Source organism: Cyclopterus lumpus, chromosome 20 (assembly GCF_009769545.1).
Source record: "Cyclopterus lumpus isolate fCycLum1 chromosome 20, fCycLum1.pri, whole genome shotgun sequence".
NCBI lineage: Eukaryota > Metazoa > Chordata > Actinopteri > Perciformes > Cyclopteridae > Cyclopterus > Cyclopterus lumpus.
The window spans coordinates 6,269,749-6,411,093 of record NC_046985.1 but is presented as its reverse complement, the minus strand read 5'-3'; the positions used below and the strand labels follow the sequence as shown (position 1 = coordinate 6,411,093).

The 141,345-nt window shown below is 42.3% G+C and overlaps 9 protein-coding genes across 12 annotated transcripts; 4 read left to right on the top strand and 5 right to left on the bottom strand.

Annotated features, from left to right (window-relative positions):
- Window positions 1–19,207: 19,207 nt before the first annotated feature.
- Window positions 19,208–26,746, bottom strand: mettl4 (methyltransferase like 4). Its single transcript, XM_034560508.1, has 8 exons — window positions 26,311–26,746; window positions 25,803–25,868; window positions 24,576–24,936; window positions 24,240–24,309; window positions 23,819–23,993; window positions 23,628–23,734; window positions 23,452–23,543; window positions 19,208–19,903 (listed from the first exon to the last, which is right to left on the bottom strand). Exons 1-8 carry the CDS (start codon window positions 26,542–26,544, stop codon window positions 19,662–19,664), a joined length of 1,347 nt encoding a protein of 448 aa, XP_034416399.1. The 5' UTR covers window positions 26,545–26,746; the 3' UTR covers window positions 19,208–19,661.
- On the top strand, window positions 26,550–51,649 carry smchd1 (structural maintenance of chromosomes flexible hinge domain containing 1). Of its 2 annotated transcripts, none has more exons than XM_034560503.1 (47): window positions 26,550–27,084; window positions 27,542–27,617; window positions 28,054–28,212; window positions 28,298–28,380; window positions 28,496–28,629; window positions 28,767–28,881; window positions 29,232–29,351; window positions 30,428–30,591; window positions 30,699–30,792; window positions 30,894–31,107; window positions 31,189–31,321; window positions 32,018–32,198; window positions 32,410–32,607; window positions 32,709–32,822; window positions 33,109–33,215; window positions 33,549–33,631; window positions 33,745–33,858; window positions 34,555–34,632; window positions 35,734–35,853; window positions 35,948–36,092; window positions 36,260–36,362; window positions 36,648–36,720; window positions 37,258–37,397; window positions 37,574–37,702; window positions 37,797–38,015; window positions 38,420–38,562; window positions 38,938–39,023; window positions 39,106–39,224; window positions 45,261–45,422; window positions 45,542–45,670; window positions 45,798–45,877; window positions 46,055–46,212; window positions 46,343–46,458; window positions 46,526–46,587; window positions 47,099–47,186; window positions 47,299–47,430; window positions 47,526–47,681; window positions 47,769–47,895; window positions 48,002–48,121; window positions 48,434–48,519; window positions 48,614–48,736; window positions 48,878–49,059; window positions 50,176–50,285; window positions 50,748–50,818; window positions 50,904–51,072; window positions 51,158–51,316; window positions 51,393–51,649. In XM_034560503.1, the coding sequence occupies exons 1-47, from the start codon at window positions 26,953–26,955 to the stop codon at window positions 51,473–51,475; spliced, it is 5,889 nt and encodes a 1,962-aa protein (XP_034416394.1). In that variant the 5' UTR covers window positions 26,550–26,952; the 3' UTR covers window positions 51,476–51,649. The 2 variants fall into 2 exon arrangements, with proteins under 2 accessions (XP_034416394.1, XP_034416395.1); XM_034560504.1 differs by having other exon boundaries at window positions 26,821–27,084; window positions 51,382–51,647.
- A 129-nt stretch (window positions 51,650–51,778) lies between these two features.
- emilin2b (elastin microfibril interfacer 2b) lies at window positions 51,779–60,638 on the top strand. 2 transcript variants are annotated; one of them, XM_034560506.1, is made up of 9 exons: window positions 51,779–52,218; window positions 52,317–52,442; window positions 53,503–53,678; window positions 53,799–55,409; window positions 59,053–59,262; window positions 59,348–59,401; window positions 59,488–59,529; window positions 59,632–59,748; window positions 60,016–60,638. In XM_034560506.1, the coding sequence occupies exons 1-9, from the start codon at window positions 52,100–52,102 to the stop codon at window positions 60,324–60,326; spliced, it is 2,766 nt and encodes a 921-aa protein (XP_034416397.1). In that variant the 5' UTR covers window positions 51,779–52,099; the 3' UTR covers window positions 60,327–60,638. The 2 variants fall into 2 exon arrangements, with proteins under 2 accessions (XP_034416397.1, XP_034416396.1); XM_034560505.1 differs by having other exon boundaries at window positions 59,485–59,529.
- Window positions 60,639–60,799: 161 nt separating this feature from the next.
- On the bottom strand, window positions 60,800–72,656 carry LOC117749765 (phosphatidate phosphatase LPIN2-like). Its single transcript, XM_034560507.1, has 20 exons — window positions 72,533–72,656; window positions 69,329–69,529; window positions 68,402–68,497; window positions 67,989–68,287; window positions 67,787–67,903; window positions 67,503–67,629; window positions 66,939–67,365; window positions 66,010–66,109; window positions 65,636–65,811; window positions 65,110–65,203; window positions 64,964–65,033; window positions 64,781–64,864; window positions 64,402–64,466; window positions 63,872–64,037; window positions 63,550–63,698; window positions 63,284–63,370; window positions 62,562–62,714; window positions 62,228–62,342; window positions 61,992–62,095; window positions 60,800–61,906 (listed from the first exon to the last, which is right to left on the bottom strand). The coding sequence occupies exons 2-20, from the start codon at window positions 69,518–69,520 to the stop codon at window positions 61,762–61,764; spliced, it is 2,766 nt and encodes a 921-aa protein (XP_034416398.1). The 5' UTR covers window positions 69,521–69,529; window positions 72,533–72,656; the 3' UTR covers window positions 60,800–61,761.
- A 2,158-nt stretch (window positions 72,657–74,814) lies between these two features.
- myom1b (myomesin 1b) lies at window positions 74,815–99,520 on the bottom strand. The gene is made up of 39 exons (XM_034560150.1): window positions 99,357–99,520; window positions 97,448–97,582; window positions 97,148–97,310; window positions 95,944–96,101; window positions 95,663–95,755; window positions 94,375–94,463; window positions 94,021–94,068; window positions 92,535–92,696; window positions 91,550–91,711; window positions 89,218–89,359; window positions 88,681–88,880; window positions 88,216–88,269; window positions 87,958–88,082; window positions 87,692–87,875; window positions 87,424–87,598; window positions 87,217–87,338; window positions 85,287–85,304; window positions 83,159–83,355; window positions 82,928–83,054; window positions 82,071–82,261; window positions 81,866–81,974; window positions 81,633–81,789; window positions 81,447–81,553; window positions 81,294–81,338; window positions 81,067–81,203; window positions 80,811–80,955; window positions 80,196–80,255; window positions 79,851–79,918; window positions 79,644–79,757; window positions 79,100–79,187; window positions 78,979–79,017; window positions 78,787–78,892; window positions 78,371–78,534; window positions 78,191–78,227; window positions 77,973–77,995; window positions 77,668–77,723; window positions 77,323–77,538; window positions 75,135–75,276; window positions 74,815–75,050 (listed from the first exon to the last, which is right to left on the bottom strand). Exons 1-39 carry the CDS (start codon window positions 99,518–99,520, stop codon window positions 74,869–74,871), a joined length of 4,704 nt encoding a protein of 1,567 aa, XP_034416041.1. The 3' UTR covers window positions 74,815–74,868.
- Window positions 99,521–104,783: 5,263 nt separating this feature from the next.
- myl12.1 (myosin, light chain 12, genome duplicate 1) lies at window positions 104,784–107,743 on the top strand. The gene is made up of 4 exons (XM_034560331.1): window positions 104,784–104,908; window positions 106,280–106,482; window positions 106,698–106,859; window positions 107,211–107,743. The coding sequence occupies exons 2-4, from the start codon at window positions 106,299–106,301 to the stop codon at window positions 107,381–107,383; spliced, it is 519 nt and encodes a 172-aa protein (XP_034416222.1). The 5' UTR covers window positions 104,784–104,908; window positions 106,280–106,298; the 3' UTR covers window positions 107,384–107,743.
- A 1,513-nt stretch (window positions 107,744–109,256) lies between these two features.
- Window positions 109,257–112,605, top strand: fastkd3 (FAST kinase domains 3). The gene is made up of 7 exons (XM_034560388.1): window positions 109,257–109,344; window positions 109,613–111,084; window positions 111,213–111,298; window positions 111,703–111,877; window positions 111,973–112,042; window positions 112,135–112,249; window positions 112,393–112,605. The coding sequence occupies exons 2-7, from the start codon at window positions 109,629–109,631 to the stop codon at window positions 112,489–112,491; spliced, it is 2,001 nt and encodes a 666-aa protein (XP_034416279.1). The 5' UTR covers window positions 109,257–109,344; window positions 109,613–109,628; the 3' UTR covers window positions 112,492–112,605.
- chmp5b (charged multivesicular body protein 5b) lies at window positions 112,537–115,983 on the bottom strand. Its single transcript, XM_034560389.1, has 8 exons — window positions 115,810–115,983; window positions 115,098–115,202; window positions 114,561–114,607; window positions 114,340–114,433; window positions 114,178–114,249; window positions 113,388–113,496; window positions 113,125–113,240; window positions 112,537–113,028 (listed from the first exon to the last, which is right to left on the bottom strand). The coding sequence occupies exons 1-8, from the start codon at window positions 115,876–115,878 to the stop codon at window positions 112,978–112,980; spliced, it is 663 nt and encodes a 220-aa protein (XP_034416280.1). The 5' UTR covers window positions 115,879–115,983; the 3' UTR covers window positions 112,537–112,977.
- A 2,310-nt stretch (window positions 115,984–118,293) lies between these two features.
- Window positions 118,294–122,119, bottom strand: LOC117749568 (delta-type opioid receptor-like). 2 transcript variants are annotated; one of them, XM_034560200.1, is made up of 4 exons: window positions 122,065–122,119; window positions 121,327–121,531; window positions 119,179–119,531; window positions 118,294–118,820 (listed from the first exon to the last, which is right to left on the bottom strand). In XM_034560200.1, the coding sequence occupies exons 2-4, from the start codon at window positions 121,479–121,481 to the stop codon at window positions 118,294–118,296; spliced, it is 1,035 nt and encodes a 344-aa protein (XP_034416091.1). In that variant the 5' UTR covers window positions 121,482–121,531; window positions 122,065–122,119. The 2 variants fall into 2 exon arrangements, with proteins under 2 accessions (XP_034416091.1, XP_034416090.1); XM_034560199.1 differs by lacking the exon at window positions 122,065–122,119 and having other exon boundaries at window positions 121,327–121,562.
- Window positions 122,120–141,345: the final 19,226 nt, after the last annotated feature.

Here is a 141,345-nt window from a genome sequence, read left to right as displayed (position 1 = left end):
ACACACACGTCCAGTAGAGGATGTAAATAAGCACAGAGGTCAGAGGGGCATGGCCCACACAGGAGAAATGGAGGAGTGAGGCTTTGAGTCACTCTCCACCTCCAGTCTCTGCGTCCTGCTGCTCCGTCGTACCTGATGGGGACACCTGACTGTTTGATGTGTGTGACAGCGGCACACAGAACACCACACCCTGCAGTTCTGATCTGGTCTAATCGTGGACCCACCGCCGCGCTCTCCCGCCGATCCGCATCCTGTCACCTGCAGGGGAAAAGGTCAATCCAGGTAACATCACAGCTCACGAGGCAGGTAACTCACGATTATTTGCACTGTCCCAAACAAACATGGCTGCAGCGACACTCCGCCCACTTCCCCTCTCCCCTCGCAGTGCATGTTTCGAATCCACGCCTTCGCATGGAGGACGCTGGCTCGCAGCCAAGAGGCGACAACAACAGCTGAGTGCAGAAGTGCCTTTGAAAACAGCTCCTTCAGTGGCCTCAGTAGTTCAGCACATATTATATTGACAAAGGATGTTAGAGAACAAGGAGAGACTGTTTGAAAGCTAAAGAGGAACTGGAGTGAGTATAGAGTATATTATAATCCACGGCGGCAATATGTCTTTTTTTTTTCACAAACTGCAAATTTACCAAATAAATAAGATCAACTTTTTGCATGCCGGAAAATAGGACATAATCCATAGAAAATCTTTTATAAGCATAGTATGTACAAAAGTATGCATGATGAAACAAAAATAAAAGGTATTACTAGTGTTTTAAATGCCCACTAAAGTAAAGTCTAAATAAGTTCCACCTGGATGGGTGCAACAATGGTGTTTTAGACATGTTTACCATATAATCATGAAACAATACTGAATCTATGCATCCATTCATTCTTACCCCAATTAATTGCATTAATACGCAACTATTTCCTTTTACTCTGTAACTCTCCTCCGCTCCTGGATATCTGCCCTTGTGTGAGTTCTGTCCAAAGGTATATTTTAATGTGTATTCAGTTAACGGTAATCAGTATCCACTCTTCGCAAAACTAAAAATCAACTCTGCTTCTATCTTTCTCTCTGATACACTAATACTTTGCTATTATACTCCATTGTCTTTGGTTCCATCATAAATGTCTTCATAGTTGATAGGACAATTGTTGCACTGATCAAGGGGGTGCTCTTGTTTTTAATCCACCTTTTTAATGTCGTTCCTATTGTTCCGTGAATGACGCAAAGTGTCTTTTTCTTCCTTTTGCCCCATTTTGCAACAAAGGAAATCTAAGTTGAGCCTTTTGACAACGTAGTGCGATGATCCAGAGAACAATATGACCGTGTTAGGTTTCTACCTTTTGAGCAAAGTTTTAAATTATATTCAGCGCGGGAGTTTTTATTCAACCAAACGGCAAAAAGAGAAATCGCTCAAAAGAGGTTTTGAGTTTTGAATCAGCGGCGGCAGGACACAACGTTTTCAACAGCATGTAGACGACTACGTTGCTGCTCTCCACCCACTGGAATCGCACCACACTGCTAAATGGAGTGGCTTGTAGACCAAAATAGAGGAAATGGTTTTTGAAAACAATGGAGATGGCAGCAGCAATCGTTTGCTTTATCAGAGCACTTTAGGAGTCTCTCATAAACAGGAGTAGAGCGGTCATTAAAATATTTTCCGTGGTCATTTGACGAGTACAAGAACATTTCAATTGCTGTTAGTAGTTGTGGGGCTGTATAATGGCTTATTGTATAGGTTCAGTGGCGCTTGGAGCTACATGCTAACGTCATGCTCACAATGACAACACTAGCACGCTAATGCAAGCACATATAATGTTAACCATGTTCACTATTATGGTCTAGTTTGTAAGCCTGCTAACATTTTCTAATTAGCAATAAACACCAACAATCCGTTGGAGCATGGCTAAAAAAACAAAAAAGATTTTTTTCTAAATGTTATTTCAGAGATAGCAATGCCTGCATATACAGTTTATTGACAAAGCAATACAAATACACTGGTCCAAACTAAGGAAAGAATATTTCAAACAAACACCACATAATGAGGGTTTAATATGCTGCACACAGGGTTGCTAATCTCTGGTGGAAAAGTCTCACAGTTAACCTAATAGAAAGGCAATATTTCACAAACACGTCCGCTTCGACAAGGAGAGAGGTGCTGAGATGGAAACATAACTACATATGGAATAAATAAAAAAAAGGGAGAAGGTGTTTTTAATGACAAAAGGTCCCTTGTGGCATTATCCTTAAGCTCTGTGAGAGGGGAGTGTGACGCCATCTAGATTGAGTCTGAGATGGTAAAAGGACTGAGGGGGCAGCTGGGCGACGACACAGATGAGATTCCATCGTGGTCGAGGTTGTTGATAGCGTGACTCTCCCCCAAAGAAAAGGCAAGAGAGGTTTAATTCACAGGTTTCTCACGACAGAGGTGAGGACGGGAGATATAAGAGAGTAAATGAGACACCTTGAAAAAAAGAATGTCTGGAGCTCATAGGTGCATTTTTCCCATGCTTTTACAAACCGCTAGATCTATCACATCTTGTTTTTGTGATAGAAGAAATAAGACAAGTAAAAGTCCAGTGCCGTTAGTTTAAGTGAACTGAACAACTCTTGAGGAATAATAATATATGTTAATAAAAAGTATATGATAAGCTTAGTTTTGTCTTATTGTACAAATCACACACATTTATTAAGATATAAAAGTCAGTTGTTGGATGAAATTACAATGAACACAGCATGTGAGCAAACATATTTGCTGTATAATAACATCATTCAATACGTTTTTTATTGCCATCAAACAGCCGAGCTTATCGATGTTGGATCATCTCCGCTGCTCTCTTCTCGCTATGACCCGTCTGTCAAAATTCAATTAATTTGTCATAGGTTATACGCCTGTCAGTGCTCTGCATTTTAATAAAGCTGGAGGGCTTTGATAAGACCTCACTTCAATTGACGGCTAGCAATCAATAAAGCTGGCTTTATTTATTACTCCTTTATTTTTATTTTGTCTCTCACAGTCGAGGATTCTCCGGTGCAGATTGCATAGGGAATTAAGATCGAGCTCTTCAGGAGAGTTTTCAGTGAGTGCTCTCACTTGAATTCCCCTCTGGGTTTTGGGAAAGGACAGTGGCATCCCAACACTGGGACTGGTCTCCCATCATATGTGCCATCTCTGTCAGGCTGGTATTCTGAGCTGACACGTCTCTTTTCCATCAAAGCAGCACATCTGGCCCACCTGGAGCTGGACTCAAATGTCACCCGGAGCCCCCCACCGAGTGATGCCAGCCCTGTGTCGGGTTACACCACCAGATATTGAGTGTCATCGTTGCGTCGCTGCCCACTGTGATGCCCATGGGTTACTCCCTCGATGTCCCTTTTAAGAGTCGTTATATAACGGTTAAACGAGGGTGTCATGACTCAAAACTGCTTTTCTTGTCAATTGTAAAAAATAAGCATCTGTTTTGAGATTCAATATTATCAGCAGCGGATCAAAAGATTCACTGTGTTAGTTTACACTGGAAATACTGTGTGTTTACGATGTGCGTCAACATGTGACCCCCGATGCAGATGAATGCACTGTAAAACCTGATGAGTAAAGTCAACTCAAATAGTTTGAGGAAACTGATTGCCTTGAACCATTTAAGTTAAATAACTCAAATCCTTTTAGTGGAAAAAAAATGCTTAAATAGAGTACTCCTTTGTTAGGTATACTTAAGTAAATACATGACTAGTACTAACTCCATTCTTTGTATTTAACTTAAAACATATTCATTATTTAAACTTATTTGTAATGTTTGTATGAACTCATTCACATTATGTAACAGCAAATATATGATTTAAGTCTGACTAACTTAAATAGCTTGTGTTACAATAACTCAAAATGGTAAAAGCAGTAACATTCATTTAAGGAAACTGATTGCCTTGAACCATTAAAGTTGCATTAATTCAATACAAATACTCAGTTAGATGCAATGAATTTATTTTCAGCAATATCATTTTTTAACCACAACATTATAGACTGAAAGGAGTCATGAAAAGTTTTTGTATTTAACAAAATGTTGGCCAACTAGGTTGGAAATTGACAATATAAGAAACATGTCATGATTGTGCAGGGCTGGACCCAAAAGCAAGAACACAGAACTGGAGTTAAACACAAATAATATTTATTTCGAAGGCCAGAGAGCGGTGTGGAAGACACGCTGGCGCCCGCTGCAGGCTGGTGGCTGGTTGGGTGGCTAGGCTGTTCTTCAGGGGGATTACGGGGAAGCAGAAGGGCTATAGCTGGAAAAACACAAGTTAGCAACCATAATTTATAGGCAATCAGAGAGGTCGGGGCAGTCGTTCCGAACAGAAGATCTGCCGAGGAGTTGAGGGAGAACTGAGGCAGATATAGCGGGGAGCTTGATGAGAGAATTGGTTTCATGTGTGTGGGTTGATTGGCAGCAGGAGGGGGGGGGGAAAGGCCACGCCCAGGCAGACACACAGATAAATACGGGACCATGACTGCTATCGCCAATAGACTGACTATGAATCATCTAGCTCGTTCTTCAAGGCCTGCAACTTAGGTTTGAGCTGCTTTCTACCATCATCCAAATTTAACAGGACAACCTGGATGAATTCAAAGAAGCCACTTTAGATTAATCTAAACACCACTAGTGCATCAGTCCAAGATCTCAGAGGCATTACAACTCGATCCTCCAGGATGACTGAGACATGGAGAGGTTGAAAGGGAATCCCTGCAGCCATATCCGCCACCACAGCGCCACTGCGCCCACCTGGAAGGCTTCAAACTCCTCCTCCTGAAAGAAAGAGTACACATGAGGTCCAGAACATGTGTATACCAAACATGCCAACTGTGATAGGCTAATAAATAAGATTTATAAACCTTTGATGGTACTGGGAAACATACAACATGAGTGTGCTTACAAATATTCAATGAAATGCAAAATTGTCTGCCACACCATGAGAGTCACTGCCTGCTACACTTCTCTCACATGTGTAGGCCTGTGTGTGTAGGCCTGTGTATCTTGAGTGAATTCAAACTACTAAAAGCGCATATGCAGTTGTAATACAAACATGGTGAGGGAGAAACAGTAGAATACTGGCCATGTTGGAGCCTGTAATGTCTCAGTAAGACTTTGATGGGACTAGAAAAAGAACATAACTTACATTTCCACATGACCTGGGTCGATGAGCTCAGTCACAACAAGCTTTTAGAGAGTAATGTTCGTAACAGTAATGCTAACGCAAGCTCATAAAAGTCAGTTAGTGGGGGTCCTGGTCTTTATTTGTATGTGTTCTCCAACACTGGTAATTTGGTAGCCGTTTGATCCCCTCAATGTTTCATTCACCCCTGCACTCTTGTCTTCTTGGCCATAGAGGCTTCATAGAGGCTTCATTGAGGCTTCATAGAGGCTTCATTGAGGCTTCATTGAGGCTTCATAGAGGCTTCATTGAGGCTTCATAGAGGCTTCATAGAGGCTTCATTGAGGCTTCATAGAGCAGTTCTCCGACGGGCCTCGGCAGGTCAAGTAGGGCACGAAACCCGCGGCTCTCCGCTGCTAGCTCAGATTACCAGAAACATCTGTTTGACGATTTTTCTTCAAAGGCCGAGAAGTCGAGTTGTCGGGGCTTCTTTTACCTGGATAGAGTCTTTTTAACGTCTGCAAATGTGTTTTCAACCAGACTGCCTGCTCTTCCTTGTCCAAATTGACTCGATGTTTGCTTATTGACTGCCACATTTTTTTGATTCACGATAATTCAACGTATTATGAAATCCCACGCAGGGCTGTGGTGTTTCCTCTGGGCTAATCATCTAATCGTCTGACGCAGGAAGCTCTTGTCTTGTTTCGACATCGTTTGAATTAAACGCTGTAATTTGCTGTCTAAGCACTAAAGGATACACAGTAATGCTGCCTAAACTCCTGTATAATGCATGCGTAATTTGTAATATGTAATTTGAGACTTTAAAATGTTTAGATTATCTACTCTCACTCTACTCAACACTTTTATGGGCACCGTTCATTTTGTTTAAAAAGAGGCGTTATTCGAAATGAATATTCAGCCACTCGTTTAACTCAAGATAATGAGTTGATTAAAATGAGCTACCCGGGAGAAAGAAACAGAGTAAGAATAAGTTTAATTATTTTCCCATTTAATGCGAATAACTTCTGTAGTACACAGTTCAGTGCATTTACTCCACATATCTCATTATATCTTGACCCCGCTACCAGCGATGAAAGAAATACTCAGATGCTCAATATAATAATCTCTATATATAATTATTTATAAAGTGGAATAAAGCACAAAGTCAGTGGCTGATGGAGGAAATAATTGAGCATTAATGTGGGGAAACAACGACCAGATCCCCGACGAAGAGCTCCGTCTCTTCAGTAAAGGGAGTTTGGACTCGACTGTCTGGGGGAGAAAAAAACGAGACAGGCGTGTGTGTGTGTGTGTGTGTGTGTGTGTGTGTGTGTGTGTGTGTGTGTGTGTGTGTGTGTGTCTGTGGAGGGGCAGTTGTTCCTGCTGGACAAGACTTTATTTAAGGCGAGAGTAAATGCCAAAGTGGCCCAAAAGGTGCCTAATTAAGGCGTTTGCTGGCTGTGAGGAGAGCTCAGTGGTCAGACAATTATATCTTCACCTTTCCCTTCGTCTCCTCCATGGCGAGGGAAGCGGGCCTGTAATCATTAACGAAATGTTATGGATGAGTCCTTGAGGAAATCCTCTATGTTTGCGTGAGCATCAATCACCTATTGACTGAGTTTGGCCGAAGACCCGGAGGCTCCAGCGTGTGAGAGGAATACCAGAAGTTTCAGGCCAAACTGGCCTCCAGGTCCTAACTTTTCATAACAAGCTGTCTGAAGTGTCTGTGCAATCAAGGGCTCTCTGTTTGAGGCCGCACCTGTCCCTCTCCTCCCAAAATATCAATCAACTATCAAACTGAACGTCGAAAAGGGCTCACAGCCCAGAATAGAAACTGACAATATTTGTGACATTTCCCATAGTGCAACGTCTCCACCTGAAGCTCCTTTTTTTTAACTTTTACTGACAGTTGTCAGAAATATCTCCCGCTGGTCCGTCTCACTCTAAGGGAACGTGAATGTGCTGCTAATTAGCATGAGCGTATGAGAAGGTTGAGTCCATTCTCATTAATCCATCTTGTATTGACTCTTCAGCTCCCTGAAATTCGAGTGGCTCCTGCCTGCAATTTTACCGGCTTATTTGATTGTATTTTTAAGGATATTGTTTCGCTCCAAAGAGAAAAGGTGCATTTATTGACGTTAAAAAACATGAAGGCCTTTCTAACATTACAGTTAATATTTTCTCCACTCAATGTGTTTCCAGGGTGTCTGATTGTAAGTGTTTAGCTCTAGATTTAGACGTTTGCTATTAAAATCCTCACATTTTCCATCAGATTTCATGCAACAGGTTCTGGTTCTCGAAACTCTTTTAGAGTGACTCCTGGCGATGTGAATCACCACATCAGAGGAATTATTATAAGCTCCACGAAAACGATGGCAAGCAATGAATCCTCAGTGGGATCTCACAGATCAGAAAATAGGAGATGAAAGTTGAATGTTCAGACCAAGAAGCCCAGACCTGTTTTCAAAAGCAGACAGGTCAAGCTGGCCTCAGTGGATTGTGAGTGTGTGTGTGTGATGATTTTTTTTTAAGCTTCATCAAATTAGAATGAACTCGATTAGGTGTTAATAAACATGTAACGAGGAGTTCTGCCACAGAGCAAATTGAGTTCCTATTTATTCACTCGAGCTTTGCTCCGAGCCAACTTCCTGTCTGACTCATCTGATTATTTCTGTCAACTATTTAGCACAAACCAAGTCCTTCATTAATGTGATCGCCAGCGGCTTTGACTGAGAACTCCTGGTTGTCTTATGTAAATAAGTTATGGTGTTATTAAAGTCGCAGCAGCTGTCTGCAACCATTTGGTTTAATGTCATCAGCTTTACAGTATTAATTACTTCTGGCACTTTGTAAACCAATAAACATCCTAAACAGTTCAGGTGGCTACTTTTGCAACACTATATGTCATTTGTGTTTTAATATAATTCAGACAGAGAATGTTTTTCATATAATTTTCCAAATAATTATTACAAAACAGACAGCAGATGGGGTTTATAACTGGTGATGCATATTCTTGATATCATTGCGCTTCACACATGTAACTGTCTCCCCAAATTAGACAAAAACTATTTGATATTTCCTACCAGAACTATATGTTAATAATTTTCTGATTGGATTCCACGATCAACAGGACAACACAGTTCTGTGCCATTGATTTTACAACAATAGGTTTATGGTCTGGCTAGATCTAAGCCCAAAAATGATTTGGTTATCGTGAGGGAAAATCCTGATTTGGGATACTTACATGATACTTTGAATGTTGACATTTCTGAACTACACATACTAAACGTTTCATAATAGCCTTAAAAACACAACATCTGGTTAACGTTGTAAATCGTTTAGGTTAAGGTCAGAAAAAGAATCGTTTGTGTTCAAATGATCATTTAAAACTGTAACAACGTAAGTGTAAATAAAGAATCGCTCGCTTGTTATACTCCCTATTGGACCACGTAACTTTTAATAACCTACGCCTCTTGCTCTGCACAACACTCTTTGTTCTACGTCACTTTTTCTAAACCCAAGGCAAAACAAAATGTTGACATTCAATGGATCTGGGGTTTGCTGAAACACCATCAGTTTCCCCTGTGTGCTACTGTGACTGCGTTGCTTGTGGCTCACGAATCGGGGACACGAACAGAGGTCTCCCGTGTACAAGTCTGACGTTTTGACCCGTCGACTTCTTTCCTCGTGGACTTTGTGGCTCCGTCACAACGTCACGTCCCAGTTGGGGACAACCATAATTACTATGCTCGCTTGGAGGGCTTCACACTTCCCCCGTAAACATGTGACGTTTTTTGGGGCTCTTGCTAAAAAAAAAAAACTGATGGAGTCCATTTTTTTTGGAGTGGGGGGAGAGTCTTCTTCGGTGTTTCTGATTGGCCGTGGTGACGTCAATTTCACTCGACGTCATCTAAAATTCTGAGGATCACAGGGTTGACGGAAAAAAAAGAAGAAAGGGGGGGGGGGGGGGCGCTGGTATTTTTCTATATCCTTTTGCCCTCTCTCACACTTCGCCTTGCTATTGCACTCAGTTTCCACACAAGTCCCTCCTCTCTAAAATAGCGCTCCAGAGCCCTGGAGAGCGGATGCTGAAGTGACGGCATGTCACCGCTGTCCCATATCAGTGACTCACTGAGGCCCGTGTGCCCCGGCCTGTCACCGGCCTGTCGCTCTCTCTCTCTCGCTCTCTCTCTCGCTGGGCCAGTCGGCGGCACGATGTCTCTCCGCTCTGGCTTTCTGTTACATCAGTTAAAAGTTTCACAAGAGGAAGCACCTCTGAAATACATTGTCTCTCTCTCTCTCTGCAACACAAACCTTTGAACTTCGGCATAAACAGAAATCAGTGCAAAAGCATCACCCAAGGACGCCTGCTCATCTCACTGCAGGCCGGAGTGATTTCCACTGTGGTTTACAGCCACAGCCTTCCCCCGAGCCCGGAGGGTAGAGTAATTACAAATGTCCGAGAAATGGATGTCCCAAAACTGCCGAACACACTATGTTATGTCATTTGAGGAGGAGGAGGAGACGTACTCAGGAGGCAATGGGAAGTGATGTAGTGCGGACTTGGAAATGTAACTTAAACCGACCAGAAAAGCTTTATGTGGCACGACAGCTGCCGCGGGGGCATCCACTCCCCAATACTAAGCGAAAGATTTAAAATTGTAATTTGCGGGTTAATAAAAGCCAGAAGTGAGGATGTGGGTGACTGTATTTCTTTGTTGCTGATATATAGTGATGGAAATGTTCAAAACGAAGAGGTATAATATTTCCTAGAGCCGCAGGGCCTGTTTGAAAAAACTGGAAAAATGGAATTGAGTCCTTTTGTATGACTATAGCTCAACTTTAAGATCTTTATCTGCTTGTGTAAGTGCCTTTTAAACAGTGAACTAATTATTTTTAGGTAGAGAGGTCTTTTGCGTGTGACTGTCATCAATATCCCGTAATGAAGGGGTTTAAATGACTGAACATGTAACGGCAGAAAAAGATCAGTGAGAGTTTGACTTGTCGTGATCAATTAAACCTCTGTAACGAATTAACATTTAAAAAAGAAGTATGTTTGAACCCCTCAGTCTGCCACCGCGGGCATCCTTTATTTGACCTGAAATTCATTATAGATGGGTCAGTTTCCATCTCAACCACTCCTTGAAGGTGAAACTCATTCATCTTTAGTGAGAACCTCCCCCCTGTCTTGGGCAGGACTGATAGACCCGGATCTGTTAGGAAGGAGTCTAAAGGACGTCACTGAATGCAGGAAGAACAGCAGATGCAAACTGAGCTTTCTCTGGTAATATATCACGCACAAAGGAATTCATGCTTCAGCCGCCTACGTTTAGCATCAACACTGTTTGGACATCCTTGTAAAAGTTGGCGACGTTTCCCTTTAAGCCTTGGAGGTAATGCTATGTGTACTTTAAGCTAGTTAGACGTGCACGCTAAAGATGGCCTCTTACGTCAGAGGAGATAAACACACTAATCCCTTATTTGTTCGCTGGTTTATTCTTTTTTGGAGATGCTTTTGAAGGGCCTGAATAATTTTGAAGAATAGTTATATTGTTAAAACTCTCGAAGTCCGCTTCTTTATCCGTTTACAATCCTGAAACGTGCACAATATGTATAAAAGGGCATTGGCAGTGTTCCTTGCAAACTTAATCTCACTAAATTCCGTGTGGAAGATTATCATCTCTTGACAATAGAACATGGAAATAAGATGAGAGCAGTGTGACCTCAGGCTATTCTGAAAAAAAATTCACATCCCAGTGTGAATTTGTTTTCAAGTTCCTGACTTGTGAAATATCACTTGAAGCTGCGTTAAAGTTATCACCAAGAAAATGCCCTCTGACTGATTTTCAAAAAGTAAGTAAAGTAAATAAAGAAGCCCTGAAACCATTGATGATTCAACTATAAGCAGATTTGTAAGAGCTAAACTCAAAGGTGTGCTAATAGCTTAACATACTTAAAATTAAACTGAAAACCACACAAGAATAATACTTTGTTCAAGTGATCTTTGCCACAAATAACAGAAAAGGACTTTCTGAAAAGCCCTCAGTGGTTTGCTTATTGTTAATACAATAGATTGATGCACAATTTGCTTTAAAAGGCCTTTTTGAACCAATAACATTCATAGAGCTTCACATTACTTCCACTTTATCACTTCTTCTGCAGTCGACTCCATGTCAGAATACTAACCCAGCGAGTCGATACTCAACAAAGGTTATCCATCGGATTCTTTCCCATAAAGCAGCGATCCATACAGCCGTATGAGCTGCCTGTTTTTTGAACAGTCGCCCTACTGCTGGCTGTGTGTACACACAGATTTATTGAATTTAAGCAATCTTTATGACTCTAAAAAGTATTCTTTTGTGTTTTTGGACAAAGGCCGACAGTGATTTCTCCCCATGTGTGAGGAGGTCCTAAAAGACAAGCGTTACATTTTTATATTTTGCAGCATTTGTGGAAATAATATTATCACATTTCGACCACAAATTACACACCACCATAATAAAGCTCATATGTCATTTATCTCGCCTCTGCTTCCCTCAGTGTGTACTTCTTAAAGGTCAAGGTAAGAAAAAAATAGAGGTTGTTGTCGCTGTACTGCGGAGGTGGGAGTTTAGGCAGGCGGAGACGCACCACTGGGACTGTGATTGATGGGAACCCCTCAACTGGGTAGCTGGCTCTTACCGGCAGCAATCTGCCAGTGCTGCAACCTCATCAACACAAACCCACATCCTACACACATTCACTCTCTTTCACAGGACAGACATCGCTCCGATAGCCGGGTAATACTGCAGCTCGTCGCTATGCCAAGAACAATAATGAGCCGTAATTTGTCAATATCTCACAAAGTCATTTCGTATGATAAAGAAGTCATTATAAATGAGAAGGCGGGCCCGAATAGTGGTGGGTGGAGCCAACGGACATCAATCTTTCAGCCTGGAGGCCGCTGTTCGTTTCCCAAGTGAGACGAGAATTCGGCGTTGATTTATTCGCCACGTTAACTTGTGTACTTCAGTAAAGACTCAAAAAACACTTTTCCTCTACTTCCACTTGAAAGAATACAGATTTGGCTTCAACTGCCGTGCATTGTTGCATGTCAAGACATAAGCATGGCCAACAGATAACATCCACCCTCATGTGGTCAGAGCAGGATTTACTCGCCAGGTTTTCCATCCACATGTAACGCAGAATTTTAACAAAGTTTCTAGAAAATCTACACAGAACGGATGTTTTCGTCTCTTAAGTGGATGTTTAAAGATGCGATGTGTAATATCTGGCTACATACTCCAAACAAATAGAGGGCAGCGCTTCACATCTACCACTTGCTCCATACCATCTACATTTATAGTCATTGGATATTTACCAACTAACAGCAGGCAAGAATGCGACAAGAATTTAACCAAATTGCTGAAACTCTGAAAGACGGTCAAAATCACACTGCTATCTTAAAATCCTCTCGAGTGGCATCAGCCTATATAGTTAAATTGTGGCAGAAACAAGAAAATGCAGACTACACACAGCGCCAGGTACGTTTGGTGATCCGGTCGGGGAAGTCCCATTGGATCCAACTCCCTGTGATGGAGTTTGCGTTGGTTGAAATTAAAGTCCGTCTCCCGGGGGTGCTGCACGCTCAAAATAAAGCCTACAGGGACCCTGTAGCTTCAACGTGATTGACAAGCCTTCGTGCAGCTCCACGTCTTCGGCCTCTCGTGTTGGACGCCAGAGTGACTCACTGTCACTATCACTGAAACATCTGTCGATAACGGGAGTTAAAATTCTGTGCGTAACCTAAACATTGCACCCTAATGTCCTGATTCAAGTTTGTTTCTTTTGCTGCATTTAACTTTCAATTATTGTTTTGCCACCCCAATTGCAAAGGTGTGGAAGAATATTGGAAGCACAGTTAAATATCACTATTTTATTATTGTTTGTGTTTTGAAATGCTTCATAAAGCAAAGAGAAATGCCTCTCTGTATGAAAAAAATATATTAAAATAAACATTCCCTTGCCTTAACTTGAAATGTTCAAACCCAAGACTATGTGTTTTTATGTCTGTGCGACAGCATGAATTGGAAATATTCTCGATGTCTTCTGCATCATGTTAAACACATCTAAACAAAACTCTGCCTGACATGTTTGGTATTTTTAGAAAATGTTGGGGTCCTCACCAGAATATTAAGTCGCGCTCTGTTGAGCTTCACAGCAGGAGTTTGTACATTCATTACAAATTCAGTCAAATTATCAACGGAAGTTGTGCATTAACTTTTGTCCTTCTCCGAACTGCTCTGGCTCATCTTCTGGTCGGCCCATTCATAATAAACTCCACCAACACCAGCAAAGGTGCAAGGCTCTTTGAAGGGTTTACAGGAGAACGACCCAGTGTCATATCATTACCAGTATCCCACTGGGCTTTGTCTGGGTCACCACTGACCTTTGCTCAGTTGATACATAATGGTTGGTATTCTCCAGCTGAACCTGCTTCTCCTTGTTCCTGAAACCAGTGATGATTGACAAACCAAGCTACACACACTCTGGCCCGTTTACCGAATACAAGACAACGGCAGATGCCTCATTTTCTGGAGCTAATTTAGCAAAACTGATTTCACTCAGGAAAGGGAGGACTGATTGAGTGGGACTCTACTTCCTTGAAGGAGGTCAGCGTCACTAACGGACACGGACAAATACTAAAAACACAGACTCGGGGAATAACGAGCAACAGGTTTCCACCTGCAAATCGTACATTCATCTAGTTCCTACGATGCGTTCAAGACGAGCTGTCTTGAACGCATCGTAGGAACTAGACGAATGGACCTTTCTTTTTTTTGTAATTACCCTGTAATGCCTTGCCCTCAAATAAAGGGTAAACCAACGGTGTGATTGTTTTCATAAAACACTGGTTCTCATGTGGTATGCTAGCTTATAAAAGGAGCAAAACAATAGAATTGAACAAGAGGTTAATGTTTGTTATATAAATCTTGTTTGGCAGTTGCAACCTTGCTGACGGTTAACTGAATATTCTGGTTTATTATTATTTATTCATTTTCCTCTTGACATTTGGGTCCCTCCTTAAACCACATGAGTCCAAAAACATACTGCGTATCCTTTACCCTCCTCCTTTTTTTTTAAAAGTACGTCTTCATTGTTTAACAACATCATTATTTTAGTGCCGATAGACTCTGTAGAACAATTTCAACTTCGCTCATGAATACAATCTCATCATGTAGTATTAATTGCTCAATTGCCATTTCACAAAGGGACTCTTGGCTGCAGCAGGGCCATCACAAAGGGGGGGGGGTTTGAGGACCTGTGATGTCACACACTTCGCCACAGCCCATGCGACGGTTTCCGCAGTCTGTATTAAGAAGCAGCCTCTGGGCATTTTATTCATTTGCATTGATTAATTTTCCTCCCACAGAATTAAAAACGTCTTTCTTTTTGGTTTACCCCTCTCACAGCGGAGCACCCGGCGGCCACCCATCTGTCGTGATGCAACATAACCCGTCGCTGACACAGAAATAGTGTTTAACAAAATGAGGCGTCCCCTATGCAAAGTGAGCAAAAACATGTATTTACTGCGGAATCTACTCCTTGTGTGTCTATAAATGTAAAACAACAACAACAACAACAACAACAGCAGAAGGCCGAGTGACAGGGAAAGAGAGCTGTCTGTTTAACAAAGCCAGACCATTTGTAAATCCATCGTCGAGTGATTTCCTCCCTGCTGCCATCCACCTGTCAGCCATTTTGACACCTAAGCTACTAACATCCCTCCATTTATCTCCTTCAGTGACTATTTTGGACTGGCTGCTCTCGTTTGGACGTTCAAACAGTCCTTTTTCTTTCTCCTTGACACCTTTTCATGTACTCACTGACACATGCCGCTGACAGACAGATCTTTACACGAGAGCCATGAAGTAGCCTGTGAATGAATATGGATGGAGCCGTCCATCTGTCCATCTGCCATTAGGCCTCGCTGACAGCGAGAAGGCTGAAAAGAATCCCGGGAAAATGAGCTCGATGTGAACGGGTCTCTAATATTTTTCATAAAGCCCGTGGGGAAAAGCAGTGGAGGACTGGTTTCAGTCGCATTTATATTTCTCTGAAAGCCGCGCAGGGAGGTCGGGCATTTCAAAAATATAAGCTTTGAGCTTCCACGTCAATACGTGACGGCCCAAATGAACAGATGGAGAGAAAGAGGTTTGGTGGTGATGAGAATTAAGACAGGTTCAATGCAGGGATGTGGACATTTATATATATTTTATTATCCCAGCATGCACTGGGCAGAGGGGCAGGTTTACGGTTAAAAGACGAAATACTACGCTCACATTCAAACGAGTTGGCAATTAGGAGTCTCCATCCACCTGACATGCACGTCTTTTGGATGTGTGGCGGGGGGTGGGGGGGAGCCTGCACGAAGCAGATGCCCACACAGTGACAGGGAGGACTAATTAAAGCAAATCAAATTACAACTGAGGCCACAAGATGTAAATAAAACATAACAAATGCAGCAGCAGTTATTCAGTGGAACAAAATGACAGCAAACAACAAGGCGTGTGTGTGTGTGTGTGTGTGTGTGTGTGTGTGTGTGTGTGTGTGTGTGTGTGTGTGTGTGTGTGTGTGTGTGTGTGTGTGTGTGTGTGTGTGTGTGTGTGTGTGGGTCGAGCTCCGTCAGTCTGACACGACAAAGAAGAAAGATGTGACATCGAACCAAAACAGAGGGTCGTAAAAAAAACCATCCAAATTACAACAATTTCCTCCGAATGAAATGACTAAAATAAAAGTTTGTTTGTCCATGAAATGTTTCCCAGCAACCGATGACCAAAAGGAGCCACTAGCAGACGCCATTATGCCCGATCAATATATTTTATACTTATTTTAGAGACACGTTAACAGAAATCACAGAATTAAATCATCTCAAAAGGTGGCAAAAGGGAGCCCTTATATTTATCATCTGGCAAACACTTACGCCCTCTCCCTCTGGAATTTGATGCTATAACTCGTGATAATGCCCGTTGATGATGTTCCCATTGTGTGATGACACATAAGTCCAGCTAATGTGGCTTTTCAGCACTGATTCAAGATAAAAGTGTGAGAGCTGTGAGTAAAATTATGAGCGTCTCGATTTAGCGCTGAAACATGCTCATCTCTCCTTCTCCTCGCTTCATATGTATATTTAATGACAGCCAGATATATATCTTGTCCCTTGGGTGACTTTGAAAGATTTCATAAAGCACATGGCACCGTGTTGAATCAGATTATGTTACCAGAGTCTACATCCTCATGAATACATTTAAGATATTCCGCAAAGCATTTTTGCTTTCATTCCTCTCATCTCACATTTGGAGGTAAATGAATCCATTGAGGAGAAGACATTTATCAGTTGAACGTGTATCAGGGAGGAAATCAAAAGCTCACGCTGCCTCTGTGAAGACTGTGTGGCGGAAATAAAATCACTATTATTAAACATTATTAGGATATCTGCTGATGAATAACGAAGTCTGAGTTAGGGAGCGAGAAGAGTCTGTGACATGGGGTGGAGCGAAAAGAAAGTTTGAAGAAATCAGAACTTTATTCTGTTTCATCGCTGCTGGTTCTGCTGAACTTTTTTCTACCTTGCAGGGAAAACTCTGATCCCACTCGGTTAGAACATATCGTCATTTCTTGTTACCACAAACCTCTTCATTAGAAAAATGTAACGACATACCAGTCAGTCGTAAGAATAAATGCATTCCTCGGGATTTGTTTCTACGCCTGCACGCTCAACTTAAGATGTCACATTCTCCCTCTGATGGAGCAGAGTGACGAAACCACGAAGTGTCATCATCGAAATTCATTGGAGTTGTTGCAGGAGGACGGCGTAGAGGGACCCCGAGACAGACGAGGGGAAGCAGCACCTCTTAGGAAATAATTATCTCTCTTTCATCCCCTCTCCCTGCAACCTCCTGTGGGAGATCTAGTCGTGACGGCTGCCAGTTTGCTGCAAACCGAAGGCTTTGTTTTTCCCTCTGTGAGCGGAGTTGTTGACAAAGCTTCTGATTATTTACAGCAAACATTTTTCACCAACTCTCTCATCGCCGGGATTACATGGGAAATATGTCTGCCAGTCTACCATTGGCAATCCTTCTCTCTTGAAGAAGACGTGACACGTTCTGTCTCTCAGGCGTCCTGAAACGCTGACTCACGTCTTTTTCTTTACACGACTCAAACCCAATCCACCAATTTGACATGTCAAAGTCAATTACTACTTGATGAAGTAGCACTTATGCAACTATGCTACTTTATAATAATAGCCTGCAACATTTCAGAAGGAAATATTGCACTCCACTACATGTGTTTGACATTAAAGTTATTTTTCAGATTAAGACAAAGAAGCCAAGATTAGAGAAAAGTCCAACAATTGAATACAAATATATGAATGAATTTTCTTCTTTCCTACATTATCAATGATCGATCTCACAACCCCTCGGATTCACCAACTATTCATACAGATTGATTTAATTGGAAGTGTCGATTACAGGCCATCAGCCTTCAAGCCGGATCCAATGATGTTTTTAGTGTTTTCATTTGATTAGGTGGAACTGTGCAGGTTTTTTGTAGCTCTTAGTCCTCCGTCTCCTCACCACGAAGCCAACAGCAAGTGTAGCTCAGCTAATTGACAATTTGAGGTGAAGCCCTTGCTGCTGGTTGACAGTGAAGTCAAACAGCTGTGATTTAAAACTAAACTCACACAAGGAGATGATTGGGGGGGTCTGGAGGAAGAAGGGACGACCAGGTCTTCACTGTGGTGCTTCATCTTAAAATGTTGACAGGACGCCCTCCATCCACTGGCGCCTCCAAGAGAGACGATGACCGCGGTGACATCACTCGGTAGCGTATTGCAGGCTTTTAGAGCGTGATTGCGTCATCAGAGATGATGGCTACTGAGTACAAACAAGCCAGCGAGGAGAAGGGCGAGAACGGCGTCAGATATTTGGGAGAGCGACGCTGTGAAGGCGGCAGAGTTCAGGTGGACAGTTACGATTCCGTTGCATCTTTTTTGTACTTTATCTCAATGAATTTCAATGGAAGCAGCCACACAGACGTCTTCATGGCAACTCTTAGTCAAACAAGGTTTGAAAGAGCAGTGGGAGGGAAGTCATTAATGGAAAGCCAATGGAAACAAAGGCAGCTTTGTATGCGTTACTTATGGCGTGTTTCATAAAGGGACTGATTCTGAGAAATATGCAAGGATGAGTAATGAATTTCCTTGATTTGACTTTTGTTTCTGTGGAAACAGACAATAACGAGAAGTCCTTAGCGATCTGATTGAGCACCTCTCCACCTGCACCTCGCCAAAGACGTTTCATATTTTAATACAATGGAAACTTTAACGGTGAACCTTTAATATAGTACGACACAGCAAAGAGTAAGTTATAGGCTGAGGCCAAGTTAACCTCGACGTTCCTTCAACTTGCATTCTCTCTACTAGCCATCGGGGGGCGACTCCTCTGGAAGTCTATGAGAAAATGACGCTACTTTTCATTTGATTTATTACATCAGTAAACATTGTAAACATGAGTTTATGGTCTCAATCTCCAGTGTTAAAAGTCTTCTACAGCTTGATGTTCATTTAGTAAAATATAGTCATTATTATTATTATTATGGAGGATAAAGCTTTGGAAACTTAAGTCATTGTTGTTTTGAGTTTAATTGAAGGAAATCTGTAAAGAACTTTGATAAGGAGAAATAGATATATAGTTGTTTGTGTGTGTGTGTGTGTGTGTGTGTGTGTGTGTGTGTTGAGAGACTGAGACAAGCTAATGTGTAAACGACCCTGCTGGAGTGACACTCTGGCTTCATTAGCTGTGATGTGTACTATGCCGCTGTGGTCGTAACTCATTCCCATCTGCTTTTAAGACAGCCACCTCTCCTCTCTCTGGAGACCACAGACTCATTAGAGGCCCCACCCCAGAGGAAAAGGCAGGTTAATGGCCCCGCTGACGGTTAGATGTCCGACACGAGGGAGAGTGCGTCTTTCAGTGGAAACCAGGCGAATGCACGGACACATTATGTAACTGGACGCCATTAACGTGACGCAGCAGCGTTGCGCTTCGAGCGAAAAAACTTTAATACAAAAAAAGTTCTGTAGAAGGACAGCGTTGCGTTCGATATGAAACAGTCTCTTTCATTCGGAACGGGAGACATTTTGAAATTCAGTTCAAAAGAGCACGAAATGAGTAAAAATAGAAATACTTTGATCATCCTTAAGACGCACATTGCGCCAAAGATTACTCCCAAAAAAAAAAAAAAACCCTGAGTGTTGTTCATCTAAATGCAGTGTGGGAAGTTAAAAACATAGCTGCACAGAAATGCACTTTCATCTCCCTCAAATGCATCATCAATCCTGTAAAAATGTACCCCCCCCTCCCCCCGCCCCTAAAAATAATCAAAGGTCCCACATGCACGAGGAGTCAGATCAAAAGGAACTGGTATAGAAGTATTCTGGCATTGAATCTTAATTGAAAACACACTGAAACACTCATGTGCCAGGTGTTGGTGGTCGGCCACGAGGAGAGGATCCTCCAGGTGAGCTTAACCCCGTTGTGACCGCGGGTTCGTCTTCGTCTCCATCCGCTCCGTCATCTGTCGGCGTCAAAGTGAAATAGCTCACGTGCTGAAATTTGAGCACTTCGTTGCCCCAGCTGGTCCATCCGGGTTGAAGACTTCGGGCAAACAGCTCCAAGCACTCGGCTCCAGCTCCGACGTGGGGCTTCAACACCTCTACAGAAAGACCGAAACAGGGAGGAGGAATCATCGTGACTGGTTCAACTCTCTCTGGGGTGTCAATAAGGTCCTTATTGACCTTCTGTTCCCCTCCCTCTGTGTGCGTTGTGTGTGTGTGTGCCCCGTCACGTTAGAATTCCTTTATGAAGTGCAAACTGCAGACGACACATGGCAACAGTATATTTCACCGATGAGACCCAACAAACAGCCTGCCTTGGCTTTGCTGTTTCAAGGCTAAAAAGCTGTGTTTTACTGCCCTCTCTGGTTAAAGCCTTCTTAATTAATGCTGTTCTTAAAAATAGCTTTTGACTGAGGAGGGCCCTTTTTTTGCGTGTACCTGGAGGATTTAAAAGGTAACGGACTGAATGATTCGTCAATTTAACAATGTCTTGAATTACTTCAAATGAATCGACAAGGAGTCGACAGTGCAGCTGATCTTTCTGGCTTCCCGGTGCAGTTTCCCATGAAAGACAAAAATTCAGGTTGTGAGATTACTCCACTGCTTCCGGTGGCCCTTTGCTTGTTACTCCGTAATAGGCAGAGGACCGCACTGGCTTCTGCCCGGCTCCTTCACAGCACAGCACACCTCTTTCTGTGTGGCAGTGACCTTGAGTCTAGAAGAGATGGTATTCCAGGAGCAGTACACCTGACAGACACGTTTTCACTTCCTCTGCCCCGGCGCTACTCTGTCTGCTCTTGTGCATGCTCATACCACCCTGACACTGGCCTCAGCCAACACTCAGGGAGTTAATGAGCCCAAAAGCTTGATCCCCGAACCAATCCGACCTGCACAATGTGGACACTCTTCCTTTGCACGTTAGAGAGACAAAGTCACAGAGAGAAAAGGCCAAACATGCAGCTCTCCGACTAATTCAACCTCCACCGGTGACTCAGCTCTCAAAATTGAACTGGGAATAAAAGCTCCAATTATCAACTTAACTCTGAAAAGGGACAATGTGTGAAAATTGTGCGGCGAGAGGCCAAAAGCAAAGAAAGACATTTCTTAGCTAAACTCTAGACAAGTAACACATTCGTTCTTAGATATTCTGCCCATAGTTGGATGTGATAGAAGATACCATAGATTTGAATGTTTCTTCCTTAAAATCTTAGTCTTCTCCCCTTTTTGAATAGTTTTTTTAAATCAATATATTCAATGACCTGAGCACACATGTGGAGTCCCACGGGGGCTTGTTGTGTCCATCTGAATCTGGATGCCAGTACCACCAGGGTTATCCGCCTTAGGTATAGCTAAGCCTTTAAAGCTCCTCTAATTGATATCAATTAAATTAATAAACAATTAAATAACTATGTGTAGTGTGAAATAAGTCACTATATACCTCTCAGCAGTTTCCTTCAGCTGTGTGTCTTTGTGTGTCTTTGTGTTTTGAGTTTTAATTTGACGTCCTGGCTCTCAGTGTCATTTGAAGGCTTTTTTGAGGTCTGTTTCCAGTAAATAAAACCCTCTAAAATCTAAGCTACCTGCTCAGCAACAGATGCCAGACAAACAAACGTTAGCGACAGACTGGTGGACATACTGGAGCTAAAGAGTCAGATATTTACCTCAGGAGTTGGTGGAGACCACGTTGGTAGACATTCACTTGTATGTGAATAATATAAACGTATCTCATATACAGTATATATCTCATCAACGCCCGCGGTGCGACCGGGAAATCGAAACTGGGAAAACTTCCAAATTATAAAAATAAATCAACTTATTTTAAAATAACAAATAAGCCAATGTTCTGATCACAGCTTGTTGCCGCCAGTTGGCCAAATAATAAAAGTACAAGCATACTCTACCAATTTTAGCATCATTTAAAAAGGTTTTGCAGGTCAATTTTATGGCACGCAGTGAACTGGACCAATTACATCTTCCACAGACATTTAAAAAGTATTGAGGACGCTGCTCCTCACAGCCGACTGGACCAAAGTGATCTCACCCATCGGAAATACTAGTCAATTGGACCCTTTGGCATCAGGGTTCATAAGACTTGGAACAACAACTGTGAATCTATAGCTTGATATCAATCTGATAAATGTTTGCTTTTACTTTCTTTGAATAGACTGTTTTCACAAGTTTGGTGGCATGAATATTAGGAACAGATCTAAAGTTATAGGGAGCCCTAATTAATTTAAAAAAACACACGTCTTGTCTCGTGCAAACACTTTTTCTTCCTGCAGCTTGACCATCTGGCAAGGATGTGTTGTCGTGTAATGGTGCCCCATATCTCTCCATGGCAACCAAAAATGTCAGCGATAGGATCCCCGTCTGGGAGGGGAGGAGAAGTGGGTCAGGGCTTGAGGGTTGTCGCTTCGCTCCCACAGATCTAACGTGCTCGACAAAGTGCAGCAGAATTACAGGGACGGAAGTGAGAAAGCTCAGGTTAATTATGGCCAAATTCCTTTGAAACCTTTGACATTTCTAGCGGTTCCAAAATCTATTGCGGGAGAGAAATCCACCTTGCATTCTCCCGAGGTGTTGAATTATCTCGTCAGAAATAGTTAAATAAATAAAACGTTCCGCTTTCATTGGCGGCTGTGCAACAGTTGGGTCAAGCCCTTCTGATATTGCATGGCACGCTACGATTTACAATTATTACACTCACAAATCTGAGCCACACCCACTGTCTCTCACCTCTCACTGGAGTTAAAACTGATGCAACTGAGGCACGGCACAGTTACAGACGCTGCTCATCCGGGACCTGCAGTCGGAATACTCGTCTGTATTTCATAATATGAAAATACCTCCACAACAGCAAATGAAGCAGCCACAATAAACAAACCATGACCATGTATCCTAATCTACATAATATCTCTGGTGCCACAGCTCAACGAACGCCGTCATTAGGATTGAGATCAGTGTATTGTATTAATGTCCAGCCACTTGGAGGTGGAGGCTTTCTCGCCGCTTCTGAAAGAGCGCCGGCAAACACTGGCTGTGTTTTGCTCTCCATACTGCACAATAAATCGCGTTCCCCTGAGAGGCAGGGACATGACGTCAAGCCTCTCTTATTCATCGTCCCTGCATATTCATTGTCGAGGTTCTATATTGATTCTGAGTAGCGAGAGGCCATGTTGAAAGTCAAGTCTCGCAACGCCACAATCAGTGCAGATGGGACACATTTGATTAAATCTGAGCAGCAGAAGTCCCCACTCTGACAAATCAAACCTGTCATGGGTTGAGGATTCGCTTCGTCCTGTCATCATGAATGATGTTGCGTTTGAGACGGTTTTTTCTCCTTGAGTTAAACATTTTTAAAAAAGTGTGATATTTCTACTTACATAATGTTAAGAAAAATCCAGCATTTATCACATTAACGTGTCTATTTCTCATTAAAAACACACTGCAGTCATAATTGTGTGCGTCGTAACTGTTGTTGTCCTCTGACATATAATAAAATCTAAATTATGCATTTTAAATGTCAGCGTATCTGTAGTATGATGTTGGGCTGTAAAGCAACCTAACAGTCTTTGATGTTGCAGCATTGCCCTCTGGTGGTGTGAACAAATACAGCAGTACTGTTAACCCCTGTTCTTCTATTTACCTGAGAGCGAGGGCTTCTGGGAGTGAAGAGCTGATGGGACGCTGACAATCAAACGCTGGTCCTCCACGGGAACCTCGGATGTCTCTGAAGAGCTGAAAGTGAACAAATACATTCCATTAAATTGTTGTAGCTTAAACAGTATGAAGAGGGACACAGAGAGGTCAGACATGTTGCACCTTGTGGCGTCGTGTGCAGGGGAACGATATCGGCCCAGCACCAGCACCTCATATGGCTTCTTATGGTGGGAATCGAGTGGAAACACAAACCGTCCAGATGTGGTCACCTGAGTGTGTGTGGGGAGAGTCAAACATCTGGAATCACACCAGGAAGTCTACATGATTGCTGTATCTGTTCAAAGTGCGTGTACCTTGACCCAGAACCATTCGGCCACAACGTCTACCCCCCAGTGTGGATACAGCTCCTCCCGGACAAAGCGCAGGTGGCTGGGCCGGTTGGTGACCCAGGTGACCACTAAACAGTTTGGGGATGCCAGTGTTGGGATCGGGAGCCGTTTCAGCTGGGACGAGGGCAAAGAACTGTACCTTCGTTGAGGAAATAGATTTAAAAGGTTATGGGTTGTAAATTCAACAACGATATCCTGCCAAAAACCACATAAAGGTATTGATAAATGCATTATTGAACAACTAAAATAATCCTATAGCTAAGCACGACTATATTTGCACACGTTTTCGTGTGCGGCCTTAGGCAGTGGCTCCCATCCTGCCAATGTAAATTAAATTACAGATATTATTATTATTACATTTTCTCACACACACACACAAAGTTACCTGCGGCTCCTTTTCACAGATTTGTTTTCCCACGGTGGATCCATAACTATTAAGTCAAATCTTCTTCCATCTGTGTGAGAAATAAGCAGCTTTTGGTAAACAATGTCAGACTGGGAAAAAACTAGTATGTCACGCTAGTCATGCTAGAATTATTTACCGTGATAAATTCAGTAAGGGGGGAGGGGGAGAGGGTATATTTATGCCACAATGGCCATTTTCTTTTCCATGAGTTTAATTTGTTTTAAATCCTCATAGGAAAGAAGACATTCAGTCCACTCTGCTCCGGATGGCCTGCACAATATCGACACATTGCTCAGTTCCCAACATTGTACTCACAGTGGACCAGCGGTTGTATTCTGGTGAAATCAGACAGCAGGAAGGCTGTGTGTGGTGGTATGACATACTCCTCTCCCATCAGCGGGACCACTGTAGCCCAGTCCGACTCGCTCTCCGTTACCCGGGAGAACAAGTCAACGTGTGACGTACGGCCATCTTCAGCAACAAGGAGCTGCACACGCTCCTCCCGCTCCTCGTCGTCCACTAGAGGAAGCCCTTTAGCCATTTCACAAAGAGCAGCGAGGCTGCACTCCTGAGAGGGAAGGGGCTCGTCCACTGTGTCGGTCACGCCGTTGAGATATCCGAGAGACCGGGCAGAATCCACCAGGGACTTGGTTCCCTCAAGGACAACAGACCTGATCTGCATCGGCACACATCACGTTAAGTTTATAACTGCTATCTGACGACCGATGAGACGCCACAGGATCTCAGTACTCAGTAAAGACCCACAGAACACAAGAGAGATTGGATTGTCTTCACTTCACGTAATATTTAACCTAGAAATGGAATTCATGGTCTTAATTTGTTCGCTTGTCAAAGAGAAATAATTAAGTTAATGAACTACTGCACTGAAGTGCATCTTCCTTCCTGTCTGTCTGAGCTTGTCTATTTCATAAATGAGTGTTTTCTTTCTGAACCTATACTATAATATTGGCTTATGGGTCTTTAATGGTTGAAAACGGAGTCTCATCTTAATTGTCTTTGCTATTTTAACAGCGAGCTCAAATAGTGGCAGCAGTGGTCCTTTTGGTGGTAGGCTCAACCAGAACTTGCCACGGTATAGTTGCTGCTGCTGCTGCTGCTGCTTGGGAGAGTTGCCACTTCACTTCACGTAGGTTTTATTTGCAACACACAAATTACAAGCAACCCGAGTCGATCCGGAGGCAACAACATTCTCAATAATTGAGCCCCCCTCCCTCTCTGTCCCCAGAGACCTCTGTGTTGACCTCCCCGGCTCCAGTCTCATCATATGCCTCATCTAAGGGACATCTGGGTTTCATAAATGTAGCCATTCATCTCTCAACACTCCTTTCACAATACTTGCCAGAGAAATAAAATGTGACGGGATCATCAGTGGTGGAAAGAAATTAAGTGCATTTACTTAAGTACTGTACTTAAAGCAGAGTTTTGAGATACTTACTTTTCTACTAACTTTATATTTCTACTCCGGCACAAAACTCTTTACAAAGACAACATGCAGCTAGAAGAGAAAGAGATTAAACCTACCTTCTCGTGGAAGGCCTGTGAATCAATTTCCCCCTGGTTGAGTTCACTGGGTCTTCGTTTCCTTTTCTGGAAGTCAAATTTACATGAAATAATTACAATTTTTTTTTATTTCACAGGTAGTAGATGTTCAGTCATAGATTTTTCTTTCTGTATACAATTTTTGCTCAGTGAACTTTTTTTCAATTATTGTACAAAAGGTGTCTCTGATTTCTCTATTTTTGTTTTTATAAGCGGCTAGTATAACTCTGATTTAAGAGAATTTAAAAATAAAAATCGTCAATAAATAACTCCTAAGTTTTTGTTGATAGTAGATAAAAAAAAAAAATCTGCATAAATCAGGACTCCACTAGCTTTAGCTTTGTGTAAACTTTTTTTCTCAGCGAATATAAAGATAATTTAAGTTGCATTACATAAGTGTAACGGTACTTATCATGACATAAAAGTGTGTGAATATGTGAATACAGTCCCATAACCAGCCGCTGTAAAGTAATGTTTGTGAACCCTTTACCTTTGATGGTTTGTCTGTTTTATGCAACATATCCGTGTTTCCTTCATCCACAGCAGCACTGGGCCTCACACTATAATGGCTTTGTAACATCTGAAAGCATTGCCTTTTGAAACGACACTTCAAGTGTGACTTTTGATTATCATCTCTCAGCCGGATGCAACGCGAATACCCCTGATCAATGAGTGCGCGTGCATCCAAAACCCAGCCCCCCGTGTTCCGAACCACCGCGGACATTGTGAGGATCCGATCGGTTCAAACTAGCTGGCGTTTAAGCGGATGCGTGTTCATTCTAGCTCGCTTCCCGTTTAGATTGAGCAGCCGTGCCCCTCACCCAACGTAAACAACGTGCTCGAGCCAATTCGTCTTGCCAGTCAATGTTACCAAAAGTTAAAGCGCGTTGTTGCTGTTTCGTTTTCACGGAAATAGAAGGGGTGTGTCCCCAACGAGTTACCGTAGAAACGAAAGCGCCTGAACACAGCAGTTAAAGGGCCAGACCCTCTTTTACTGTCCGTGGTGGTGGTTTGTAGCCAGCTCCGACGGTTGGTTTAAAGGTGACATCTAGCTACAACGTTTGTTTAATCGAAGTCGGGATATGTTCAGAGCTGGTTTTCTCGATTAGCTCTGAAAACCGAAACAGTCTCCATGGAGGAAGGAAGAGACCGCAGGAGGATCCACGTTTACGACTGCCGCTCCGAAAACAAACAGCAATATACGAGGACATTGCTGGAAACAAGGGGTTTGGACTTCAACGGCTTTCTTCTACTTCTGCACCGGGTAATGATATAGCCTAGCTAACTAACTTTTCTTAACTTAACTAACTAATAACTGAGTTGTCTTCGGAAGGTGGTCAGAACGTTTGAGCCCATCTTAACTTTTACTGATATTTAGACTTGAATTGGAATGTATGGTCTTCATTTCAACTCTGAATATTTTAATTTGTTATCTTGTCAAAGATAAATAACTAGGTTAATTAACTACTGCACGGAGGTGCATCTTCCTTCCTGTCTGGCTCTGAGCTTGTCTTGTTTGGGGAAGTTGCCACTGACGCTGTTCGAGGTGATTGGCTAAAATCAATAATGTTATACAATATAGTGTAGAATAATAAACAATGGAGATTCTGAGACTGAAACGATGAATGGATCAACACAATAGTTGCCTCTAAATAGTCTGTTTATTTGATTGTTTCAGCTGTAATAAAGAACCGAAACTAACCTTTGACATTTTATTACAGACATTCTCAATCCGTCCACATGAAACATTTGTGCTTGCAACAACGGACCGAATCGTCCTGGATTTTGACAAATTTGGTGAGTAAATCACTCCTGCAAAAGTAAACAAATACCCTGCGATACATTTATAGCCGTGAAAAGTAAACCAAAAAATGTAAAACTTGTTTTCTGCCGTGACACAGTAAGCAGAGGAGATGCTGCAGCGTAAAAAAAATTAATTACGCCAAAATCTTAAATATTACCGGTAAAAGAATTTATAACATTAGAGCTCATCAATACTACGGTCTTTAATAATTTAGCAACGACGCCTGTTTAATATCTGGTTTTGGTACCCGTTCCTAGTCCAGTTGAGGCCAGAAAGCTGCAGCAACAAGCCATTTTATGGCATATGATCTGTACATGTCATCATCAGTTTGTTGCGAATGTGTCTATTTTAAATATTAGTTCATGTTATAAGTCGGTATTTATACCAGTTTACACAAGACAGATAAAATGGTTCATGTTTTGATTGCAGAGGAGCTTCAGGATGGCCGCACCCTCCACATGTTGCAACGGGAGGACCAAGCTCTGGCAACGGCTACGGAGGAGCTCATCAAGTTTGTGCCTCATTATGATACGTTGATCAAGGGGGGCCAGTCCGAGTACTACAACAGTGAGGGCCAGAAATCATTGGGTAAGTTCTCGTATAATAAGTAGTATCCTTGAAATGGACAGAGACGTTTAGCTGCATATCATCACTCATAACTATCTACTTCCAGCGTACGCGCTTGCTGAGCTGATTGACAATTCTCTTTCGGCCACATCTAAAAACACGGGGATGAGGACAATAGAGATACAGATGGTTGGTTATGCATTTGCATGTGATTTTATAACCATATATGTTGCCTTTTTAGAAAGTCTGTGCCTTCGGTTTATTTCGATCTGTTATGTTGACTGACCTTCTCTCTGTTGTCCAGGTGTTTGATGAAACTCTTGCGAAACCTACCATCATTATCTTGGATAACGGGTGTGGGATGACCTCGAAACAATTAAAAAACTGGGCAGTGTTCAGACTCTCTAAATTTTCCAGGAAAAACGTCACAGTTGGAGGGTTGGTGTGCTTTACCTTCTTTACAGTTCAACCATGATTGTCCAACGTTTCCTTCTAAAGTGATCTCTTTTCATTTTAAATGCCTACAATTTAATTGTACGTCTCTTTTTTTCTGTTTCTCTTTTTCTTCACTACAGTAAAGAAGAGAGTTATGTTCGGCCTGAGCCGGTCTGTCGTAGTCTCAACAGTGATGTATCCTACTTTGGAGTTGGAGGAAAAGTGGCTGTTTTCTTCTTCGGAAACTCGACCAGGGTATGTATGCCTTCTCTGAAAATAAAAACATTACCACAAACGGTAACAAAGAGTAATACTGATGTAGTCCATGGATTCTTCTTTTATCTTATGTTTTGGTTTATAACACTTTTAACCAAGGAAACTTATCACAGTGACATTTTTTTGATCTTTCGTTGTAACAATCCAGAGTTTAACAGTAGAAATGTTGCATTTCCCATTCCAGGGGATGTGTATTTGATTGGCCAACACAAGACTTTGTCAGATGATGTCATATTGCTTTGAGTTGACCCCCGTTCTGTATCGCCAGACTGACCTCATTTGAATGAGTGAGCAAAAACTAACCATAGATTGGTTTAACTTTTCTTTAGATGATCACTAAATCAATTGGCTCCCCAGATGTTCATGAGCTGATTCTGTCAAAAGAGGAGTTTGAGAGAAAAGAGAGGGACAACGAAGATATTTACACCAGTGTTATTAAAAACAGGAGGGTAAGTGTTCTGTTTTTTTAAAAGCCTCCGTTCAGATGAAGTAAATGCTTGCATGTAACTTCAAAAACAAAATGATCTCCACCATTTTAAGCTCCCTGTGTTACACAGGTGTGGGCTTATTTTCAACACACTGTTCCTGCTCCTCTCTACCTCCTTCTGTTTCATGGATTGGAGTTCCATTCATACATTGTCATATTCATGTAATGTGTTTATGTAATGCTGTTCATTCTGTACACTTGACATCTATTGCTTCTGTCCATCCGGGGAGAGGGATCCTCCTCTGTTGCTCTCCTGAAGGTTTCTTCCCTTTTTTTCCCTGTGAAAGGTTATTTTTGGGGAGTTTTTCCTGATCCGATGTGAGGTCCTGGGACAGGGATGTCGTATGTGTACAGATTGTAAAGCCCTCTGAGACTAATTTGTGATATTGGGCTATACAAAATAAACTGAATTGAATTGTTCATACACTTAATTTCCTACATTCTTCTCGGTCAAGAAACATGTTTAAAAAAAAGTCTGAATATTACCAGAATTACATTGTCGTATACTTCAAGCGACAGTGATGTTGAAGAATGATGATGAAGGAATCTCCGCAGACAATGTTCTTTCTGGTATAATAAAGTTTATTACAGACAGGAATCACAGGTCAGGACGGGCGCCTATAGTACGCCCGGAGACTTCTCGGTCACTCAGAAGATCTCCTGGCCGGTGCGAGGCAGGTCAGTTATATAGGCAAGATGTTATGCCCAAAACTTGAGATAACGTCACACAGGGAGGTTAGGGAGACACCCTAACCAAAGAAATACATTTCAGACACAGGAATACAGACCCTTCCCTCCAACGGGTCTAAGCGCATTCCTCCGATGGGGGAAACTAACGACTAACACATGTGGAACGATGGTTTGGAATCCGAGCCTCTAAGCAAGGCCGAATACACCACAACATCACAGTATTTGAATATTAAATAATCCACCTGTGCTATCATCTGACAGACACAACCTGACGGACTCTGGTCTCTGCGCTGCTCTTTTATTCTCTGTTATCTGTCCTCTGTGTGACGTCTCATCCTCCTCCTGCAGCCCGGCGACTCTTCACATCTGAAAAAAGACGAGCGCTGCCTCCGTTCCCTCATCGCTGAGGAACATGGGAAGGAAAGCTTCACAGCCGTGGTCATCACGGGACTCTTCCCTGAGCATATCACCTTTTTGAAAAAAGATTTTAAAGTGTGGACCAGACAGCTAGCGTGAGTTCATTCACGCACACCATCCGAAATGTACTCTCAAAGTCTGAACGGACACCAAATCGTCTACTTTTGATTCGTTTTCAAGTTCTGTTATGTCCATATTTCAGTCACGTATATCACTATTACATTCATGGAGTCAATGGAAAAGACACGAGTAGCTGCTCTTCAAACTCTGATCATCTCCCTAAAATTGACATTCAGGTGAGGCTGCAAAAAAGTGTATTTCTTGTCAAGAGTGACTTCTAATCATCTTTCCTGCTAATAGTTTAATGCTAATATCATCGCCTGACTCTTTAAAACAGATCACTTTGTGCGAGAAGCCTCCCAAGTTACCCTGTGCGCTGAATCTGAGGGAAGTGGACGACGACATGCAGACTCTGTACATAAACGCTGCTGTCGACACGTTTGACTTCACGGCCTCCCCTAAAGACGGCGGCACGGTGGAGGGACTCATTCGATATCACCCCTTCCTCTATGACAAAGAGACGTACCCAGAAGACCCCAATGCTCTGCTCGGTATTCTAACTCAGAAATATTTAATATGCTTAATTTTCTTTTTGTACTGCGTATCTAATTTTGGTCTTTTTTGTTTGTCAGATGACGATGATGGTGATGATGATGGTGACGGTTACGACAATGAGTCTGGAGCCTGGCATCAGACAAGAAAGAAGGGGCTGGTATTTGACTGTTTCTGGAATGGACGGCTTATACCTTACACCAAAGTGCAAGGGTAAACGCCTCCTTTCCATTCTTTCCAATTTAAGTTAAAAAGAATAGGACGTAACTTAGTTCCTCAGTTGTAAAGGTTTATACATTTTGACTACTCTTGATGTGAGAGTTATAGAATTGAGAGGAACAGCTCAAACACTCTGATAATAGATCAGACTCTCGTGTCACAACACTAAATTTGAGCTAGAAGATGGTTGTTCTCACATTTACCTTTTTTTTTGTATGAATTACACAAACAAAATAGAACGTGTCTATTTGTGAGGTTTCGAGGTGCCGGTAGACAGATTAGTAACTATGCTGGCGGCTTTACGGGTAGCGACGCCGATCAGTTGGTTGTTCCACCACTTTGGTCCAGACTTCATTTCTCTTGGATATATGACATTTTCTGTAGATTTTCATAGTTCCAAGACAATGCATGCAAACTTTTCCTCTAACGTCACCATGAGGTTCACATTTATGGTTTTGAGTGAAATATCTCGGAGTGATTGCAATGACATTAAGTACAGACACCCTCGTTTCCCAGAGGGTGAAATAAAACTCCATTTAACTTTTCATCATCAAGTCTAAGCTTAATTTGTCCAGTACTTAACTAATGACATCATTCCAGGAGCTGTGTTTAATGAAAGCAACTGAAATTATTAAAGAATGACCACAGACTATGGATTTTTCTTATGTTTTTGCTCTTCATTTGTGACAGGTTTGACTGGTGTTCTCCGAATAAAGGAGCAAAGGAGCTTGCAGAGTGTTACAACCGGATTTCAGGAGTGCTTTTCAGTAACGATGTCTTCGAGGTCAGCATAACCAAGCTCAGCTTCATGCACCTGGAGGACAAACTGAACAAGAAGGACACCTTCTTCACACGCACCGTTAATTCACAGGTGATCATATATACCAATGCATATTGTTTAATGTGTAGAACAACTTACAGCATTCAAGACGTGTCCTTTTTGTAGCAGTAGAACGTCTTGTCTTCCTGTTTCCTGCTGGTCAGAGATCTGAATTGTAATGGAGCTTCGTTCCGTTTGTTTAAATTTAAAAGCTAAAAGAACCACCGGGTAGTTGCTGAACTGTTAATTTGAACGTCCACAGAATCAAAGAGGAAACATTCAGAAGGAATTCACGCAGTGGCTGAAAAACTGCCATGAGAAGTGGGACAAGCAAGTGAAGTTCCTGGGCTATACGGAGACCATAACACGGACGGATATTCCCACGAAGAAAATGCAGCATCCCTGGGCGACGTTCTCTTCCATCGAATGGGACGGCAAAATATACAAAGAAGGCCAATTCGTGAGCATCTTTTTAGTGTTTTTTTTTTCTTTTTCTCTCCCCTAGTGTATATTCTGATTGTTCTGTATTCCACATTGATGCCGGCCACCTTCTTCATACAGGTGAAGTCTATGAAAACGGTGCCCATTCTGTATGGTCGTGTGGTTCGCTTTTTGCTGCATGGGAAATACGACAACAGCGTCTTTGCCACAGGAGGAGAGGTTGAAGTGGCTCTGGTAAGGAGGGAATTATTTGGCTTGAACACACGTTTGTATTGCATTTGTCGTGCTGTTTTTGTAATTAAAAAAAAAATACAAAAACTAACACATAGAAATCCTGGCATCAGGAAACAACTCACTACAAAGAACAAAGAAGGTCGCACTAGCGGAGAAATCTCCTTGTGCAAGATTTTAAGTGACAGGAAAAATCAATGTTGAATCTTTTCTCTAAATCTATTTGTTTTTGAATGATGTTTTGTTTACTTTTATGGAGCCCGATATTGATAATTAAATATGTTTCCAGGAACCCAAAGCATTTCACGACAAGATAAAGACCATAGCTATTTCCAAGATTGACAAGAACGCCACAGATGAAGCCATCAAGAACTACATTGACAATGATGCCGCCAAGTAAGCAACTGTAGTATAATTTGTTTATAACAAAATAACATAGGCTGTTGAACCTCCAAGAGATTGTAGTTGAGATTAAAAAAAAAATGTCAAGGTGCTGTTCATTTGTGAAGATTATCGTGCTTAAGAAAATGTTTAAATGGAAAAATCCCATTGGCTTTTTGTGGAAGTTAACAAATATATGACATCCCTGCAGCACCCATTTTTAGATATGTGTAATTTGTTTGTTATTCCCCTCCACCTAAATCTCCTTGTCCAGACTTGACGTAGTAGTAAAAGTCCAATGAGACTTTATCAGTTATTTAATTATAACTAATAATGTGTTTGTTCCAGGCTTCCAGAGCTTCTAACGGTGGACTGGCCAGAAGGGAAGCCCTGGCCACAGAATGCTGCTCGTCCAGCTGGGACTCCGTTTGGTAAGCTGCAGCATGGCTTTCACACCACATACATTCACATACTTCTCATTGTTGATAATCACAACAGGGTAACGTTTTCTAAATGTCCTTTCACCCCTCCCATATCATTGCAGGGCCAATCAAAGTCGAAATTCTAAACAAGAAGAGAGAGTTGTTATCCATGATGCCCTCAGTGAGCCAGGGAGCAGGGAAAAAACTGATCGTTGAGCTCAAAGTCGTCGAGCACGGTAAGAAATCCTATCTGACTGTTGGTGAGGCGCCACGGGACACTCACAAAACACAAGAAAGGTTGGATCAAAGTTGGATTCCCATAGATTTATTTGTAACACACAGCTTCCTAGCCCTGCGTCTCGATCTACGACCCCTAGCCTCTACAGCTCTCTACCTGGCAGCTCTCTCTAGTGCCAGGTCACTGTGACTGTGCGTCCTGTTATCAGTCCAGCTGGTGAAACCCCTCCATTAAACTCTTCTTCTCTGGCCCTGCACCGTATTTTGGGGCCGTTCCCTGTTCACCGGCTCGTAACTTACAACATTTCCTGGAATATGCTTTCCCCTGAACCCCGTTTGTGGCCGGGACAACTAGTTATATGTGCTGTATATGACCTCACACTTTTTACTAAAGCATATGATAGAAAACCTTTTAGATATAAAATATATATATATACACACACAAAGATTTCCCCTGCTTTTCTCTTTTTTTATATATATTGTATTTAACTGAACATTTGAGAATACAAGACATTGACTGAGAAACTGTTTTTTTTCCCATTTATTTTCTAAAGTTTTATAGACAAAACAATTAATGAATTAATCTAGAAAATAATTGACATATTAATTGATAACTAAAACAATCCTTAGTTGCAGCCCTAATGATTTCAAGAGCTCAGAGTTTCTTCCTGTGAATGTTTGTCTTACTCGTGCAGGTCCTAAAGCAGACCAAGAGATTCTCTGTTATAGCGCCCAACATTCAAGGAAGTCGGGTTTCTGGTTCAACAAAATTGGTACGTTTGTTTTTGTTTATCTTTTGTCATTATTGTAGTGGTTAAATCGTGCTCTTTCCACAATTAATATCTTGCCATTGAATTGATCACTGTTGCTATCTGACAGAAAGTGAGGCACCACCGGAGTAACAAGGACTCACAAACGAGATTAAATAGTCTTTAGTCCACGTTGGTTTATTTGCTTCTACTGAGTTGTCTTCTCGAGAATAACTAACAAAAGAAGTGTATTTCTTCTTGTACTTTTATGTCTGGGCGGTGCAAATTCTGCTCCGCATGCACGAATAAACACTAACAAACACTCACAGACCACCATAGAGATCGGATCGTTTCACTCCAAGTAGCTTTATTTGCATTTCACAAAGTACACGCAAGCCTTGTTGTCCCAGGATCAGCTGAACTACCACCACAACATACTTCACACCATTTGCTCTGTGACTTAATTGTCCCTAGAGACCTCGGGGTTCCGTAATCTCTGCTCCCCAGCCTCCTTCCCAACAATCTTCCTCTGCTTTACGCCACATCATGAGGGACCTGCTATTGTTTCTTGCCCGTTAAATCCTCCCCTCGCACACATCTGCCCTTTTCCCTTGAGTATCCTCCCTCTGCTATGTATCTTTCCCTTTTTACGACCTTGTTATCTATGGTCCTGTGGTCCACCAGACCCCCCCTTTTGAGCTATATATCCTGGTCCCCCTCTGACAGCTCCTTCTCGACTATCTTGTGGCCCAGCACCCTGTTTGTCTGTGCACACAATCAAGCTGTTGTCTCTACAAAGAGAACTTTTCTTCTCCTGTGATTTTAAAGGACACAATGATTCACAAGCATATTCGTAGTAAAGGTGATTGGATAACAAGACACATACCCCGCCAAAAAGTGCATGCATATTTAATTATCCTCACAGCTGGAAGTCGAGTGCTTTGTGTTGTGAGGCTTTTGATTGAGTTTGTTTATTTGCTTAGTTGTACAAATAAATAAGGGTTCTAATGATTTACACCATTTCTTAATTTATTTTTCTACCACATTGGTTAACTTTTGGATACCCGGATTCATGTCTGCTGAAGGGATCATGCATCAATTTTGCAAACATCTCATCTTTTGCAGAAAATCTGACCAAACGGGGGAAGTATACGCTGTCCCTAAACACAAAGATGCACGAAACTAATGCAACCGCCTTTGGAGGCCGAGAGCTTCCGAGCTACATACTCAAGTTCACCATCAACGGTAAGTGAAACCTCTTTAAAACCACTTAAAGTGACGTATTTATTATAATTTCCGAATACCCTAATCTCACACGTCCACTGTTTTTCCTTCTCAGCGGGTTGTGCTGAGACTTTTGTTGTTGGGGAAGTGAGCGCCACTCTTCATGTCGGAGTGCCATTCGACATTCCTCTTCTGATAACGGATGGTTATGACCACTCGGTGCCGCTTCCTCCTGATCTCAAACCTGTCCTTAAGTGCAGGTGGGTCACTACTCATGGCTTGACATGTGGTTTTATCCAACAGCAGCTTTATATAACTGATTTGAAAGCCTAAGTATAGATGTACCATTTGCCTAGCATGTCTTAATAATTTGACAGATGTGGGCGTTAGCTCTGGAACCATCAACATTATCGTTATTGTTAATTAGGGGCTTGGATATGAGCTACGAGACTGTGGACAACCGTGGGACCACGTGCACCATCAAAAGGGTCAAAGCAAAAGGAAAAGTTCTAAATTACCAACAATCAAAGGTTAGAAAAACAATACGCCTCCTATTATAAGACATTAGTTTGCCTATTTATTAGAAAGGAATAAATATGTAATAAATAAATAAAATGATTACACTAATGATCTTCATGCACACTGGCCTAAATGTCACTAATACCATAAAATCATAATGCAGTACAGGACTGCCACTTACAAACAAAAAAAAGAAGTCTCTTCTCAGCCTTGTAGACAAGAGTACAATATTTGACTTGAATAATTTGCTTGATCCCCAAGAGAAGAGACGACAACTGCTTCTCCTTATTTTGCAGACGTATGCCCTGAACGTGACCCTGCCTGGCCTGAAGTCCGACACACAGACGATCAAGATCTGTCTTCTTCCTGGTAGGACTGCAATTATTTACTCATTTTGGAACAATAATCAACCTTGAAACAATGATAATTCATATAGAAGCACGGTTGTTTTTATGTTTCTGTTCAAATTAATCGATTTTAAGGGTTTAAGTATTATTATTATTATTATTATTATTATTATTATTATTTTTAATTAAATGCCAAACATTTTAGGTTATCAAATAAAGGAATTACCATCTCTCACATTACATAATAAAGATATTTGAGTTTTGGACTCTGGGAAGTATTTTCCAGTATTTAGAATTTAAAAAAAGAAAGAAAAACAGTCGTTTTCCAGAAAATATGTTGTTGGTTTTCGATTGTCATTTTAGTTTAAACAAAAAGGTTACCCCCCCCCCACTGACTGCTGCGTGGGTCTTGGTTAAGATATCCAAGGTCATCCATCTGTGGTTGATGTGTTTGCTACAAACATTAAGATTAGGGATCATGCCACATTTCTTTCTAGACATTCCTCCTGAGTTGAGTAAACACTCAATATTTTCTCAGCTGCATGACGATGTTTTTCAGGTAATCCACATTCCATCCACGTGACGCCAGAAGACGACACGATCACAGTGGAAAATGGAAACCCTGTCAAGTTTAATGTTGAAATTCAGGACGAGGCTGGAAACATCACCGCTCGTCCCAAACAGGTCATTTGCTGCCAGGTACTGTCTGTGTGTGTGTCTGTCATAAACTATTTTCACGGTACTGTTCTCGTCTTTCAGAGCCTACTCTTGTAACGCTCCCTCTATATCCTTTTTAATAAATTCTATAATCTGAATGACTATATAAATATATAAAATGTTTTACTTATCCACATCCCTTTTTATTTCCAATTCAGGTTCAGGGGTTCCCATTAGTGGCGACCGACTGCAGCGTCACAGGAGCTGGACAGCTTGTGACAAAGCTAATAAACCTGAAAATAATCAACGGAGAGCCACAGAACCTCCAAGTTAAATTTGAGATTCCCGTAAGCAGAAATAGAACGACGCTTTCTGTTTCGTTGAACATCCCTTGATTACAATGAGTCTGACGTCTGCACCGGTTCTTCGTTTTCCCACAAGAGTCAAAAGAAGATCCAGGCGGCCGTGAGGCAGCTGAAGGTGTTGCCCAGCACAAGGGTCTCCCGCATGGAGCTCTGCAGCAGCGACAATTTGGTGCTGACGAACAACGAAAAGATAGATTGGCTGGCTGGAGGCTTGCTGGATAACCTGTTCTATAAGCTCTATGACGAGGCTGGTCGAGAGGTTCCTCCCACTGCTAAAATAGCCTCCAAGATCAAGGTATGTCTAGTTTTGTAAAAGTTTGGCAATAAGTAAAACACATGATGTTTCTACAATGAATGAATCAGATCCAAACTATCGGTCCATATATGATACTCGTTCTTGTGTCTGGAACATATGTGTTTAGGTTAGAGGCCCCTGTGTGACGCTATGTTATCTCCAGTTTTGCTCACAACATCTTCTCTATATAACTGAGCTGCCTCGCCCCGTCCAGCAGAACTTCATATTGACCGGGAAGTTTCTCCGTCTTGACCTGTGATTCCTGTAATAAACTTCCTTGTACAAGAAAGAACAGTGTCCGCGGAGATTCCTTCATCATCATTCTTCAACATCACTGTCTCTTGAAATATACGACAAACACTTCCCATCTTAATGCTGACTTGTTCCCTGTGACTTTGTTTCAGGTTCACTGGACAGGAGATGTAAATATAGACGATCTGGTCGAGGGGAAGCTGCCCGCCGTGCATGTGCCCACGCAGGTGCAGCCAGCGCTCTTCTTCGAGGTGTCCTACCAAGACCAGAACCTGTCCGTCTCCTTCTACATAGTGTAAGACGCATTACCCGACTCGAAGCTGGGATTCAGTGTTTGCAAGCTAAAAGATGCTGAATTTGAAATTCGGAGCAATAATATTGCAGCAAACAACTTATTGCCTATGTCAAGACGCATCAGAGTAATGGCGTCCTTGTGAGAGCATGAAGTCTCTCTCTGCCTGTGTGTTGTCTGAACTTCTCTGTGCTATGTTTTAGGTAATTAAGTTTAAGCGACCCCTCTCCAGGCTTTAGCTTCATATTTAACGAATAGATGCGAGAGTGGTATAGATTTTATGACCTAACTCTTTGAAAGAAAAGTCTATTTCCCAAAATGCCAAATATTTCTATTGATATTTCACGTGTCTTCATCCTCTCTTGTCTTGTTTTGTAGGCCTCGTCCGGATGAACCAGATCGACTCAAAGCAACTCTCCTCCAAAACACAGTGAAGCTGGGGGAAATCCTTCCTGGAAGCATCAGTCAGTACTTAAACTCCCCCCAAATCTTATTTTTGAGGATATGGTTGCACACTGGATAACACGCATCTCCTTCCCTCTGCAGACTTGGAGCTTGTGGACCAGTATGATAATGTGACCACGGCGCTTACTTCCAGCTGTATGAACCTCATGACCGTGGAAGCTGAGGGTCTGGACAAATCGGCCATCGCCTTCGGTTGGCAGGTGGGAGGAGAGACACACAAAGTTCAAGGAAAGGGGATTTGTTTAGCACACAATTAAAATCACTCGTGCTATCATCAATCTATTTCAGCTTTCTCTGCATGAGGACATCCTTGTGGTGGAAATTAATTTTCCGTTACCTTGGGACAAATCAAAAGTACTTTTAAGCACGGTTTTCTTCTCAGAATCAGAATCAGGTTTTATTGGCCAAGTAAGTTTGCACAAACAAGGAATTTGACTTGGTAAGGTGACTCTCAGTGTGCTTACACAAAATATACAATACAATACAGTATACAAATATACAACACAATACAATACAATACAATACAAACAAACAGTGCAATGGACTAAGGAGTTTAAGAAGTATGTACAGGCGGAATGGCTATATACAGTGGCTGTGGAATGTTGCACAGCAGTAGTGCAAGAAGAAGTGGAGAGTGCGAGAAGTGCAGGGATTTAAAATATATAAATATAAATATATATATGTGTGTATATATATATGCTACAGTGGTGTTATTTGTTCAGTAGTGAGACGGCGAGGGGGAAGAAACTGTTTTTGAGTCTGGAGGTTTTGGCTAACAGTTATCTGTAGCGTCTACCAGAGGGGAGGAGTTTGAATAGTTTGTGCCCGGGGTGTGAGGGGTCTGCAGTGATTTTTCCTGCCCGTTTCCTGACTCTGGAGGTGTACAGGTCTTGGATGGTGGGCAGGTTGGCACCGATGATCTTTTCTGCAGACCTGACTGTCCGTTGGAGTCTGTTCTTGTCCAGTTTGGTGGCCGATCCAAACCAGACAGTGATTGAGGTGCACAGAACAGACTCTATGACTGCGGTGAAGAACAAGATCAGCAGATCCTGAGGCAGGTTGTACTTCCTAAGCTGGCGCAGGAAGTACAACCTCTGCTGGGCCTTCTTGATGATGGTGTTGATGTTGGGTTCCCACTTCAGATTCCGGGAGATTGTGGATCCCAGAAACCTGAAGGATTCCACAGCCAACACAGTAGTGTTGTGTATGATGAGGGGGGGGCAGTGCTGGGGGGCTCCTCCTAAAGTCCACTGTCATCTCCACGGTTTTAAGCGTGTTCAGCTCTAGGTTGTTGCGACCGCACCACAGGACCAGCTGTTCAACTTCCCGCCTATATGCAGACTCATCATCATCACGGATGAGGCCGATGACTGATGTGTCGTCTGCAAATTTTAGGAGTTTGACAGATGGGTCTCCTGAGGTGCAGTCGTTTGTGTAGAGGGAGAAGAGCAGTGGGGAGAGCACGCATTCCTGAGGTGCACCAGTGCTGACTGACCGGGTGCTGGATGTTGTTTCACCCAGCCTCACCTGCTGCCTCCTGTCTATCAGGAAGTTTGTGATCCACTGACAGGTGGAGGCAGGCACAGTGAGCTGGGTGAGTTTGGTGAGGAGGACTTCTGGAATGATGGTGTTAAACGCCGAGCTGAAGTCCACGAACAGCATCCTTGCATAGGTCCCTGGGGAGTCGAGGTGTTGCAGGATGTAGTGCAGCCCCATGTTGACTGCATCATCCACTGACCTGTTTGCTCTGGCCTGGTTGTACAGGATCCTGTCCCCACTCATGAAGGCCTCCTCTTTGGCTTGACGTAGCTGCTTGAGCCTTGCTGTGAACGACGGTTTATTGTTTTTAAAGATGCAGTACGTTTTGGTGGGTACACACATGTCTTCACAGAAACTAATATATGACGTCACAGTGTCAGTGAGTTTGTCTAGTGATGTAGATGCAGCCTCAAAAACACTCCAGTCAGTGCAGTCAAAGCAGGCCTGTAGCTCCAGCTTTGACTCGTTGGTCCATTTCCTCACAGTTTTCACCACAGGCTTTGCAGATTTAAGTTTCTGCCTGTAGCTTGGGAGGAGATGAACCAGGCAGTGATCGGAGAGTCCCAAAGCTGCACGCGAAACAGAGTGGTATGCATTCTTCAGTGTTGTGTAGCAATGGTCGAGTGTGTTTTTGTCCCTGGTGGGACACTTAATGTGCTGCCTGTATTTCGGAAGTTCGCGGCTGAGTTTTGCTTGGTTGAAATCCCCAAGTATAATCAGGAGAGAGTCTGGGTATTTTCGCTCCGTGCTGGTTATCTGGTCAGCCAGGTGCCGTAGTGCCTCGCTGACGCAGGCTTGAGGTGGTATGTAGACACCGACCAGAATGAAGGAGGAAAACTCCCGCGGTGAATAAAATGGCTTGCAGTTAATGAATATGGATTCTAGGTGAGGAGTGCATATTTTCCATAGCACTGTGGCATCTGTACACCAACTTTCATTGATATAAAAGCAGACTCCTCCTCCCCTTGTTTTCCCCGTTAAATCTTTAACGCGGTCCGCGCGGTGGAGTTGGAAGCCCGGCAGATGGAGGATGCTATCAGGGATGTACTCACCAAGCCATGTTTCAGTGAAACACAGGGCGGAAGATCCTGATATATCCCTGTTTATTTTGTTGAGGAGCAGCAGCTCGTCCATTTTGTTGGGCAGAGAGCGGACATTTGCCAGATGTAACGAGGGGAGCGGAGTTCGGAACCCCCGCTCTCGCAGTCTAACCAGCGCTCCGGCGCGCTTCCCTCGCCTGTGTCTCCTCCAAGCTCCACAGAGAGCTGCTGCTCCACCAACCAATATCTCCAAAAAAGTTTCTGTGTCTGTAAAGTCCGGTGAAAGGGTTTGAGGAAAGGAATGTCGAACACTCATAAGTTCGTCTCTTGAAAAAGTAATCGTAGAGGGATTGCTGAAGACCGTACAAATAAACAAAAACATAAAAAGCACAAGAGAGCGCACCACCGTGTCGACCATCCGCGGCGCCATCTTGGTGTGAGTCTAACAATTTATTACAGGATAAGATTACAACGAGTTTGCAAGTCATCAACCGTGAGCCTAAGTACAAACGTCATGAACATTCAGCCGAATGGAACAGAGGGCCGACTCTCACAGGAGTTTCTGCTGCCGTCGTGCTAAACTGATTCAATTTCAATTCAGTTTATTTTGTATAGCCCAATATCACAAATCACAAATTTGCCTCAGAGGGCTTTACAATCTGTACACATACGACATCCCTGACCTTTGACCTCACATCGGATCAGGAAAAACTCCCCAAAAATAACCTTTGACAGGGAAAAAAGGGGAGAAACCTTCAGGAGAGAGGATCCCTCTCCCCGGATGGACAGAAGCAATAGATGTCATGTGTACAGAATGAACAGCATTTACAAAGTTACATAAACACATTACATGAATATGACAGAATGTATGAATGGAACTCCAATCCATGAAACAGAAGGAGATAGAGAGGAGGGGGGGCGGGGCGCATCAGCAGGGCCAACGCGGGAGGCCGGCTCACCAGGCATCAGACACCTCCAGGTCCAATGGACCCTATGAGACGTGAAGTCACAAAGACTCCGGGGAGGAAGCAGAGTTAATAAGGTGCAATGGAGAGATGTAAATTCATCCATAAGGAGAGAGAGAGAAGAGGAGATAGGTGCTCAGTGTATCCTAAAACATCCCCCAGCAGCCTATAAGGCTATAGCAGCATATCAAGGGGCTCGACCAGGGCAAACCTGATTCAGCCCTAACTATAAGCACTATCAAACAGGAAAGTCTTAAGTCTATTCTTGAATGAGGTGACTGTGTCTGCCTCCCGGACTGAAAGTGGAAGCTGGTTCCATAAAAGAGGAGCTTGATAACTGAAGGCTCTTGCTCCCATCCTACTTTTTAGGACTCTAGGAACCACAAGTAGCCCCGCATTTAGTGAGCGCAGCTCTCTAGTGGGGCAATATGGTACTACAAGCTCCTTAAGATATGATGGTGCATCACCAATCAAGGCTTTGTAGGTGAGGAGAAGAATTTTAAATGTGATTCTTGATTTTACAGGGAGCCAGTGCAGAGCAGCTAATACAGGAGTAATGTGATCTCTTTTCTTAGTTTGTGTGAGTACACGAGCTGCAGCATTCTGGATCAACTGGAGGGATTTAAGAGACTCATTAGAGCAGCCTGATAATAAGGAGTTGCAGTAATCTAGTCTGGAAGTAACAAACGCGTGAACCAGCTTTTCTGCATCTTTTTGAGACAAGATGTGCCTGATTTTTTTAAATGTTACGTAGATGAAAAAATGCAGTCCTTGAGATTAGCTTAACGTGGGAGTGAAAGGACAAGTCTCGGTCAAAGATAACGCCGAGATTCTTTACAGTGGTGTTGGATGCCAGGGAAATGCCATCTACAGAAACCACATCACCAGATAATTGATCTCTGAGGTGTTCAGGGCCCAGTAAAATAACTTCAGTTTTGTCTGTTTAACATCAGGAAGTTGCAGGTCATCCATGTTTTTATGTCTTTAAGACATTCTTGAATTTTAGCGAGCTGGTTGGTCTCCTCTGGTTTGATCGATAGACTGATCAGTTCTTATACGCCGTCACAGAGGCCCAAGTAGAAGAAAAGCTGTGTGCATTCGACTGCAGCTGAGAGAGAAGAACAAGACCTTCTCTCGCTCTAACCCCCCCTGGGCCTCCGTAATTGGTCATGTTTGACTCGTGTCCAGCTATATAACCCCTGGACATGTCGGTCATCAATAGTGCCTCCGTGAAGACATATGGCACATGTCAGGGATTCCCAGTCTAGCTACAGTCTAAGGCGTAGGTCATTTTCCATGGGGAAGAGGTCACCTCTAGGTCCTCTTCTCCGCCATAAAAATGCCAAGCACAGCCTAATATATGCATGAGGGAGGAAAGTGTTTTGTGCCCGAAACAGGAAGAGCTTTCAGTTATTGCCTGGATAGTTCAACCCTTGTGACTTTGCTATCACTAAATAATATGATTATGTGGCTCATTTTATTTTATTGTCAAGCAGCTTCTTTTTTTTTTTTTTTTTTTCGAGTAACAAAGAACGCGACAAAACATTGTAAATGACAAAAAATAAGATTAAAATAAATAAATAGAAAAAAGAAGAAAATGAAAAACAATAGGGGGTCAACAATCGCTCTTTACACTATTTGGGATCATTCATTTCTGGTCACTTAATACCTTGAATGCTGTCCTCTTCTCCCAGCGCTGCTCATGGGTCCCTGATTTTAACCTTAGTAAATGAGTAATTTTTTCCATTTTATGTATTTCCTCCACGATGTCCAGCCACTGTCCTTGGCTTGGGGGGTCACTTTTAATCCAGTTCCTTGTGATGGCCTTTTTAGCTGATAGTATCAAGATGTTATATAGATAATTGTCTTTCTTATGAATTAGATCGCCATGTATTAGTCCCAGATAAACGATCCGTGGGTCCCTGGGGATCTTATAGTTTAAGATCTCCTCCAGAGTCTGAATGACTTGGTCCCAGTATGTTTGGAGTTTTGAGCATGACCAAAAAATGTGTGAGTGGTTGGCATTCATCTGCCCACACTCTCTCCAACATGGTTGCTCTATACCTAATTGTTTATATTTTGTGTATGGTGTAATGAAAAAGTGGATTAGGTTCTTCCACCCAAATTCCCTGCATTCAAGCAGCTTTTAACTGAGATGCAACGTTTCTTCTCTTTGTGTGGTGAACTTAAAATTGTATAGTATTCAGATCAATTTCAGGTTCTTAAATACAAGTATTAATATTTAATGCTGCTTCATTACTGCTCAACAGGGCAATATTTTACTTTTATATTTCCCTTCATTTATTTTTAAGTTATAGTGGAAAAACTATAATTATATAAAATATTATTCTACAATTATTCTCACATTTGAAATAGAACCGTCAAATGTTTTATAATTTTTGCTTGAAAGATTATTTAAACGATTATTACAATAGCTGACAATTCAGTTTCTTTTGATCGATTATTAGTCAAAAAGTATTTAATAAATAAATAAATAATGCTTTTTACTAATATAATAGTGACAAGGGTTATTCTGCATAGTGAATACTTCTTTTGATGCCCACACTTACTTATTTATTTTTACTCTTTAAATTGTGTCACAAATACCTTTTACTTAAGTAACTGATCTGATTACTTCTTCCAAAACTCTGTAGATGTCCTGAAAATAATGACTGATATCTGTTGAAATCAGGAGAGCAGCCGTTCAGTTCTGGTGACGGGGGTGCAGTTCCAGTCCGGGCCTCTCGGGCCCCGAGAGTTGTGCTTCACCTACAGGAGCTTTGTGCAGCGCGTCATCATTAAAGTGACGGCTGGAGTCCCCGCACAGCTTAAACTCATCAGCGGGCCAGAGAAGGTAAGAAAGCTGACCCTGGTTGGGACCCTTTGTTCACAATTGTGTTTATATTTTTATCATTCAGCCCGTTAAACTGTCAAGCGTCAAAGCACATCTTTTTTTTTTTTTCTTCCCATAAGCCTTTGCAGGTGCTGAATGACCAAGGCATCGCCACGCCGTTCCTCATCCAGCTGTTTGACGAGTGGGGAAACCCAACTACAGACCAGAGGGTCGTGGTGAAACTTAACTCTTCATCCTCGAGACTGAAGGTTAGCTCCACGAGCAGTACAACACTTTGTTATACTTTTCAAAAAGTCAGTAAAGGCGAGGAACTTCTGAGTCGTGAAGGCATTATCTAAGTGGAAGAAATGTAAAGAGACCCTCTTGTTGCTTCAGGTGACGACAGCTGTCACTTCACAACCCGTGAATGCAGAAGGGAACGCCTCTTTCACTGTTGGTAGTGTGAGCGGACCAAAGTAAGTGTCACTTATTATCATTTTTATCATCATAATGCAACAATGGTAGTGTCTCAAATCAGGGATTGTATTGTCAGTCAGTCACATTTCCAATACTGTTTACATATCCTGAATTAGGACACAGCTAATGTCCCACAGGTCACTAATAGGAGTGTTGTTACTCTGTTGTTCCACTAGGGGGCACTATCGGCTTGAGTTTAAAGGTTCCTTCAACCAGAAACCCATCTCTGGTCCCACAGTGAACCTCACTGTCATACCTGATCCCAACAAACCTGTCAGCCTGTTGGTGGAGTACAGCACCAGTGCCGTGTTCCCTGCTGGAGGCCATTTCCCAGGTTGACATCTTAATCAAATCTCTTTTATGTTTTATTTTTTTCCTGTTTTTGTGGAGCTCTTATTTCACTATATATGCGACCGGTTTAGCGTCTCTTAGCAAACTAAGGGCAGCTATGTGTGTCTGTTCAGTCTTCTCTGTGACCGTGGTGTCTGATGAAGGAAGCCCCATGACGACCTTTAACCCCGCCGCTGCGTCCATGTGGCTGTGGAAGGGAGAGCCGTCAGGAAACGCGCCTCCACAAGCGGTGAATGACTTACCATCAAGTCTGTCACTGATTCTTTTCTTTTAAACTGCCACTTCTCTTGTCTCAGGTCACTGAGCTGAAGTGTAGTAAACCAATGAAGAATGAAAATAATGACCGTTTTCACTTCAGGTAAAATACTTTTGCATCCTGTCCGCTTCTGTTCTGCCTGAGTTGTTGCAGGATGTTTAAAACACACAATATCACAGGCCGCTGACTGACAACCAATTCGCCTCTGGGGGCTGTGGCCCAGACCTTCTCTGGGGGCCGTGACCCAGACCTTCTCTGGGGGCCGTGACCCAGACCTCCTCTGGGGCAGCGGTGTCGCAACTGTAGATGCGAGAATGGAGTTGTAATTGAGAGATGACGTCTGCGGATTGTTTCACATCACAAGCAGCTAGTTTACACATAAATAACAGTTTAACAGCAAAAAAACTAATTCCCGTTGTCATTTAATGTATTGTTCATTGTTAATTAGAAGACAATTGAGAGTTGGATGATAAGATTGATACCACTCTGATGTCGGCACAGTAAATATGAAATATAAACTAGAAGCTTCAGGGGAAACCGTTTGCCTTTGTTGAAACGGTAACTATTCCTTTTTAAGAAATGTAAATATTGTTTATGTTTTCTTTCATTGCAGAGATAAAGAGATCCCAGAGCTTGTTGGAAAGTACACCATCCAGTTTTCTCTACAAATGGGCAATGGAAAAGTCCTGTTCAGTAATCAGGTTGGTTCTTTCCACACATACAATCAGTTGCAATTGAAAGCATATTGAGATGGTCTCTCATATCTGTTGAAAAGGAAAGGTCATAACCTCAGCACTGTTTCCTGTCTCCTAGATTCCGATAAATGTGGTGGCCAATCAACCTGTCAAACTGGGACCCAACTCACAGCTACCGACCCCGGTTGTTTCCAACAGCAAGGTCATGGCCAACCGCACCCTGGTGGAGAATATGACTCTGAGGATCATGGTGAGCGGGAATGTTTACGTGTGGCAACAGAGCAGAAACGGCTTTAAATGTGCAGTTAATCAGCTGATTAACAGAGTTGCTTTGACTGATCCCAGGATTCCTATGGCAACGCAGCGGGGCAGGACCTGGAGGGGAAGGTGGTCGTTTCCATTAAGAACTTCAGCGGCGACGGCAACAAAAGCCTCCCTCTGTTCGAAGGCGGAACCAGCAGCTTGATGATACGATTGGTAAAAGGAGCGGCGCTCATTAATGTGAGTAGCCGACACCGCTTTTATTTTGGAACGGCGCCCACGATTCACGTTGCAGCATATGATAATTGTTTATTTTATTCTCCAAAGAGGCTCGTTATGATGGAGAACAGCCCCGGCGAGCATGGGAGCGCATACATCCTCCTCTTCAAACCTGAAGCGTTAATGGTTCCCACCCCACTCGTTCCTTTTGAGCTCCCCTTCCATTTTTCCAATGGTATGGCATGAAAACACTTGAAATCTGTGTATGGATTGAGAACCGTATCATATTTCACTTATGGTGAGATTGTCAATGCGTGTTTTATCTTTTTTTCTGATTTTAGATGCTGAGAACCAACGAAAAATTACTGAGCTGTCCAGGAAGAAAAATGAGCTCACTACTTCTATTACTGCAAGCAGAGAAATCTTTTCTACATATCGTGAACTCCTTACCTTGCTGACCAGTAAGATTTGATCTCCTCTTTTCTTTTTTCTTTTCATAGTTCTTAAATCTCGTTCAAACTTAAGAAACTGTTCAATATTTTTATTCAACTACAAATGTTTGATTGGAACTTTCTGATCGGAGATTAAAAAAACAAAACCGTGTATCAGACCAGACAATTGAAACCGGCTGTCGATGCTCGGTGTTACAGACGCATTTCAACTGCTACCAAGAAAGTATTTACCTAACTTTAACTTGTGTCTGTGTATTATTTTTGTCTCTGCAAATATGTCTTTGAATTGGTCTCTAATTGCAACTACTTCCTCCATCACAGATCAGCACCTGGTCGCAAGTCAAAAAGTGGTCGCCCTTCGAAATGATCTGATCAATAAGGATGTGAACATTGCCCAAACTGAAAGTGTAAGAATCGATTCACACTTAACTTCTGTATGTGTAGAAATCTAATTTAAATATCTATTTTTGTTATATATGTAAATATGTATTCCTTTTGTAGAACCCAGATGTTGACAGATTTCTAAAAGAAAAGGTAGCTGAAGCCGACCAGATCCTGAAAACACCCAGAAGAGTTTTCTCCATCCAGGATCCCTTCATCGGGCAGCAGGATGTTTTAGGAATGGTAAAATCAGAGAAAAGAAGGAGTTTTCTGTCGGCTTAAAGAACCCAAAGTCTTTTCAGGAACGTCCATCCAGATGTGTCCAATGAGTTTGAGAGAACCTTTGCCCCTGGGTTTATTTCCCCCTTTACCTTCTGGGTGCAGGTTGGCCACCTGGCCTCTGTTCAGGGCGACGATGCAGCGTGGGTCATCTCCTGGCATATCAGGGGTGACATGGACTGTGTCATCACCAAAACCAGCGCAGCAGCGCAGAGGATCTACGACTACACCGGAGGCAGGCAGCAGGTTATGGCCCTCGACAGTGTGTTTGTGCATCCGGGCAACAGGTGACCCTTCTGCGGCGATGGTGGATTTCTTTTAAATAACCGTATTTCTGTTCACACACACTATCGGTGTTGGTGCCTGAGTGGCTTTCCTGCTGAGATTCCTGTGCGGTCTTGATTATAGTTTTTCATTCTTAAGCAGACTCCTCCTCCGAGCCTTTCAACAATAGTAATTTAAAGATCTCGTGGCACCTCCTCGCTGAACAGACGGTTTAGAAAGAATCCGCTAGGACGATCCACGGCGGAGACGTGCACCGAATAGAACGAGTGGACAGTCAGGAAGAGCAAATCATAGATTGTAAAAATTCGTGAAGGGAAGTCTTGTTTTCAATTTAAACTCAAAGGAAGTGATCATGCAAATGAATGCATGCTTTGAAATGTGGACCACAACTCAATGAACGTTCTGAATTTATGATATAAGACTTCAGAGTCTTTTTTATATATTAAGTACTGATAATGGTGACTAACATTATTACTACATAGAGAGCAACTTCCTCTTGATGACGGCTACATAAAGCATGTTTTGACAAATGACATGCTAAACATTCAGCTGCACAGTTTTAGATTTTACAATGAGTTGTTCTGACTTTGTTGGTTATGGTTCAATAGTGTTGTGTTTTTGAGTCTGCATCACATTACTATTTGGGCTGAAACAAATGCTTGTTTTTTTATTATGTATTGATGTTTTTTGATCAATCAATCAATTTCCAAAATCTCACGGTGGCCTCTCTCTGTGTCGTACTTCACCAAGAGTCCCAAACCCCAAAATGATTCAATTAATTTTCACATGAGGGAGAAAAAAAAGCAGCAAATCCTCTCTAATGATGAGCTGGATTTAAAAAAAGTTCACATTTAATTACAATTATTTAAACAATTGATTATCGTTATTGCTTCAGCTCTAAAATGATGATGTACCAATAATGTAACATAGAAGCTGAAACTGGCATCAAAAATGACTCAAACAATTGTTCTGCTTTTGTTTCTGTTTTATATTGTAAAGTCTGAGTTTTAGATTCTTGGTCGGATGAAACAAGATGTTTTGAAGAGTTCACGGGAAGCTGTTTTGTGTGATTAACTTTTATAAAACCAATTTTAGTCTAACATCTGAATTGTTTACAGATCGATGCCACACATAAGAAATGACCGCCTGCTCTTTGATCCCCCTGGAAACCCAGTCCACGCCATGGACCTCCTGCAGTACCCCCACAACCCAGAGAACTGTATCATTGGTGAGCTCCCTCAGATTAGAGTAACGCGTTGTTCTTCCATTGCTATGGCTACAGTCCAGAGGTCCTGGGGGGGTCTTTCCAGGGTTCCCAGTTCTTTCTGTGTTTGCTGATGTGGTATTTCCTACATGCCCCGTCTACTCCTGTTGAGTCTTGGGTAAATGGTTCCATCTGGGACCCAACCTCCATAGGGGCGGAGGGGTTTTTCCCATCGGGGGGCCCCCGTCACTGGAGCAGAAATTGAGTCTCTTTCTCCACATTAAAAATGTCTTTTAAATTTTGGGATTTTCTGTCATTTTTGGGTTATGACTTAAGTTGAAGCAGACATTTATCAGAAGCCATCTCAGTTGAGCTCTTCGGTCTCCTGTCATCTCCTCTTTGTGAAGGTTCTTCAGGAGCATCAGCAGAAAAGAAAGTTATGAATGTTTACATTTGTCCAAATGGCTCTGAATGTTTTCTTTGCAGCTTTTAAAAACATCCTCGGAGACACTATTCTGATTGATGACCTGGACTCTGCGATCAACTACAGGAAGGCGGTGAGTGACGCTCGCCGGTTGGAGGCGTGCCGTAAATTCACCGGCCCTGTGGTAATTGTTCCTCTTAATGTGCCGTATCTTAAAGGTGGTACAGAATAAGCTGCCGTGTCCCACCATCCTGACCAGGCAGGGCGACCGGGTCAGTGCTAAGGGAAAGTTCGGAGGCGCCCAGAACAAAGCCCTACCGATGAACACGCTACACGTGTTCGGAGCCCCCATCCCACAACATTACTACACTTTAAAGCAACAAATAGGTGACGTCACTCACATGTCTATGTTGGGTTTTGCAGTCCTGTTAAGTCAGATTGTGCTTTTAATTCCGCTTGTTTTATTGAACAGACCTGCTCACCCATCACCGGTCCGCTGTGGAGATGAGGGACCGGGCAGCGAAAGACCGCGAGGAGCACTTAAAGAACATAATGTCTCCTAAGAACCTGAAAAGGCACGAAGAAATGGAGGAGAAGGAGAAACAGCTGGAGGAGATTCAGAGACAACTTGGTATGTTTGTTGATTTGGTTCTATTATTATTCCGTTAGTATATTTGATTTCTAATTGGTCTGCAGTCTCCTTCTAGAGTCAACCCCAGTAAGACCAGTGAAACGGGGTCTTGAGGGTGCTGGTGAGCCATCCAGCACCACTCCAAAGAGAGCAAAGTAGAGGTGGACCAACCCAATGTCATCTTTGAGCTATTGGAGTTGTTGTAATTGAGTTTTTTATTTGTTTTTTTATATGTTTTAATACTTATATTAATCAGAACTTCTGACAAAGTTATGTACATAGAATTATTAACTAATTCCTTTCTATGCAAAAAAAAATACATATTTTCTAAGATCTTTTTTGCCTGTGTCATTATTTCTATTGTATCTTAGTTAGAGGCATCTGAGCAGGGAGTCATGGGCAGGCGCGCGCATTTCACGCACGGGGAGATGACGGCGCCTCTCCGAACCCAAGACCATTATTACCCAAGTGTAGGCCTCCGGAAATCATGTAATCTATGACTGTGTGTTTTTGGATGCCGAAAGAGAGTTGGATTTGGTGTGTGTGTGTGTGTGTGTGTGTGTGTGTGTGCAGGCGCGCGCGTGTGTGTGTGTGTGTGTGTGCAGGCGCGCGCGTGTGTGATCTAAGAAACGGAAAAAGGCATCTGTCTGTCAGTGTTGGAGGGGGTCCCAAAACGTCACATCCAAGGACGGTCCGCGCTGCGCCCCTCAGAACGGGAACGACGCACAACACGGACCTGCTCTCCAACCCGACAGACGGACCGTGAAATATAATATCACAACCATGAAGTGCGGACTTATTTACGTTTTAATAGCGCTTCCTCTTATCAGCGGGTCACCTTTGCAGCATGGTGTGTTTCAGGGAAACTCTTATTCCGGCACCGAAACACGCCAGAGAAACAAGTGAGTGATGAATGTGTGAGTGGACGACTCGTTTAATTGACTCCATGTATCCTCTTCTGAGGAAACGTCACCTTCTCTCTGGCGTCATTGCTCTGCAGAAACTGGTGCGCCTACGTCGTGCACAAGAACGTGAGCTGCGCGGTCGCGGGAGGCGCGGAGAGCTTCGTGCAGCCGCACGCGGCGCCGTGTCCTCCGGAGACTCCGAACTGCCTGCAGCAAGTGATGTAAGTTCCTAGAAGTCCAGGACTCTTTTTTTTTTTTAACAATATGAGGCTTCTATTATAATAGAGTGCGACCGTGATGTTAAAAAGCAACTCTTGGTCTCTCTTGGTCTCTTCAGATGTGAAGGACAACCCCCCCCCCACCCCCCACCCCCATGGTTCTGGATTGTATTTTTAGATTATGTATCTTATTTAATACCCACATTGACAAAGTGTTCAGGAATAAAGCTTTGAACACATTGTTTTGTCATTATTTCATAATGACATCAGTGGTGGAAGAAGTATTTAAATCTTTTACTGAAGTGAATGTAGTGTAAAAATACTGTTTCAAGTAGAAAACGTGCATTTTAAATTCTCCCTTTTTATGGAAAAGTACAAAATTATTAGCAACAGAATATACTTAAAATACCAAAAGTTTGAATTACTGGATTTTAATGGATACGATTACTCGCGTTGCAGTTGGTGAAGATGGCGCTAATTTCATCTGCTATACTTCTTTGTCTTAATTTCCATTTTTGTTTTTATGATCTGAACCGGCAAAGTAACTGGAGCTGTCAAAACAATGGTGTGGAGTAAGCCATGCAAAATGTACTGGAGTAGTATAATGTAGCATTAATTGGAATCACGTAGAGTACAAGTACCTCAAAAGTGTCTTAAAGTGCAGTACTACTACTAGTAAATACTTATTGTGCACTTCTTTGCTTTGCCTTTTTAATTATTCTCAAAGAGATTAATTCTTAGAAGAATCTTAAAAACTTGACTTGAAGGATATCCAGCCATCTGTGTTGAATCTTCATGAACAGCAAACTTGGAAAACATTTCTGTGACTTTATTTTTGCTTCAGTGTTTGTTGAGCAACAAACACACTTAATATGTTAATCATAGATCGGCCGCACCACGTGGGCCAAAAAGTGTCCTCGTGGAAGCGGTGAAAAGTCTCGGCTGCTTCCTGCCGAGTCTTCCTGATTAATTAAATGCAAAAGACACTGATTGTATTGCTTTATATTGCTGAGAGAGTCTTACATTGAATGTATTCACGGCTTGGTGCGTTAAATGCTTCCAGATATCGGACACACTTTCGGCCCACGTATAAGATCGCATACAAGACCGTCACGGAGCTGCAGTGGAGGTGCTGCCCGGGGTACCAGGGCCACGACTGCTGGGAGGTGAAAGACATTAAACTGCTCCAGGTGGAGCGCTTGCCTCACGCTCCCTCTGGACATATTCCAGTCCCCCAAGGTGAAAGACATGATTATGACTCAGGAAAACTTACATTAGAAATGGTTCAAACTGAATGACGTAACTGCTGGACCAATAAAAAGCATTTGTGTCCCTCCTTTCTTTTATTTCTCACTACAGCTCCAGATCAGCGCACAGAAACCCAGAGGAACCATCCGTGGGGAGGGGAGGGGCAGTTTGGAGGTCAGAGGGGTCACAAGCCAGCGGGGGATCATGGAGGATCTCAAAGTGCACAACACCTGGAGGTGCAGCAGCTTTCCCAGATGGTCCTGGACATGCAGGCGAGGATGACAGACATGTCCTCCAATCTGAGACTGGATTTCCAAGAGGATGCCAGTAAAATGCTGGTCACGCTGCTGAATAACTACAGACCGCCTGCCAGTGCGAGAGGCGCGGAGACGCACACCGTTCAGGTGCAGGACTTCTCTTTTGGGAGCGAGGCCACACAGATGGACGAGGTCATAAACAAGGTCAGCCAGGTCGCAGACGACCTGGAGTCCAAGGGCAACATCCTGGATGACCTGAGGGGTCGCGTCAACCGCCACGACGGACAAATCCATCTGTTAATGGAAGCTGCCCACAACCAGCTGTCCACTCCCAGTCCCGCTCCCCCGGCCGGTGGTGGAGACCTGCGCGCCTACCTGGACGAGAAGATCCGCGCCCTGAGAGAGGAGTTAATGGAGGGCATGGACATCAAACTGGCAGACATGAAGAACTCGTGCGAATATAAAATCATGTCGGTTCAGGAGCAGTGCGAGGGAACCGAAACCAACTACCTCAGTCTGGCAGAGCTCATGGACTCCAAAGAAACTGACCTCCGCAACGAGATCCAGGACCTTAAGACCAAGCTGGTTGATCCAGGAAGGCAAGACAACCGTCTCGTGGAGAACCCAGAAATCTGTCTGAACTCATCTGAGAAGATGGCCCAGTGTCTCTCCGTGGAGGAGAAGCTGAAGAAGGAACAAGCAGAGGCCATCCGAGGCCTGAGGGAGACTCTGGAGGACCAGCTGGTGTCCATGGAAGACAGACTCACCACCCTGTTGTTAGATACAAGCACCAGCTCCCCATCTGGCAGTCTTCTGACTGCTGTGGAAAACATCAACCAACAAGACTTCCAGAGCTGCAGAACCGCTATCGATGCCATGGAGACAAGTCTAAAAGCCCAAATAAATGGCCTTGGAGCCGTGGAGAGGCAACAACTCAACTTCAGCACTAGCATTGAGAACCTTCATGGGGAGTTGAGCTACCTGAAAGGCCGCGCGGGCAAGTTGGAGGACTCTCTATCGGATGTAGTCCACCAGCAGTCTCGGGCGTCTCTGATTCTCAACTCCACATGGGGACAAGTTAAAACGGGGTCTTCCCAGGAGGCCAAGGACCTCCTGGAGCTCCACAGGACTCAGCAACAGGAGCTGAGAAACCGTCTGGACGAGCTGGGCAGGGAGGTGAAAGCCAAGGCCGACGGCTGCAGGGAGCAAACTGAAGATGTCGAGAGGGGGATAGCGCACATGGACCGCCGCATTGTGAGCGTGGAGGGTTTATGCGGCCGCTTGGACCCAATCTCCGGGAGCCTCCAGAGGATCAAAGAGGGTCTGAATACACACGTCACTGGGTTGTGGACTTGTGTCAACCAGCTGAATGCTACGGTTAGAGCTCATGCCCGTGATATTGGAGGACTGAGGGGAACTTGTGTGAACCTCCAGGACCAAACAACCCGCAGTCCTGGGAAGACCGGTAAGCTGCAATAAACTGACCCGTTTTATCGCCTTCACTCGGACGTCACTCGTGACATTCGGCAGTAGTTACATAGTCTCGCTTTAAACACATTTTCAAAGTTTACATCGGGCTATATCTGATTTATTATCCACATATGTTTAAATAGTAAAAGCTTGATCAATCCAATAGCTGTAATCACCCCTCCCAACCTTTGGAGATCACGGCTTGGACCGAAGCCGGTGTGTTTAGTTGATTTATTGGAGAGCCGAGATGTTGGAGTGTGTTTCAGTGTGTGAGTGAGAGGAAGTTGGATTTACATGTAACCATGTTCTCAGTTAAAGGAGGCCGGGTTGATTGAAGACACATGCTTTATTTAATAATCCACGCTTGTGTTGAGTAATGCTTTTGGCATTATGAAATATTTCATGCGTAGCTTTTTTTGTGCATTCATGTCCATAAACTGTGTTTCCAGTTGTTGTGGGTGTGATCTTCTCCACCGTGTTTAATATCATGTTGATGTTTAGCTGTTTGTTTATCATTAATGCTGGATTTTATAGGAAGAATTGCTGCTGTCGGCATATTTGAGAGAACCGATTTTCATGTGTTGCATATTTTTCGTATGGGTCTTCTTCTTAACGGGGCCCATGAGACCGAGTTGGACATCTCTCACTCTCGCATTTGTGCAACAGAAGCACGCCCTCAATGTTTACGAGCCGACTCTCTTCCTCTGGGACCAGCTGGTCTTATGCTGGTTTATGTGGCAGGTGATGCAGCCTGCCGTCCAGTCCAGAACCTCATGGGGGGTCCGGGGTTCTGGTTCTGGTTCTGGTCCTTTGTGTCTGATTTCATCTCCTCTGCTCGGCTGGGGACGTGTCGCCGCTCCACCCTGCGGTTGTTGTCATAATACGCCGTTTTAATTCATCATTCGCTCATCGGAAAGTTTTGCTCAGCTAATCATGATGTTCCACTCCGTGATGTTACCGGGAGCCTTTTTGACGTTGAGGCTCTGGCTCCTTGTTCGTCTTTACTCTGCCAGCGTCCTCATCTTACCCGGCCCCCCTCCCCCCTCCCTTTGCATATCTGAGGAGAGTGGAAAATACTGCTTGGACGAGTCCATTACAGAGAGACCTCCACCCAGCTTATCACAGGAAGCCGTCTTTCTATCTGAGAGCTTCAGTGTGTTTGGGTGAGACGCGACTGGACCGACATTTAGGACTCGTCTTCATTTCACTCCCAACTCCTCGAGTCCATTTGCGGTTTTCTCACTTTGCTTTCTCTCTTTTTTTTTTTTTTTTTGTTCTTTTTTTTTTTAATTTGCACGGCTGAGTTCCTGTTCTGTGGAAATAAACAGTGTGAACTCTTAAAAGTTGCACCAGGGTCCCGAGGGCCATTTGTCAATACGTTCACCATGATGTCATACCGGTAGTTGACCTCTTTTAAATGAAGGGGTCAGCAGGAGGCAGGTGGCCATGTGGCTTTCTTGAAATGATTTTGTCGCTTTCAGCGCTAATCATGACGTTCTCGTTTTGATTTATTACGGCTTGTTGACTACTTGACAGAAATACATAAGCCACGGAGGTTTTGCCCCATTCTTCATTCAACATCGGGCCTCCAGCTGCTCCAAGTTGAGAACAACTGAACTATTGATTATTGAATCTGCATGAAGAGTCAATTCTTGGCACTATTTTCTAGCAAGGCACTGTTTTATGAAAGGTTTAAAAGTGAATTATCAATAATGATCAATCAACCGTTTAATGATGCTAGATATAGATAGATCGGCTATAGTCCAATAACAAGAGCAACTTTAGTCTTTAGTTATAGATATTAACACGTTGTTAATAAATAGAATTTGGTCTAGATATTCTGCAGGTAGATGGTCCATTTAGAGTTGACCTGAACCGAAGAGTAATAAAAAAAAACTATATATATATATATATATATATATATATATATATATATATATATATTTTTTTTTTAAAAGACTTTCTCTTAAAATATATATATATATATATATATATAGTTTTTTTTCCCCCCAATTTATTTATTTTTACGGTGCAAACTCCTCTTATGTGTCCTTATTGTTATTATCATGTATTGTATGAGTAATTGATCTCAAAAGGGTAGGACCAGTGTTTGCATACATGGAGCCAGTAAGTGCACGTCCTCATATTGTTAGTGTGCACATGTAAATGTCTTCTAATCCTTTCTCTGGCCTTAAAGCCCGGCCGTCTCGTTGTGTTTGACACGGTGGCCTCGACCCACTTAAATCGTCCTAGCGAATCCGTTATGAGATAAGAAAGCGTGCTTCCCTGCTTCTGACAACGCTCAGTGGGTAAGATTGGTGAGGTCAATGACCTCAAGGAGATAAGCTCACTTTAAGGGTGACGCATTCTGGTCAGCAGTCCCACTTGATAACCCCGTGAACCGAAAACAAGATGTTGCCTGACGGGATTCCCTGAAGAACAATAAAGCCTCGAGTGTTTGCTGGCTGATCCTTTTACAGCCTGTTATCCTGACGGAGTGGATGCTACGGTATGATGTATAGTGTAAAATGTAGAAAGTGGCACACGGGGCTGTTGGGGGTCTCTGTGACTAACTACAAACCGAGGGTTTCCCATGCTGCTTTGCTGGAAGGATGCAAAACCGACCCGGCTGCATGTTTCCCACGCGGCGTACACACACACACACACACACGCACACACACACACATCCTGTGTTTGCCTCTTTTATCCCCGTTAAGTCTAAAACCCGCTCTCTTTTATATGAGGAGCGACACCGTGTGTGTATGCAGACGTACCCCATGTGAGGTTTTATGGTTGCACACCGGACCCCTTTTTTCCACATGTTGTGTTTAACGGGCTTCCTTACTAAATGAATCCTTCTCCTCAGGGGTGAGGGGACGAGCTGTCCGGGGATTGAACATGTGTGTCTCGGTATGCTGCTGGTATGCCTTTTATGAGCCTTCGGGGCCCGCTGTCTCCCGGTGCCCCCCCCCCCCCAGCCAGGAGGGCTGATCTGTTGATGAAAGCCAGGGTCCGTCTCAGCTGCGCTTCTCAGGAATGCAGCGGTGCGTGTGGTTCAGACCTGATCGCCGTATGATGGGAGAAGTGGGCGTGGCCTGTCATTTTCTCTGTTTATGACCATAATGACGGGCTCGGATAATCACTCACTGTTCAGCCACAAACGTCAACAAGATGAAAAGTGGAAAAAACAACATGGAGCATGATTTTAGATGTCGTTCTTGTGAGGTTTGTCAATATTTGTTGGTGCAAACAAGCAACTTCATAATCAAGAAGTTGGACACTGTGGACCTGCTTTATGTCAAAGGAGGAGAGAAAGTACCAGAACTAAATAATAAATACTGCTGTTATGAACCCTATAATTAGTAGTTTCTGTGTCAGTGAGGGATCAGTGTGATCTAAACGAGTTATAAATGTTCAACCAAAGGGTGCAGCAGAGTTTTATTGTGAGTTATGGTCACAATGCGTCACTGAAACACAGTTAATCGGGACATTGGTTAAAACCAGTTGGCCCAAAGGTCAACTATTATAATAAAAATGAATGTCCATTTGTCTCTTCTGCCCACCAAACATCTGGCCCTGCATCTGTCTCTCTCTGATCTGCAGCCCTCCATCACTCACTTCATATCCGTCTTTTTCAGGTGTTCATGTTGCTGTGGAGGACGCGGGACCTCTGCAGGGTTCAAGTAAGAGCCTCTCGGGGACGACTGCTCCCCCGGAGGACTCCCTCCCACAGCCACCTGTGATGGAGACCGGAGAGGCGGGACCCCCCGGCAAGATGACCTCGTCCAAGCTGCCCAAAGGGACAGACGGCAGCACGATGCCTGATCAGGGTTTTGCTGGCGCTCCAGGTGAGACCCACGGCCACGCGTTGCACGCTCCTCTAGAGGTTATTAAGGGTTATTATTTCACGTTTTTCTTGTTTTTATTTCACAGCCTCCGCAGACAAATCCACAGATTCGCTAAAACCCGGCACGCTGGTCATCTCAGGTAAATTCTCCTTTAACTTTTTTTATGCTGCATCCCCATTGAGCCTCTCCAGAGCGGATGAAAGTATGTTTTCTTTGGATCAGCAGGTGTGAACACGGCCAGCAGACAATCATCACAGACGGCGTCAGGTGAGGATCTAATCGCCACGCAGGATTCCCCCCCCCCCCCCCCCCCCCCCCCCCCTCTCCACACAATGTTTTGCGAGCTCATGTTTCCCGTCTTGTGTTCAGGTGAGAGGGTGTCGTTCTCAGCCGGTCTGACGCTTCCTCCGTTCCAGGGAGAGATGGGAACCATTCGATTCAACAAGATGTTGGTCAATGATGGAGGACATTATGACCCTCACACAGGTGACCCCAAAGTAGACGTGAGGGTGGTGGGACTGGGATTTCTTTTTTTACTGTTCACGCGCATGGAAATTTATATTTATATTTATATTTCATACTTAAATCTTGAGGATGTGAATGTGTCCATACCACACCAAAATACTTGGTGTGAAGACGTTAACCTCATGGTGGCGCTGCAGGAAAAATGATCAGTAGGATTTAAATTGCACGGGAATCTATAAATTAAACAGTTGTGAAGACATAAAAATCCATCGTCTGTGCCGTTCTCAGGTATCTTCACGGCTCCGACGGACGGCCGCTACCTGGTGACCGCCGTGCTCGCGGCCCAGCGTGGCGAGAGCGTGGCGGCGGTCCTGTCTGTGTCCAATCGCAGCGTCCAGAGGTTGGACTCGAGGGGCTACCCGTCACATGATGGGTGTAACTGCAGCAGCTCGGCCTCTCTGAGCCTGGTCCTGTCGCTGAGGAGAGGAGATCGAGCAGGACTGGTCATGACCGCTGGGAAGCTCGCCACCTCGGCCTCCTCTGAGATCCTGTCGTCTTTCAGCGCCGTGCTTCTTTACGCCAGCCCGGCCAATCGGTAGCCGGTAGCCGGTAGCCGGTAGCCGGTAGCCGGTAGCCGGTAGCCGGTAGCCGGTAGCCGGGCTCTTTTTAAAGACAACTCATGCAAGAGGACAGATGGCGATATCTCATTATCAGGAGGGAAATTAGATTCTCTAAATTAGATTATTTCATTAGTACTAATATATAGTGTGCTTACATTGCAATTATTTTATATATATACATATATATATATATATATTTTCGTTTGTGACCAAGATTTTCCAAATGCATACTTGTACATTTAATTGTCGTCCGCTGTCCATCCGTTTCTTCCTCCAATAATTAAAAACACCACCTGGTAATTGCTGATGTTAATGAATGCTTATTAAATTTGTTGTTTTCTTATCCTACACTTCATACCAGTTTTCATTATTGCAAATATCTTATTGGATCTAAAATAGTCGATGTGCAAGACACTCTTTAAACGTTCTTTCAAATACAGCTTGAGATGTTATTAAAGCATCATCAAACTTTATTAAACAGTATTAATACAATACATATAGTAAATATAATGTGTACAGAGTTCATACTTTCAAATCTAAATGACTTAATAATTCAAGTTTCCTGAGCTCACCTCTCACTGTCTAACAAATCATCACTTTCATAGAAAGAAGGCATTACATTGTACTTACAGCTGTTATTGAGCATGAAAAGGATAAAAACAAAAAGACGTATAACATTAATATACGGTAGTTTTCACTGGCAAAATCAAAACAAGTCTTGCAAAGATTAATTAATACCAAATATTTACCGTCAGTCTAGCTAAATCCTGATTTTGGAAAAATACTTAATACTTAATAGCAGCAGTATTTACAGTACACAAAGTGCTTTTTTCTTTAAACTGCAGTTAAGCAATTATTATCTATGAGCCAAATAATTTCACATTTTCTTCTTTATAGGATAATCGTGCAACATAATTAAGCTTTGAGTGAATAAGGCCTTAAATGGATGAAAACATTGCTGCAATACATATCGCATTGTATTTTTTTATGTCCGCTCAGTATAGTTTCAGTCAGTATTTCTGTTTCATATTGAGCCAGTGGCCACTTTTAACACCTCCAGTGCCTAATAGTGTGCTTAGGGAATGTATTTTCAAAAGCACTGTAACAAAAACACTCAAATGTTAAGGGCCATCGTCATACTTTGGCTTTCGTTTGTGCCAAAAAGCCGACGGCGCCTTCAAATACACCTCTTAACTGTGTAGCTCATGCATGCGGAATACATAAGTTTATACTATAATGCATGATGGGAATTTTCCCAAGATTAAAAGCTACACAAAATTTGAAAATTACAAAACCGTATGGACGTTATAAGCCAGTGCATCCAGTCAGTACTGCTCTGAGTTACGTTCAAGTCATTAACTGTTCATCAAGTCATTAACTGTTCATCAAGTCATTAACTGTTCATCAGCAGCAGTCAAAGCAGCGACTCCAAACGCACCTCAGCGATCGGCTGTCTCCAGTAACAGAAGGAGCTGAACTCGGGGCAGCTGAAGGTGGCGTTGTGTTGTGAGCCTCGCAGAGGGAAGACGTGCTCCACCAGCTCGCTCAGACGGCTGTATCTGTGGGGGCAGGAGCAGCGACGTGTGTGTGAGAGAAACAGCTGACCGACACAAACCACGACTCCCGCGACGCTTCAACACTCACGATGTCTTGTTGCCTTTGGCTTGCTCGAGGATCAACTCCCCTCTGGGGTTCACCGTGAATATCCGGCACACGGGCACGCCCACTTGCTTGTAGGCAAACACGTCCTTAAACACATAGGGAGGGGGGACACACACACACACACAATAAGGGTCATTGTCAGAGTAATTGCATCTAACTGTTGTTTTGATGAAGAGGAAGGAGTTACGTCTAAACCGACAAGAATGTTTTTCACGTACACTCTCTCTGTTCCCGAAGGCGGCGTAGAAGGGGTGCGAGTTTGGGAAGAACAGGTTCTTGATGTCCGTGAGGCATTCGATCTTGAACTTCTCAGGCTTTTTTTCTATGACCTCTCTAACAAGAGAAAGAAAGAAAAGGATTACAGACTTTTAACCTTTGACATGACGCAGGAGTTGCTTACGTTTAAATTAACGTCTACAACTTTAAACATTTTAAAACCGTTACGTCAATGAGTATCCAAAAAAAAATCACTGTTAAAAACAGGTTAGTAAGGTGGCCAATCGGTGCAAACACAGGCGTCGGAATAAATACTTGTAGGTATACAGGTGCTACCTGTGGAAGGCAGAAAAGAGGCTGCTGGGAGAGAGCATGAGGGGTCCTCGAGGCAGCAGAGTCCCTCTGTCGTTCACCCAGTGCAGATATCCTCGGGTCATGTCAGCCATGCCGATTGCTCGGGCCGAACAGTACAGGAACTTGTAGCCGTTCCTGTCGCGGTCACATATATTTATTGATGGGCTCAATCTTTTACTTAACCGGAGCCGGACGTCTTTTATGCATGTAATAACAAAACATTATGTAATAACACCCGCACTTTGTAATAAAGGATTACAAACTGGATGGTGGAAGTTAAAATTGTTTAATCAAAAATGTTATAATGTATGCATTATGTAATAACAAACCAAAACAGATGTCTTCATCTTGGCCGATCAAAGATAATCTACTAATCTTTTAAAATCTATTCATAGTCAGTAGGATTCATGCCTTAATGCATAAAAAAAACCTTATATTGTTATAATGACTTTTATGAATGAAGACATTCATTTTTGTTGGTTATTACAGAATGCATGTATTATTATATTTTAATGGAAAACAATGTGCCTTTTGAAATAACCACTGCAATATGTACATGTATTACAAAATGCAGGAAAATGTATGACATTGACAACTAAGCTGTTATTTTCAAAATGTGGTAAAAATACGTGACATGTTGTCTAGTCACGTGAAGCGGTATGACATGTGTTAATGCTGACAACAGTAATCATTCTGTATCTTACTCGTGCACAGAGTGGTAAAGCTTCGCGATGCCTTGATGAGTCCAGTCTTTCCCGAGCTGAGGGAGAATCTGACCGAACACGTCTGATCTGTGGGAAGAGAACGATTCAGGGGAATAAACACTAAATATACTAAAAAAGTAAAACAAAAACAAAAAATACACAAGTTGTGAGCGTGATGGAGGATTTAAAGTCTCAGTGAGCAGCCTGAGAGCGGGACGTTGTGATGTTATTGCTGCCTGAGAATGAACATTCAGACTCTGGCGTACTTGGTGATGGTGCCGTCGATGTCAGAGATTATGACCTCGTCGTCCCAGTTCCACAGGTAGACGGTGCCCTCGCAGCGGCACGTCCCCTGGTACTGAGTGGTGATACTGAAGGTGACGTCATTCGGCCCCTCCCTCAGCTTCAGGCTGGCCTGCAAGAGACAGAAGACGAGTGAGTTTAAGTGAGTGCCTCTTATTAAACAGCGATGTTTTTTCGATGATTATGTCAAATTCAAATGGATATCGTCTTTTTCAATCTGTACACACGGTCAGAAAAACAGCAGACTGTAGCCACACTACGAGTATCAGTGTTCACTCGTCTTACTATCTGGTCAGACGACAGGCGGAGGGACTTCTTGTAGGAGTGAAGTGCCGGAGCCGTTGCCGGTGCCGGGCCTCCTGGCTGCACATGCTCAGTAGGTGTGGGAGCAGGTGCCACAGAGCTCAGCTCTTTAGTCTCGTCGTCACTGGACCACTCTGCTGCTTTCTGCCTGCAGGACAGAAAACACAAGTGAGACTAGAGCTGAACAATATGCCATGGTTAAAGACATGTTTATAGATGTGTGTGATTCAGGGTCAACAAGAACACCCTGCAGAATCATTAGAGTCACTAGAGGGCAGTAGACCTCTTCCTCTCTGTAACTCTATAGTAAATATGAAAAATGTTACTGTTGACTTCTTATTTTCCACAAAAACGTGATCCATCCTTAACAATCTTTCACACAAACTACAATCTCCCAGCTGGCTGGTTCAAACAATATTTAAAGTATTCAGTCATTAATTCAGCCTCTGTGGGGCTCGTTTACACAACACTACTTGTGTTGGTGTGTGTCTGTGGCGTTGCTGCTGACTCACAGTGTTTCTGGGGCCTCGTGAAGGGGCAGAGACTCCTGTGTCTCTAACTTGGTCTCTGACGATAACTGAAGAAAGACAGAGGCGTTATTATTCATTCTTTACATGATAATGCCAGCAGTGATGTTATGGTTACTCACACATTTGAACTCATGAACTCATGTTTACAGTGTTTACTGAGGTACTAAATCAAGTGAGAAGTTGGGTCATTTTCTCACAGACTTCAATACAATCTGAATATTTTTTCTCCCTGATTAGAGAGATTTCAACTTTAAGGCGTTAGCTTAACTTTTCAGAACCGGAGGTCGTCGCCTGCTGGAGACGCACAGGTGGAGGTGAGACTTTATCCTAAAGACTTTAGGCTCAGTCACACATGCAGTACCTGCTTTACACTGCTCTTCCTCCAGAACCACCAGCGTCCAGACCTTTTGGGCATTTTCTCTTTCACCCAGGACTCCTCTGTAGCCTGACATTCAGATATAATTATAAATGCATCCATTATGTACACTATTGTTATAAATGCATGCATTATGTACACTATAAACACATTGGACCAAGAGGATACCTTCGGCAGGTTCTTCTGGAAAGCCTGCATGCTAAGTATCAACGGTGCTGCCAGAGTCCAGTTGTAATATCTGGGGAAAAAAAGATTTAATTCATTACTGATCACCTGTCAGACTGTGAGTAGGGTTTAGTGACTGCAAAACTCACCTGTTTGCAATTCTAACCACCAAATTGGGATTGTCGATTATTGCTGGATTCTCTGCAAATTCATTGTAGGTGATGATGTGCTCCATGAATTTCTCTGAAATAAATGGTACGTAAAAGCCCGGTTTAAAAATGATGCCCCTAATATTTACGACGCAGGAGTTAAGATGCAGGACAGTCAGAAATATGTAATGAATAATATTATTGTAATCCTTAAAAGATTAAGAAGGATTCAAAAGGTGCATTTGTCACATACACAAGTCATGTGATGAGTGAAATGCAAGTTGGTGCGTCCTCCTGTGCTGAAACACTTTAAAAAGTTTAGAAAAATTAAATAAAAAAAGATAAATCAAGATAGAAATGTTTCTATGCAGGTTCAGTACAATCAGCTGCTGCTTTCCATCCATCTGTTTTTAGGTTGACTAAAAACTATTGTGCCGACCGGCGTTTTAGGACATTTTTAAGAGAAAGCGCGTTTTATTAGTGTTGATGCAATAAATAGTTGACGCTAATAAAGACAACTGGGTACCTTTAGGGATCTCCGAGTTCTCCCCAACGCCTCCACACAGGGACAGCCTGACGTCAGGGAGGTCACCGGCTGAGTCAGACAGACACTCGGTGCCGCTGTCTGAGACAGACTGGGGAGACTGGGATCCAGAGCCCCTCCCCACCTCGACCCAGTGTTTAGGAACCTGGTCCGAATCACTGAAAACACACACACACACCGTTGGTTATTAGAAACAGTTGCAGACTGTATTTTCACTACTTCTGCTGTTATTTTTGACGCGATTGTGGCTACAAAGCAGAAGTACTTCAAGTATGAAACGTCTTGTCACATCCACCCAAACACCCCTGAAAGAGGTAACAGGACTTCTCTCTCTCGAAGGTTTCCCAGGTTCGTACCTTTTTGGGAAGTACCGGGCAACAACTTCGGGTTCGAGTGCATTCAGGTCATCCAGGTAAATATCTTCAGGCCCCTGATGTTGGCTCCTCTTTCTCACGCCTTTCCATGAAAGCAAGACAAGAGACGACTTTTTAGAAATCATTGACTTCCTTTTCTTTGAACGTGTGCATGTGAATGCTGAGCAGCCCCAGAATATAAACTCGGGGGCCCAAACAGAAACCACATCCTTCCTGTTAACAGTCACTTACATCTGAACTGTGTGTCGAGTTTCACTCGAGACTTTCCCACATTTAGGAACGAGTAAATAACTGACGATTATAATAAACATTCATGAGACATAAGGAGATGAGGGCAGATCTAATTTTCTTTTTTTGTTGAAGGGAGGTTGGTGTAAATGTCTTTGTTTGTTGTTCTGACTTTCTCATTCTAGGGATGCACCAATCAGACTTGTTGCGTCTCGATACCGATACCTGGGTTTTGGGTTTAAGCCGATACGGAGTACCGATCCGATACCAGTGTTTAATTATTTAGCTGCATGCCTCACTGCATTGAAGAGAGTGTGATCATCCTTTGATAACAGACGTTGATACCATCGGTATTATTCCCTTGTAAAAATGAATTGTGCTTATTCAGTAAATGTAGAAACAGTTTATTGTTCTGAACAAAAGTGGGACTAGCTGCATTCTTTTTTTGTACCATTGTTTTTGCTTTTTAATATAAAGATTAAGCCCTCCTCTCTATCTCTTATAATTTACATTCTTTAAGAAGATTATTTTGGAGAAACCACTCCAACCACTTATGTACAAACATCAGAAAATACTGGGAAGCTTCCTAGCCTTCAGTCAATCTTCACATTATCATGAAACATCTTTTTCATTGACAAACTGCAAAAGGAAAGCTGCTGTAGTCGTACAGGACTTCGTGATACCTCTGTTCTTGACGGGGGAGTCGCTGGGTTTCGAGGAGGCGTCGGGACCAGCGGCTGCTGAGTCTCCGCTGTCCCTCCTGCTGGGCGGAGAAGACTTCCACCTTGTCGTGGGTGGGGTATTTGGGCCGAGGTCAGCGTTAGCGGGACATGGCTCGGAGGTCAAACCGATGGACCTTAAATCTGAAAGGTCTGGCTCGTGCTTGGTAATGTCTGTGTCGGTCGACAGAGCTTCGGGGGGCTGCGGGGTGCAGATGCACCGATCATGAAGGATCCGCGGCTCTGGCTTTATAATACTGCAAAGGAGATCTGTGGTTCTCTCTCCTTCCCTCTCCTCCATGGCTTCTGTGCTCAAGATAACCCTGAAATGTGTGTTCTCAGAGGGAGCGATGGTCAACATCTTTGGCTCCGATTTATCCTTTTTGTTGACCTGGATGCAAGAAAGAAAGATTCAGCACGCACGCAAAAATAATCCTCACTCGGTCTCTAAATATGTATAAATGACGTTATGAAAAAATCTCCCTTGTCTCAAAGTTTAGATCCTACAAGTCTAGATCTGCATCGTACCCTGGTGGACTCTGGAAACTCCCCCCAGGTCCACTGCATGTGGGACTCGGCCCTGAGCATGCTCTCTGCAGGCTTCACCATCAGCTCAGAGTCGCTCTTGGGCGACATGGACTCTGACATCTCCCTGCTGTAAGCAAACACCACATTTCCACTGAGTCAGCTGTTACGACCACGTGGGAGTGATTTGTTTTACTCATCCATTCCTGTTTTGATGAAGTGGATCGTCTCATGGTTTCTCTATGCTTGTATGAACAGTGTAAATATTGAGAGCGGGGGTGGCGTACACTGTGCAAGGGGACCAGTCTCCATCAGAGAACGGGTAGCTGTCCCATTCGAGGGTTGTCAGGGGGGAATGTTGCCTGTGGTCCTTATGGTCCTTCATCATGGGGAGTGCAGAAGCCCTGGCGACAGGAAGCAGTGAAATGAACCAACAGATTTATGGCGACTAACATATAAAGAAATCCAGCTTTTAAACTGTCTGATTACCGTCCATTGTGCCCATTGTGCTCCTCGTCTGAACTGAGCTCGCACATCTCCGGCTCCCCGCCTGCAGGTGTGGTTTGCTCCTCCTTGCGTGGCTCGGCCTTGTGCTTTTTTCTGCGTCTCCTCTTCTTCTTGCCGGCCGTGTTGGAGCAGCAGGTTTGGAGGTTTCCAGAGGACGGGTCTTCTGGACTCGGAGGCTGACTGCTCTCCGACGCAGAGCCGCCACATCTGGGCTCTCTGCTCCTGAACAGAGCCTCCTCTGTGGGGATGGGTGAAGTCATCAGGTGGGCTGGAACAATCTCCTGGAACAACAACCCAGAAACATGACTGTGAGACGACACCCTCGCTGCTGCACGGCTGTTCTTAAGTGTTCTATGTTGTAATTACATTTTCTTTATAAGCTATTCAAAACTTACGTTGTGCTGCTCTGTCTCCTGGACGAAAAAGGCCTCTCCATTGTCTCCGAGCTTCATGTGCAGCTCTACGGGTTCCCCATTGATCTCTATGTCAATCTGAAGAGTCCAACAATACAATTATGTGAGAAATACTCTGAACTTTGTTATGTAATCTCCTCAGATGGCCTCAGCAGACTTCAATGCACAACACAGCTTATGGATATAAAAAACTGTGCCACAGAATTACTTGAAGAATTTGAGTTAAGCCTGAGAAAGAAATAAAAGCTAATCAGGGAACAGCTTGTACGATGGCTTTCTACTTACAGTACATGCCACAAGTTTCTCTCCATGTATTAAACAGACCTGAGGAGCAGAAGGCCTCGAGAAAATTATACAACGTGTTGTGCAGCTATGCTCATATTTGACGGCATGTGCAGCTATGCACATTTATAAATGCAAGTGTCAGCATAAAACTATACTTAAAGTACCAAAAGAAGTACAGAATGGCACATTTCAAATAATATATATATTATTAAATTATTATTATTGATGCGTTATTGGAAGCATCACGATGCTGCAGCAGATAAAGGTGGAGTTAAAGGACTACCGGGTAGCTTAATCCATTATAAAACATCATAATGTAATAGATAATAATAATAGTAATATGTTTATATTTTGTATTTAATAATCTGAACATTAAAATATTATTAAAAACAACTCGTAGGCAGTAATGGAGTAAAAAGTACAATATTTAGTAGATGTATAAAGAAGCATTTGATTCAAATCTTCAATATTGTACTTAGAAAATGTCCATAGTTACATTCCACCAGTGATTATTTCTCACCGCCAGTTAATCTTCCTTAATCAACAGAATGACGCATTTGTACAGAAAACGTTTGCCTCAAAACAAAAGCGCACATTCAGCGATATCAATATTTGGGCACTCACTACTTTCTCCCTGGAGCGCAGCACTCCCAGTTTTCCAAAGCGGACGTGGAACGGGGAGCACTGGAAGGTCCCGTCAGGCTGTCGGACCACGACCACATCGATGCAGCCCGACAGGGTGGCCTGGTTGAGCCCCTTGTACAGCTCCTTCACCGTCACCAGCACCTGGCCCGCCAGCTGCCCCACGTAGTTCATGGTGCCCACCTGTCAGTGAAAAGACCCTCCATTGATTACTAATTACTCTGCATGTATTACCTTCATGTAAACACCTTTAACACTGCTAAACTACTAGCAGGATGACACCACAGACACTACTTTATTTTTGCGTCGTGGGGCTCCTGGTGTTCAGAATTGTCTGCAGAGGGACTGCAAGCCGGTCCCTAAACACAGCGGATCTGTCCCATTTTCCTCAAAAGAGTCCTGAGCTGGTGGAGACTTAATCAGTTCCTCGATGGCAGCAACTCAGTGTGTGTGTTTCTTTCACTAAAAATCCCAATCTGGGTCAATATAAGCAGCCACTCTCTGTCCTTTTAAAGTCACATGTCACTACCATCCCCGTAGGTCAACGTCTGTCATGTGAGTGTTATTGTGTGCTCAGCACCTGTGATTACTGTCGAGGACATAACACCCTTTTATGGATGCATGTTCGCAGCTTGGAGATTATCTGGACAAGGACTTTGGGTTTGTGTGTGTGTGTGTGTGTGTGTGTGTGTGTGTGTGTGTGTGTGTGTGTGTGTGTGTGTGTGTGTGTGCGTGTGTGTGTGAGCTGAACAACTAGACTGCAGCTGTGTGTTTCAGTATTTAGGAAAATGGTTTCCACTGACTAAATTAGAGCTGCATTCCATCTGGATGGACTTTGAATTTAGTCTCTCAGACTGGCAGCCAAATAAACTAGTGCACTTCAAGGAAGATGGAAATATACTATAGAGTAACTGAAATAAAACAGCTATACCATACTGTATATGTATGTATATATGTATATACATTATATATCTGTGTATATATATATATATATATATATATATATATATATATATATATATATATATGAATGTGTGGACCCAAACCAGAGGAAATCCATCCAATAGTTGTCAAGTCATTTCACTCTTTTTTTAAATTTGTTTATTTGATAAGGGACAGTGCACATTAATATAAACTTTTCTGTAAATGTGCCAGAGTTAGCCAAGAGGCTATTTTTCATCTGTAGTCCCAAGAGGCAGATGTTATGAAACAAACCTAAAAGCATAAGATTATCACTCAAAACCATTTTGCTAGAAAGAGGAAAGGTCAGGGTCACAGTCATTAGGTTTCATCCTCTGGAGACTTTAAATGCCTGAACATGAAAGCAATACTCTCAATAGTTGTTTCAGTCTTGACGAAAAAGTAGACCAACATTTCCCTAATGAATGTTGATTAAGTCACAACTGATATCACTGAAAGTATTAAGCATCCAGAGGAGGAAGCCACCGGTTGATGTTAGTGTCACACTGTACTCTGTGTTCCTGCCGTGGCTTCCCCTCATTGCAGCGCTCATTGCAGCACTCATTGAGCGGACATTGAGCGGACTCAATGAGCGCTCATTGCAGCGCTCATTGCAGCGCTCATTGCAGCGCTCATTGCAGCGCTCATTGAGCGGACAACGCAGAAGAGTCTAGATGGGAGTCATCAGCCGCGTCATCAGCCGCGACAGCAGCGCTGCACAGCCTGAACTCTCTGGTGAGCTGACAACACACCACAGTTAGTGAGAGGCTCCACTCCCACGGCTCCTCATGCGGGCCCTTCTGCTGCAGCACTTCAGGCCTGAACAAATGTGTTGTGGTATGATGATAGTCTGCAGAATCAGGCCGTCTTAAAATGTGATGACATTTTTGATTAGTTGATCGAAAAGCACGAAAGCACTATTCAGTATAAAATGACTCTCGCAGAAGAAAACTGAGACGCTGGAACCGGTGAACATTTTGGACAAAGCCAAGTCTAATGATGAAGACTGGTCGAAAGAAGTGAGGAAAAGGACCCTTTTCTCGTTTTCAAGGTCAAAACACAAAGAAAGAAAGACACTTTTAGAAGCAGAGGGTGGTGGTGTACTTCCTTTTGTGTGGCTGTGCATTCACAGGAAGTGAATTTCAATGACTGAATATATAGTTTAAAGCTGCATTAAGCCAATAGCACCTTCATGGGTACATTTAGACCCAACTCCAGAAGCTTTATTTTTCGTGCCACATTACAAAATGCCCCCCTCCCCTGGACTCGATGACGCAAATCCAGCACGACCAGATCTCACCCACGACACACCGAGTGGCCATAAGAGGTGTTAATCCTGTTTACAAGATTAGGACAAATCTATCTTTCCCTGTCTCGGCACGTTTGTCCTGATACGTCCGGGAGTACAACGTGATTCTGTCACTGCAGGTTTTCTTTTTAATATTTCAACCATCTAGTCCTGTAACCAAACATCACAGTGTTTTGGACTCAGCTGAATGCAGAGAAGGAATATATGGCTGCATCTTACAGTTATTTTCACTTGAGTTGTCCGTCATGTGATCATTTCAGCACAAATGCCATTTATTTTCCATTATTGTGATACTTCCACAGTCACTGGCTGTATGTCTCACAGCAAACAGCAGCTCGAACAGCCTCATTCTCACTAAACACGAACTCTGCTGTCACAATTGAGAAACACTCCTTATCTCCATTTGAGAGACAGCTAACACAATCAAATGATAACACCTGCACACTATCAGCCGGAGTGAGGACTATACCATTGTAAAGAAGTACACATACCTCATAGGCTAATAGTGACGATATTGACAAAAAAATGTAGTCCAATCTGTCCAAAAGCACCTGTGCATTTTAATTATTCATGCATAACGAAGTTATAACACCTTTGGGGCGTTTAGGGACACAACTCGAGGGTTTAATCTGACAAACAAGTTATGAGAACGACTATAAGTGTGTGAACAGCAACCAGGTGTCGCGCGCAAGTCGATGTCCGCTTTATCCTCGCGAGAAGGCGCAAAGTGGCTGCTCGTCCGCGTTAATAACCGTTAACACTTCACACGCGGTACCTCGAGTATCTTCTCACGCGCGCCGCTAAAAGTCTCCTAAAGACGGTTCCACGCGACATGAACTCGCGTTAATACTCTTTCCGTGTCGTGTTGTTTCTCTCGGAGCGTTACAGGAGGAGAATGGATGAGTAGAGCCTCCTACCTGCCGGAGAAGAGGCTCGCCCACAGGCTGCAGTCACACCTTCCGTCGGTTCCTCCACCGGTCTGAGTCTCTCGATGCTGCTGCTGCTGCTGTCACGAAGCACGTGACCCGGCAGCGTTCAGCATGCACGTGCTTCTAACGCAGGAGGACGCACGTAGAGGTTTTTATTATGTTCATTATTAGAGATGCATTGTGGGAATGTCGGTATGTGTCAATCTCTACGTGTTTAAGTCTATTCCCCCAAGAAAGAAAACAAATAATAATAATATGTAATGAAATAATTATCTAGCTATTTGTGTCTCTAAAAATCTACAGCAAAAAAATGACGCAATGAAGTAAATCATTTTTACAAGAAGTGTACTTCTGTGAAATCAGTTTCTTTGTTTCTGTTTCGTTACATGGCCTTTGATATCATTTTTCAAAGTTTCTCAATTATTTCCAGTAAAAAGTCTTCAACCTTTATTGGAAGTGCATGTGTTTCGCTGTGCAGCGTGTGCATTTATAGCAAACTATATGTTTTTCTTCATGCAAATAATGAATCAATGCAATGACTTGGTTCACCAGATGATAAAAAACATTTTAATTGTATTATAATTAGAATATATCTATTATTTCTCACAAACCTGTTTACATTGCAGTACATACATTTTGCAAATACTGACTACCACAAATATGGCTTATGTTATATTCTATCCGTGTATGTTCATTTTGGCACTAATATGTCTTATATACTCATTTGTTATGTGTGTTTTTCTTTTTAGAATAATGTGCATTGTTGGCGGGACCCTGAGATCTAAGATAGTCATTGCAGACTGCACATACATGTGCACAACAATTCATATTTAAATAACCTGTTTTAAGTGATATGACCAAATGTAGATGCAGTACAATTTATGTATTTTGATATATATACTGAAATGAAGCGCATCAAAAATAATGTTATTTTATTTTGTGATCACAGTAAGAAATACATTATTCACGCTCTTCCTTCGGAGGTCAGAGGTCTCAATCGGCTTCAGAGCAGCAGTCCTGCAGGGGGTCTGAGCTTTTCAGGGATTTGCTCCTGAACAGTTCAGTCGGGCAGTTTAATCCTCAGCCAAAGAAGGGGCAGTGTGCCACCAGCTGTCTGACGAATAAAAGTAAGGAGGAACGAACAAAGTGTACCATTCACTCGCTCTGCAGGGAAGTACACGGTTTCAGTTCCCCATGAAACACCTGCTGAGTCAGACTATGACTGCATGTTTACAGGGGTTGGGGACCTTGTCACATAAAAGCTTTCTGCCTGAATTTCGAAAGATTTAAAACCATATAGCACAAAAACATGAGATTTAGCTGAAGCATGCGTAACGTTAGGTCTTTTTAATTGTTTTTGTTACTTGCTATGTCCCTGAAAGCTCTGGCCTGGTCTCCTGGACCTCTACAACCTGTTCACTTGTTGATTTGAATTAATTCTGCTCTGTTTCACCCCAAGAATGTCTCATGTTTGCTTTGTTCTTCCCTCCAACTAGCGAGGGCCTCACCTGTCGGCCTCTGTCCATCCAAAAGTCTTTTGGCATTATGAACTCCAAAAAGGTATAATTTAAACCAACATATAAGCCATCTGGTTCTTTATTCAAAACAAATATGACGAAAAAGAAAAATATCTAAGTCGAATCCAGGGAAACTCTAAATGCAGTGGTCTTTAAAGTGTAATTATGACTCTTCCATATGACACTTATTGTAATACACAAATGTGGAAAATTGTTATCATTAATATTTGATAAGAGGAAATGCAAAGTCTTAAGATACAAGAACTGGAAACACATCAATCATATTAGGTTGAAAAGCCCACATCAAACGTGTAGCATATTTCTCAGGTCCGCCGGTGCAAACACTCTGAAGACCATCAGGACCAAGCGGGTGACAGGGCCTTCTCAGCTGCTGCCCCCCCCCCCCCCCATCCCCCCCCCCCACCTGGAACGCCCTCCCCATTCACATCCGTCATGCTCTCAAACTTTCCTCATTCAAACAAGCCCTCAAAACCCACCTCTTCAAACTCGCCTTCACCTGCTATCCTCTGCACTCTATACCCTCCACTATACGACTTATTCCTCAGAGCTTCTCAAGTTTTCTTTTTTTTTACCTGAATTGTTCTATTTGTTTGTTTGTTTGCTTTGTCTTTCTATTTTAGTTTAGTTTTGTATGTCTATGCCTTATGTAAAGCGTCTTTGTGTGTTTTGAAAAGCGCTATATAAATTCTATGTATTATTATTATTATTATTATTATTATATGTGTCTGTATGTGAGTATAATCAATACTTTTGTCCAGTATTCACGTGTTTCTGGCCGTGTTTCAGCTACTGGTCCAGGCTTCTCTGCAGCTCGGAGGCTTCTGATTGGTCAGCAGTCAAAGGCTGGTCAGCAGTTTCTTCTTGAGCATCTTTTGTTTGCTCTGAATCTGAAACTTCGGGTTCAACTGCAACCTTCTCCCGATCTTTCTCTTCAATCTTTTCCATCGAAAGAGTCTTAGTTACAGATTCTGCAAGAGAACAATTGTTAAACATTTCATCTCATTAACGACAGAATGAGACGCCATATTTGTTTCATGTTTCAGCCCTCTCACCCTTCCCCTTCTGCTTTTTCGTTCCAGTGACTGTGGTTTTCCTCTTTTCCTTCGGGGTGTTCGGTCCAAACACCACATTTCCGTCCGCATCGGTCGAGTATGAAGTCACCCCCAAGTCAGGCGTCCCGTCTGTGACCTCCAGCTGAGAGGACAAAGAGTCCCCCGTGCATGAGAAGCCTCGCGACAACCAGAATGAACCATCACACAGAATGAAGTTCTCTACTCACCCAGACTGAAAGCAATCCAGATGCACTACACACTTTCATAATCTATCCACATCTGTATTCACCTAATATTATACGTTTTATTACCCATTTAATTTCAGAGAATCATATCCAATATTTTTTTAAATGACTCGGAAACACAAGGAAGGATATCGTTTCATATTAAGTATCATTGTCTCATTTTAATCCGATTCTTCAACCACTTTAAAACCAGGACATCCTATGTTACGCATAATATTAATAATAATTTAAGCCAATAATAATCGTTGTCAAATGTGTTTTCTATTCCGTTTACATTGATGTATAACGCAGCCATAAAGGCAGCCCTTTATACAGTAGTCCTGGTCTCTTGAAGTAATAGTTTGACATTTTTAGAATAGAAGAAGATCGACACCCCTCTCCTGTTCGATATGAGGCTACGATGAGGAGACGTGCAGCTGACACTGTAAACAAACAGGTAGCCTGCTCTGCCCAAAGCTCAATAATGAACTCATTGTATCTTGTCCCTTAATCCGTACAAAATCTTAGTTTTACTTGAGGGTTATGTGCAGGACTATTTCTTGGCTGGTGACTTCCAGCAGTATAACTCATGTTAAAGGGACATTTCCCCCTCAAAATACTCTTTCCTGAAGTGCTATTCATCAATCTAGATTGTTTTGGTGTGAGAGTTTGAGATATATTCGCCGACATGAAACTGCTCATAATAAGGTCTGTGGATTATATTGAGCCATTTAAAATATATATTTTGTGGCACCTTTTAAAAAAAGGCAGCCATCTCTACAGCTGATATCTCCAAACGAGGCCACTCACACCGAAACAATCTAGATAGAACAATCTGGGCTGAACTGTCCCCATAAAACTGACTTATTTCTCTTACCGTACGATCTTGGATATGTTCTACTGAATATTGGTGACCAGACAACACAGGGAAACGGGGTTAGTCTTCTCTGAATTACATTCAGGTGAGCTTGATTGGTCGGCTCTGTTTGTGCTCTTTTAAAAGTGTGTTTCTTTGTTCCCAGAGCGTCGTCAATCAAGTGCACCACGGTTACAGAAGAGAGAGGGGTCGTCTCCATGCTGGTGGTTGATCTTCGGGCGGTCCGAGTCTACGGGAATAGTGACTAGGGAGTGAAAATGGAACGAGTCGACTGGTAAGGAGAAAGTGAATAGTGAAGGGTTCAAACCAAAAGTGAGACGACTCAAAGAGGAAGAGGAGGAGGAGGAGGAGGAAGTGGGGAAGCACATGCTTGTTTTTATTGGTCTCATCAAGAACCAAGGGAACAGGAAGTGATGCAACAACCACTGTTAATGAACAGTGATCCAACAGTCTTCGCTACACAGTGGCTTTGTTATCGTCACAATAAAGGAGGCATTATTATCACGATTAATGATAATAATGAATAATAATAATAAAGGGCTGTGAAGGGGATCTCACATCAATGGTGAAACACATTATAACAACAGTGACAGTGGGCGAACATACAGTATGCGCGACAGGAAGGCCAGACAATGGAAGTGATGACATTCAGCGTTCCTATCATCCCATCGACACAACACATATTAAACTTTATCTTTGGCTTTCTTTTGTCAAGTAATGTTTCGATTATCTTCTAAACAGAGTAAAATGAGTGCCTCTCTGCATGCCACAACGTTACACAAACAAAATCTAAAATTGCACCAGTAACATTTTGGAGTGAACATGATGTTAGATATTGGACCAAATGCTTATAATCATTTTAAGTCACAACTCTTTGCCACTCTCTGCATTTCTTTCTGAATTGTTGTTGACATTTCATTTCAGAGATAATTTCATATTCTACACAAAACAACACATCCTCAAGCCTGTTTATTTGCTTTAACTGTTTCCAGTGTTTTTCTTCTTCCATTTATACATATTTACGACATGATTTGGACTGCTTTTATTTTTTCTTGCCGCCCGCCTCGTCGGCGATGAAGGCACTTACAGTGAAGTCCCCGCTCTCTGTGCCGTACTTGTTCTTCACCAGGATGCTGTACTTGCCAGAGTCCGACGAGTTCACCGCGGTGATGGTGAAGCTGGCGAACTTGCCTGAGGCGAACTTCAGGATGCAGTGGTCGTCGGACGTGATCTCCCTGTCGTTCTTCAGCCAGGTGACCTCTGGCAGAGGGTCGCCCGAGATGTTGCAGGTGAGATTGAGAGCCTGGTGAGAGGATAACATGCAACAAACACACACACATTACATTATACTGTAATAACGATGTTATGTCCAGGCAGGTAGAGTCAGTCTCTCTAAGGCGCCGGTTACATGACATCAGCTGAATCAGTTTACCTTGCCCTCCTGTATCGTGACCACATCAGGCAGGCCTCCTGCTACTCGAGCACGGCCTGAAAGGAACAACGTTAACTTCAATAATTACAATAAATAAAGTAAACAACCAGGTTGGACATTAAGTATATGGGAATATACTTATATATATATAGTCTGGATAGTTTAGTAGAATCTAAAACATATTAAAATCCAAGTTGCAGCATTTGAAACTCCATTATGGATCATTCTAAACAAGGACAGGTCTTCTTGATGATTCAACAGCTCCCACATCCAGACCCTAAAAGTGACGAACCAAATAAACTCACTTCTCTCAGCAATAGCAGTAGCTCTGATGAGGTAAAGAAAAGAAAGAAAGAGAGAACAACACATTAGATGAAAGGTGCTGAGAATCAGAAGTGATCTTCATGCATACTTCTTCCTTTAGTTCCTCAAAAATGTACTAAATGTTTTTTTTATACATGGTGTGATCGCGGCTACACGAACCTACAATAATATGATAGGTATCGCGGAATAAGCAACTTACTGCAGTCTCTTGAACTCTGCAAAAGCATCGTCAAATGCTGCAAAAAAAACAAGAAAGGTTGCATTTGAATGTGAATGCTCGTGCAGGATAAAACGTTGCGCTCTGAAACAAGCAACATTATACCGTAGCACAAGTACTATACAGTCATTTGACATAATGCTGGTGGTCTGGTGGTCTCACCTTGACCAGACAGCTCAACAGTCCTCCTCAGGCCCCCCTTTCCATCGTTGAACTCAATGGCATATTTGCCCGTGTCTTTCTCTGTGGGCTCTGTGATCTGCAGCCACAGCTGCTCTCCCACCACGCCGCTCTTTATACGGTCGGAGAAGGAGACGGCCGAATCCCTGTCGGTCAGAGAGACGATGCAGATGCGGAGACACGGAAACATGAGGAAGACTAGCGACAGGGGAAGCACTGAACTATCTTGCTATTGTAAAAAAAGGGGAGAAACATTGCAGAAAATACTAGAAACATATCCAATTTACTCTCAGGTGTAATTAAAAAATGCACAGATCTTTGCATCAGCTAGAGTGTCTGATTCTAATAACAAATGTACACATGCTTGCACAGATTCTCAATGCAGACGCAGAACGTACTTATAGTGCCACGTCACTTGGAGCAAATCGTTGTAGTAGTTGACGAAGGTGTAGAGTCGGATGCCCTCGTCTGTGCTCGTGATCTTCAGTGGAGTGGAGGAATTGGCTGCAAATCACATTTTTGGAATCAGAATATAAAACGAATCGGGCACCAACTTGTTTACTGCGTGGACAAAATGTTCATCTTCTTACCGATGAAACTGAAGACTTCATTCATCAAGTCCTTGAAACCTTGAAGGGGACAGATTTGATCATCCTCAGTGATTTATTGGCTCGTGATTGGTTATCTCAGTGTGTGACTTTAAAAGCTTACCTTGATCTGTCAGATTTAACTTGGACGTGTCCTTCCCTCTGTCGTCCTTCAGGACGACCTCATACACACCAGAGTCCTTCTTGGAAATCTGACAAGAGAGCGGGAATGTCAAATTCAGCAACAACGAACAGGGAATATAGTTCGTATTCATCTGAAAAGGCAAGCTTTTCTCTTCTGGTAGAAAGCACAAATATGACGCAAAGAAACAAACAAATAATTAAACAGAGCATCCTCAGGCAAAACGGCCCGTGGTGACAACAGATAACTGTTCCCAACTTGATTCAAGTAATGCTGTTTATTTATTACAAAATCCTTTAGTGTAATTAGTACAAAATAAATGATTTAACAACTCCCTTTTGATCATTTATTAATGTTCCGACTTACTCAAAAACCTTTTGGATCAGCATTGAGGTAAAAGTGTCCAAAATATGAAGGATCCATATGTTTTGGTGCAAACATTCATATATGCAAATTCATTCAGGCACATAAATATACAAATATATTTATATATATATAAATTCACTCCCTTTTCTCATATTCTTACCTGAGCAATTTCCAGTTTCAGGACTCCCTCGGTGAAGCCAAGGCTCTCGTCTGCTTTGATCTGGTGTCCGTCTTTGTACCACAGCGCCGAGGTCTCCTTCTTCATGTTTCCAACCTGAAATGCATCACAACCGATGGACATGTTTAAATCTACACTCGCAGTCTGTCTGTAAAAGAGTGCGGCAGGAAAACCCTTCAAAGTTCTCACCTTGCACTTCAGTATAACGCAGCACTCTTGAGTCACCTCGTAACCCAAATACTCGATAAAGTGAGGACCTGCAGCAAACATGGCAGTTATGAAATATGGAAATGATATTGTGTAATGCAAAAGTAAATCAACAGCAATTACTGTAGAGCTCTAATGTTTGAGCAATTATTTGATTAAATTGATCAACAGGATAAATAAACTTAAAAACCAAACATTTACCATATATTTCTGCTTTTCTCTTTATATCTTTAGAACAGATACTGTCATGGGATTTATTTATGTTTTCTGACATAGACAACACAACAAAGATGAATTATTAATACAGGAGTCTGCAGCCACCCGTACCTTGCTTTCTGACCCATTCTTTCATCTGGAACTCTGATTCCTTCTGCAGCTCCTTGAACACTGCAAATAAAAAGAGTTTATTATGTGAACATTTTCTGTCTCTAAACAGCACTTGCTCTAACGTGACATCTAACCATGTGATACTTGTTTGTTGTTGCTGTTCAATGATGTGATAACATGAATGTAGTTTGGGCTCAGTGTTGACAGATTAGACAACAGGTTGCCCAATCAGAGCCGAGAACTGGCTCAATCGTCATTAAAATAGCCCAATTAAAAAACATATATTTATTTATATATAATACATATGAACACATGCAAGAAGATACATATCATGTCCATAGCCTCTTTTGTATAGGTATATTTAGGTAAACATATAAAAACATGGTTTTAAAAATGAAAAATGTATGATAGATGAAACTATCATAAACTGTTACAGATGTCTTTATAACAGCTATGACACAATAGTTATTGGAACAGGGGAAATAATCGACTTAGTTGTAATAAACTGGAATCCACTGATTCCCAATATTTGTTATCATCTAAAATGGTATCTAAACTCACTGAACCCATCTTAATAGAGTATGTGATTGGGATTATCTCCAGGATTTCACGTACCGTCTCCTATGAGCACCAAGCTGGACTGGTTGGTAGCTTTCCCATCCTGCAGCTGGAAGGTGAAGGTGCCCTCATCTGCCGGAGTCAGAGAGTCCATGATCATCTCAATCACGCCGGTGTTCTTGTCAAAGTTCATCTTGTATTTCTACACAAACAAAGACAACCACCTTTTAAACATTTGTCCCCCGAGATAAAACATATATAGCTCAAAACACACGATTTCTAGATATATCATGAATTCAAATTGTTTACTCACATCCCCCGGAGAGAGAGCGTTGTCGTTGAAGATGTAGTCGACTTTGCCGTTAGCTGACATCTTGTCCGCCTGCAGCCAAAAGCGAACTTTGCCCTTCTCCAGCAGCTCCACAGCCAACGCTGACTTCAGGGGAATAACTAGCGAGGAGAAAGAGTGAGAGCCAGCTGATGACATCCTGTCCAGCTCATGCTTCAAAAGCAGTTGTGATTACATGCTGATACACTCACTGGGGAACTTGTGGTCATGACTGACCTCCAGCAGCCTCTTCAACTCTGACAAAGATGAGGAAATTATTCATGAATACGAGATTTTAAAAAAGCGGAATACTGAAGTCATTTTACTTAATTTACTTCTTGAAACGTGTGTTTTCTGTAACGCACCTTCTTCCGAGAGAGTGTAGCTGGATGAAGCCCCATCGGTGTGGGTGACAAGACATGAGTAAATTCCAACGTCTTCCTCCTCAGGAGTGTTGAAAACGGCTTTGGATCTGAAGGGAAAAGGAGGACTCGGTGAGAGTGTTGCTGCATCCGTCAAAGAGTCTCAACTTTAAAAAAAAGTCCTCTCACTTGTTTCCCTTGGTCTCCAAAGTCAGACGGGATGGATCCGTGATGTCCTCGTAATTCTTGGACCACACGAATTTGGAGTCGGGCGTCATGTCGCAGCACTCAAAGTTCATGGAGATGTTGCCGTTGTCGTCGACATCCACGACGATGTCCTTGGTGCCTGGAAATCGAGAGACGGCATCGTGACGACGAGCTCCATTCTGCGGCGGTTCGTCGCAAGCGAACGTTCGTCCTACCTGCTTTGGTGAGAGCTACGACCGGCTCCGTCACGGCGGAGGTTTGTCCCACGCCGGCTTTATTCTGAGCGCGCACTCGGAACACAAACGTCTCTCCTGCCTTCAGATTCTCCATCTGCAAAAAACAGAAGACGTGATCTACGATCATCACGCCGGCCCGATGCCACACGTGCAAAAACGAAGAAGTGGTGCTCAGCCGGACGACGGCGACCTTGATGAACGCCTTCTCCGTGGCCTTGGTGTTGACTCCTCTCCACGCCTCCTCTGGGGCGCCCGCTTCCTTGATGTCGATGTAGAAACCGTTGACCGGATCGCGGCCCTGGTACACGGGTGGTTTCCATAGCAACACCAGAGAGTCACTTCGCACCTCTCTTATCTGCAGGTCATGAGGAGGTCCTGTGGTAAAACAATTAAATAAAATGCACACACAGGTTTAAACACTGCAGATCAGTAGGTCTGATTGTGTTTTACGAATCACACAGAAAAAGGAAACATGCTGCTCTCTTGTTCCCTATGCAGCCAATCACAGCGTGAGCAGGAGGAAACGGTACGTTTAGGGTGTGAAACCTAAAGTTTTAGGACTTGATAGGTTGAATAGGGATGCTATTTTCATGCTGCTGAATATAAAGTACAGTATAGAGTCCAAAACATAGAAATAGCAAAAACTCTTAGTGAAACCATCAATTTTAATTTTTCATTAAATACAATTTCTATGAAGTGCAATAGTATAATAGTTATTAGGGCTATTAGACTCGTAGATTAGTTGATTTAATTGAGTTTTTCCACAAAGATATATCCAAAAGCACCACTTTAAATCTTGTGTTTACCAGAGATGTGGAAATAAGTCACTCAGCATTAAAAAAAGACTAATTGAAGAAAGAAATCTTGGTCGACTCGGACCAAAACACCCGATTAGTTGACTAATCGAGTTTCTTGCGTATTGTGTGATGCATTTCCAGGAGGAGAGAACATTCAGATATCTCTAACAAAAGAATCAGTGTGTGTGTGTGTGTGAGCCTTTTTTGTTCTGTTGATGTTCTAAAAAGAGGTCGAACAACCGACCTGGCACGGCGATGGTCCACTCCTCGCACAGGAAAGTGTCACTGGCCAGTGAAGGGATGCCGACACCTGCCATGTTGGCCGCCCGCACCTGGAACTGGTACTTCTTGTTCTCCTTCAGGTCACACACCTGGAGACAAAGGGACATGAAGATAACCCCTTATTTGTGGGAGTGTCTTGTAACACCTACATCAACTGAACCCTGCGCTTGGGTCGTTGAACTTAATAACTCACCCTGTACGCCCGGTCGCTGATGGCCCTGATGTTGGCCTCGTGCCACTTCCCCGCAACGCCATCAATGACCTCACGATAGTCCACGAAGTAGCCGGTGATGTCAGCACCGCCGATGAAGCTCGGCTGTTTCCAGGCCAGCACCATGGAGTCACACACACACTCCAGGACGGTGATGCCATAGGGTGGAGCCGGGGAGGCTGAGATGACAGAAGACGCATATTAACACCATAATGCCTCATTAGGGGAGCAGGGGGATGTAAGGGGAAACTGAAGTACGACAACGAGGTGATACTTTTAATTCCCAACCATATTGTTTCACCTCCGGCCAGCTGCTCTAATTTATTTAGAATCCTTGATCTTTGAAATTCTTGTAAAAAATTATTTTCTGAGTATTTTAGCTTAGTTGATGCTGACCAGCTTCAGTGTCCCATTACAAAAACACATGTCCAATTACAGCAGATATTGGCTGCATTACAACTTAAACATCACTGAAGCCACCACAGTATGGTGGAAAAGTTGAAAGACAATAGTAAGCAAATACCTGCTGTAACAGAATACCAGAATAGCACCTTTAACTTTTTATGTATCAGGCTTTTGTTTTACGATTTGCTTCAGGGAACAGTTTGAGATTTGGGGAAATATGCTCTCAGAATTAGTTGAAAAGATTGATACCACTGTCGTGTCTATATGCTCAGCTTTTAGAGGTGCTTCTGGGGATCTTTTGTTACCTTTTTGACAGAGCAAGGCTCACCGTTTCCCCCTGTTTTGAGTCTTTAATGCTAAACTAAGCTAATCTTGCTTAGCTTCATATTTCTCAGACAAAGCGTGTGATATCAATCTTCTCATTCAACTCTCTGCAAGAAAGTGAATAAGCATTATTTTAAATAAAAATAAAAAATGGTAATACTTAAATTGTAAAGTAGTTATATATTACATCAAATGTGTGCTAAGAAATGACACAACAAAGGACAATGTGATTTCTAGGATTTGGACGTAGGAGCAACCGTGAGCAAAAAGGTCTCTCCAAAAGCAGGATTGTGTAGCATTGTGATAATAAATTGGCCTGCCGTACACAAATAGTCACGTGAACTTGATACTCTCCCCTTTTTAGGGGTGAGAAGTTGGTTAAAGTGTCCCGAGAGGAGAACATATGACGGGGGACACGCTACCAAAAAGGTCTCAGGTCACAAGTGTCCTGCTCTTGTGTTGGTTGGATGACCCACTTTTGAAGGGTGTGATCAGCTTAGTGTTAAAGGGCTCTGGGTACTGAATGTGATGGCAGGTCCTGAGGTGCATAGTGACTGATGTTGAGCCCCCCAGTGGAGGGGGGGGAGTGGTGGCCAGGGGAAACCATTGACAAGCGTGTGGAGTTACAGTTTGGAGGTGTTTTACAGTGACTTACCTTACAGAGAAGAATACCAGTAGAGAGCTTCACCAACTGTTTATTGATTAGTATATATGTCAAAAGCATGTGCATGTAAAAGTGGAACCTTGCAGAAATCTTTATTCTACAACTTTGTAAGTTCAGGGTGGAATATTGTAATGTATGCTAATTTGTGTTTGTTTTAGATGCAGGATAGCCAGCGCTCCACCTGGCTTGATCTGAAGTATATGAAACTGATAGAAGGGATATTTTGATCTGAGAAGAAAATGTACTCTGCATAGATCTAAGTGTGCGTGTTTGTTGAGATTTCCGTCTGTGGCCGGGGCTCACCTGTCGACCCTTTCCTGGGCCTCGCTGTCTCCCGATCAGCAGGAGCATCTACAGAGAACTTACGTGCCTGTTGGGCTTCAGGCTCACTGTCTGTCGCTACAGCCTGAACCGCCGCAGGGACCGGGTCTAAGTGTGCAGCCGTGGCTATGTCAGTTAGTGAGTCAGAAACTGAGCCTGACACAGACTCGGAGACCAGGTCTTTTGCCAGGTCAGGGGCCCAGGACACACTGCCTCTCTTGCCCCCCTTGCTAGCTGCTCCGGCCCCCTGACTGGCTTCAGTGTCAGCCTGAGCTTTATTGCGCTTTTGCATAGTGTCGGGGGGGGACTGGACAGTTTCATGCGTGCCCGTCCAGCGTGGCCTGTGCTCGGTTAGTTGGCCCGCGTTACCCCTCGGCCCCATCTCCGGTAACACACCATGAGGGATGCCGCCCCCTACAGGAGTTATCAGAGAAAAGCAAAAGAGGCTTTTAAAAAAAAAAAAAAGAAGAAGAAAAAAGGCAAAACATCCAGACAGCAAACATCCAAAGAGAAGACGAGCAGAAACAATACATCAGTCTATACAATACAGTAAAATGTCTTCATCTGACAGGGAGTGAAAAATGAAGACAAGATGACCAACATCCGTGTGAGGAGGTGAGTAGGTTTCATTTTAGATATGAGAGCATGCAGGAACAGGCAATGACTGCACTTTAGTAACAATGCCAATGGGGTTCCTCTCAAAAGATACAATAATTGGTGTGTTGTGATTGAATTATCTAATTCATGTGAAGTCATTGTTTTTAGCTCTTCTCAACATGGAAGGAATTTGAGCTGCAGCTGTTCTTGAAATATACTGTAAATTAAGTTTATTAGTAGTCGAAACACAACAGCCCATTTAATTTGTGTAATTTAACAAAGTAGAAATGATTGTGTTTCCTGAAAACATTACCAATAGAGAGTAATACGTGTGCATTGTTACTAGTTGTGTACTAAGTGAGCGAGTGAGGGAAAACAAAGAGCAGAACAAAGCTGGTGAATGAGTGAGTGACATTCAAAGGCTGAAGGTCATGCTGGTTATAATATGGAGAGACTTTAGGGAACGCATATCATAAAGAGCAGGATTGGTCTGTTTTGCGCAAATATTCTAATATTTTGACTTTGTAATTGCATCTAAATGATGTGGAGATACTGCGTTATAGTATATGGTTTAAATTAATGTTCCTCTGATCTTGAGATCGAGAATTTATCTTTAAGAGATCATGTTTTAAATGTGTGAAGGGTTTAATTCTGATGAAAATGGGAAGAAAGTGTTGCGATTTTGCAGACATTTTTGCCGTAATGTGATAATAAGAATCAATATTGGAATAATACTGAGTGATTTCAGCCCTAGTGTGTGTAAAGTGTTACCAGGTCCGACTGAAACCAGATAACCCAGTCAGATCACCAGTGGAAAATGTCAGAGATTGCCTAAATAATTTATAGTCTACTCATTAAAATTCAGGTTACTATCGAACAGAACAATTCAGCTGCTCGGGAGACGTGAAGACAGAGAAACTCAGTGCAGCTGGAGGGCAGCGGTGGGGTGGGAGAGGTGTGTGTGTCGCTACCTTTAGCACCAAGAGGGGAAGCCGACACAAATTTTGCCCAGGAAAGGTGAAATGGGAGGTGGAGGTGGTGGTGGTGTGTGACAATGGGCTGGTTTGTAACAAACAGCTGGTTTGGATCGCACTGACCCAAATATGACCTGACCCCGCCTCAGGCTGTGCAGGGAGGAGGAGGAGGAGGAGGTGGAGGAGGAGGAGGAGGAGGTGGAGGAGGAGGAGGAGGAGGAGGAGGTGGAGGGAGGGAGGGAGGGTGCATGTGGCTGGACAGGGTGGTGGGTAGGTGGGGCACATAACAGTGCAAAAATAATGTGACAGGGTGACACGGGGGGGGGGGGGACCAAGGTGGAGAAAGTGTGAGGGCGTAGATGCTGATGGTATAAAAAAAATCTGAAGACATGTCTCAAAGGACGACATCACGTTAAAATGATATTACTTCATGTTTTTGTGGGATTTCTTTCCCCCTTTGCACAGATAGCGTGAATTAAGATAAAATATAAATGACATATCATCAATTTCCTTTATAATATATCATAACATATATATATATATATATATATGTATACATACAAAATATAGTCTAAATGAATTCAGAAATACAAGCTACAGCACCAACGGTATATTTTAAAACATTATTAAAGGGATTTCTTTTGGCGTTTCATCCTCTAACCCCTACATCTGAATATACAAACAACAGGATGCCCTTTAACTCTCCGTATCCTCTGACTTCTTGTACTGAGATGTGAACCATCAGGTGTACTCACCAATAGCAGCCTTCACCTCCACAGGCTCAGACTCTGGGGAGAACTGGCTGAGCCCTGCTGCGTTCACTGCCCTCACCCTGAATATGTATTTCTCTCCCGTCCTCAGACCATGGCAGATGAACCTGCAAATGTGACAAAGGCAACGCGTTTATGTAGAACAAATGGACGACATGAAGCTTGTGTAGAGAGAAAGAGGAGTCGTTTTACCTGGTGGCGTTGACTGGTTTGTTGTTGCACGGCTCCCACACATTGCTATCCACAATGCTCCCCTCGATGTAGTATCCCACCAACTCCTTGGCCTCCTTGGACGCTTCCCAAGACACAACGACGGACGTGTCTGTGTTTCTGGTGGGGACGACTTTGCTTGGGGCCGATGGGATGTCTGCGGACCAGAACGTTTGACATGTTTCGGGTCATAAAGCTGTGAATGTGACGCTCTGCCGTCGTGATGCGCGTATGTGTCGTGTTTTCTGACCGAGCTTGTCGCCAACGGTGGTGGCCTCGGTTGGGTCGGACGGCTCGCCCACACCGGCAGAGTTGCAGCAGCGGACGCGGAAGCTGTAGGATTTCCCCTCGGCGAGATCAAACAGCGCAAAGCGAGGAGACTTGACTGGGATCTCTGTGTTCACCCTCTGCCAGCTGTCTGTGCCCGAGACACACTGACGAACAAGGAGACAAGCTTTGAGTGCCCATTTGTCCTTTAACAGGTAACACGTGAGGAAGTGCTGTTAAATAATGTACCTTTTCCACATAGTACATGACACCCTCAAGGCCTTTCTCTCCAGGTGGATTCCAGCTCAGCACCACATAGTTCTTGGTTGCTTCTGTCACCTGCAGCTCAAGAGGCCGGCCAGGAACAATGCCCTCTGATGATCAAAGGATAATGAATTAGGTCCCTGAACACATCACCCGTGCAGCAGGAAAATGACCTTCATTTCACCAGGTGTCGTATACACATAACTGGTCTAAATGATGGTATCCAAAAATGTGACTCTCTACCTGCAGGCTCCTCCTCTGTGACAATGATTTGGCCGGTCCACGGAGCGGAGGTACCTAACAGCCAGCAGAGGATTATGAAAAGTTATGAATCTAATGTGAAGACAGGTTTTAACATTTCTGTATTTTGCTCCAAAGTTCACTATTTTTTATTTGGTCCATTTTCAAATCCTGCGTTTTCCCCCCCAAAAATGTAAATGATCCAACATAGTTATTAAGTAATTTCTAAAAAACATTCCTGAACAATTTTTTTGTCAGCAGGTATCAACAAATGCGTTGCCCTTGACTTTTATTGTTCTTTGTTAATTTTCAGAGTAAATACAGCTCTTTAAATAAGCTAAAATAACCCGTTATTAGTCCCGCAGTGGGGAAATGTACAGGATTACAGCAGCAAAGGGTAAAGTCAAAAACAAGCATTATACATAAGCAATACAAAAACAGTAATTCAAAAACAGGAGGCTGCAGTACCTCTCATGCGGGCGCGGTCAGCCGGGTCCATGGCAGCCACCGGCTCAGAGACTCGGGACGGGCGGCTCATGCCACTCTGGTTGACGGCACGCACGCGGAACATATAGGAGCGTCCCTCCACCAGGCCGGTGACGGGGAAACGGGCAAATTTAACTGGAGTGTCATTGCACTGGAACCAGTGGGTGGTTCCGACCTCACATCTGCACACATATTTCAATATCTGTTATTATACATAGGTTTGAATCGTGGGAGAATATGTGCAGAAGATTTAGGGTCAGTGACATTTTGCTTTAGTTTTTATTTTCGGAATATCTTTGTTCATTAATCTCTGTTATTTTTCCACTTTTTTTAATCAATTCTATATTCTTTTCTTTGTATTCGGTACTGTTTTTTCTGGTATCCATCCAATTTGTTTTCTAGTTTTTAAAGGAAACTATACAGCGGCTTTATGTGTGCTGGGGGATTTCTTTATAGAAAGTAATATGATGAAAAACTGATACTCTCTTTCAGGACCACCACTGCTGTATATTCACTGACCTGTCCACAAAGTAGCCCAAGATGGCGTCGCCACCATCGACCGCTGGCTGCTTCCAGGTGACAATGATGTAATCCTTGTTGGCATCCAGGCAGCGCACGTCCAGAGGGGCACCCGGAGCGCTCTCAACCTCGGCTTCAGCATCTAACAAAAACAGTGACAGTGTCACAAGGGGGGCAACAGTTCTGTCTGTGTTACGCACTCTTGTTGTTTTTATCTGCACCAGGAGATTTATATATATGTATATGGTCATGTGTGGGTGTGTGTGTGCGTGTGTGTCTCTCACTCACACACACAATCTCCCATACTACTGGAATCAGTCAAATATATATTGTATGCTCAAGGACCTCTCATGGATTCACATGTTTTATATCCTCATTGACTGCTGTCTCCTCATGATCTGCTTCAGTTTGAATTCCAAATTGTTCCTCTCTTTGTATTCAACCAAACATTAGGGCCGTGCTCATTGCAGACACACCTGGCAGAGAGCTGCTTGTCTATAGTGAAATGATTCTAGCTGGCGGTTTTAAGGTGAGCCGTGTCCCTTGTGCTGAACTATGTGGCTGCAGGGTTGGATGTCAGGAATGTTTCTGGTCCTCCAGTCAAACACAAGCTGAGAGAGCAATCAGCAGCAGGAGGACAGAATTAGCTTCAGCCCCCCCCCCCCCCCCCCCCCCCCCCTCCTCCCGGAGTGAAAAGGGATAAGAGAGGTGACTCTTAAAGAAGGGGTGAAGCCAGGCAACATAGGAGGCGCATCATTAATTAAGACCATGCATTAACTATGTACATGTGTACATATGCAGCCGTATTATAAACCACAAACCATCAACAAAATAATACTTTACAAAAGGGGAGGTATCACTCCATTAATCAGAAAGTACAGCCATTAAAAAACACTTCTCGCCATGTTTTGAGGAATAAAATGTGATATAAAACAGGCTATGAATGATATGTGAACACAACCCTCTATAAAATCCATCAGAATGTAGACAGGTATGAAATTGAAATGGTTGGTTTATGTCAAATGTCTCACAAAAACTCATTTTGAGAAAACTGACTTTAAACGTAAAGTGTATTGTATTGTGAAATTCAACACAACAGGTGAATAGGCTAAATATGTCTAACTAAAGGATATCAGCATGAAGCTTGTCCAGTTTAATTACTTTCATTCAGACAATTATTCAGACAAGTATTTTTATAGTGTATGAAAGTCTATGTTTTTAATATGCAAATGAGGCATTGTCTAATGCTACATTTTGGAGAATTACGTGGAAAACTACAGATGCAAAAAGACAAAGTAGTAAAATAAACAACTAAATGTGTATTTTTGGATGTTTTCTTTCCACTAGTTTGAAAGAAGGCATGTTCGGGATGCAAAATTGCTCACCATCTAAAAAGTGACCTGTGACCTATTATAGTCTATTATAGCAACATAAGAGATATGTAAAGCAGTGATACAACAAGAGGAGATATAACCAGAGCGTGTGCTTGCTCACAAAGTGCACCACAAAGAGCTGTAAGGAAACTGGGCAGCCTATTGTTTCTCCTTGAAGCAGATATGTACAGTATCTATCAGCGCTCACAGCTCATTCCACAGCTGATCTCTCTAAGAATAGCCCGACCGCAGCCAAGCTCATACAGTGTTTTGTTTTGGAGACTGGCCTCTTCTGTCACAGACTGAAAAACAACTCTATTTCCATCTCTTATTATCTCTAAATGTAGCACTCGAATTAGCTTCTTAAAATATAATATAATGTAATTGTACTGGGCGACCCTGAGCTGTAATCAAAGTCTATTTTCTGGAAGCTGACCCTCTAAAGGTCAGATTGTCTCTGAAGGCAGCAAAGATAAGCTTCACTGACCACTTTTTTCCAGTCTATCCTATTTAAAACCAGTCACTCCTTAGCTGTGGTGTTGTCATCAGGTGCTGTTGTGACTTTGACCTCGATGACAAAAACAAAGCTGGAGGAATCAGGTTGCATTTAGATTGCATTGTCAAGGATGGAAAGGATGGCATGTATGTGTGGAGACATCTAAGACAGGCAGGTAACATGTTATATAATTAAAGGCTTTAGGACCTTCTCTAAATGTGCTTTAAGTGAGGTTTCAGAACAGACTTTACTGATGTTTGAAAGATGGTCAGTATGACCACGGATGACCTCAGAGTCAGAGATTTGAGTCATCTGAAGGAGTCTCAGGCTTGGAGGATCTGGATGTGTTATTTAGTAATAATTCACTAATATGTAAAGCACCAAATTACACTCAGTTATATTATGATCCATCATCTCGTCAGCAGCTGAGAGTCATCTAACATTTGAGGGAAGGTGTTCCCACCTCTGACAAAGACGTAGGCGGAGTAGGTTTCATATCCAGACTTGGTGGTGACACGCAGGGTGTAGAGCCCCTCGTCCTCCTTGTTGAGGTGCGTGAGGGTCAGCGTGGCTCGGTCTCCACTCCAGCTCATGTGGTTCCATTTAGAGGGAGACAGCAGAACATCTGGGAGAACAAGATGCAGTAACATGCAACACAAATATAATCCTTCATAAAACAATAAGCCAGAGATTTGGACAGAAAATAATTTCACACTTTTGTAAATGTGCAGTTTTCCCAATCAAAAAATGTATTTGGAATCTAGTAGTAGAAAGTAGCTCAGTACATTTACATAAGTGCTGCAACTAAGCACTATTTTTAAGACTCATAACATTTAGTATTTACATTTTCTGCTACTTACTTCTACTACACAAAATTCAGACGAAAATATTGTAATTTATATTGCCCTACAACCATTTGATACCTTTTGTTTCTTTCCAGATTCCGATTAATAATACAAAATATAATTAATAAATAAATAATTATTGATTGTCATGGAGAAAGATACAACTTTATTGATCCACAGGGGGAATTAAAATGCTATCCTGCAGTATATTAATTACAATTAGCGCCACTTTTTACCAGCTGTAACATTAAATTAATATACACATTATTGCATCAATAATTATAATCTAATAACATAATATATATTATTCTGAAATGGGCCATTCTGCATAACCAGCACTTTGATTTGAGGCTGAACAATAGATACGAGATATCTTCTAGATTTGGGATATATATCGTGATAATATTAATAATATTGCTTAAGTGTTACTAGACTGTTAGCTGTAACTTTTGGATTTCTTAAGCTATGGTATTATTACTTTTAGTTCAGTAAAAGATCTAAACATTTCTTCCACTGTTGAAATCTCCCCCAGTGATATTTAATGCAGGCGTCATGTTTGGAGTGGCTTAATCCACAATAATCCATAATAATACGTCTTCTTACCATCTCTGTACCACTGGATCTCGGGCTGGTAGCGGTGCAGGGCTGGGTAAATGATGACCGTGCATCCCAGACTCATGGTCTCACCCTCTCTTCCAAACGACACACCAAATTTATCAACAATGTGAGTCTGGAAGTTGATGCCGTACTCGGACACTGGGCCATCTACAGACAAAGCATGAGGCGGGTGGAAAGAGTTCAGATCAAGTGGAGGAACAAAACATTGCACTGTGAAAGAGACAGAACATCAGAGACACAGCAGATCAATAATCATATCCACAGAAACACTGATGAGCTGCTTCAAAACTGTTTTAGCCAGACAGAAGAAGGTGGAGAAGAGAACATGTATCAAATGTGTAAGAATAGAAAACAGACCACACGAGTGACTCTGAAAGGGAAGTGCTCAAAATAGTGTATCATGCATTCAACAGTGAAGCACAACAGAATCGGGAAAATCCTATTTGAGATGAAAAGAAAACCCTTAAATATTCAGTCATTTCATCTCTCAAAATGTACAACACGTTCCTTATACCTTATGAGAACACACACGGTAACACGGTTGCATACTTGCCAAATAGTTTTCAACCCTGAAAAATGCAAAACAAATCTGTCGATTTTTTCCATACGGACTTCTTAATGAGAATACTGTGAACTCTAAATATCAACACAGACGGGAGTGATCGGGAGTGATCATGCACAGACATCAAGTTCACCAAAACGTTTTCAAACCAGAATCCAGTGACCCGTTACCTTCAGTACTGGCACCTGTATGGAGCCAAATCCATCAAGGAAACAGAAAAGTTGTTAGTGCAGAAGCACCCACCCGTCTTCACAGCACCTCCACCCACCACCCACCACATCCCACTCATCACTGCAGGCCAGTCGTGTACCAGCAGTGAGCCGAAACCCGCCATGAGTAATGTTCATAATATAGATTATTTTGAATGAACAAGAAATGCAGAACGAAAACGACAAATTATCCTTATTAATATTCGATTGCTATTGTTTCCTTCGTGCAAGACACTTACTTTGAACACATTATGTATCACGGCTACCTAATGCGCTGGTTGGAGGTTGGGGTCATGTTCCGAATGTCTGTGAGATAAGGCTCCAAGTAGCTGCTACATGCACAGCATCAACCAGCAGACAGGCAAAGTCAGCCACTAGCTGGTGATGAGAATCAAATATCTCGCAGCTGAAGAGAGAGGTTTTACTAAAGAGTTGGTGGAGACCAAAACAGTGCTGGCAAGGTGACTGCATTTGCGAGTCGTATTCATCAGATAGCTAGAAACATAACAAAAAAAAATGAATGCTAATGTAGCTCAGCATCTGCTGGATGAGCCAAAAAACATCTTAAAAAGACAGCTGTGTCTTTCAGCTTCTTCCTCCCCTGCCCCCTGGTGACCATGAATGAATTAACGCTGCTTTAATTCTGCAATACAGCAGACAATAAAAGATCAAAACAAATACAAATACGAGGTAAATTCACACTTACGTCTGGGTGATGGCAAGGACTCATCGAGTTCACCTCTGAACCCTGTGGAGAATAGCAATAGTTACTATCAATACATGCAGCACACATTACGTGTGAATAGTAATACTGACAAGATGTAAAAAATCATATGAGAATTCAGATACAAATTACATGACATGTGCCACGTTTCACATAGTGGATCTCTAATTACATTTGGTTCTTACTTTTTAAGTTTTTAGTTAATGAGAAGGTATGAGCACATTTGGAAACTTTACAAACTGATAGTATTGATAGTTTTTTTGCGATTTTAATTAATGTTGTGATCAAGACAAAACGTGATGGTTTGGTGAAAGACTCGGTGAAACGTACTCTTGACAACGACGGAGGCAAATGCAGACAGCTCTCCCTTGGAGTTCATGGCGGAGACACGATACTGCGCCGTGTCATCAAAATCACATCTGAAAGAGGAGAGCATCAGGTGATCCATGTCCATGATAGCACATTCTCTCTCAGGACTTGTGTGTACAGTGCCCTTCCCCCACCTCAACCATGTAAATAACACCACGTACGCAGGGCCCTGACTGTAAACCGTTCCATAACTCCTGGCCAGGAATACTCCGGTAATAAGACACCACTGATGATGTCATATGCACCAGGTGGTGTGGGGTATCTGTACATGAAAGTATCTCCAGCCAACCTATTCCACTAAAATGTTATAAAGATAATCTCATATGTTCTTCGGTCTTCGCTATGTATAGACATGCTCTTTGTTATCTGTGGCAGCCCGGCTGTGTCACTTTACCATAAAGACAGAAGCTTTGGTTCTTTCTTGGGGTACAATCATGACTGATGTCTTAGAAGAGGCTAATACGCTAATGTAAGATGCAGAATGTGAAGGTAAAAACATATTTGACTGTTTAAATTTAAACAGTTCGGATTAATGACTCAATTCACTTTTACCGTGTGCTTTTTGGAGAATTGTTCAATTGAAGTTCTCTGTCCTTGACTTAATTACTAATTTATCTCAAGTGAAAGTGAAAATTCAATTTGTTGGTATTTTCACATAAAAATCTCAAATATTTTCCTAAACAGGTGCAGTGTGTTGGATATGGCGGCACCTTGGGGTGCGATTGAAACCAACTGAAACTTCTTCTGCGTGGAAAGTGTGTAGGAGAACTGAGGTGGCCGACGCATAAACGTGAACATGTGCTTTGTTTGTCTGTTTTGCGCTCCTGTAGAGTCATCGTAACCGGCTCCGTGAAGAGGACCTTGCTCTTCACGGAGGTATAAACAGCTCATTCTAAGCGAAAACGATAAGCTATTTGCTAAAGATTGCAGACAGCCGTAAACCCAAATCTAAATTTTTGCTCCAGAAACATGGGAGGCACTACTTCCATCCCATGCTTTCAGCTTACTGGCTGGCAAGAGAAAGGGCCTGAGAAATGCACGTTTTCTGCCTTTTAGCCTGTTTAGAAAAGACAGAAGCTAGCTGACAGCAAGTCAAGCTAATGTAAGAAAAATAAATGTACATAAGCTGATTCCAGAACAATGTTTCTGGATTTATAAAAAATGGTGGTAAGATGCTACGGATATTAAAATAAAGCACAAGATGCTTCAGTGGCATTTTGAGAGATCTTTATATTGAAGCTTCACCTACCTGTTAATCTCCAGTGAGTGCACGCTGTATCTGCTCTCGAGTTTATACTTGCCAGCATTGGAAAGAGTCTCAATTGGCACATTGTTTTTGTACCTTTTGGTGGGAGGCAGAAAACATGACAGAAAACAGACCAGAGGAAACAGAAAGAACTTGTAAACGATGAAAGTGAATCAAGAGGGGAAAATAGCAAAGCCGTGGAAACCAGAAGGAGCTCAAAAGAATAAGACAGAAAGGACAGATTTGAGGAGATGTTATATAGGTGATGTATGTCTGTGACCTACCAGACGACCCGGGGGTCAGGCCAGCCGGTGAGAGTGCAATGCAGCCGCACACACTGCTTCTCCCACACGGTGTGGGAGCGTGGTTTGATCACAAACTCCGGGGCGTGCATCAGGCTGTCTTCGTTCATGCACTTGAAGTGTTCCCCGTGTTCATAGATCTAGAAAACAGAACAGGAGCTGAGCCTTAAAACACTCAGGACAATTGTACTTTCACCATCTTTTACCAGGAAATTCAAAATGCATGGTTGAAGCAAAAACAAAGCAACACAATTGAGCAACAATCAAGCGTATCTTTATACATGCGAGACGTTTGCTCATTTAAACGCAATATGTTTTTATTAGTGTGAGTGTGTGTTGTTCATTATGTCCTAAAGATAGTTGGGTGTTGAGGCCCAGTTGTGCATCCAGTAACTCAACAGATAGTATGACAACGCCATTAGGACTCTGCTTCTCTGTGTCTCAAGAAACAGGATCTCCTGAGGAATTTGTCACTCAGTAGTGGACAGAGTGGAGAAAGATAAATGCAGTGAGGGGGTCACTGTGGCTTTTATGATGCTCAATGAATGGCTGGGTGCTATTTCACATAATTACCCATGGGCATTAATACTTTGTGTAAGGAGTAGTAGTACCAACTACTAAACCACAGGCACTTGGTGTGACTATGCAGATACAATGATTGTGTGATGGGGCCCAATATTACATTAAAATTATTTCTTTCCCACTGCGATAACAAAAGGTAATTTGTGATGTTATGAAAGAGGATGATCTACTGGATAACAAAAGCTAATCTGTGATTCAACAACTAAAATGGTCTAATCTGGTATGCTATGAAGCAGAATGGTCCACTGTGATCTCACAAGAAACAAAAGCCATGAAATAAAAAGCCACATTCTTGTCAGAAGTAAGAGAAGCCACGACTGGGATTGTCTGCTGTGATGTCACCACTAACAGAAGCCACTAGTGGCGAGACATTTTGATTCAAAATGATCTATAATGATGGCATTGGTATGAAAAGCCAATCAGTGAAGGAGAAGGGTTTGCAAATACACATCTGAACAAAAACCTAAATTCTAGACTGGACACTGATACGACAGTCACAGTCACGTCACTGAAGATAATGATCAGTTAGTAATCCATGTTGTTGTAGGTCGGTGGCTTCCTTTATGACCCCCGAAGGAGTTGCATGTAGAATTCCCCTACTGACCCTTTTATTCAGAGAGATGCGTTCCGCCGACTCGCGGATGGCCTCCCTCCTGGAGGTCTGCTCTGACCTCTCCATCTCCAGGCCACTGGTGAACAAATCCCTGCGGGCCATGTATGCAGCAGTGTCCCTCACCCTCGTTTCCTCTGTGTCCGAAAACTCTAGACTAGGAGTTTGTCGAGCAGAGCCAGGGATACAATGTGGGGAGTAAGGCATACCATTAAAGCTGAAATACCTTTAGGATGTTGCACAACATTTCTTTCGTTTTTGTTTCAGTTTTATATGGTGAGAAGAGTTCGTTACCTGCCCCTGAAGATAGGCACTACATAGCCGATGATTTGGTTCTCTTTATCCACAGCCAAGTAAGTTGGCTTGACTCCCTTGGGAACGGGGCTTAGTCTGCTCGCCTCCAGCCCAGAATATGAAGTCACTTTAAGTCTGGGACACATATAGAATACCATCAGCCTGGCACCCAGCCAGGCATAGCAACCACAAACATAACATCAACATGTGGGGACACAGCCAAGATCGGGGTAGGTGTGTTGCAGATGAGGGTTCAGTGGGTAGTGGAGTAGTGTTGGTGGTTTAGTTTTGATTATTTTAACACCTCCACAATATTTACATTTTCACAATCGAAGGGTGTCTGAGAGACCACCTGAGCACCGCAGATACAATAATTAAACTATTAACAGACCCAACATCTCGCTCTATGTGCTTCATTGAGATAGATTGAGAGAAGGGATGACAATTGAAGTAATAAGAGAGAAAATACTTTCGATGTCAGGTCAGACGCCACACTGTGTCGGTGGCAGCCCTTATCTGCAGCACAGAGTTGGGGGGCGTCGCTCAGGGTATGAGATAACAAGAACCCGATAAGGTGGCGGGGGCAGGAAGGGTGACAGGGCACCTATCTGTCTCACTGTCCCGTCAGCTGACCACTCACACTCTCTTGACTTTCCAGGATCAGAGATGCAACAACTCCTATTGAAATGGATTCAGACATGACATAAACAAGAGCTTCAGTTTCATTACTGAAATCCAGGAACAGTTATTTATTCTAGCAAATCCCTTGTGCAGTATCTTGGCCAAAACTAAATTATTGCAACCACATTAAATCCTCATCACATCATCATCCTCCTCTCATCAGCACAGATTGTGTGACTGGTGGGCTGCCCAGCCACAAGAGTGTAAAGGCAAAGAATAAATAGTGTTAGTAAAAGCTAAGCCCTCTGACCTGTCCACACTCTCCCGGCTGCTGTATTTAAAGACCTGCCAGGCACTGTAATATATAAGATCTCCATAAACTGGGTGTTTTTTTATTCCTAAGATAAGAAAGAAAAGCAGTGGCAAAGAAAACCCATCATCACAGAGTTGAATCAGCTATAAAAACAAACTACTTGACTATTTATTTTTCCAACTTTGGCACTTGGTCACATACACTAACTAAAAACCTCCTTTGACCTTTGTGTATATTATCTATTTAAAACACATTGCGGCTGACCAATGCATTCAACCGGGGACGCACAAATCCTGGCAACTAAACTAACGAACAACTCTCCTCTTGGAACGAGAGGGAAGGAAAGACGTTTCCAAAACGTATTAATACATGTCAATGCTACCAGGTTTAAAAGATTGACACGCCGGCACTTGTTACTTTCCCTCCAGCATGGAATGCACACATCAAGAGTCTATTTCAGTCTACGCCATATATACCATAACTCAGCCATTACATAACCTCACAGCTGATATAACAAAGGGTTTAAAACTAGACAAAAATATCCTATTTCCAAAAGCTATTTTAGTTATCGAGGAATCGGTGTTTCAGGAAAGGGTTTGTCAGCAAACACATCGGCATCTCTTCTACGTGCAAAGAGCTTCATGCATGGATTTAAAGCTGTGTGTTACGAGCAAAGATCCTCAAGAGAGTGTGTGTGTGTGTGTGTGTGTGTGTGTGTGTGTGTGTGTGTGTGTGTGTGTGTGTGTGTGTGTGTGTGTGAGGGTTGATCAAAGAGAAGGAGAGGAACGATGGACGGTTACGTTGGTGTCTATATAAGATATAAGATGAAAGATGATCCCATGTGACAGGGAAGTGATGCAACAAGGTTGTTGGAGGTGAACCTGATCAGTCGGGTTGGGTGATGGTGTTAAGGGGAGCTTCCCGGTGACAATTGTGATTGATTGATGAAGGTATGATACTCTTGCTCCTCCTTACCCCCCGCTCCTGCTGGTGGTGCTGGAGGTGCTGGAGGTGCGGCCGCCAGCAGAGTATCTGCTGCTGGTCTGGTACTGGCTCAGCTTAGACTCCGTCTCCTTGCTACGGTAGTCGCGGTCATAGTGGCGATGGTTCTTCTGATAGAACGGTATAGATCCCGCCATGCTGCAGGCCGCTGCTGGTATACGAGGCCTGAGTTTCCTCGTTTCTTGCTGCCTATCTGTTGTCTGTGTGACCGGTGGATCGACTGTTATCATATATAAATCAGTGGATGGCTTCACAAGCTGCCGCCATAATGCCGATATAAGTATGTTTAAATATTATAGCCAATATCTGAAAAATATGTTCTTGATCAAACAAAGAAAACAACAGGGTAAAGACTTTTAACCATCATACAAATTGCAAATTCAAACTTGCAAAATCCACTAGCAAGACATGGTATAAGATTCAGGCACTTTCTCATCATGCTTAGACAGACATAGTGCAACAACTACAACCTGGCTTATCACATCCCTGCATAACTGTTGCCACTTACCCTGGACAGAAAGCCTCAAACTCCAAGCTTTAAATGAAAAGATGGTTCAATTCCACACTTAAAGCTCAATATCCCAGCAGACCTTCGGTATGGGTGCGTACAGGGCTGCGGTTTCCACACAACCAAAATAATGTCGGCCTTTGCCAGAGTGTCCAGGCAGCAGTCACAGCCTTTTATGGTGACGGTGGAGATAAATATAGCAGAGTGTGGGGGGGCAAGTTGACTCCCGTAGGGCAACACACTAATAGGTGCAGGTTTCTGTAAATGAGCATTACTGCCTAATAAACAAAGGCTACTTTTGTAGTTTTTTAAATTTTTTTATAGGAATTCTTGTGTCCTTTATCCAACTTATACATCAAATCCATTAAATGCAAGAATATGTACTGGATGCACTGTATTAATTAGTGAATGTAAACATATTTTTAGAACTTTTATTCTTAGTTTATTTGTTATTTTAAGGGATTAATAAGTCAAAGACGAGTTATCGATCATTATTATATTCATCAAATAAATGTCAGAGTACAAATGCACCTCAGAATCCAACTTTTTCTTCTCGATGATCCCCAGATGTCCAAGTGGCTTATATTTTCTAATTGAATATCTCTTCCATAACACAAACATGACAGCGTTGATGGCTTTTAGCCCTAAAGTACATCATTGTTGATTAATCTTTCCAGCAGCTTTTGTCTTGAATGAGTGTTGCTAACTTTAGCTAATCTATTGTTACTTGTCTCACATTTAACAAATGCCAGTTACTGTATCTTTGTCACTCTCGCTTTTAGCCCCACCCTTATTTGTGGAAGTAGGCAAATGTCCCCTCTTGTCTCCTCAGCTCATGAACAGCTACTAAAAGAAAAAAGGTGAAGTAAATCAAAGGGTGTTGATAAAACACACTCCTGGTGCCAGTGAGACTCATAAACATGAATTTACAAAAGTTATCGAATCAAGTTTGTGAGAGGCCATTTGTCAGGCAGATTTGATTTGGCTGCCACGGATGTTTGGACATGTTTTGGGGCTGACTGACTGCAACATAAACACCTGGTAAGTTGCTATGGCAAAAATATCATGCCAGTGAACACCTCTGAGGTCTTTGTGTTGAACTTTCGTCCTCTATGCCCCTCACCCGCCACCGTCCCACGACACAACGGTCGGCGACACAGCTAAAATGTTATGGCAGCAATCTGAAGCGTAAACACATTAAAAGAGATCAACACTAAGGAGAACAATACAATGCTTTAAGCAGGGTTAAACCACTAAATGCTTTCTAATGAACATGGGATACATTCTATAATCATCTGCCAACTTGACTGCTTTGAACCACTTTCATTAACTAAGAGGAAAAACAGTTAACATCAGAAAATCAGAAGTGATATTAACGGCTTCTTATAATGAAATGCTACAGAGTCGAGTTGATTCTTAAGCCTTTGATGCTGTAATTCAAGTGCATTTAAACTGTATTTTTACTTAAAGGGAAAGATTGACATTTTGTGAAATACGCTATTCACTTTCTCGTCTGGAAGTTAGATGAGAAGATTGATACCACTCACATATTTATACGGTATATGAATCTACAGCTGGCAGCAGGTTAGCTTAGCTTAGCATAAATAATGGAAACAGCTTGCCTGTCCCTTTCCCAAAAAGAATCTGCCTACTGTACAAACACAACTATAGTGCTAAGTTCACGTCACACATCATCTAATAAAATGTTTGTAACCTTTGGGCAGAGTCGGGCTAGTTGTTTCGCCCTGTTTCCAGCCTTTATGCTAAGCTAAGCTAACCATCTTCTGACTGTCGCTTTGTACAGACATGAGAGTGGTATCAATTGTTCTCATCTAATTCTTGGCAAGGAAGCAAACAAACGTGTTTCAGTTACGCAGTGGCAGGAACAAAATCTTCTTTTATTAAACAATAGATCCACTTTTTGCATAATTTAGCATTAAAACACATACATTACTGTAAATAAATGTTTTCTACATTTATTAGTGTTTATGTTCCTGAGAAGTTAGCCTGTGTAAATACCGTTACGGTGAATGTTAGTGTGTAACAATAATATCCCCATGACAGTTAATTAAATATATTGATATCATGAAGTCTGTGTATTAGTACCTTGTCAGATCCTTAAAGGTACAGTAACCTCCAGGATTAGTGAACATGACTGGATGTAGCCTCTCTCCGTATAGATTTGATCACAAATTCCAGGGCTTCACTTTAATCTGACTATGAACCTCAAATACCAAACAACTGTAACGCACAGCTCCTATAGAAATGTCCTTTCCTTGAAACTATCCAGTTTCATAGAAACGCTCAAGTGAATATCTTCCCAGGAGCGTGATAACACAGTCCCCTAATGACCTCATCCTATTGTTCTCTTTTGCACTCCAATCCAATCATCCTGCAACCGTGGAGCCTATAATATGTAATGTGGACAAGTCAAAAGGCCGTAAAGCAGATAGTGGTGATGTATTATAATATTGGACTCTTCACTCGTCTGATTGTCCGTGTGAATACGGTTGTAATAAATCACGTTCATGTTAGCAAAGTCATTGGGTTCAGCTGTCCAGGAAATTCCAACTCTATGGATGCCTCTTGGGATCTATTTGGGGTATTTTTATGCTCTGCTTAGTATGACTTCCACACATCGCAGCTACTTGAATGTTTAATGATAATAGTTCTAGACATGAACACATTAATTGAGCTCTCACCCAGGATTGGGTAACGTGCTGAGACAAACTATCAACGGCCTCAAGAAACTGTCTATAATATCACTGAGAAAAGGTACGCTTTTATTTGAGCACACTCCAGTGGTTTAAGGCCACACTACATAATACAACTTAGTAATTTAATATAAATTTGACTCGGCGGCTCCCACCATTCACAAATACAAAAGAGATCAACTGGAAATGTTTTTATTTGCAGATACCAAAATGAATGTGTTTGCCTCCCCTTGAAAAGTATCAAATCATATTAGTTTCACTGAAAAATTCAATATTTAATGATATATGTGAGCTGTTCCCAGTTATAAAAACGTATTTTTACTTAGATGTCTGGGTACTATCTAAATCATCTGTATTTGTCCTGTATAAGGCAACACCATAATAATAAACTCTGCTAGTTTGTGCCTGATCATTTAAAAGAGCATTACTCTTTTCTTTTTAAATAATTCAACTCCCCCTCTAAGCATCATTAACACAAGTTTAGTCTAGGACTACGGACAATAGCTCTAGACTGGAGACATGTTTGGTTTCAACATAGCATAACTATGAGTGACTTGTGGCTTTTGTTCTTCCATTTTGTTGTCAACTTTGAATGCGATATGACAACTGGACCAAAAAGACAGTGGCTTGTTTTAAACTGTGACTCAACAGTTCAATATCTTGTTTTTGAAGCTCTGCAGCACTAAGCCTCCCTTTACAGCTACGACCAACTGTTGTTTGGGCAGTCAGTATCTATTATTATCCATTCTATCAACATTTGTTCCCTTATTGTGGGTTTAAGTGTGAGAATTTCCTTTAGATTTTATTTTCTTTGACTTTACTCAATCAGGTTGGGTCCGATTGAAATTAATTACATATTTGTACATAAATATAAAAAAATACATATATATATATATAATATAATGAATATAAAATTATATAATAAATATAATATAATATAATAAATATAGTGTAAATATAGTGTAAATATAATATAATACATACATATATATAATATAATAAATATAGTACAAACAACATAAACAAACAACTGCCACATGATACATCCATCCATTTTCAATACCGCTTATCCTCATTAGGGTCACGGGGGCGCTGGAGCCTATCCCAGCTGACATAGGGCGAAGGCAGGGGACACCCTGGACAGGCCGCCAGTCCATCGAGGGCACATGTAGGGACATACAACCATTCACTCTCACATTCACACCTATGGGCAATTCAGAGATCAATTAACCTGCAGCATGTCTTTGGACTGTGGGAGGAAGCCAGAGAGCCCGGAGAGAACCCACGCTGCCACGGGGAGAACATGCAAACTCCACACAGAAGGACCGCTCCGACCAGGAATTGAACCCACGGCCCTCTTGCTGTGAGGCGACAGTGCTAGCCACTACACCACCGTGCAGCCCGCCACATGATACAAAATACCATAAATAGCACCCCGCTGAGATACATATAATTATGAGAGAATTAGAGTCAGATTAACGGAATCAACTAAATGGGGAAATAGTAACTACTATTTGTAGTAGTTACTATCTCCAAGATGTCATCCTTTTATGCAGTTCTTTGGTTCCCCTATTTTATTTTGTCTGTTCTACTTTATTTTGTATTTGTAATTTTCTATTCCTCTATTGTGTTCATTGCCTATATGGCATTGTCTCCTTTGCCTCATGTATTTTCTGAAATGTTTACTTGTATTGATGTTATGTTTTTACCTTGCTTCTATGTAGAGCACTTTGTAAACCCTGTTTTTAAAGGTGCTATATAAATAAATGTATTATTATTATTATTATTATTTGTATTTGACTGGCACTAATGATGAAATCACAACATCCTAAAATAAAAAAAATAGGTTTTCCTTATTTATAGTAACGCCCATTTTTTCCCACGGGGATCATTTTAGTTTTCCCTTGCCTTAATTGCGCAGAAGACGATGTGTCTTTCTTCCCTTAAAAGGGCATATCCAGGAATGTCAACGCAGGCCAGGCAGTAGTTGTGGAAGTTACATTTACTCCATTGGGGGTGGAAAGGTGCATTAGATTTTTTAATACCAGTAATAATGAAATATTACAATGTGTTTTAGAATGAAGTCCAGTAAATAGGAAATTGTTATTGTAGTTTCCAGATCAAAACAACGTATTAGTTGGGTTTCAAGAGAGTAAATAGTTTGCCTTCGATCATCTCCCCTATTGTTCTCAGTTGGTTTGTTCTGAATGTCCTGTACGGAACCCAACATGATTATCAGGAAGTGAAGGGCGGTGGTTGAGAAAAGAGCAGCTTCGGGCTAACAGTGTTTGCGTAGTTGTCAGGTAAGACTGTCTGTTTTGACTTTATTTCTCTACATATTAACCTTAGCTACATTATACATGCTTATCAGTATATCAAAAAGTGGGTGGTATTTTTAAAGTATTGTCGTCTATCTGAATTTGGTTTTGTGCCCATTGATTTCACTGTAAACCCGACTAGCCGTTAGCTTCGCAACTTGTTACTCGATGGCAAATAAAACAACACATCTGTTGCTAATAAAAAAGGACTCGTAAATGTAATTGTCTTAAAATGAAGCCTCTCCTCGTGAACGTGGGTCGCGTCCACGGCTGACTAGTGTTTATACTGAGCTAACGTTCACATCAGTTATCATGGCTCAAGCTAGGCCGCAGCTGTCTACGTACGTTACTTGTTAAATAGCTATGAGTTGTCATACAAGCAGTTAATAAAACAATAACACGAGGATAAGTTTGTTTTTTGTTTTAACTATTGGTTTGCATGATGCGTTTTGGTTTTAGTAAAAGTCCCCCTAGTACAAGTTACTTTCTTACATTGGGAACACTTCTGTGAATGTTTTGACAGCGTTTTAAACTTTTATAATTAGTGCTTTGTAATTGTAAAGACATAACTTATTTTAAAGCTAAAATTACAGTATTGCAATAAGTACAATTATTTGCTGTCGTCTCCGATTTTAGAATGTGTTGCTTATAATTTCTTGATACACAGCATATTGGGTTTTTGTTTCCCCCCCCCCCCCCCCCCAAAGAAGCTATTTGAGTGACTCATTGGGAACATATGACAGTTCATACACTGAATGATTAACTCCATTGACTTGGAACATTACAACTTTCATCTCCTAGATACTCTCGCCATGTCGCCATATTAGGGGTCTCAAAAGCTCTACAAAGCTCTACACAGCATTTGCTGAGACCGTTTTCCATCAACTTCCAGCGGCAAAAATATTTGCATCTCTCATCATAAAAAATGAAGGAGAGTTTAAGTCTTCATTCAAGACATTGCCTGATAAGGGCATCTGTCCTCACATCGCTAATTCTCCTGCCTTCAGTTGAGCCAGCGAGCTGATCAACCTAGAAAGCCAGGCAACATTTCCATTTATAGCTCAGTGAGGGACACCACTCTGGAGAATCGCTGGCAGAGAATTAACATACCCGTCCACAGCGTTGTGGGCATGAATGATGAGATCTTATTTCAAGCAACGACATGATCCACATAACCTTTTGATGAGATTGTCTCCCTGCGTGTCATCCTTTTGCTTTGTTAGTGGTAGTATTCTCTTTTTTCTCTCCCCCTATTGTCATCGTCTTCCTTAAGGAGTAAGCTCCTGGCTGTTCTAATGTCTAGCTGCAGGATTTATAATCTAACATGTATACTTAAACATATATTTATTTCCACAGGTAAAACAAACAGGTCAAAATGTCTAGCAAAAGGGCAAAGGGAAAGACCACGAAGAAGCGCCCCCAGCGCGCAACTTCCAATGTCTTCGCCATGTTTGACCAGTCTCAGATTCAGGAGTTCAAGGAGGCCTTCAACATGATTGACCAGAACCGCGATGGGTTCGTGGACAAAGAGGACCTTCACGACATGCTGGCCTCACTTGGTGAGTAGACGAGTCTCCGAGTCACTTTTTATTTCAGGGTTAGCGCAACCAACATGCCGTGAGTTCATTCATGTGGGTGCGCACCGACACTGTTTTTAAAACTAGTTCTACAAGCAAACATTTTAATCATCAGTTGTTAATGTCACTTGTACCAAAACCACTTCTGTAGTTGAGAGCCTTCAGACTAAGTGCACCGTAACCGGTTCTTTTTATAGGGAAAAATCCAAGTGATGAGTACCTGGAGGCCATGATGATGGAAGCTCCTGGACCCATTAACTTCACCATGTTCCTCACCATGTTTGGGGAGAAGCTCAATGGCACAGACCCTGAGGATGTGATCAGAAATGCATTTGCTTGCTTCGATGAGGAGGGTGCCGGTAAGTTCAGACAGTTGTAATATCTTTCCCTTTGTCAAAAAAAACCCTACTTTGCCAGAGTAAATTGCCTGGATGACATCAATTTTAAGGAGGAAAGTGGCTTTTAAAGAAGTCATCAATGAAGATTTTTATTTTTTATTTTTATATGTCTATATATTTTTTGTCCATTCTTTTCCTTCAACTTTTTACATTTCAAACACAGCTGCGATTTGAAAGTGTTTTACAAATGAAGTTTCCTTGCCTCAAACAATCAATCAATCTTTGGGAAGAAATTAATTATTTAGTTATTTGAGATGCTTCTGATTGATTTTCAGTCTCGGCCTAATCTGATTTGACTGTTTTTCCACTCAGGTTCTATCCAGGAGGATTACCTCAGAGAGCTGCTCACAACAATGGGTGACCGGTTTACAGATGAGGAGGTGGATGAGCTCTTCAGAGAGGCCCCCATCGACAAGAAAAGCAACTTCAACTACGTGGAGTTCACACGCATCCTGAAGCACGGTGCCAAGGATAAGGACGATTAAAGAGCCATACCATCATAATTCTTTCCACCCTCTTCTCCTCTTACGTCTGTTAGGTTTCGGTGCTGCATGGCTCAACTTTCCAGTACGAACCCCATTTTAAACCCAACCAAAGCAATAACTATCCACTCTAAATATCCACTCTTGTTTGTTGTGAACTTCCAGCATTGCCAAATGTACACATCTCTGAGAGAAAAAATTATTTCAAATGGATTGTAAAATGTTTTTCCTGTCATGTGAAGTGGCAGTAGCTTGCAAGCTCTAAGGGATAAATAAGTCTTTGCAATTCATATGATCAGGTTAAGCTGAATTTCTACATTTTATAATATAAACTTTTTAAATAAAGCCATCTATCAAGTTGTATTTTGCTGACTTTTTCTCTCTTCCATAAATGACAACTGAAATAAATGGCGCATCATTCTCTTTATTTTTCCTGTTATAAAGAAGGTGCTTATGCACAATTGTTCCTTCCTCGGGAGCTTGTTGAGACTTGGATCCGTCGGCTCTCCCTCGCTAAAAACATTCAACGTGTGCCGACTAGCGCTCGCTGAACTCTTTGTGAGGGCAAATGAACCCAAGCTTTACTACAAACTTACGGTACATTTTTGTGGCCCACTTCAAAGAAACACTGTCCACATAGCATGAACACCTGCATATAATTGTGAGTTTCTCATTAAATGTTGTATTTTTGTATTTAACAGACCAGTGAGACTGAGCTATTGGATATGCATGATACAGTTGATCCCATCTGTCAGGTTTCTATTGATTTAGCAGCAGCAGTATCTACATATGCTCAAAACGTACACTTATTATGCCAAATCTTTTTATTGGAGGGGATGATGTGTCTTTTCCGAAGGCACTTTGCAGAGATTAATGTTTTCCAAATGTAAACAAATCCACTAGGCCAGGGATATCTAACGTTCTGATTTCCATTTTAGGGAGCAAGCATATGATCGAGGGCCGCACGCGAAAAACTAAGAATTTTTTCCATCTGACTTCATTATGTAAATGTTGCTCAACACTTGAGATTACACCACTTACCCGCAACTACAAGTTGTCATTCCTAATCTGACAAAGGCTTGATAAAAGGGTAGAGAACTTTTAAAAAAACAATGACTTTGTTTTTGAGACGTTCTCTGGGATCACATACACTTTTGTGACTTTGCGAGAAAAATGTGTTCTTTGCATAATGTGACATGCTCTACTTGGACCTTTTTGATATATTGTGGTATACTTTTTTTTTTTCTTACTATCTTAATTATTTAAAAATAGATTTTGGAACAAAATGCTAAAAGCTGTAGTAAAGTGGGTCATAAAAAACAAATACAAAATTAGTAGTACAGAGCAATTAAAAATAAAATAATTGTATAAAAGTACCAATCATAACATTTCTTAGAAATCATAGAATAATATAATATAACTATACTATAAATATAAAAAGTAATTAGTACAATATTCTATAACTATGTTAAAGTTAGAGTATAGTATATCATAACAAGTCATACTGTAGTACGACAATCTACAGTATTACATTTTAATGATGAGACTTTATAGACCATTTGAACTAGGGGAAACAGATTGTGTGAGCGTGCAGTTATTAAGTGGGTTATGTCGCCCTCTAGTGTCTAAATAAAAAAAGCTCACGCTGAATGGTGCTGCCTTCTAATGCTGTCGGTAAAGATTTGAATCAGGCTACAATAATGGTATGTATTTTACAGCCAACGTTATTAAGAATCAATCATCTCCCTCGCGTCTTCTGGATTGTTCATCAAGCTTTCTATTATGTCGTAATAAAAAAATAAAAAAGTCGCATGACTAATACTTATGATCCAATGACGTACTTCAGAAACTACCACATAACCAGGCGCCATGAACGCCTCACGATCCTTACGGAACCACATGAGGGGAAACGTCTTTGCCGTCCCCGGTTCTTGTGTCCCCGTGCTGCCGTCGAGAATGTCAAGGTGTGCATTTTACCGCTTTCATCTCGTCTGTTGTTGTTTATTCTTCACTCCGGGTCCAGCTGTCAGCCTTTAAACACTAATATGATAAGCGCGAGCCAGGAAGCTCGCGGCTGAGTAGCTCACGTTAGCTAACAGCAGCCTCAAGGTTGGTTAGTTAACGGAAGAGACACGAGGGAGTTACTCTCATTGCTAGTAACACAGATTTAGTTAGTTAACATCGTGGTCCGCGTGTTCTTGGTTTCAAACTATGTGTTTTTCATTGTTTCAGCTGGGTCTGAAGAGGCATGGCTCTGAATCTGATCCAGAGATGTCAGCTGTTCAGGCAGCTCCACCGCTGCCCTCCTGTCGGACCCGTCCGCGCCACCAGGCTCCTGGGGGCCATTGGAAACAGTCCGACGTGCAGAGCCTGCCTGTCCACCTCAGCCGGCGGCTGCATCCGGATTCCGGTCTGCAAGAAGCTCCACTTGGACTGCGGGAGAAGAAACCTGACCACCATCGTTAAGGAGCCCTCTTTTGTCGCTAGCAGCTCTGTTGGACTCCACAGAGAGTCAGGACCTCGGTTCCGCCTGACCCAGCTGCACCCGCCCACGGCTGCAGAGGAGCAGGCCTTCCAGCAGCGTCTCGGGGGCTGCTCCTCGTCCCGGCAGGTCTTCACGCTGCTGCGCGCGGTGGAGATCATGTCTGACACCATGGCTGCAGCGGCACTCCACCGCGTGGCCGATCTGGAGCACGAGAGTGGCTCCCTGAAGGATCCCACGGTGCTGGAGAAGGACACCATCAGAGCTCTGTGCTTCCAGCTGGAGCAGGACTCTGTGCGGCTGACAGATGCCGGACTGGTATCGGCTCTCCTGGCTTGCACCCGCCTCCTCTTGGATCCCTGGAGCACGCTGATGGTGCGGCTGGTGTCTGAGAGCCAGGAGAGGCTGGACAGAGGGCAGATGAGTGTAGGGCAGCTGTGTACTCTGGGCCGGGCAATGCTGGCTGTGGGGGGTCCTGGCTGTGTGATGCTGGAGCAGGTGATGGAGCAAATCAAGAAGCAGGAGCCGGCCCGGTGGAGCCTTGCGGATCTCACGGCTGCCTATAGGTTTCTGCAAGGTGCCGTGGGTCAAGACGGAAAACACCGGGACCTGCTGAACTCCATGCACTCCCACGCCGTGACAGTCTCCTCCCGCATGGATCCTCCTGCTGTCAGCGGGCTGCTTGGCGCCCTCGTGGCCCTGAACCAGACGCAGGCCATGCCTCTTGTGATCAGGCTGTGTAAACAGGCCGTGCGGCATGTGCCTCACTTCACGGATGAGGAACTCGCCGTTGTGCTCGGGGCCTTGATGCACTTTGGTCACAGTGATCATTACTTTGTGGAGGCCATGGAGAGGTACGTGCCCACCATGACCTTCACCTCCCACCCAGAGACGGTGACCAAGGTGATTCAGTTCTTTAGCCGGAGGAACATCCTTTCCCCGACCGTGTTTGACGCCGTCGCAGAGAGCTTTGTGTACCGAGCAGACGACTACAGCACCAGCCAGGTGGCCAGGCAGATCATGGCTTTCGGAAAGCTCGGCTACCTTCCTCCCAACGCCGCCGAGGTCTTCGGGAAAGTTGAAACCGTCCTGCGCGCTCGCTTCTCACACTTCCAGCCCCGGACGCTGCTCAACCTCCTGCACTCCTGCACCCTGGTGGAGCGGGTCCCTGTCAACTTTGTCTCCAAAGTGTTCAGCCGGTACTTCTTACAGCAACTGCAAGGTGAAACATCCTGTCATGACACCTGCAATGTGTTTGACTTTTCCACAAACGCAAAGTTTTTCCTCTTGAGACACATGTGTAATATTTGGCTATAAATATACGATAGACTAAAGTTTCCTGTCTTCCAGAGCAGGGCACAGGAATGGACCGGCTCGTCCTGGCACAGCTGACCCAGCTCTACATGACTTTGAAGTTGGAGTGTCCTTTTTATGAGGTAAAATATGTTAAAACTGTCAACAGTTGAATGTTAGAGCCTCAAACCTGAATACAGGCCCTCTTACAGCATGTCATCATTGTGAGGTTGAGTGCATTCCAGTTATCTATGCTACAACCTGTACTGATGACTGTTGACCAACACAACACAGACTGTCTTGAAGCTTGTTTATGTGGTTTGGTGTGGATGCCCGTGTGCTTTTATTCTGAAGGCCAAAACCAAAAGATCTTCTACATCGCTGCAGCTTTCATGGAAATATGATGTTTTAGTTGATTGCTCAAGAAAAAACATCAAATGTTACTTTAAACTAAAAATGACATAATACGGTGGGTTAAGTTTTAATTTAATTCAAGCAACAGTATGAACGTATTTGTGCTCCTTCACATCTTCCGTTGTCTCCTCAGGGTTCCAGGCTCCTTCCCAAGTACCGCGTCAAGTCCTTCCTCATGTCTGGACGCTCTCTGGAGACGCCCGTGGATGCACATCTGTACAACTCTGTTAAAAATGGACTGGTGGATTTGCTCGGGGCCCGTTCATACTTTGGATCCAAAGTTCTGACCCCGTACTGCTACACGCTCGGTAACGTGACAGCTGTTTATCTCCTAAATGTTTCCTGTAGTCAATCTAAAGGGGTTTAACGTCCCAACAATCTTTAATTTTTTTGATTCCTGCAGATGTGGAGATAAAACTTGATGAAGAAGGATATGTGCTCCCTGCCAGTCAGATTGATGACGTATACAAAAGGTAAAAACTCTTCCGAAGTTCATCCGTCGAAGCTGAAGTGATTCTTCAAAACAGGTTTTAACACATTGCTCCGGATGGTTCGTGCGTTGCAGGATCGCGCTTTGTATTGACGGACAGAAGAGGTTCACTACGAACACGAGGCAGCTACTTGGAAAAGAGGCCATCAAGCAGCGACATCTGAGGCTTCTGGGATATGAAGTTGTTCAGGTTGGACCCTCATCTTCACCTTTTGTGCTTTCCCGAGTCAGCAATTTGTGTTCTTTAGGCATTTCCATCATCCATCTGTTTTACCCATTTAGTTCTTAACTTTTAATGAAATTACTGAAAAAGCATTTATTTATTTTTTCTAGATTCCTTACCATGAATTTGAAAAGCTGCTAAACAAGACCAGTGTGGTGGAATATCTGCACCAAAGAATCTTCCCTCACACGTACAGGCTGAGCTGGTGACGACGCGAAGGACGACGCTGTGAATCACTTCAGTTGAGCTCCAACTCGCTTCAAGAAATCAGTATTTATTTTTTTCAAGTAAATGTAAATAATAAATGATGCATTTTTAAGTTATTGATTATGCATTTCTATTTATTTAACTTGGAAAAGTAAATTTTGCATAAATTACTTTTGCATGACTTCAATGTATTGTTTGAAAAATATAATTTATTTTGTTCTTGGCAAAGAAATGCCGCAGAAACTGTACAAAGTTAAGAGAATCCCAATTCAGACGATCACCACCGATGCATAAGATATGAGCTCACTAATAGAGTAGAAATCAACTTTTAATTAAAGATACCTGATTTTTAAGATGCAGTTCATCATTCCTTGCACAGAAGATGCTTTGGTTTTTAATGCTGCACTCTAAGGCTGGGAGTGTCAGTTGGATAAATACAAAAAGCCTATGATACATGTAAAACTAGCAGAATTGTTCTGATTGCACTTTTATGTAGCAGGAATTTGAGGAAGGCCAAACTCGTCCACCAGGACACCATCCTGAAACACAAAAAAAGAAGAATGACCCATCATGAACAAACAAAAGCTCTGTAAACTAACGAGAACACTTGTGAAAATCTTAAAACAGTTTGTTACCCTGTTGACCGACTTGTCTCCGGGCACGCCCTCTGGGATGGAAGGAGCTGTTGCAGCCTCGTCCAGGTAGGAGCTGTCGTCATCCATGAGGAGCTCGTCACCCAGAGCATCCAGCTCTGTGGCCGCAGAAGGATGGGAAGTTAAGGATGGGGGGGGGGAATGGCAGCCATCGTTGGCAACAAGGGTCTCAATGACAGCACGTGTTATTTAAGGTGCAATAACTGGTAAAAGTCAAATTCCCATCCTTGAAGTATTTTACTTACCGGCCTCCAAGTCGTCGTCATCAATTTCCGGTGTGCCGTAGCTTCTGCCCAGCGCCTCCTGGATGTCGTTGGCGTCCTCCATCATGTCCCCGAGCTCATCTTGAAGATCCTGAATATCAAAAAGAAAACCAGTTCAGAGTTTGCACTTCATCCGTCGGCTCTGTAACAAAGACTTCTATTGTGCTGAATGCCCCGACGCAAGGTTAGAGGTCTAGTTTGGATGTGTGACGTACCAGGTCACGAGCAAAGCAACATACTGCCAGTAAAATGTATCAGAGTTATGCAAGGTCTAATTACTATTACTTTATCTGGAGTCTGGTGGCTTTAAAGAGTGCATTAAAAAATATATAGAACGTCTTCAGTTCCTCATCCGAAACCTACTGTATAGCTCTGTTACGGCAAGGTCAACATATTCTAAATGTAGCGTACACTTAAACAAGATTATTTTCAGTTGCTAAAATGCATTTTGCCCGTCCACAGTTGTACTTCCCTTTCCTGTAGGGAGTAATACACCGGATGATACTTCATAACATCATAACATCCAAACAGTTCCTTTAATGTCCCACACGTGGTCCCAAGATAACTACACTGCAGCAACTTAAACGTTGTGAGCTGTGACTGATGTGTGGTACTCTGTCCACTGTAATATATTTAAAGTGTAAATGCCTCATCAGGAGGGGAATAGGGGTGTGTCCTCTCTAAATATATACACAATTATTTCCTGCTCCTCCCTCTCGTCTGCTGAGATCAATTATCTTGGTTGGTAAATCCATATTCACAAAACAAATACCTCAATCTGATCAATTTTCACGTGCTTGTACGCTTTCTTCATCTCTTTGGCGCCGATTTTCATGGCATCAACCTAAAAAAAAAGCAAATGTGTGCAGTAAGACTCATTTTCTGAAGTCCAGCTGGGAGATAATGTCCTCTGGTACATAATGTACTGTCTTACTGTGGTTTTAGTGTCTTTAAGGCTCTGGATTGTGTAGTTTGTTTGTTCCATGTTGAACGACTGCTGCATGAGGTTATCCCTCTGGCTCTCATACCTGGAAGATGATAAAATCACAGCAGATGACATGTGTAATAACTGTGGTTGATAAGATAAACATTCAACGCTTTTATTTGATAGGTTTAATATTATAAACACTGACTTTGATAAATAAAAGTACTTACATACGCTTCTGCTTCAGAACTCTCATAGCCTTCTGCTTGACCATGTTCTGGTGAAGGAAAACAATAATTAGGAAAGGAATACTTAACAAATGATACTAACTGATGATCAACATGAGGCAAAAGTAGATAATAAGTACTTATTATTCATATTTGATCGGATAGTTTCTAATTTAAGACATTTTGCAGTGAGGTATTGGAAACAGTGTCAAATCCCAAGATATTGAAGGTGTACTATTATATGATGGTCTGTATTCAGTGATCTTGTAGAGTAGTTTACATCATAGAAGTATAGGAAGAGAACTCATTCATTTGTTTCTTGTGTTTCCAGCCCACTTACACCCATGTTTGGAGCTCTGCTTGTCCCAGCACATGTGTGTATGTTATAATAAAAAGAAACATTTGAGGAGAGAGTTTGTAAACGCTCCCTTTGTGCCGATAAGTGACTTTTGGTCCTGGTCGGCAGCAGCCAAAAGTGTTTCAAGAGGAGAGCCCTTTCTCTTCTTTGTTTTTACAGCAGCATTGGACACCGGATCTCACCTTTGAGGGCCCATCTCTCATCTTCTTCATCTGGTCTTTGTATTTCACAAGTTCGACATCTAGTCTGGCAACCTTCTTGTCGATGGACTCCGAGCGGTCATCAACCTTCAAGTAAAAAACACAGAGAAAATGACATCAGCTTTCAGGTCATTATCAGCAGACTCCTCTGAAAAAAGGGCCCTTTCAGATCAAATAAAGGCGATTAATTGCATGGAAAGCATTTTTATTTGGGCATCCACACATTGTAAGGTAAATTAGGCCTAACGAGGACCATTAACACATCACCCGGTTCTTCCTCCACCCCAGTCGGTCTAATAATAGCTGCTCCCTGACAAATAACCTGTACAACTGGTTGCTGTCAGCCATTTCACCGAGAGAGAGAGACGCGGTTCCTGTTGGATACCAATGGAAAGGCTCAAATACCTCTTCAAATCTAATGCTGATTCATAACGTGTGCAGATAAACACGTCGTGTTGTTTGAATACCTTTGTTTGTCGAGCGACGCAGGTAAACACGCCCGATGTGATAACCCCGTCTATCAATAATGCCATAGCTAATAAGTATTAGGCGCGTTGAATATGACATCCCAGCATCTGAATGTGGTTTCCTGCTCATAAAAGTGAGCTAGCTAACCCAGCCGAGAAGGGATCCATCTTTGTTTACTTTGTTCCGAGACGGGCGCCCCAAAAAGTTAAAAAGGGAGTGGACTTACTTTTCCTATGCAGTCTGTGAGGTTCGGCGGGGGAGCCTTGGGACCTCCTCGGCCAAATATTCTGTTCATTTCGGCTGTAAATGTTTCTTTAACTCTTAAAGGAAGCTGCGCTCGCTCGTTGACACCGTCCACCCGACCAGCTGAAGCGAAAACACACCCGGAAGAGACCCGCGACGTGACGTCAGAGGAGTCACGTGATATTCGGTCACTCGGCCGCGCCCTCCAAACGTCTCCGTTTGTTACCTTCGTGTTCATTTTTCCTTCGTGTGTTTGTTGTGTTGGTATTCGTGGATATTTATTACCGTGTTATATTTGAAGGAAAATAAACAACATATGGGTTTATTGTTATTTTTTCTTCTTCTTCAAAACAGTAATTGACAAAACATGATATGTAGAGCCCACATGACATTTAAACACATTCAAACATTCAAGATTTGTTTTATTCAGTATCACATTAACACCGGTGGAAGTTCAATGTCCGTATTATTTGTCCTAAATCAATTCATGTGTTCGATTCATATTTATCTGTAATTACATGTGCTGTCCTCTGGAGGGGGCTGTTGGCTTACAGTAACAAACATAATCACCTGCAGAAGATTCCCGATCTGTAAATTATCTTTAAATAAGTCAGCGTTTTATTTTAAAACCAAAATATTCAAAGTAATGATGCAGTGCAAACATAGAAAGACATTACCGGCACCAAAGGAGAGTATATATCACAGTCAGGGAATTTACAAGTCAAAACTGACAACAAGATGAGTTGTCACTGCAAGAGAAGATAACAATTGTTAAACTTGCTTTAATATTTATAGCTTCAAGCACAGTATATGTTTTGAGAAACACGTCAGTTCAGTTGACAGCACAGCCAACATACAGCAGCAGCAGCTTTAAACGCTATAAGCACAGAGACAATAAAGCAATGATGTCTCGGTCACAGTGAAGGTTCGTAGAATAATGTCTCTGATTTTGTTGTCAAGTAACAGAACGTCTGCGCATTTATCTATTTTTATGTCAGTTTACATACAGATTTGTTAAGAATAATTTTTTTAAAACTAGTTTCCCCAAACCCACAAAGCTACGGTTTAGGGACGTGAGAGAGAAACAGAATCTCTCTGAACATGGATTTTATTTCTGAATTGCGTCGGTGACCTCTAATGTGATATATGGGTGTATTTACCATGAGTGATCATACGTTTTTAGTCTATTTGCAGTACATTCAAAATAACAGCACAGCCCATCAAGCGCTGGCTGCCGATGTTGCTTTAAACTGTTAAAGCAATGATCATTGACATGCTACAACAGTGTATTTCAGTGACGTCTGTGCAAAGTTTTTTTCCGTTATCTCTACAAAATAACTCACATACTATCATATTGTACAGTTGACAGAAGAAAAGTTATTTAACACACTTGTTTAAACAGCTTTTCATGTTTTCAGATTGCACTGATGAGAACATTTCCCTACAATAACGATGTGTATCTTTGTAAAAAGCCACACAAAGCACACGTGATTGAATTATATCCCATAAATTGAACAACTTATCAGTCTGGACACAACTCCAGAGTCAAAACTGTTCGAGAGCCCTCTGTCAAATTTTAAAAGCACATTCAAGTCCAGGATTTTAAAAACTTTACTCATCGATAAACTTTCAGCTTTGATGCAGCGATTGAGTTTCATTTTGTTGTTGTTTACCTCCCAGTGACTTCAAAGTCGACCGTGAGTCAGTTCTCTCACACTGTAGTCAATCAGCACAATTCAAACGCTCGCCTTCAAACAGAAATGAAAAAGATTAAAATATGTGATGTCAGTGGCTCATGCAGCGATACCGCTAACATCAATACTGTATGAAAAGAAAACCTGTTTGACCCCACTTACCGATCACTTACTGAGCTACAAGCATCCGTCATCCTGGACCGTTAAAGGCACGTTCGGCGATAGAAACATTATCACGCAGAAAAAAATAAAGGTGCCGAAAATGGTTGTTCATCGTGACGCCACAGAAGAACCACTTCTGGTTCCACAAATTCCATTTTCCTCCTATAGGAGGAAATTACAGGAATACATCGAATTTGAGAAAGGAATGAGCACATAACTGATGTAACAAGTTTACTGTGTGAAGGTGCCAATCGTGTAACAATTGTTTATTTGTTTCACATTAAATATTCAACAATTTTCTTTGGAAATGTTGGCACTATATTCTCGTTACCTCTTGTTTTTTGGTTTGGGGACGTTCCACCACACTCTCTTCCAGTTCACTTCCATCTAAATACAGAATCTCTCACGGGGGAAAATATGAATCAAAGTGGCACACTATTTATGACGTGAACCTTTCATTTGACCTCTGAAATTAGGTTAAAACACAAGTGATAATGGAGATAAACTCTGTAACAGAGACAAAACTACATTGCCGATGTGACATGGGTTAGGCCCAGGTCTTGCGAGTCTTCTTTTCCGATGTGAGAAATTGAAGACAGTTCCACTGCTAGTCATGTGGGCTTTCTAGTCCCGTCCGGGTTCCCCAGGGGAACGACGGACTCCCGCACGCCGGGGGTCTTCCTGCTCCCCGACACCCTGTCCCCCTTCAGTTTGGCCGAGAGGCAGAAGTCCTTGAAGCAGCGCTTGAAGTTCTCATCCAGAAAGGCATACAGGACAGGGTTCAGGCTACTGTTTGTGTAACCCAGGGCCACGCAGAAGAAGTAGGCGGCCATGATGGCGGTGGTTTCGGGTATGCTCACGAGCGCCTTGACCAGGATGAAGATGTGAATGGGCGTCCAGCAGACCACAAACACGGCCACCACGACCACCACCAGCCGCGTGATCCGCCGCAGGTTGCGGTCTTTCTCCCTCGAGCCGGACAACATCCGGACGCTCTTCAGCCTCAGGACCATGAGGGAGTAGCACACGGTGATGATGAGCACGGGCACGACGAAGGCGAAGACGAACACACACACCTTCATCAGTGTGTCCCAGTAGACGTACGGCTCCGGGAACTGTAAGGCACACTCGGTTATGTCTGCAGGAGCGAAGGAGAGAGGAGGGGAGAAAAAGAGTGAATGAAGAGATGAAGTGCACTCGTGCTTCATCGTAAATAGGATTGCACTCTGTTCCTTTCTGCTATCAATTTAGCGAGCGCTTATGGAACAGCTGATCTGCACTCAAAAGGGAACGTTTTGCTCTAAACTCAGCTTTTTATTCCTTTCCTACATCATTTATATTCATGGAGGTTGATGCTTGATGTGCAGCTAATGGAAAAGTCTGCTCTGACAGATGATAGAATATATTTCTGCTCTTAAAATATTATCTGCGCCGGCTTCAAGCAAGTGCCCCGTCTACTCAGCGTTATCGAGGGACGGGTGAGAGCTCTTCCTCACCGCTCTTCGTCTGGGTGCCACCCAGGATGAAAGCAGGTATGCCCGCCGCCGACGACAGGATCCAGATGCACACGTTGATCATCTTGGCTTTGATCGGCGTGCGGAAGTCCAGGGCCTTCACCGGGTGGCACACGGCCACGTAGCGATCCACACTCATCATGGTGAGGGTGAAGATGCTGGTGAACATGTTGTAGTAGTCGATGGAGATGAAGACCTTGCAGACCACCTCGCCGAAGGGCCAGGTGTTCAACAGGTAGTCCGTGCTCTGGAAGGGCATCGTGGTGGTGACGAGGGCGTCGGCGAGAGCCAAGTTGAAAATGTAAATGTTGGTGGCCGTCTTCATCTTTGTGTACCTGTTGAACATGTGATAGTGAGGAGGAGAGCGATGGACACGGCTAACCACCAAGAGACAGAGACCTTCCTCGTTGGCTCATCATGAACCAACATTGTTCATTAATTCACACTGAGATTAAAAACAAGAGTTTCCAAGGCAACATTGCCATGGCTCACAGGAAGGAATGTATTTTTGGTTTATAATAAACAAATAAAAAGGAAGTCATCACATATAGCACGTATCACTAAAAATCCTCTTTCCAGTGGTAAATAATACATCATTATGACAATGTTGCAAGGCTGAAAGATGTTTTACACATGTCTGAATATTTTTTGGGGTTTTGGCCAAATAGTAAACAAAACATCGATACATTTACACGACGTAAATGTTGTGTTTCTGTTCACTTGATGAAGGAAAAGTCTGATATTGACTATTTCAGCTCTGCTTTTGGTCTCCACCAACTCACGAGTGTGATATCTGGTTCCTTCGGTGCTAACTTGTGTTCACCAGCTCGTCGCTATAACTTTGCTAACTTGTCTGACGGTCGTTTGTCGTGGAGCGGGTGGCTTACAAGGTGAGAGCCGGGAGAGCGAGTCGAAACATAAACCAAAACAATGAGCTGAAAGACGCTAAAGTGCTCCGGAGATCTGAGGGGAGACTGCGGAGTGGGGGTGATAATTATCTGTGGGTTCATCACTAGGAGAGACCCTTTACACACATTACATGTCATTTGATTCAATGTTAATGTAAAATACAAGCACAACACCTTTAAAGGCTGCGCTGCCATGACAGATTCTTCTAATGGCTTATAGCTGAACGTCTAACGTATGGCCTGTGTTGACTCGTACCTTCAGTGTTTGGATGGGGATCATTTCAGATGTAGTTTACACTAAATCAATAAAGCACCTTGTTACTGCAGTTGAATCGTCCTCCTCACAGCAACTAAATAGTAAAATGTTCGGGCTTTTTTGATAGAATTGTTTTTTACCAACAGGCGTCGCAATCAATCTAATTGCGGATGCCACTGCTGCATTTCACATTACATCAAAAGGAGATTTGTTGGCTCTCAAGCACCATAAATAAGAGCCAATGAGGTGCAAGAAGGATATCAGCTTGATAAAGCACCACTAGCTCCCACTATGATTAATATCATGTCCACCCAACAGGGAAGTTTACAGAATATTGTTATTACATTTTGTAGCTTGAAGGTTATTAGATAAAAAAGAGAAAAAGGGCCACGGTAAAGGAGGCAGATTCAATTATATTGTGGTTGCTTTTTTTCCCACTGAATAAAAAATGACAACATTAATCTAAACAATGTATTTGACAAAATGCAATACCTTTTGTCCCTTGTGACTTACTAAGTGCAAACTTAATATATATTTAGATGCTGTCCCAGCCATGCACTTAACATGCTCATTAGATGTTCTTTGGATGAGCTGCATAAGTGGGTTTTAGAGCAGAGGACCTGTCTCTATTGAGCAAGGGGGCACTAAAAGGAACTATGACATAGACCAGATGGCCTCGAGGTCACTGTGAACGCCCAAGGGTTGGTGCCAGTGCCTTCTCCAGAAGTAATAACATTTACAGTGACTATGGAGGAACACATTCTTCTGCATGGGCCTCATGTTGTTTTCTGTGTTTCTAAAATCATTTAGGCTCCCCTGCATTTATTTATTTTTTTCAGAAACTTTCCTGTCAACAATAAACCTTTAAAGTCCGATTTAAAATCACAATAGCATGCTTATTCCATTGCCACATAAACGTATACAGTGTATTTCTTGATCTTCATCCTTCTTTTAAAACGACCTTACCTGATGATCACATACATGACGAGGCAGTTGCCCAACAAGCCGACCACAAACACCACGGAGTAGACTGCAGTGATGATGGGGATGATGGGAGACATGCCTTCCGGCTCCCAGCTCTCATCGTGGGTCACATTGCGGCTCTCGGGGTATCCGGACATCCAGGCTGAAGAATTCACCGGACAGTCGTCCAGCGGGCACTTATTGTCCTCTTTGAATATTTCAACAGGAGTGATTTCCATTTTGACACCTGTGTGTTGAAGAAAAAGCTTTACAATAATACTAAAATGATAAGACGACATGGGGAAAAACGTTTACATGGCAACCAGGCACGTGGCGTTTAATAATAATGAACATTTAGGTAATTAAGGTAACATCAATGCGACTGAGACAGAAAAAAACGCACGTGAAAAACCACAGATTAAAATTAAGAAAGAAAAAAACATCATAACGTTACAGCAAACACCACGAACGCCTCACAGACTCCACTCTGGTTCCGAAGCCACTTGTAGGTTTATGCAAATAAACACGCGAGGATCTCCATCCTTTTCACGAGAAAACCGTCAACACGTCAGTGTCATTTCAAGCTCGCAGGTTACTCACCTCGATCGACCCAAAAATCAGCGGACGCGACCTGTAAAATATGTTTTAAAAATGTAAATATGTTTTGGTTTCCTCGGCGAAGGTTACAGCTCATCAAAGTTTGTGGACGGCACTGCGCGCCTGGAGAGGAGCAGCGGCGGCTTTGCGGACACTCGTGCACACGCACTGATGGAGAGGCGGCGCGCACTCGGGCTCGACCCACAACACACACACACACGCGCACACACAAATACACGCGCACACACATTTATATATAACAGCCCAAAATACGAGCTGACAGAGCGATGGCAATAAGCTGCAGGAGCACAGCGTCCTCTACTCTGATGTCACAGTGGAGTAAAACATATTCAAGATGCCTCTGATTTTCTTAATTGGACATTTAAAAAGGATGATCACATTAAAGTCATTAAATGGGTCATGCATTTGGCCTCTAAAGATGGACAATATCTATACACATGTAAAGTCAGATTCATGCCGCAGCAGTTATCTTTTCTGCTGCAAATCCTTCAGGACTTTGGGCGATTTACTCTCAGTGTTAAAGGAGACACTGGGGGAGGTCAAGGGGAGGTCAAGGGGGAGGGATGCAGGAGAAATGAATGTGCTATTCAGCTCAGGGATGATCACTGATGATCTCTGAGCTGCACATTTCTGTTGTGTGCAGAGTCCAGAGGGACAGGAGAGGGACGTGATACACGTCCAAGGTCCGGTAGGATACAAAACAACCAGCAAAGAGGACGAGCCGTCCGTTCACCTCCTTCAATCTAGACGGCTGTACATTGATAATTCTGAGCAACATGTACATTTTGTTCCAGGATAAGCTGAAACATATCTATAAGTATACCTGCTGTATACATTGTTGTTTTGAATTCAGAAGCCCCCGTCTGCCTGATGCATTGAGCTCTTTTCTAAAGGATCCCCACGGTGCCAGGAAACAGTTCTTCTTCATCCTGATTTCTGGCACCACAGGCTGTTAGTGAACATCGTGATGCTGATGGCCAGCGAAGCGTCTCAGATGGCAGATTGCACAAAAGCACGAGGTGTATCCCTCGTCATAGTCCTATTGTTCTGTCGCCGCTATAACAGCAAAAAAATCAAATAAAAATGGTTGTATCCACTATATACTATAAATACATCTACGTAGGTTTCTATATATATATATATTCATTAAAAATAACAGATTTTCATGGACTTTATAAAGTCGATGTAAATGGTGTTGACAGTACTTTACACTTCGCCCACAAAAGTCCATTTACATTTCTGATATTGTGTTTTATAACGGTGTGTTCATAATCAATCAATTGATCAAACGTTAGCACCTTTAATACAGGTTAGTACGAGTCATAGTGCTTTACAGATGACTGACAGGCTGAAAGTAAGAGAAATATAAACAGCAAAACAACTTGAAACTAATGCACATGAAAATTATTAATTATAAAGTGAAATAATTTACAAAACAGTAGATATGTGAAAGACAGTATCACATGAAATAGATGTTAATAAAATGGAGGCAATACAACTTTACATTTTTTATATATTTTATTCTTAATTGAAATACGTAACATCACAATGTAACTGTATAAAAGCAAAGCTCATTTAATATAAACAAATCATCTCATGTGGTTGATATTTTGTCACCTTTATCAAACGTGCAAGCTCACTTTGTGACAAAAGGATACCTCAATACATCTCACAGGTTTTAATGACTTATTATTTGACATACAGTCTGTGGGACATGAGGAAGGATCGAAGAAAACCTCAACAAAACACAACAGGGTCACGTTGTTCACTACCACTTTATTTAGTACAGTTCATCATTTATTCTCTTTAAAAAGCCTGTATATTACATTTCATTTTATTAGATCAAAATGTTCAGGGTTTTACATGAAACATTCGGGCTAAAAAATGAAAACATAGTAATACTTTTAACGCATGAGGGCGACGCTTCGTGTGAATATTATGCAACAGTAAACATCATAATGCGAGTCATCCTCAGTATGACATCGTCTGAGGACGTTAAAAGAGCTCATTCGCGCCGGAAGAAATGGATTCGTGAGCTTCTGTCAGTAATTATGATGAATATGAGGAGAAAGTCAGTGCAGAGAGAACCTAATCTAAAGAGTTTCCCTGCTGACTCAAACCGAGTATGAGCTCATGTCTTCCTATCTGCTCCCGTTGCATTTCTTTATTGTCAGAAAACTCAATCAGGCCAATTAGTTGGGAGTTATTCAAATTAAGGACATAAAAAGTATCTGCAGACGCATATTTTATTATCCGCACGTATTGCTCAACAATTAACTAAACTCATGAACGCAATTATCTTTAATATAGTTTGTGAATGTTGAGTTTTTCATGCATCGATGCTAAACTCGGCCACTATACGTAATCATGCAGCAAGTTTCATTTTCAAGCTAGAAACTACAGATCTGATGTTTAACTTAAATTGGATGCGACGGCTAAAAAGTAGCTTCTTCCGGCTCCACAAAGTTATTATTTATTTTGTCTTCTTTTATATTCCCGCTGCTCTAAAATTCGCTGACTGCGACGTGGCGATAACTCTGAAATACTGCTGCAGGTTCACAGACTGACTGAACTGCCCTGGGGCTCTGCAGAAAAAGGTGAATTCTTGAAAAGATAAAAAAAGAAACTTCCCCACCACCTGGTTAAGGTTCAGTGTTTCAGCATCCCACATGTCGCTTTGGGAAGATACACATGAAATCTGCGAAATCCGCTTCTCACCCAGTGCATGCTGGGAGAGGCTACAGCCTGTAAAAATAAATACAAATGGAAGAAATGCAAGAAGAAAAGACGAGGAAGTTGAGTGAAACCACTTCCGACAAGAGGAAAGAAACTTTTATTACATCAGATTCAGTCGGGTGGTAAACAAGTTAGTTTTGTGTAATTGTCTCTCTGCTGAATACAAACAGTACACCCGATATTGAACATTATTTGAGAATTACATTTTCCAAAACCCACCTGTCATCACAAAGCTTTCACATTGAGCCGAGAAGATTGAGTCGGATGCAGCACCTGCTGCTCTTGTGCTGCGCTGGCAGAACGTTTGCAAGACGAGGAACATCGTGGATTACTTGAATTACCGAAAACAGACAATTTAATTATGCTGCAAACATACCTGAAAATGTTGGAACGCGGCCATGTTGCATAGTAATTATATTCGCAGCCATTTTATGTCGATGTGCTGCGTTGTTATTTTTATAATCGATAAAGTTTCCTTCTTTCAAAAACAATTTAAACTTTCAGAAGTAAATTAAATACAATGTGGCAAGACAATTGTTTTGAATACTATAGAAGATCTTTGATTTATAGTATACTTTGATGTATTTAGGTTTTTAGTCATAAAATAAAATATTTTAGCTTATGGCTTCTCTGGGAACCATGAATGTCTAAAATGTCTAAGAAATCCATCTAATTGTTGTTGTTGTTGTTGTTGTCATGGTGACACTATTGGCTGACATTACTCGATAGCCTCGCTGCTAGCGTGCTGAATGACTGTCTAGTTTCACAGATCAACATGTGAATTATATGTTTGTTGTAATCACCAACCCGACGCTGCAACGGATCCTGATCTCCGACCCCGCTGCTGCAGAGGAGTAAGCTCAAGAGAATTTCTCCTCAGGAATCAATACGTTACATTAATATTCCAACTCAATCCCCTCCTTCCCTCATACACTGCTACTCTTTCGAGCTTAAGGTAAATACTTGGAAGAACCGACACAATTACATGTCCGTGTAAGTACGTCGGGCTACATCCACAGCGAGAGATTAAATAGATTTAGAAGATTACTTTGAAAGTCTGTGCTTACCAACAAACAGAATCAGATGTGTGACTCATGCTTTGTGCTATTTTGAGAGCGAGCACAGAAACTTGGGATTTGTAGCTCCTCCTTTCTCAAATGTTTCTTTAGCAATATATCCAACACACGACAATATTTCATCCCCACACAAAATGAACACACGATGCAATAAAACCAATTACTGACGGTACACGCGGCACTGATGATGACACTCGGTTTGAGTCTGCAGGTTTTGTGAAGTCGTGTGGGAGGTTGGTGGAGAATCTCTCGCAGCTTTGTCTGTACTCAGAGGCACGAGAGGACAGATGGACGCCACAACATGTTTGTGTTTCCTTTATCTGAAGGAAACACAAAGAACCCTCGAGAACCTCACTCGCATCTGCGAGGTGGGTCAAGGAGGGATCTCGGATCTAATTTGAGTTCAGTCCTTGAAAGCAGAGTGATGCATTTGAATTTCTGTGTGCCTGATTTTCACTAAAGATATCCGAGGGAGGCCAATTATAACCTGGAAGTCCCCCCCCCCCCCCCCCCCCCCCCTAAAAAAAGAGATGAAATGTAAAAATGCGAGAAGAAAAAAAGAACAATACAAAAGTGTATTGCTCCGAGCTCCTCAGGGCATATCCTCACATATTCCTCATAATTAAAAGCAGCACATATTAAAAATGGATATTATGTATTGCATGTTACTCGTTCTGTAGCCCTGAGACGTTGATGCCTACATTCCTCATTGTTCTTGATTTCTATGTTATCTAAGCAGCTCATCACCATTCTATGCCTGGAAACACCTTGAGTGCATGCTTGTATGGTTTAATATGCGTATGCATCTATATAGTACTTCACTTGTAACGAGAGGCAGAGATGGAGCATGTAGGTTCAGAGGAGAGAGCCGCCTTTTCATGCTGGAGGGTTTCTCTGTAGGATTCACAGAGTATGTGGGAACTTGAGTGCGTTGTTGTTGTGCTGTTGTGTTGCTCCTGTCAACAGACAGTCGGTGGTAATGCGTTTGTGTAACAGGAAAAGAATTATCCATCATCCCCAAAGTAAACTCACAGAGGAAAAACCCTGATGTTATAAATTTCCGTTGAGTGGACTGAAAGGCAATGTGTTCCTCCAAAACCGTGTTTTGTTTTACGAGTGCTAATTTCAATTTATTTTTTTGCCAAACACAGCAAGTCCAAACTTGGCAAAGAAAAGTAAGACAAAGAAATGAGATATGAATTCAGACATGAAAAAAATAAGAGTTTTATTGACACGACAGATTAGTGGTGTGAAAAAGCCCCTTGAGGCCAATTTGGATTTCAGATTGTATAAATAAAATGTCTTAAAACATACATGACCTTATAATGTATTTCATTTATCATATTTTCCCATCAAACACATACAGATATGTGAATGCAACCAAAGTCCTCCTAAAGCCCATCCATACTGGAGGTGTTTATGAGGTCCACCTTGAGGTGTGGAGCCAGAGGGCCACACTGTGTTTGATCTATGACCCGGAGGAGCAGCCGATCATCTCCAAAAACGCTGACTGTGCTCAGTGAGGGAGCGGGCCATTTACAATCAATGGCCGAGGGATTGGACTGCACAGACTGTTCTCTACGTCAAAGTGAGCGAGGGAGTGGGGAGAATTTAGGGGGTTGATGTGGTGAAAAAGTTGGAGGTGTGATAGAAGATGTGAAAAAAGGCCAAAAAAATGATGACGCAAGTGAAGACGAGAGACTTTTATAGAGGAGAATCATTACTCATAATTGTATTGTCCTGATGTACACTATGGGCTAATCGTACAGTTGATATTTAAATATTATTGAAAAAATTCAGTATAAAATGACCAAAATAAATGCATATTCTGAATCTGAAAATCCATATATTCACTATTTCAGTGTTCAACTGCGGACTATTTAACTGAATGACACGTCTTCATATACTATACGTTATTACATTCAACATGATCCAAGAACTTATATCCTAAGTTTAAGTTTATTTTATTATTACCTGGGTAGTAAAATAAAATATGTTGTGTTACTTCAAAAAATATTGCAGTGCAGCTTTTGGAAAAACTTCACGAGAAGACAAATCATATTTTGTCAATTTCTGCATTGAATGTCACTGTCCTCATAACAATCTGACACAATTCTATATACAATCATAAACCTACTGGAGCCTAATATTAAACAGTGAAAACACGCTGTAGAAAGAAAGGATTTGCCCCTCGGTCTTAAAAACTTGTTTAGCATCAGCGTCCAGTGGGGAAGCTCCCTGCAGACACATCTGTGTTTACTGTTTCATAAATAACAAACACACATACAAACACAACCTTCATCCTCTCAGGTAGAATCCACTCTGCGGGGGGGACTGTGTTTTCCACAGTTGGAGGTGTCCGGCTCCCTTCTCTGCACGCCGTCCTCTGGCCATTGAAGTTCCTTCGCTGTGATCTTTAACCACCAGTCGGCGGGGGAACCGACCACTTTTTGATGGATGCCTGCGACCTAACGAGAAGTGAGAGCTGTCAATACACGCTCAGCAGCTTCACTTCACAGAAACGCATTTTCACCCTTGATTCAGAGCCTCGCAGTGCGTATTTGTCTCCCCTGTGATATTATGTAGTATTTACATCATATTTTACATATATCCCAATATCAGATCTGTTCACATTATTTATTCATTTGACTGTATTCCTCTGGGAAACTAGAACCTATAGCTGGCCATGTCTGCTAATGTTAACATCAGTTCCCAACAGACGTTAATTGTCATCTCATTTATTCCAACAGCTGATGAGCAGATGATATTGGCAAAGCTTCTCTTCATTCTCTTCTGGGAATATGTTGGCAAAATATAAATCTGTCTCTCTTTCTTGGCTCCATATGTGGTGATGGCAAATGTCCAGATTGTTCCAACTTATCCCTCACATAAAGAATACAAGTATTCATTAAAAAATATAGTGTGCCTGCCAATATTATGTATTTCTTTCAGACAATGACAAGACCAAATACATACATGAACAGATTCAGTCACAATCCAGAAGTGTCTGTTAATATCGGTGCTGTGTAACACATGGTTTATGTTGGGCATCAGGTGTGTGTCTGATCTGTTTGGGCTTTGATGATAATAATGTCAGTGATGAGAGCAGATGGATATGACTAGTGAAAACATCCGTCACCTATTGATGCCTCCGCACTACAGAGAAATAACCATCGCTTTAAAATCTATTGGTTAATCGTTTTGACAAAGAAAGTGGAAACATGGTTACAATAACCATTTCCCCCACAGGACGGTGTTTTTCTTACCAGTTTACAAAGTTTGTAATGGTTTAGCGAACTCAAATCTCTGCTTCTCTTTTTATACATCCACTACTATTATGAATGTATTGAATGTAGCCTACGGGCTGCACGGCGGGGTAGCGGCTAGCACCTCACAGCAAGAGGGGCGGTCCTTCTGCACATTCTCCCCCCCCGTGGCAGCCTGGGTTCTCTCCGGGTTGCAGCTCAAAAAAAGCCTGAATGCATTTGCATTTTCTTTCAGATTGTCCACAAAAATGTGCCCTAAATTTGAATGTAAATCTGAACAACGTGGTCTGTTGTCCCAAATCCCTTCTCTATGACGGCTCATTACCAGTGTGGCTGATTGATCGCACGACACATGGAACAACTAGTATGTTTCAAGCATCTGTAATAGGAATAAAACAAAAAATAACCCTTTGATTGAGCTCTTTGACTTTTAACAACACGTTAGAAACTTTGTAGAGAGGCTGACCGATACATTTCCTCCTGTTTTATAACTCACACACACTTTTGCCCCCCTCGTCTGCTGCGAGGCCTTTATAGGTCAGACACCATGCACGAATGTTCTCTCTGTATTGTAACATTTTTGAGAATGCAGCTCCCTCCCTCGTCTGCAGATGGCTGCTCACAGTCACTGACATGCCAGGCAGATGGAGGTACGGGTGTGTGGTGAATCACTTGATGCTCAGTTGTGTCCACGTCTCCATGACATCCAAAGGCAGCAGTCCCACCGGAGTGGTGACCTTTACAATGGATCTATGTTTACTTAATTTAGATACAAAATACTTTCTGGGGGAGCTCATGAGGAAAGTATGAAACCTGTAAAAGAAGAAAATAAAGAAATAATCCACGAGCCGCAGTGTGTGCCTGAGCTAAACAAACCACATAAATCCAAAACCAACTTGAACAAACTGAGATTAGCGCTGTTCATTGTGGCTGCACCATAATTATTGCTTTACAATGTGGCTGCTCAATAATGAACGCCCTATCACACATTAAGAGTGAATGTGTGTGTGTGTGTTGCCGCTGGTTCGTAGTTCATCAGAAAATGAATCGCCCCTGTCAGAGGAATTAACATGAGAAATCACCCTGATGGTGAACGGTGAGGCTGCAGGCTGCTTCATTCAATCTGTGCGTAGTACTATTCGTCTGGAGAGGCACTGATTTGCATTTTATAATAGAAGCACTGAGGATAATGATGCTGTGCATTAAGTCTTTTGTGTTCCCACAATATTAAAACGGTTTCATCAGCACCCCTGCTAATGCAGGCTTTTGGGGGCATTATCAGAGACACTGGAACATGTTAATAAAAGCATGAAAAATAAAAAATGTATTACATTTGACATGAAATGTACTCAAACCTGAGGTAAAGACCTACAAAATCAGAAATATGTATATAAGAATAGTCACCAGTACACAACCAACTACGACAAGATACTATTTGACTGCTGCTCTCTAGCTGGTGTTTTAGATTTAGTGCTGCAGAGTTGTTTCTACCTTTGTCCTGAAATGTCTTCAAACCTTTGGTAAAGGTATATATATATATATATATATATATATATATATATATATATATATATATATATACGTAGTTTTTTATCTAGTGCCGTGTATCTAAGAACGTCAGTGTTGGTCTGTCGCGCTGCTGAAACATCTCAGTAACTTTAATGGATGGATTGCCATAAAAACCTTGAACAGCCATTCAAGGCGTCGGACTTCAATGAGCTTTGTTGTTTTTAGTGAAATGTCTCACCTGCTGTTGGATAGATTGCCAACATAGATATATCTACGTGTGTCCATAAGATGAATCCTAAAGACTTTGGTGATCGACTGCATGATCTTGTAACATTTTGGTTTTATTTGTGGAAATTCTTTTTCTGCAGTCAATGTTCTGTTCATTTTTCCCTGAGACAATCTGTGACTCACAGTTGGAGCTCCTCTGTCGCTTAAAAGGACATGAACATCTCCTGGTGGAGTGAGTGGTACAAAAAGCGGTACAAAAAGAAATAATATATATATAGATGTAATAGTTTTTTTACTAAAAGAGCCGAGTCCTTTTTCCACCACTGTACTATAAAGTCATGCGATGTTTTGCAGACACAAACTTATGCTAATGTTCTGGGTACCATCAGTACTGCAAGTTAAAGACACATGAGGCAAACCTAATGACCCATATCCCCTTATGGAGCATTCAAATCTGAATCCAGAAGCGTGCATTCGTGGAAAATGACGTTTCAAAGTGTGACTTCAGTCGTTTGCTCTCATTCATTTGACAGCTGCTTCTGGGAAACTGGACAGGCAAATATTAAAACGTATATAAGGCAGAGTGCATTTCTATTAAATCCTGTTATAAAAGACGGGCAGCAGTGGCTCGGCATGTATCTATAGATTCATATTCAGCTTTACAACCACTAAAATCAAAGCAAAGTGGCAGAAGTTCATATGCAAGAGCACTACATTTAGTTTAAATGGTGCATCAGGAATGAAGAATTCTAACGGGTAAGGACACACAGAGATGTCTCAGTCAGAGACTGCTCTTGCCTTACTGGCACCAATTAAAATGTACCTCGAGCTACAACTTAATGAAGTGTAGTACAAATAGGCCGCGCAGTGTGGAGTTGTCGTATAGGACGTTTGGCCATGAACACCCAAATGCTTTGATCCTAAAACCTCTGCGAATGGGAGGCTCATTAAATACACTGTACACTAGAAGAGTTACAGGCTGGTTTTGTGCTCATTACTAGTAAAAAAAAAGTATTTTAATTGTTCTCGAGTCACCCTCTTTCATGAAGCACAATGCTTTTTCTCAAACGATCCCTGAAGGGAAATCCCACGTCACTCGCTCAGAGCTCGCTCTGTGACACATCGGAGTTTGAACCACGCACGGCTGTAGGGCTGTCAGACCAAAACCCAATTTGAGCCCCATTTCTGTCATTTGTAACCATCCTGCATCCTCGTGATCCTCTCTCTAAGATTCAGCCACAGGGAGACAAATAAGGTGAAGGTATCATAAAATGTACATTGGCTTTGTGACTTTCTCCCGACCTCACGGCCTGTCCCGAGGAATGAACGGCACCAGAGCTGACAGGTCACATACGTTTAATTGACCATTAGAAGGTGAATATTACTATTTTCATTGTTTCATCTGGTCTGCCTGGTGCAGCATGTGATGTCTGCTTAATATCCAAGATGTGCTGTGAGCTGACTGTTAGATGATGGATGCCTATGAACAGGAGATTAGGCAGAAGGCATTGGACAGAGATATATAAAAGATTATGTTTGGAATGGATTTCAGGGGTGATGATGGTTTTGAGGCAATAATGATCACCAGGATATTTTTAGAAAGAATAAAAGCATGTTCCTGTTAAATTAGTCATGTCACGTATTGCATACATGCATGTTAATTCTGACAAGTTTGGAGAAAGATGGAAAATGTCAGACTGGAGAGATCAAATATTTACCTACCGTGGATATTGAATTCATGCATGACGAGGTTTCAATACTAAAAGTATTAAATCTACTGCTATTTTTGCTCAACACCTTAAAAGACATTACAGACATTTTTTGCACGTGAAAATTTGCCAATGTCCGTAAACCAAATCAAAACCTTATCCTGCAGTACCAAGGACGGCCACTAGAATAACACCACGCCAGGCGGCAACCTCCAGTTCAGAAGACTGACGGCAATGTGGACGTGTCTTAAACTTGGAGTTAAATATTTAAATATTTTCACTGAGTAGAGCTTAAACGCATCTTAATACAAGTCAATGCGAACTTTAGCTCATGGAAGAGCCGCCACTGTGATCAATCTGAGCAGCATGTATGAGAATGAAATATAATATGATAAGAGTCTGATTAAATTAATTGTTCCTTCATCGCTTATTTTAGATTTACAGTTGAGACAAATTGCAAGCTTTAAGTGTTTTTCACTCCCTGTGAGAAACGTCTCTACCAACATGTGTGTGTGTGTGTGTGTGTGTGTGTGTGTGTGTGTGTGTGTGTGTGTGCGTGCGTGTGTGTGCGTGTGTGTGTGTGTGTGTGTGTGTGCGTGTGTGTGCGTGTGTGTGTGTGTGTGAGTGTGTGTGTGTGTGTGTGTGTGAGTGCTCATCTGTGAAGTTACAGTCTGTGCCGCTGTGCGTCGTTACATCTCTAATCTGAAGGTTTTTATTTATTAATTGAACGTATTAGGCTGGTATCAAAAGACAAGACCAATTTACTCTGTTCAAGTGTAGTTATATTATTTTATTACCAAAATGGATGAATAACTATCATTTTAAAACATGAGCAAAATAAATAGTTTAAAATCAACTAGATTTCTCAGGCTCTGCAAAGTGTAAAATAAATGTTTGGATGTATTTTTAACCATTACATCCGTCCCTAATGTAATCTAACAGTGAACTCTAATGTATAATCCCACATCTCATTATCTACAGCCTGTTTTCCACCTACAGTCCAACTGTTTATCAGGTAAACTAATGAAGCGGCAGCCGAACAAGGCGACGCAGCGCACGGCATCCCCACAGCCGAATGATCTCAGGAGGGGAGGAGGAGAAAGCAAAGATCCTTCCCCTGTGAAATATTCTTTGAAGTTTCAACAAAAGGATAAAGCGGAGGCCTCCCGGGAATCCCCACAGCAGCGCCCGACACGCTAATGTGTTACCCCCTTCATCTGAGAGCGTCGAGAGGGTGAACCGTGACCTTTTGCACCATATGATAACCTGCTCGTGAGATTTATTTTACTCCTGACAGGGAACCTTAAATTGGGTCATCGTGGATTATGTGATAAGTCACTCTTTCTGAGCCCACAGAGGGATGGCCATTTCTCTCTCTGTGCCACAGAAAAACTTCCATGCATGACTCCTTGTTTAGAGGCTCTAAAGTGTTAATCTTCTGCACAATGTTCCTCTCTAAAAGCCCAGCTGCTCTGACAATTATATCTAAACATGGATTCGACACATCAGCTGCATCTGCTGCTGAGCAGTCAGGAGTTTGGCTCCAATCGTCTTGGCTCTCATCTGCAATGGTGCTGGGAGCTGTAAATGCCTAAATGAGTGCTTCTGGGGGAATAGTGACAGCATGGCGTGCCGCTGGGAACACATAGAAACTGGATGCACCTGAGAATCTGAATACGGCACAGAGTATTTGAAAAGGTGACGTTAAAAATGAAAATAAAAAGGTTTAAAATGTTTTTAATGTTCCAATTATGTTGTGAAACACAAAATCCCAGAGTGTGAGGCATGCCATGTGCACTCGACTCAGTAGTAAGTCTCTCCCTGGCTGTTGCTATTTTACACAGATTTATTTCACTTCATATTTCCGCTTCCGGCCATAAATAATAAATACTGTATAGGTGCAGGTGTAACACCAAGCGTTAACACTCTTTAAACAATGACCTACTACTCAAAATAAAAGTTTTGGCCAAAGAGCCATTTATCGTGCCACAGAATTGAAATAATTATTTTGTTCATCTAGTTCCGGGGCTCATCTAGTTAAGGGCTCTTAACCCTCATGCTCCTTAGCACAGTCCAATTAAATTAAGGCCGCAGTCGAAATCATGATCAAGGAACTTTGACTGATGAACAACCTCCACAGTCCTCGAGGTGTTGCGTTGAATTAATGAAGGGCATTGTAATGTATGTACATGTGAAGAGAGGATTAATATGTCTGATCTGTGCTGCCTGGAGCACAGTAAGCGTTGGTGTGTGAGTGTTGTGTTCAGGCGCTGTAGGTGAAACATATTCAAACAGACATTTATGAGCATTTTCCGATGCAGTCGGAGCAAAAGCAAAGCCGCAAAATGGAAATCAGCCTCGTGTCACGTTCCTACTGTGACATGTCGAAATAATTTCTGTAGAAAAGACGTTTTAAAGCTTGTTAAACAAACCCGACAGATTAAAGGACGTGTTTCCTGTTTCAGGGTATAAAAGACTCTGTAACACCTTTACAAGGTATTTGTTGAGACTTTTCTTCTACATCTTAGAGGGAAATACTGCAGCTTTTGAATTCACTACATTTGTTTTACAGCTTTTGTTACTAGTTACTCTGCAGAATGAGATTTCTGCAAACAAAACTTACGAAGAGCTTATAAAATATGATGTTTTGTTATATATTAAACTGATTAAACGACGCAGAAGTGTATACAAGTAGAGCTGAAACACATTGACTATTTAACATTTCTCATTATTCTCTAATCAAGAGATTTTGCTTTGATATTTGCAGAACCTCAACCAACTGCAACATTTAAATACTGCTTTTACACTTTTTAAAATCATGCTGGTATAGTTTCCTATCCAGAATAAACCAAATAGTAAATAGTATAATCTGATTAAAGCACCTATAAAAGGCTGTGAGGGAAGACAGTCAGGGGCCAATCCATCCAAAGACTGCAGAGAAACAGAATATGTTGTGAGGAATCATCAGATATAATATCATTATATTCTTGTTAAAAAGTAGGGAAATTCAAGTGAATGTTATATTTCAATTCCATGTGGACTATATTTCTTTAAGATACACACTTACAGCCCCGAGGAGGGATACTATATAAAATATCTATGTGGTACGTCAAGTTATCTACACTTGTGAGGACAAACATCATTCAAAAAGCGAGCCATGAATATTGTAAGACTTAGAACTAACGTGTAGATTGCGTTGCACACACACATTTCTGAAGGCTCTCGTTAACTCAGACGTGAAAGCGAGCGCAGAACGGGCAGAGTGCCAGGTGCCGCCCACGAGGATGCCGAGCCAATTGGGCTCTTTGTTGCTGGAGGAGGCTGAGAAGTGATGGCAGAAAGACGCATAATCACACACCTGAAGGCACCCAAAGGGGCCACATCATCGACTAAACCGCCGTGCATATGTGATTTTTAGATAACTGATTTCTTTGTGTCGACTAAAAAAACAACAGGTGCAAACCAAACGCCCCTTTCTCATAATTCATATGTTTAATTTCAGTCAGAAAGGTATTCATCTTTATTTGACTTGGATGGAGTAATTATGGCTTCGGCTTTACAGCAACAACCTGATGAATGTTTCATCGGGCAAAAGCTCGACGTCACACAGGGACGGATATAAATCACGAGGATTTTCATTTGGGAGAGAAGGCCAGGTGGGCTTATTCAAGGATCTATGAGGATATCATTATATTTTAGGTGACCTCAACAAAAAGACTGTTTGCAGGAAGTGAAATTAATGGGATTTTAAGATTAAATATATAAGAACTAAAGGTGTATTTTCACTCAAATTTAAAGGGTAAAGCTCTTTTGCTTGATTCTAAAACGTCTTAAGTGGTTTCCTTGTAAGTTAACATGCATTTCAATTGAATGGATGTCCTTCTGATTTGTCTTTGAGGTGTTCCCACATCTACCAGCAGGCGTGACACGCTCTCCTCTATTCTTAACTATGACAGACCACCCCAGACAGACAGCGCATCCCACGCAGCAACACTTGCAATTACTCGGAGGCCAGAGGTGGCGTCGAGACGCCAGGCATTACTCTCCCCAATAAGCCCCGTCAAAGGGGAACGCGCCACGCATCCATCAGCCAATAACACAAAACCGTCTAACGTCTGAAACATGCAGTGCGCTGCCTTTTAATCACAAAGACGAGGCAAAAAATAAATACGTTGCAACGGGAATAAGTTGCTCTCGGTTACCGCCGGGTTGAAATGAAGTTGATTTTGAGTTGAACGGTCACCTGAGATCACCTGCAGATATCTCCAAAGTCGAATGGTGAGTTCAGGGACGCTTAGTTGATCCGTCTTTGTATAATTCAAGGGCTCAAAGGGCGTGTGTTGTGATCCGAGCTGTTTGTTTACGTTCATTTTAGTGTATGAGAGTCTCTCTGGCGAGCTAATGGCCGCCGCTCATATAGCGCCTGAGCGATGATAATGGGGTCCCGAAGAGTAACACTCTGCGACGTATTGAGAAAGTACAATATTGTAAATAATACAATATTGACTTGCACTATTGACTCGCAAAAGTAATTAGCATTTCCCTTGTGCTTGCATATTCTTGCCTTCATAGAGATGGAAGACGTGACAGTTTGATGCGTGAAGTTAGCTTGTTATCGTCACAGTGACTTTTTCCGTCGCTACAAGACAAAACAAAAGCACAGAAAGTTTTTTTTACGTGATAAATATTGTCAAAATCATAAAATATATATTGAGCATGAATGATGAGCCTCAACAAATACCTGCTCAAAATTCATGATTTTGACGATATTTATCACGTAAAAAAACTTTCTGTGCTTTTGTTTTGTCTTGTGGGGACGGAAAAGTCACTGTGTGCCTGCATGATGTGGATGGACGACATTTAAAACAATGTTGAGTTGTAGTTTAAAAAATCTGAAAAAAAAAAAAAAATCTTTCGGACAGAAAATGATAATAATTTAGCAAAACGCTGCATCTTGTCAGTAAACAAACATCAATAATATTGCCAATATCCTTCTATGTCATGCACGCGTCAGTGATTTGATCTATAAATGCATTCATCCGTATTTAAACCTTAAGTGGAATCTGCTGAGTGTTTCATTTCCACACCACCATGTTGTTGATTTCTTTTATCATTTAACAACACATTTGAATTCTCTCAAGGCGAACACATGGAGATTATTATATAAAATGCAGTGGCTCAAGCTGTGATTCATTTAGAAGTTTTAAAGCTATTATTCAACATCAACCACCTTCATGTTGATTAAGACCTTTTTGGGCCAGAGGCTCCTCAAACTGCTCTTTAGGCTAATAGGTGACCAGTACCACGGCAGCCTGGGTCATGTGATCTTCTTTGAGCTAATTGCCAAGAAGGTAAAGAAGTTCTAGACAGAAACTTGATTCCTTTACTAAACTTTACTGTGCCGATGTTCAAGTCCTCGGGGCGAACAGAAATCATATTTCCAGGCACTAAGCAGCACCTTGAAGGTTAGAGGAAGCCCGCTCTGTATGATTGAAGTGCCGTGATCTTTATTGACCTTTCGGATCAATTCGAATAATAATATATGTCTTGGAGGGGTTTTGAAATATTACATAGTGCAGGTTTGTGAGGTGTGGATTTGCGCTTTAGAAAGTAAAACATATTCTTCTTAATCACCGCTGCGCTTTCTGTCCCTCTAGAGAGGATGGGAACATTTTGAATGCGATCTCAACGCCTTTCTTGTCTGTACTCTGCAATGCAAACCCACCCGCGTGTATAAACAGAAGGGGGAGCTTGTGATTTAGAATATATATATATATAATATTAGTGAGACTCTCATAGTGTGTGGGTGAAACATGTGTTTTGTTAGAGATGTTTGTGACGTGTTTTTCCATATTCTCAATATTTAAAGCCTAGTCATAAATAGTTGTTGCCCTAACATTACCGAGACCGTTTCACATTTTCAACGTGCCAATACATGACTAGAAATACATTACTTATTTTTTTTTAACGATTTTATTCCAATAATCATTTAGAAAATGCTTAAAAGCCTTAAAATGCAACTTAAGCATGCTGGAAGCAGTCATCCTCATTAGATAACAGAAATTCACCGCAGTCAACTGATTGTGTTTAATAATTTTCATCCCTGTTCACGACCTTGACCTCCCGTGGTGTGAAGTGACATGTAAAAAAAAAGCTCAAAATGTGTATGATGACACTTGGAAAGTGTTGAGCTATTTATACGCCTTCCCCTGGGATCAAGTGGCCATCGAGGCTCCGGGCTTTTCCCAGATAAGTAGATGAATGTTGAGTTCATGGCAAAATGTCTTTGTTTATTGGAGAAAAAATAAATAAAAATAAACACAAGCCAAAAGATGGGCAACACAGTCACGCTGAGGCTGTGATTTTAGAAATGCTAAATATATATTTTTTTATTTCCCATTGTAGCTCTTTCGTCATATTTTGAAACCATAGTAATTTACATATATTCTCTTAACACATAACGGACCGCAACATGCGGCTTAAATCGTCACTGATTCAGTGTAATCTTTGTCCTAATTTTGTATCAGTAAAGTGCGCATGAGTATGTGAAGATGCAATGGAAAACAACGTGAAGTTAGGGAATAAGTAGGAACAATCTTAGAACTTTAAAAGAATTAAACTGTAGGTTTAAAAACTGCTTAAAATCCAGTCGTTATTGTGAGATGGATTTCCTGTTTTTGAAGTATGGCCAGTGCAAAATAAGCTTCATTATATTAAAACATACAGAGATCTGAATTATTCAAAGCCTGGCTGTTTGGCTCACTGCTGGTCTGATTGTACATGAAATAACCAGACCAATATCTCAATCAACAGTGCATTATGTATTTGTTTCTGATGAAAAACTCATCAGACGTCGACAGAGAAGTAGCGGCTGATTTACATTAATACAGAAAATTGCTTTTTTTCCTCTACACTGTACTTTTATCTTTGTCGCCCCAGAGGTTATGAGCAGCAAACAGAAAAATCCCATTTACTGTTTACATTTTCCTACTAAATTCTGTTATCCCTGAAGGCCAGAGTGTGTTACTGGAAGGATAACTTCACGGGGTAATTGGTTACATCTTTAAGGACACAAGGGACAACCACCCAGAACCTACCTGGAAAATCCCTTTGCAAAAGTAAAAACATTTTTTTCCAAAGCGTGAACGTTTTTTCATGTAAGATCAATAAACCGTGCTCTGGCTTTCTCTTTCACACTGTTTTAATTACATCATCTCCATCCGGTCCTCTCCTGGGCTCCACGGGATCACAGTCAGCTGCTGTCAGCTCATTTGGAAGCGATTGAAGCCGACATCCTCGGTGCTCTGGACCAATTGCCCTTTCCCTCGCACAGCGGGGAGCAAAAACAAATGGCTGCCGCGGCGCAGGAAGAAAGAGGAAGGTTTCAAACCGATAACTGCACTTATCACCGAGCAGCGGCTCAAAAGACCGTATTTCTCATCAGACATCAGGAGTGATTGAAAAGGTTAATTAGAAGCATTTTCTGTGCTAATTGACGGAGAGAGGACGCTTTGATGATAATCACCCAATTACTCATAATCCTGCAACCTTTGATGGTGAAAAAAACTAAAAACATACGATGGGCTCAATTCAAATCAACCACAAAGATAAAACATGCAAATTCGTGCCGATACTATATTTCGAACCATAGTAACGACATTGGATAACTCAGAGGCTGCAGTGTATAATGTATTTATACGACATATCCTGAGACGTATACTCCTCATTTTTCATGCATTTTCTGCTGGTTACATGTATACAGTCTTTTCAAAATGAACTCAACTCAATTTAGGCAACGCAGCTACTTGGTTAGGTTTACGAAAATATTGTTGTTTGTGTTTGAATAAGTAAGAAAGTGTTACGTGACAAAAGAAAGCTACGTGTTTCTGTGGCTTTGTCTCTGTGAACGGCACCTTTTTACCCGTTGTTCACATCAAAATACCAATAAATTTAGCTTTAAAGTCAAATTACTCTTTGAATTATTAAATAAAGCAACTATTTTCACATCATTTATTGGTGTCAGCAGTCTCTGAATGGCCACGTATTACAGGTCAACCAAACAAAGAGCCAGCTGGGAGATATAATCCCTCCTTCCACGCCGGTCTTCCACGCCGGTCTTCCAGCAAACTACAAACTACAAACTACAAAACAGCATTAAAGACGAAACAATTCATAGATAAATTCTATTTGAGCTCAAGCAGATACCATTAACGTTATCAGACATATCTTGCAATACCCCCCCCCCCCCCCCCTCTCTGTTCCCAACATGGCTGCTATTATTTTTCTACTTTGATCTAAATCATTTTGAGAAGGGCTTGCCTGCTCGTTGGACCTGATTGGCGGACGAGGCGGTAAGAGTGATCTAAGTGGCCGAGCACGCACAGGTAGAGACTGAAGGATCTTTTTTCGATGTGACTCACCGCCTGGAAATGATGTCACAGCCTGATTTAGCTCATCAAAGCAAAGCGCATGAAACAGATTCACAACGAGGGAAATTACTCCGAAATCACAAATCCAACAGAAGATCAAAGACACCCTGATGAAAGGTTTAGAATGTCAAAGATTGGACTTTGAGATATTTCCATGCTGATAAAAGAAATGTGTCGATTTTTTTTGACAAGAACAAATTAGACAAACAAAAAAACGTGTTCTGATTGATGTCTCCAAATTGTAGTTGTTTTTCTCTTTTATAATATTCAATGGGAACAGTGTTAATGGGATTGTGCCTAATAAATGATGAAATCTAATAGTATTACTATTATATAAATGCTTCTTTATTATGCTGCTCTGACTTTTCCTCTTCCAACTTTTGTTTTGCATTTTCCTTTTTCCAATATATTTTTTATAAATAAACAGTGAAAGAAAATGCAACTCTAGACT

What these genes read in the sequence shown, in the direction of transcription:
- chmp5b (XM_034560389.1), bottom strand. Translation starts at nt 115,878, where the DNA reads ATGAACAGAATATTTGGCCGAGGAGGTCCCAAGGCTCCCCCGCCGAAC. An exon ending in GTTCTGAAGCAGAAGCGTAT is followed by an intron (nt 114,434 to 114,560) that starts GTAAGTACTTTT and finishes ATCATCTTCCAG; the next exon opens with GTATGAGAGCCAGAGGGATA. An exon ending in TGAAAATTGATCAGATTGAG is followed by an intron (nt 113,497 to 114,177) that starts GTATTTGTTTTG and finishes TTTGATATTCAG; the next exon opens with GATCTTCAAGATGAGCTCGG.
- myl12.1 (XM_034560331.1), top strand. Translation starts at nt 106,299, where the DNA reads ATGTCTAGCAAAAGGGCAAAGGGAAAGACCACGAAGAAGCGCCCCCAG. An exon ending in CGACATGCTGGCCTCACTTG is followed by an intron (nt 106,483 to 106,697) that starts GTGAGTAGACGA and finishes TTCTTTTTATAG; the next exon opens with GGAAAAATCCAAGTGATGAG. An exon ending in CTTCGATGAGGAGGGTGCCG is followed by an intron (nt 106,860 to 107,210) that starts GTAAGTTCAGAC and finishes TTTTCCACTCAG; the next exon opens with GTTCTATCCAGGAGGATTAC.
- LOC117749568 (XM_034560199.1), bottom strand. Translation starts at nt 121,562, where the DNA reads ATGGAAATCACTCCTGTTGAAATATTCAAAGAGGACAATAAGTGCCCG. An exon ending in GTCATGTATGTGATCATCAG is followed by an intron (nt 119,532 to 121,326) that starts GTAAGGTCGTTT and finishes CATGTTCAACAG; the next exon opens with GTACACAAAGATGAAGACGG. An exon ending in TGGCACCCAGACGAAGAGCG is followed by an intron (nt 118,821 to 119,178) that starts GTGAGGAAGAGC and finishes TCGCTCCTGCAG; the next exon opens with ACATAACCGAGTGTGCCTTA.
- emilin2b (XM_034560505.1), top strand. Translation starts at nt 52,100, where the DNA reads ATGAAGTGCGGACTTATTTACGTTTTAATAGCGCTTCCTCTTATCAGC. An exon ending in ATCATCACAGACGGCGTCAG is followed by an intron (nt 59,530 to 59,631) that starts GTGAGGATCTAA and finishes TCTTGTGTTCAG; the next exon opens with GTGAGAGGGTGTCGTTCTCA. An exon ending in ACATTATGACCCTCACACAG is followed by an intron (nt 59,749 to 60,015) that starts GTGACCCCAAAG and finishes TGCCGTTCTCAG; the next exon opens with GTATCTTCACGGCTCCGACG.
- LOC117749765 (XM_034560507.1), bottom strand. Translation starts at nt 69,520, where the DNA reads ATGAACTACGTGGGGCAGCTGGCGGGCCAGGTGCTGGTGACGGTGAAG. An exon ending in GCCTGTCGTCTGACCAGATA is followed by an intron (nt 63,699 to 63,871) that starts GTAAGACGAGTG and finishes TGTCTCTTGCAG; the next exon opens with GCCAGCCTGAAGCTGAGGGA. An exon ending in ATCGACGGCACCATCACCAA is followed by an intron (nt 63,371 to 63,549) that starts GTACGCCAGAGT and finishes CTCTTCCCACAG; the next exon opens with ATCAGACGTGTTCGGTCAGA.
- fastkd3 (XM_034560388.1), top strand. Translation starts at nt 109,629, where the DNA reads ATGGCTCTGAATCTGATCCAGAGATGTCAGCTGTTCAGGCAGCTCCAC. An exon ending in CCCGTACTGCTACACGCTCG is followed by an intron (nt 111,878 to 111,972) that starts GTAACGTGACAG and finishes TGATTCCTGCAG; the next exon opens with ATGTGGAGATAAAACTTGAT. An exon ending in TGGGATATGAAGTTGTTCAG is followed by an intron (nt 112,250 to 112,392) that starts GTTGGACCCTCA and finishes TATTTTTTCTAG; the next exon opens with ATTCCTTACCATGAATTTGA.
- mettl4 (XM_034560508.1), bottom strand. Translation starts at nt 26,544, where the DNA reads ATGTCCGCGGTGGTTCGGAACACGGGGGGCTGGGTTTTGGATGCACGC. An exon ending in CCGAATGGTTCTGGGTCAAG is followed by an intron (nt 23,735 to 23,818) that starts GTACACGCACTT and finishes ACACACACTCAG; the next exon opens with GTGACCACATCTGGACGGTT. An exon ending in CCTGCACACGACGCCACAAG is followed by an intron (nt 23,544 to 23,627) that starts GTGCAACATGTC and finishes GTTCACTTTCAG; the next exon opens with CTCTTCAGAGACATCCGAGG.
- smchd1 (XM_034560503.1), top strand. Translation starts at nt 26,953, where the DNA reads ATGGAGGAAGGAAGAGACCGCAGGAGGATCCACGTTTACGACTGCCGC. An exon ending in GTGTGGACCAGACAGCTAGC is followed by an intron (nt 30,592 to 30,698) that starts GTGAGTTCATTC and finishes TCCATATTTCAG; the next exon opens with TCACGTATATCACTATTACA. An exon ending in TCCCTAAAATTGACATTCAG is followed by an intron (nt 30,793 to 30,893) that starts GTGAGGCTGCAA and finishes TCTTTAAAACAG; the next exon opens with ATCACTTTGTGCGAGAAGCC.
- myom1b (XM_034560150.1), bottom strand. Translation starts at nt 99,520, where the DNA reads ATGGCGGGATCTATACCGTTCTATCAGAAGAACCATCGCCACTATGAC. An exon ending in GATCCAGTGGTACAGAGATG is followed by an intron (nt 91,712 to 92,534) that starts GTAAGAAGACGT and finishes TTGTTCTCCCAG; the next exon opens with ATGTTCTGCTGTCTCCCTCT. An exon ending in GCGTTATACTGAAGTGCAAG is followed by an intron (nt 79,758 to 79,850) that starts GTGAGAACTTTG and finishes GATGCATTTCAG; the next exon opens with GTTGGAAACATGAAGAAGGA.